Raw genomic sequence first — 144,179 nt, 5'->3', positions numbered from 1 at the left:
CAAAGGCAGAGAGGATGGAGGCTGTCTGGAGGCTCCTCCTGGCATATTTAACTCCCTCTTGTCCCCCTCCTACTTGCATATATGGACTTCTGCACTTAGGCGCAGGCTTCTCTGCCTGAGGTGGCCCATTCTCGAATGCGGGCCCCTGCAGGCCAGAAATCTCTCCTCCGTCTCTTTACACATCCTTCTGAGTCTCATGTGTGGTAGGTGCTCAATAAGTGTTTGCTGAATTGAACCCCATTTTTCCACTGAGAGAGACTAAGGCATAAAGGCTCCAGATCACGCAGTTCATGGAGCCACTGGGGCTCCTCTCCCTCACCTGGTGTGATGTTTTCAGGCGGGGTGCGGTGGGTTAGGCCTATAATCCCAGAACTTTGGGAGGCTGAGGTGGGCGGATCACTAGAGCCCAGGAGTTCGAGACCAGCCTGGGCAACATGGTGAAACCCCGTCTCCACCAAAAATACAAAAATTTTGCTGGGCGTGGGGGCACACACCTGTGGTCCCAGCTACTCGGGAGGCTGAGGTGGGAGGATCGCTTGACGCCGGGAGGCGGAGGCTGCAGTGAGCCGGGATCCCGCCATTACACCACAGCCTGGGCGACAGAGCAAGACCCTGTCTCAAAAAACAAACAAACAAACAAACAAACAAACAAAGTTTTCCTTCAGGAAGGGATGGACTGGGGAGGCCTGGCTTGGGGGTCACTTTCCGAGTGGCGACGCAGACCCTGAGCGCTTGCTTTGCAAGGGGACGAACTGAGCCATCTTTTTGCCATCATTTATCCGAGATGTGATCGTCCCAAATAGGCAGCTCTCGGAAAGTTTCCGTTTTGAAACTTCTCCGACACTCCTATCCCGGGCTGGCTCCGGGTGCCAGAGCCGAGAGAAGTTGCCTGCGAGCCCAAGGCCCCCCGCCCCCGCCGCCCGACCCCCCGCAGGAGCCAGGAGGGTGCTGGGCCGCGGGAGTGGGGTGCTGGGCCTAGACAAGAGGCTGCAGGACACCACCCCTCCCCCCATGCTCAGGACTGCTGACACACGAACCCCTACAAACGCGGCCGCCCTTGCCCGCCAGCTTGGCCCCTAGCTTCACCCCTTCTTCCTCTCCTTCGACCAGCCCGACCCCCCTCCCCAACGTACCGATCCAGTCCCCGACCCTGGGAGACTCACCCTGCCACTCCAGGAGCCGCTCGGGGGTGAGCGCGGCCGCCACACCCTCGGCGCAGCCCCGCGGCGCCCCCAGCAGCAGCAGCAGCAGCAGCGACGGCGACAGCAGCATCGCTAACCACTGGGCTCGCCGGGAGCCCCTTGTCCCGGGAGCCCAGAGCCGCGCCCCTAGCACCCGGCCCTGCCGCGCGGAGGCGGATCCTTAGCCTCTTCCGCGCCCCACCCCTCCGGGGGCCTCTGCAGCCCCGAGCCCTGGACACCCACTCCGCCACCCCTGTCTCCACAGTGAACGGACACTCGGGGCTCTGGGCTGGGACGCGGGAAAGTCGCGGAGGTTTTCCCCGCCCCGCTCACTGCGGCTTGGGGAAGGAGGAGGAGGGGTGAGCCATCTGCCCTTCCCAGAAATTCCTGCCTTTGGGGTGGGGATAGGGGGAGTGAGGCTGTCGGGGGCACACTCTCCGCTCCTTCCGCCTGCATCCCCGCTCTCTCCTTTCTGGCGGAGGCCGCAGAGGAGTTGCGGGTGAGCGATTTGAGAATCTCCAGGACGAGGAGCCTGACATCCGGGTTTGCAAACCACCTGGATTCTGGTAAACACAGCGGGTTTGCAGCGGGCAGCCTAGAGTGAACCCAGCTACTCCGCGACGCAGGCGCTTTGGGAGGGCCCTGGACTCCTTTGACATGTGGAGCACTGGAGACCCCTAAGGGGCCACGCCGTGGTCTCCACCTTCCTTGCCCCAGAGTAACCCGAAGATTCTTCTACTGTTCAGCTCCTTCGGTTTTGAAATAACCTCCTCTTTCCAACTCCTTTGATCCCCCAAGCCCCGCAAAGTAGCCGGGGTCCCTATTATCCCATTTTTACAGCTGAGAAATCCTGCCCAGAAAGTCGAAGTGCTTTGCTCTAGGTTACTTCCTAATCCAGCAAAAGTTACTCTCTAGTAAGTAGGACAGCCCTGCCTAGAATGTAGTCGTTCTGTCCTCCTTCAAATAACCAGCAGAACACTGGAAGCGTTTAATATTCTGAGAACAGGCTCATATAAGACCTTTCCTCAGCGGGACCTTGACATTAGTCATTAAAACATAAGAGAGGGGGCGGGGAGGGGCAGAAAGCAGAGCCTGGAAGGAAATGCCTAGCAGGGAGCCAGATTGAAGGTCAGAGCCAGATGGGAAAGAAGGGAAAGTGGTTGCCTTGGCCACTGCCTTAACAAAAGGTGCTCAGTACTGCAGGAACCTCAGAGAGCCTCAGAACTGTCTGTCGAGGACAAAAGGGGCAAGCGTTTATCCATGACTTTATCCATCCCTGTTGGTAAGGGAGATCCTAGGGTTATTAACTCCTCTGCACTGTTCTACAGCAGTGGTGAGTTTCAGGCATGGCCCCATACCTTGTCTCTGAGAAGCCCTGGGTGCATAGCATGGCAAAAGGTGAGGCGCCGTCAGGTTGTTTCTCAGAGGGTTGGGGAGTGGGGGACAGCTGGGGGAAACAGGCTGCAGAGGGGGCTGGAGTAAGAGGTGGGTTGAGAGGATGTGAGAAGTTCCAATGTGTGTAGAGTCTGTAACATATCATTACATGTAGAATTCAGCATCCCTGCTTGAAAACATGCAAAAAAGAGATGCTTTAAGCCTAGTAGATTATACAGACTTCAGCAACAAACTATGTATCCATCTCTCCTATGACCTCAGAACTACATTGCTATGGGAATATCCCCATAGTATTATAATAGAAGATTTGGCCTTGCCCAAGCAGGCTGGCATGTATTGCAGCAGGCAAGTGCAATGCACGTGACATAATTAGGTCATAAAACGGGACACTGATGCTAATCTCTGGTGAGGTCCAGGGCAGTGACGGTAAAGGGGAGAGAGACTAGGCTGGAGTGGGCATAGAGGCCTAAATATGCCCAGATAGTATGGTGGGTATTGGAAGGAAGAGGCTGTTCTAGGATGGGAAGAAACTGTGAAAAAAAAAATATTATACAAAGGTTAGAGTGAGAACTGCTTGTATGGTGGGAGAGTAAGACATACCTGGCTGAAATAAAGGCAGCCACTGGGGCACCCTGACGAATGAGGACAGTTGCTGGGACATTGGGCTACCTCTCACTGGCTGTGGACCAGGGTGAGTTATTCACGTGCTATGGTGCTATGGGCCTGTTTTAGTCTCTGTATAATGAGGGGGGAAAAAGCCTCCCTTGACCCATAGCAGATGCTATTCTGAAGTAGCAGAGCTAGGACTGTGAGTAGGATAAGAAGGGAGAAACAAACCTTATTTCATCTTCAGAGCAATTAGTATAATGAAGAGAGGTGATGACAGCTTCCTGGCCTACCAACCCCGTATTCTCTATTCAACCATTAGAACACTCAGAAAAGAGCTACTTTTTTTTTGTTTTTTTTCAAAAAAATCTCTTCCTGAAACATTGCAGCTTTGAAATGGAAATCTGTGGTAAAGAGATTTTTAACCTTCAAGAAAATGACCACCACCCATATCCTGGGCTCACGTATGTTTCAGGTTCATGAGGCAGTGTAGGGTCATGGTTAAATGAGGCAGCTCTGCCACTTACCAGCACACCACTTAGTTTGCCCCAGCCTCAGTTTCCTTCTATGCAAAATGGAGATAATAATGTTTGCTACATTGTGTGGTTGCATTAAATGAGCTAATGTATGCAGAGTGCTAGCACAGTGCTAACACACTGTAAAGTTCACCTCTGGGAGTTGTGGGTGTGTGGGGAGGGAGTGAGGAGCAGAGAGCAAGAGCAAAGGAGAGCTCAGAAGCCATGCTGCAGAGCGCTATGCTAGTGGTAATTATGGCTCTGGACTTCAGCTGGGGAACACAGCGGGCAGGGCTCGGTGCCTGCTGGCCTTTGTACAGCTTCCCATTGCTTCCCTTCTCCTTTGGAGTTGGAATTCATTATTTATATCTCTCACCTGAATGTGAGTTCCAGGGCAGCACACTTCCTGGCACTTGGTCATCTCTCAGTCTCTGCTGAATGAGCGAAGGAATGAGGGAGGAAAAGAAAGAGGTTGAAAGAAATGAAGTCAGTCTTCACTTAACGTCATCTATAGGTTCTTAGAGACTACGATTTTAAGCAAAATGGCGTATAATGAAACCAATTTTCCTTTTCTCATCTATGTCCTAATGAAATCACAGTGAAGGAAATAATGTTATTTGAGGACCTGCAATATGTCATTTAACTTAAAATTGCAGTTTCCAGGAACCTGTCCGTGGTGTTAAGTGAAGACTTACTATACAGTGTGTGGGGTGATTTGAAACTTGAGAAAAATATTAAAACTTTGAATTGTATTGACAGTGAAGAAAATGGGATTTAAAACTCAATGTATAGGTTGTGGTTTGTCAAAATTAAAAAAACTTTTTGAGCACTGTATGACTCAGGGTATCAGCAAGAAAGGGTGAGGCTCTGGTTTGTTGAACGTTTACCCAAGGGACTGTGAACCCCCAAAATTTGAGATGGGCCTCAGTTAATTTAGAAAGTTTATTTTGCCAAGGTTAAGGGCACACACCCGTGACACAGCCTCAGGAGGTCTTGACAACATGTGCCCAAGGTGGTCAGAGCACAGTTTGGTTTTATACATTTTAGGGAGACATGAGACATCAATCAATGTATGTACAATGAACATTGGTTTGGTCTGGAAAGGCAGGACAACTTGAAGTGGAGAGCGGGGCTTCCAGGCCATAGGTAGATAAGTGACAAGTGGTTGCATTCTTTCCAGTTTCTGATTAGCCTCTCCAAAGCAGGCAATCAGATAGGAGTTTATCTCAGTGAGCAGACTTTGAATAGAATGGGAGGCAGGTTTGCTCTAAGCAGTTCCCAGTTTGACTTTTCCCTTTAGCTTAATCATTTGGGGGGCCCAAGATATTTTTCTTTCACATTTCCCCCCTTTTCTTTTGAAAAATCTTTTGAAGACCGAGCATGGTGGCTCACACCTGCAATCACAGCATTAAGGGAGCCTGAGGCATGTGGATCACATGAGGTCAGGAGTTCAAGACCAGCCTAGCTAACATAGTGAAACCTCGTCTCTACTAAAGATACAAAAATTAGCTGGGTGTGGTGGTGCACGCCTGTAATCCTAGCTACTCAGGAGGCCGAGGCAAGAGAATCACTTGAACCTGAGAGGCAGAGATTGCAGTGAGCTGAGATCATGCCACTGCACTCCAGCCAGCACGATAGATCCATTCTCTGTCTCGAAAATAAAATCGTTTGGAGCAAATTAGTCTCTGGTTCCAGGTTTAGTCTTTTATCTGATATCTCATGGCTAGGATGATTTATTCCTAGACAGGTAGGTCCTGAGTTATTAGGAAAGCTCATTTTTAGGTTGTGAAGTCTCATGTCCTATGAAGAGAAAATAGGGGGAGGAAGGGAGAACAACAACAATAAACAAAAGAACCATTTTGGAAAATCAGTGTAGGCCACATTACTCTGAAGTCCATACATCAGTAGGCAGGTATGAAAGTGGCTTATGTATGTAAATAGGTTGCTGTTATTTTCTTCTGAAGTTCAAGTTGTCTAGTTTCAGTTTGCAGAGCTTTACAAAAGCACAGCTTTGTTTTCAGTGACTCCAAATTAGGAAAAATGGGGGGAAAAGGAAAAAAATTAAAAACATTATTTTGAAAACTTATAGCCAAAAAAAATTAGAATTCAGTCCAAACTGCAGAAAATAATAAAACTGAAAAAATCAGACAAGACTAGAATCTAACAACAGATGTACTACAGTTTTTAAAACATAATTTTTCTCTCTCCAGTTTCCCATTTTTAAAGACAAAGCATGGTAGGACTGATTTTCTTTATTATACTTGTCCTAATTATTTGCATACTGTGCAGCAAGAATAATTATTTTTTACATAGGCTTTTAAATTGTCTTTGGTGGGACTTTGTTCCATAGAAGGAATCTCAGATAAGACTTTTTTAAAGCTGAGCCCAGCCATGAATTTGTGCCACCTAATACCTATGAGTTGGGTGATCCTTTCCTCTTGAGGTTCCAAGATAAACTTGGAGCTCCTGGGCCTGTCAGAAAGTGACATTCTTTACTTACCACAGGTCAGGAACCCTGTACAGGGAAGGTATGAGATCAGTTTCCCCAAGGGCTTTTATTGACTCCATAAGTCCAGTTTGATTCCTTAAAGGAAAGCACACCATTAAAGCCTTGGTAAAATAACCAATGTCTCCATTTGTGTCCTGTTGCAAAACGAAAACAGATTCTTATTGCAGTTATGCAAATAACTGTATTGCCATAAGTTAAGAATACGCACAAATAGTTTCCAAATTCTGGAGAAATCAGGTAGAGGGAAACAGATATGCTCCAAATTGTGTTCATAGGAGTATACTAAATTGTTAAAGCTGTCAATAGCTCAAAAGAAAAGTTTCCTTGACTCTGAAAAAAGCAAAACAAAGCATCAGCAACATTTAAAGCAAAAATAAAAAAGATTAGTCTTCTATCAGTTCAGTTTACATAGTTAACTCCTGTTCTGCTTGATATTCATGAACATTTCAGCTCTCCGTGAGAGTTCTGAAAGTTTTTTCCTCTATTCTAATGTCACAATCTCCAAAGTTATCAGAAACCAGCATTTAAGAACACCTGTTAGAGTTTTATAGCAGATTATAAAACCACCTCCTAAAGAGGACAAAAACAAGACAACAATTGTCTGCAGATGACAAAAAACTTTAGGGCAGCCATGGTCAAAGACACAATTGACAAGGAAATTTGTTACATCTGTAGCACACAATAATTTAACATAACAATTATAAGTATTACCGATAATGTACAGTAAGTCATATCAGAATTATAGGAGTTCCCATGATTTTGGAACAGATACCATATATTTATATAAATACAGCCTAAAGAAAACCAAACACCATTTCATCTTTGACAATGTTTCCTGTATAATATTTATGCCAGATAAACCAAACGATGTCATCTTTGAACTTTAAGGAACTTAATATCTTAAAGGATTGATTAGGTTAGAAAAAGACATAATTTATAATTTGATTTTGGAAGGTTCATCAAATATCAAAGGTTTAAAGCTCTTGATATCACAAAATAAGATCATTCATTTAACCAAAGTGATAACTCAAGGATTTAAAAAAGGCAAAAACCTTCATTCTTTGAGAAAGGAGACTTAACGTTCCAAACAATAAGCTCTAATAAAAACAGCATGAAGCCAATTAAATTTGTTTTCTGAAATTTTATAAACAATCTATAAAATTTTAATCTTGACCATAAGACACAACTTCCATAAACCTTTTATAACCTTTATTGAGCAGTCAGTTAATGCCTCAAGAAAACCTTGTTAATTTGACACAGGGGCCAATATGCTAGTCTTGCATCACTGTGCCTTTAACATTAATGATTACTTTATAGAGAAACTGAACTTATTTTATCTTTCAAAATCAGCCCTTACAATCTCAAATGCGCACCTTTTCCATGATAGTTCCTGGGCCTAGAGTTGAAATAGCTTTAATTTCTGGCCCTGTGTCTTAGGAATGCAGTTTATTTTGATTGGCATCTCCTACAGGGCCTGAAAATGGGGCTTTAATTGCTGTCAGTGTTTACAATGCAGTAGGAGTTGCTGTCCTTTTTAGACCCAGGAGCCAAAGCCCTGTAATGCAGTGTCACAAGTATTTTAAAAGTGCATACAGAGAGATGAAAAAATAGATGGATGTAATAAACTTAGTTAAAAAATTTTAATCTCAGTTTTTTTCCTAAGCAACCCAAAACTTAAATAATAATATGACAACTTGATCATATGAAAGTTTTGGGTTTTTAAAAAAATAAATCCTCTTATTGTGACTTACACAGACCATTCATGACATGCTTGTACTTTCTGGTTTGTTTTGAACATCCCTCTTTCTTAAGCAACTAGTCATTTTACTCTAGGACTAAATTTACCATAAGAGATTCTTTCTCATATGAAATTATTTCCCTTTACGCTTTCTTACAAAAAACACCTCTTTATTTTAATAACTTTATTTACATCTCTTTTATTTCCTGGTTCCTTTTACCTTGTTTTATACATGACCTTTAAATAAGCTTTGAATTAGATAAAAATTGTTCACCTTTTTTTTAAAGGACACATTTGTTTTGAATGTTTTCCTACAAATATATTTTTATTGGAAAATACCTAAATAATAAAATATATGTGATTTAATTTGATATAACTTTGGATTCTAAATTATGATAAGCTTGTCTACAAGTATTTATCCTATTACATTTACCTAATAATTTTCTTGTCATTTACTTAGATTATCTACAAAAACTGTGATTGTCATTATTTAAAGTTACGGAACCACCATTGCAAAATTGTAACTGAGACAGTGAAAAAGATTTGACCTGACTGACTCCATCTTGCTTCTAACCTCCAAACTGTTCTGTTCATTCCTGGGCATAGGTCAAACTAACTTTGGGAGGAACTTAGTTTATAGTTTAGCTTTAAAAACAAAGACCGTGACAGTCCTTTCCCAAAACAAACCTTACTGCCTGTAGAACAGACCACCTAAAGCCACAAGATTAGAAGATATGGTAATCGTACTAAATTCAAGATGTAGAATTTTTTATTAAACCAATATCAATATCTTATTAAAGATTACTCAAGCAAAGGTCTTTCTGATTTAGGCTGGGTTTATAGTTTTGTAACCCCTATGCCAATTTTTGACAACTTATAGTATTTGGCAGGGATAAATATGAAATTGCCTGGTTTATAAATGCAAACAAAAATATATGCTGGCAATTCTTAACACATTTCTAACAATACTTTACCAATAATTTTAAAGCTAACTTATTAAAGATTTTACTTAAGTTGCATAAGCTTGAAAAAGCATTAGACTAGTCTTTTATCCTGATAAAGTATTTGATTCAAGTGCTTTTATTTTCTTAATCCTATTAATTAGAGGTTTTTTATATATTTTTGGTAGTGAAACATTGTGTACACAACAAATAAATACAAAGACATATTAGGCATGCTGATAGAAATACATCTTATAGATTCATAAAAACCTTTTTTTTTCTATCTTAGGCTTTCAGATTCTAGATAAACTGTTTCACAGCCCTAGGCAGTTGTCAGCTAAATAGCCTTAAATTTGCATATTAAAGGAAACAACCCAGGTGAGAACCAAATAGCAAAATTTATGTCATAAGGTACAGAGAGAAAATATCTGGTGGTCCTAGAGGGGTATTAAAGATGGATGCCAAATCAGACAAAAAATTATAGAAATCTATCATAGGATTGTATAAGGAGACCAATTTTGTCTACATAGGGACTACCTATCTTTTAACAGGATCTCTGAGCTCTGGGCAAAGCTCACACTGAATCCTAGGTCTCCAAAAAGGAAGAATTATTATTTTTTTTTTTTTATTTTTTTTTTTATTATACTTTAGGGTTTTAGGGTACATGTGCACAATGTGCAGGTTTGTTACATATGTATCCATGTGCCATGTTGATTTCCTGCACCCATTAACTCGTCATTTAGCATTAGGTGTATCTCCTAATGCTGTCCCTCCCCCCTCCCCCCACCCCACAACAGTCCCGGAGTGTGATGTTCCCCTTCCTGTGTCCATGAGATCTCATTGTTCAATTCCCACCTATGAGAGAGAACATGCGGTGTTTGGTTTTTTGTCCTTGCGATAGTTTACTGAGAATGATGTTTTCCAGTTTCATCCATGTCCCTACAAAGGACACGAACTCATCATTTTTTATGGCTGCATAGTATTCCATGGTGTATATGTGCCACATTTTCTTAATCCAGTCTATCGTTGTTGGACATTTGGGTTGGTTCCAACTCTTTGCTATTGTGAATAGTGCCGCAATAAACATACGTGTGCATGTGTCTTTATAGCAGCATGATTTATAGTCCTTTGGGTATATACCCAGTAATGGCATGGCTGGGTCAAATGGTATTTCTAGTTCGAGATCCCTGAGGAATCGCCACACTGACTTCCACAATGGTTGAACTAGTTTACAGTCCCACCAACAGTGTAAAAGTGTTCCTATTTCTCCACATCCTCTCCAGCACCTGTTGTTTCCTGATTTTTTAATGATGGCCATTCTAACTGGTGTGAGATGGTATCTCACTGTGGTTTTGATTTGCATTTCTCTGATGGCCAGTGATGATGAGCATTTCTTCATGTGTTTTCTGGCTGCATAAATGTCTTCTTTTGAGAAGTGTCTGTTCATGTCCTCTGCCCACTTTTTGATGCGGTTGTTTGTTTTTTTCTTGTAAATTTGTTTGAGTTCATTGTAGATTCTGGATATTAGCCCTTTGTCAGATGAGTAGGTTGCAAAAATTTTCTCCCATTCTGTAGGTTGCCTGTTCATTCTGATGATAGTTTCTTTTGCTGTGCAGAAGCTCTTTAGTTTAATGAGATCCCATTTGTCGATTTTGGCTTTTGTCGCCATTGCTTTTGGTGTTTTAGACATGAAGTCCTTGCCCACGCCTATGTCCTGAATGGTATTGCCTAGGTTTTCTTCTAGGGTTTTTATGGTTTTAGGTCTAACATTTAAGTCTTTAATCCATCTTGAATTAATTTTTGTATAAGGTGTAAGGAAGGGATCCAGTTGCAGCTTTCTACATATGGCTAGCCAGTTTTCCCAGCACCATTTATTAAATAGGGAATCCTTTCCCCATTTCTTGTTTTTGTCAGGTTTGTCAAAGATCAGATAGTTGTAGCTATGCGGCATCATTTCTGAGGGCTCTGTTCTGTTCCATTGATCTATGTCTCTGTTGTGGTACCAGTACCATGCTGTTTTGGTTACTGTAGCCTTGTAGTATAGTTTAAAGTCAGGTAGCGTGATGCCTCCAGCTTTGTTCTTTTGGCTTAGGATTGACTTGGCGATGCGGGCTCTTTTTTGGTTCCATATGAACTTTAAAGTAGTTTTTTCCAATTCTGTGAAGAAAGTCATTGGTAGCTTGATGGGGATGGCATTGAATCTATAAATTCCCTTGGGCAGTATGGCCATTTTCACGATATTGATTCTTCCAACCCATGAGCATGGAATGTTCTTCCATTTGTTTGTATCCTCTTTTATTTCATTGAGCAGTGGTTTGTGGTTCTCCTTGAAGAGGTCCTTCACATCCCTTGTAAGTTGGATTCCTAGGTATTTTATTCTCTTTGAAGCAATTGTGAATGGGAGTTCACTCATGATTTGGCTCTCTGTTTGTCTGTTATTGGTGTACAAGAATGCTTGTGATTTTTGTACATTAATTTTGTATCCTGAGACTTTGCTGAAGTTGCTAATCAGCTTAAGGAGATTTTGGGCTGAGACAATGGGGTTTTCTAGATATACAATCATGTCATCTGCAAACAGGGACAATTTGACTTCCTCTTTTCCTAATTGAATACCTTTTATTTCCTTCTCCTGCCTGATTGCTCTGGCCAGAACTTCCAGCACTATGTTGAATAGGAGCGGTGAGAGAGGGCATCCCTGTCTTGTGCCAGTTTTCAGAGGGAATGCTTCCAGTTTTTGCCCATTCAGTATGATATTGGCTGTGGGTTTGTCGTAGATAGCTCTTATTATTTTGAGATACGTCCCATCAATACCTAATTTATTGAGAGTTTTTAGCATGAAGGGTTGTTGAATTTTGTCAAAGGCCTTTTCTGCATCTATTGAGATAATCATGTGGTTTTTGTCTTTGGTTCTGTTTATATGCTGGATTACATTTATTGATTTGCGTATGTTGAACCAGCCTTGCATCCCAGGGATGAAGCCCACTTGATCATGGTGGATAAGCTTTTTGATGTGCTGCTGGATTCGGTTTGCCAGTATTTTATTGAGGATTTTTGCATCGATGTTCATCAAGGATATTGGTCTGAAATTCTCTTTTTTGGTTATGTCTCTGCCAGGTTTTGGTATCAGGACGATGCTGGCTTCATAAAATGTGTTAGGGAGGATTCCCTCTTTTTCTATCGATTGGAATAGTTTCAGAAGGAATGGTACCAGTTCCTCCTTGTACCTCTGGTAGAATTCAGCTGTGAATCCATCAGGTCCTGGACTCTTTTTGGTTGGTAAGCTATTGATTATTGCCACAATTTCAGAACCTGTTATTGGTCTATTCAGAGATTCAACTTCTTCCTGGTTTAGTCTTGGGAGAGTGTATTTGTCGAGGAATTTATCCATTTCTTCTAGATTTTCTAGTTTATTTGCATAGAGGTGTTTGTAGTATTCTCTGATGGTAGATTGTATTTCTGTGGGATCGGTGGTGATATCCCCTTTTTCGTTTTTTATTGCATCTATTTGATTCTTCTCTCTTTTCTTCTTTATTAGTCTTGCTAGCGGTCCATCAATTTTGTTGATCTTTTCAAAAAGCCAGCTCCTGGATTCATTAATTTTTTGAAGGGTTTTCTGTGTCTCTATTTCCTTCAGTTCTGCTCTGATTTTAGTTATTTCTAGCCTTCTGCTAGCTTTTGAATGTGTTTGCTCTTGCTTTTCTAGTTCTTTTCATTGTGATGTTGGGGTGTCAATTTTGGATCTTTCCTGCTTTCTCTTGTGGGCATTTAGTGCTATAAATTTCCCTCTACACACTGCTTTGAATGTGTCCCAGAGATTCTGATATGTTGTGTCTTTGTTCTCGTTGGTTTCAAAGAACATCTTTATTTCTGCCTTCATTTCATTATGTACCCAATAGTCATTCAGGAGCAGGTTGTTCAGTTTCCATGTAGTAGAGCGGTTTTGAGTGAGTTTCTTAATCCTGAGTTCTAGTTTGATTGCACTGTGGTCTGAGAGACAGTTTGTTATAATTTCTGTTCTTTTACATTTGCTGAGGAGAGCTTTACTTCCAACTATGTGGTCAATTTTGGAATAGGTGTGGTGTGGTGCTGAAAAAAATGTATATTCTGTTGACTTGGGGTGGAGAGTTCTGTAGATGTCTATTAGGTCCACTTTATGTAGAGCTGAGTTCAATTCCTGGATATCCTTGTTAACTTTCTGTCTCGTTGATCTGTCTAATGCTGACAGTGGGGTGTTAAAATCTCCCATTATTATTGTGTGGGAGTTTAAGTCCCTTCGTAGGTCACTCAGGACTTGCTTTATGAATCTGGGTGCTCCTGTGTTGGGTGCATATATATTTAGGATAGTTAGCTCTTCTTGTTGAATTGATCCCTTTATCATTATGTAATGGCCTTCTTTGTCTCTTTTGATCTTTGTTGGTTTAAAGTCTATTTTATCAGAGACTAGGATTGCAACCCCTGCCTTTTTTTGTTTTCCAGTTGCTTGATAGATCTTCCTCCATCCCTTTATTTTGAGTCTATGTGTGTCTCTGCACGTGAGATGGGTTTCCTGAATACAGCACACTGATGGGTCCTGACTCCTTATCCAGTTTGCCAGTCTGTGTCTTTTGATTGGAGCATTTAGCCCATTTGCATTTAACGTTAATATTGTTACGTGTGAATCTGATCCTGTCATTATGATGTTAGTTGGTTATTTTGCTCGTTAGTTGCTATAGTTTCTTCCTAGTCTCGATGGTCTTTACAATTTGGCATGTTTTTGCAGTGGCTGGTACCGGTTGTTCCTTTCCATGTTTAGTGCTTCCTTCAGGAGCTCAAAAAGGAAGAATTATTACGAGTTTAGACCATGTGATGCTTTTACAGTGCACTTAAAAATTTTTTTTTTTAAATAAAGACATTTCCAAGTGTCTAAACCACACTCTTCCTTAAAAAACCAAGAGTAACCTCTGCTGCAACAACTATTTTAGGCAAAACACACACACACACACACTCACAAAACAACCCAAACAAACAAACAGGAAATACAATACAAAAGTAAGCAGTTTAAGAGCTGAGACAAACTTGTCTGTTTTCATTCTTGTGATTCCATAAGGAAAAACAGGTTTCTCCCTTAAAGGGAGCCTGCTGCCTTCCCTATTTTCTTTATGAATCCCCACACTGCTATAAACTATTTTAGGTCCCCCATACAGCAGAGGGTGCAAAAGAAAGGAGAGACAACAGAAGTAAGTGAAGAAAACAGAATTCAGGCAACTGAGAAGAAAAAACTTTTGCTCAAAAAAAGACAAAGTCCTAGGAGAAAAACAAAAAGAAAACATGAAGGCATTTTAAATACAAACACACACATATGCACACATGTACACACACACACATATGCACACATACACACACACACACACCTTGGATGTTAGCTTTCAATTAAGCTGAATTTTAACCACTGAGCTTCTTTAAAAAAAATCTTTTTAAGTCCCGTTACCATATTTCAACTAGGACAAATTGCCGCGATTTCAGAAGTATAGCTATTGCTGTTTCAGTTTGGCCTGGCTAGCAAATAAGTGGTCTTGTTATGTAAGTAAAGCCACTTAGTAGTCAAAATCGAAAATCTTTCCTCTTTTTTTCCCTTTTGCTGATCATTTTTTCTCCCCCCTACCACACCACCTTTTTTTATGTTTGTGGGAATTTAGCCACTTTAGAAGCCTTGTTCCCCATAATTTGGAACTTTCATTGGATTTGATCGAGTCAGACAGAGTTGATCAAACCCAATGGTAAAAAGACCCAACAATGAAAACAGAACCAAACAACCTGCCCCCCCAAAAAAACAGTTAAGCAAAATAAACCATTGTACAACTTATGTGATTACTGAGTGCTCCAACGGTAAAGAGAAATTAAGATCAGCTGGTTGTTAACTTTTGCCAAGACAAAACCCCTGTTCAACTACTTACCTAGGGGTGGGTCTCATGCTGGAAATGTATCTCCACCATCCTAGGAGCAGGAAAAAAAATAATAACTTATCTTCCCTGTTGGAAATGAGCTCAAACTCCATGAAGGGGTTACCTGCCTTCCATTGTTATGGAAGCAGAAAAACTTGCCTTCCTTGTTGGAAGCAAGTAAAACGCCAAAAAAACAAACAAACCAAAAAAAAAAAAAGGGAGTTGCAGCAAAATAAACTTTAGATCTTGACCAAATTTTGGGAGATCAGGAATTCTCTGGAGGAGGTGCTCCCAGACTTCCACAAATTGTCCTATTAGTTTGAGCCATAAAGTTCGCTCATGCTGGTACCAAGCACTGAAAGGAGATTTTTCAAAGGTTAGGGACAGATCCACTCCGAATCCCTTCATGGTTACCAAAATATGAATCCTGAAAATTTATGACAGGTCTCAGTTAATTTAGAAAGTTTATTTTGCCAAGGTTGAGGATGCATGCCTATGACACAGACTTAGGATGTCCTGGTGACATGTGCCCAAAGTGCTTAGAGCACAGTTTGGTTTTATACATTTTAGGGAGACACGAGACATCAATCAACATATGTACGAAGAACATTCGTTTGGTCTGTAAAGGCAGGACAACTTGAAGTGGAGGAGGGAGCTTCCAGGTCATAGGTAGATAAGAGACAAATGAGTGCATTCTTTTGAGTTTCTGATTAGCCTCTCCAAAGGAGACAATTAGATATACATTTATCCCAGTGAGCAGAGGGGTGACTTTGAATAGAATGGGAGGCAGGTTTACTCTAAGCAGTTCCCAGTGTGACTTTTCCCTTTAGCTTAGTGATTTTGGGGGCCCAAGATATTTCCCTTTCACAGGACTATTTACAAATGTATGGGCAGAGTGAAGGGAACCAAAACAGGATGGTGAAGCACCCAGCTTCTGGCAAGAATGAAGCTGTCTTACCACAGGTAGACCTGAAGGAACACAGGGGCAGGGAGCAGTTACAGGGGCCTAATGAAAGCTGTACCTTTGGGACAGAGGACATCTGCTAGGACAAGAGAACAGCAACTACTACCAACTGAAGCCTGGTGGGGAGGAAGCTAAGACAGTAAATACCCTGTCTGTCTTCTCCTGCTTTCTGACCTCTTCCCATTGGCAGAACCCAGCTGGAATTCAGTGGGCAAAGAAGTCCACAGAAGCCAGCTTCCCAGAGTACAGAGCAGAGTGGAGGATGATAGAAAGAAAAATATTGTATGATCTCATTTATTTACAAAATCTTAAAAAATAAAGTTGAATAAATAGAAACAGAGTAGAACAGTGGTTACCAGGGGGAGGAAATGGAAGAAAGTCAAGGATACAAATGTGCAGTTATGTAGGATGAGTAAGTCTGGAGATCTAATGCACATCATGAGGATTCTAGCTAATGATACTGTATTGTATACTGAAAAGTTGCAAAAAGAGTAGATTTTAGGTGATATTAGTACACACACATAAAGGCAACTATGGAAGGTGATGGAGGTTTAAATTTTTGGCTTTTAATCATTTCACTATGTGTATATATATGTCAAAACATTATGTTGTATACCCTAAATACATACAATAAAAATAAATTTTAAAAAGCAATAAACATACAACTACTATATTTGTTTTCTAGGGCTGCCATAACAAAGTACCACAAACTGGGTGGCTTAAAACAATGGGAATTCATTCTCTCTGTTTTATAGACCAGGAGTCCAAAGTCAAGTAAATCAAAGGAATGAACTATTGATGCATGCAACAACATGACTGTGTCTCCAAATAATTCTGCTGAGTGTAAGAAGCTAGACAAATAAGATTATATGCTTTATGACTGCATTTATAGAAAATTCTGGAAAATGTAAACTGATATGTGGTGACAGAAAAGAAGATCAGTGGTTGCCTGGGAATGGAATGAAGGGCTAGCATGGACACAGACTTAGCTGAGCCAAGAAGGAACGCAAAAATACTCCAGACAGACTGAATAGAGGCGAGAGTGCACAGAAAAGGTGCTTGAGAGACTCTTGTAGCAGACAGGTTGAGGATCATGTTGGGAGGTTCTAGGAGCATTGGGACTAAATAGAAAAGCTGGTGCTAGGTCCAAGATCACGTTAAGAACTTTATGCTAAAGCCAAGAAGAAGTCATTAAGCAGTTTCATTGTGACCAGATTTATGTTTTCCATTTTAGAAAGAATGTTTCTGCTGTAGCGTAGAGAATGGATGGGGTTGAGTAATTCATAAGGCTTAGGAGGCCGCTGCAGGAGCCTAGAGAGAGGACAGTTGTCTCGACTAGGAAGGAGGCAGTGGAAGGTAAAGAAATCCAAAAACATATTTTGAGATATTTAAGAGGAAGGATCATCAAGACGTAGTTTTGACTGAGTGTGTTGGGGAGTAAGAGGGGAAGTTGTCAAGAATGATTTCCCATTTTATGGCCAACCTAATTGCTTCATACACTGAGAAACAGGTTTGGGGAAGGTGGAGGATTTCACTTTGGGATATGATGAAAGGCTGATGGGACATCCAGGTGGAGATATCCAGAGGGCAGTTGCATATTATGGGTATCAAAGTCAGAAAGAGTCTGGAAGCATAGATTTGAGGGTTATCTGTGGTTAATAATTAAAGCCATGGGAGCATGTGCAATTGCCTAGGGAGTATAGGTTGAGAAGGAAGAGGAGAGGCCTGAAAGAATCATAGGGAATAACAACATATAAGGACAGCTAGGGAAGCACACTGAGATGGAGTTAGAGAGGCAGGAGAGGGTAGGTAGAAAGTGTGGTGTTCTGGAAGCTGGGAAGAGTATTTCAAGGAGATAACAAAAACAGCTTCATATGCTCTGGCAAGGTCAAAGGATTTAAGGATAGACACATGTGCTGAATTTTGGGACAGGGAGGTAAATTCTGACTTTTTGAAGAGTGCTCTTACAGGTTGGAGGCAGGAGACACATTGGTGGTTTGAGAATGACTAGCAGCAGAGACAAGGATAGACAGCTCTTTCAAGCAGTTTGTAGTTGCAGGGAGAAGAAGAAATGGCTATATAGTCTGTGGGTATATGATTGGGAAAGAAGGAGAATGTCCCAGGGCAGTTGCATATATGGGTATCAAAGTCAGAAACTGGCTGGGAACATAGAATGTTGTTGTTATTGTTGTCATTATTACATTGTTAGATGAGAGATTTAACATGTCTGAACCCTGATGGAAAGACTACTAGGGAGGGAGAAGTCAAAAATACTTACTCTGAGGGAATTTATAGAGTAAGGTCCTTGAGAAGACTGAAGTTTCCAGAACCAAAACTAAGTGGATTCACTTTAGAAAGGAAGGTGGAACCTCTCATATAGTTGAAATGCAGGAAGTAATAGTGTAGACCGAGGTAAGCCTGTAAGCTGTGGGTAGAGTTGAGAGTTCTCTCATCTGCTAGCTTCTAGTTTCCCTGAGAAGTGGCAGAGGAGTTCATCAGCTGAGAATGAAGGGAGAGGTGGAGTTGGAGAGAGTGGGTGAGGCTGGCTTCAATATAAAACAGCAGAGAGAGCTGCTGGGGAGATTGGACATCTGGAAATCACCAGGGGCCCAAATGCGGTCCAGGACCAACAAATGTATGATGACTCACATGTTTTCTTAATAATGTTCAGCAGCGCAGGTGTCGGCAGGAAGAAGGTGGACACTGGGCTTCTTCCATGCTGATGTTGCCTAATCAAGATGTTACATGCAAAAGAGTTGAGGATATTGGCAAGGGAAAGGTTGTTGTCCTTGGTGGGAATCTCACTGGACTCAGCTCCATGACCACAGATGGACAGGTGGTGGCAGGCAGAGAGGGCTCTGGGGCCAGACTGCCAGGTTCAGACCCTGGTTTTGTCACTCATCAGTTGCGTGACTTGGGCTTGACCTCCATGTGCCTTAGTTGCCTCATCTGCAAAATTGGAATAATAATAATAGTGCCAGCTAGGCGTGGTGGCTCATGCCTGCAATCCCAGGACTTTGGGAGGCTGAGGTGGGTGGATCACCTGAGGTCAGGAGTTTGAGACCAGCCTGGCCAACATGGTGAAATCCTGTCTCTACTGAAAATACAGTAATTAGCTGGGGGTGGTGGTGGGTGCCTATAATCCCAGCTACTCAGGAGGCTGAGGCAGGAGAAACACTTGAACCTGGGAGGCGGAGGTTGCAGTGGGCCGAGATTGCACCATTGCACTCCAGCTTGGGCAACAAGAGTGAAACTCAGTCTCAAAATAATAATAATAATAATAATAATAATAATAACAATAGTGCCTATCTCATTAGCTTGTTTTGGAGAATAAATGAGTTAATACTTGAGAAATGCTTAGAACAGTGACACATAGTAAATACTCAACAAAGGTAGCTCTTATTATTGTTATTACTTAAAACAAGTAAAAATATCCTGCAGGCAAATAAAGAATAAGTATTGATTTGTCTTCTTGCCAGGGGGAGAGAAAAGCCATATGACATTGTCCTTTTTCCTTCCTAATAGCTGCCATTTACTGAGAGGTTGGTATGTGCCAGGCTTTATGCATTGTGCTCACAGTGCAGTGGTTAAAAGGTCATACTGCCTAGTTTGGAATCTTCTCTGGGACCTATGCTAAGTCGTGGGACTTTGCCCAGCCTCAGTTTCTTTTGTGTAAATTAGGGTAGTAGAGTATCCACTCCATAACATAATACATGGACAGCACTCATAACCTGGCAAATAATGAGTGCTCACAAAATGTAGCTAGGGTTGTTAGACAATACTGACAACAGCTACACCAGGAAGCTTGTATTTTTAAAATCATTAGATACTGATAAGGACAAGGCAAGAGGTTAAGTGACACATTGTTAAATCCCTATCCTGAGCTATTCATTAACTACATGTAATAAGCTATTTCATTAAGAGGCAACTGTACTACAGATAAAAGAGAACATTGGTTTATATAAGACAAGAGTTTTCTAACCTATTTAATATGTATATTTAGCAGCTATCTCCCGGCTACTTATTAAACAGTTCTGGATGTGTTCAAAATATTGTTTTATGTTGCGATTTTGCAGAACCATGATATTTTAACTAATAACATCCACAGCGGCTTGAGTACTAAGAGGTGAAAAGAAGTGGAAATTTACTGGGCTATGGGCCAATTTCAGCAGTGAATTAATGAACTAGCTGCTCACCTTAGTGTAAGCAGCAATTTATATCAATTTAATTCAATTAATGGCTTTCCCAGTGTGTAGTTCTTAGTCAGAAAGAAAGTTTCACTTACTCAGAAGTTCCATTTGAGCTTCTGTCTTGATTGGGCTTGCACAGGATCTCTTTCTTTCCCTGTCAGTGAGCTAAGCCTAATTTCTGCATGCTCACGCCTTCCCTTCTGCTTCCAGTATATAACCTTGTTGAGGCTATGCAGAGGAAGCAGGCAAAGGGTCACGCATTGTTAAAAGAAAGAGGCAAACCCCCTGGAGAGAATGTGCACCTGCAGCATATGCTTCTGAGACCTACACAGGCCCAGTAGTGCTCAGCCCTCACTGTGGCCAGAGTCCCCTGGGAGCTTTAAAAATCAGGCATTACTCAGGCTCTCAGCCCCTCAGAGATTCTGATTCAGTTGGTCTGGGGTAGGACTAGGCAACAGTATTTTTTTGAAAAGCTCCTGAAGTGATTGATTCTAATATGCAGCTAGAGTGGAGAAGGGCTGGGTTTGTGCACAGAACCTGTGCTGGGTTCTGAATAGAAAAGGGCAGGAGGTAATGCTTGGGACATGGAAAGAAAGGGAAATCAACAATAAGCTGCTCAGTTGGGGGAGAGAAGGCTGGTTTTAGAATACAATTTCCAGTTGGCTGTGTTGTAATTACAAAGAGAATGGGGAGCAAAGCACAGGAAGCCACAGCAGATGTATGGCTGTTGTGGGAGTATGTTGCTGCCTGACTCTAGGAACCTCAATTTGGGAACCAAAGCTACTGCAGTGTCTTCCCAGGCATTGCATCTCTAGTTAACATCCTTGGGACTCTATAACCTTCCTGGAACTTAAGGGGAAAGGCTGGAGAGTTAAACTAATATTTATTTAACATCTATTAATCATTTTTTAGGAATTTAAATATTCTATATCAGTCAAGATTCAGGAAAGTGTATAAAAGCTTTTATAATTACCAATGCTCCTTATAAATAGAAATAACAAAATATAAGGTCTGGCATCTTTTGGTTTCATCCAAAGTATCCACCAATAAATGGAAGCAGAGTCTGTGAATGTATTCACGTCTGGAAGGAAGAGGTAAGGGGATAAAAAGGAGGCAGACAGAGAGCAGGTTGGAATAGGTGGATGAAAACGCCTTCTTCCATTATTTCTTAACTATGTTACCTGGGTCAAATTACATAATCTTGCTGTTTCTTCCTCTATATGCAGGACAATAAAAACCTGTCTTACAAGATTATTGTAAGATGAGAAATGAAGCGAGCCAAACACCTGGCACAAGCAGGTCCCCCAGAAGTACGGCCACAGCCACTCTGAGGGAAGGAGGCTGGTCCTCAAGGATCAGCGACAGTGAGCCTGCATGGTCATGCTTACCTTGCTTGCTTGGAGGGTTGGATACTTTGTCAAGCTTTACTTCTAGGCAATTCAAAATGCTAAAGCTCAGGGTCGTGGAGATAATAGGGATTTGGCATGAGATGATCACGGGACTGTGAAAAGAAACTTGTGGACAAAGATCTTCACCTAACTTTCCTAGTAAAACTGGTTAAATATTAAAGTTCATTGTGGCTTTCTGAGAAGAAGATTTACAAAGCTAAGTGAATTGAGCACTAAGAAATTGGCAAGCCTGTTTTATATGGTTTAGCTCCTTAAGAATCATTTGAGGCATGCTGTATGGTTTTTCCTTAGCTTAACATTTTTTCTGGGTTAAAACAGGAATTACAATGTTGCCATGTGCAAATTTTTTAAAAGGGGAAGATGTGGATGGACAAGTGACCAGGAATCCACGACTATAACTTAATTTTTTCATGCATTATGTTTATCAATTAATATATAGTTTTGTTCCTGCATAACGGCTTCATTTACATTTGATGCTAGAAAAAAGCAAGTTATTAATATAGGGCCAGAAACCCCAGCTTTTGATACTAGAATTGATAGATTACATAAAATTTTAATATTCCTAGTGAATCCAGTGAATTGTAAAATTATATAAGCCCCTTGTTACAGCTTTAATGGGGTATAAATGACAAATAATGTACTGTACACATTTAAAGTATACAGTCTGAGAGTTTTTGACGTACTTTTACACCCATGAAAGCATCACCATAATCGAGGTAGTGGTCATACCTACCATTCCTGCAAGCTTCCTATGTTCTTTGGTAAGTCCTCTGTTGTACCCCTTCCCACCCCAGCTCCCAGTCAATTATTGAGCTGCTTTCTGTCACTATAGATTCATTTGCAATTTCCAGAATTTTCTATAAGTGAAATCATATAGTGCATACTCCCTTTTTTTTTGGTCTGACTTCTTTCACTCAGCATATTTTGAGATACACTCATGTTACACTCATCAATAGTCAATCTTTTTTATTGCTGAGTTGTGGTCCATGGTATGAATGTACCAAAATTTGTTTACCCATCATCTGTTGATGGATATTTGGGTTGTTTCCAATTTGGGCCTATTACACATACAGCCGATATGAACATTCATGTATAAATCTTTGTATGGACATGCCATTTTATTTTTCTTGTGTAAATACCTACAAATGCAATGAGTGGATCATATAGAAGTTATACTTTAACTTTTTACATTCTCACCAGTAGTGTGTGACTTCTAGTTCCTCCACATCCTTGCCGTTATGGACTGAACTGTGTCCCCTCAAAAGATGCTGAAGTCCTAACCCCCAGTACCTGTAAATGTGACCTTATTTAGAAATGTGGTCTTTGCAGATGATCAAGTTAAGATGAGGTCGTTAGGGTGAGCCATAATCCAATATGCCTGGTGTCCTTATAAAAAGGGGAAATTTGGACATAGGGACAGACATACACCTGAAGAGAACACCACGTGAACATGAAGGCAGAGGTTGGGGTGATGCATCTACGTGCCTAGGGGAGCCAAAGACTGCCAGCAAACCACCAGAAGCTAGGAGACAGGCCTGGAGCAGATTCTCCCTCATGGCTCCCAGAAGGAACCCACCCTGTCAACATCTTGATCTCAAATGCGTGGCCTCCAGTACTGTGAGACAATACATTTATATTGTTCAAGCCACCTAGTTTGTGTAAATTTGTTAGAGGAGCCCTAAGATATGAATATACTTAATAACAATTAGTATGGTTGAGCTTTTAAATTTTAACCATTCCAATAGGAGGATAGTGGCATTTCATCGTGGTTTAAATTTCTGTTTATCTAATAACTAATGATTTTGAAAATCATTTCATGTGCTTATTTGATATCTGCATGTCAAATAGTGGTGGAATACATGTTCAAATTCTTTGTCTCTTTTTTTTCTTCATTGGGTTGTTTTCTTCTTATTGAGTTTTGAGAAATTTTTATATATTCTAGATACAAGTTCCTTATCAGATATATAATTTATTAATATTTTCTCCCAGTCTGTGGCTTATATTTTTGTTGTCTTAATATTGTGGGTTTTTTTTACACAGAGTCTCACTTTTTCACTCAGGCTGGAGTGCAGTGGCACAATCTTGGCTTGCTGCAACCTCCATCTCCTGGGTTCGAGTGATTCTCCTGCCTCAGCCTCCCCAGTAGCTGAGACTACAGGTGCACACCACCACACCCGGCTAGTTTTTGTATTTTTAGTAGAGACAGAGTTTTGCCATGTTGGCCAGGCTGGTCTCAAACTCCTGACCTAAGGTGATCTGCCCACTTTGGCGCCAAAGTGCTGGGATTACAGGCATGAGCCACTGTGCCCATCAATATTGGTTTTTTGAAGAATGTTAAGTTTTAGATTTTGGTGGTTCACCTTATCAATATGTTCTTTTATGGATCCTTGAATCTAAGGAATCTTTGACTAACCCAAGGTCACAAAGATATTCTATGTTTTCTTCTAAATGCCATTATACTTTTAGATTTTACTTTTAGGTCTGTGGTTCATTTGGTATTGATGTTTATGCATGCTGTGAAGTTTTTTTAAAAATATGAATATTCAATTGTTCCAACATATTTATTGGATAGACCATCCTTTCAAAGCAGCATCATTGTCTGGGGTAAATACCTAAGATTTGTTGTGTCATGGCCACAGAAAACTAGGACAGAGATACACAAAAGGTGAAGTTCAGAGCAGAATTTTAATAGGTGAAAGAAAGAGAAGAGCTCTCTCCTGCAGATAGGGGTCCTGAGTGGGTTTTCCGGTCCACAGTGAAATTCAAAGGGTTTTATAGATGAGCTTGAGGAGGTGGTGTCTGATTTACATAGGGCAAAAAATATTGGTTGGACCAGGTGTGCCATTTGCGTAAGGTGTGAAAATCTGGTTAGGGCTAGGTGTGCCATTTGCATTAAGTGCAAAAATCTGGCCACCCCCACCCTAATCTTTTATTATGCAGATGGATTCTCTGCCTGGCTGGCACCACGTTGCCTGCCTGTTTACTGTACACATGGTGACAAAGAAAAGGGAAGATGGAGCCTCCATGTTGAACATACCTGGCCCCCAGGTAGCCCTTTTCTATTGGCACAGCTGCCAGCATTCACCTGTGCAAGCTACCAGCTTGATAGTCTATGTCTTAGATTATCAGCTTGTCTTAGATTATAAGTAGCTTGCTTATCTATGTCAACAGCTTGATTTTTCAGGCTGCTCTTTGTTAGAAAAGGAATGGTTTTGAGGCTGCTTTTTTTGTTAAAAGGGAAATTCTGCTGAGGACTCTGTTGTCCTTACTATCTGCCTCAATAATTTCTTTCTAGATCCTGTATCATAATCCTCCCTCAGGAGTGGTAACCCTAACTGCTATTAGGGGGTGTTGGACGATGACTCTTTCTGGCTACTCCTGCTGAAAAGGGGCATCGTGTGGGGAACAGCAGTTAAGGCTCCTCCTGGGGTCAATCTAAGGACCCTCAGAAGAATGATGTGTCCATGCATGATTTCATCATAGCATTGTTTGAAGTTTAATAGTTTCTAGGTGAGAAGAGATAAATTTTACAAGAAGGCTTGTTGTAAATATATGTTCAATATAGGGTTTGAATATGAGTATTAGGTGTAATACTCACATTAAGAATATGAGTATTAGGTATAGTATATATATATGTTCAATATAGGGTTTTCATATGAGTATTAGGTGTAATACTCATATTAAGAATATGAGTATTAGGTGTAATACTCATATTAAGAATATGAGTATTAGGTACAGTATATATATATATATATATATATGTTCAATATAGGGTTTTAATATGAGTATTACAATTACCACTATTTGGCCAGTCATGGTGGCTCACACCCATAATCTCAGCACTTTTGGAGACCGAGGTGGGCAGATCACCTGAGGTCAGGAGTTCAAGATCAGCCTGCTAACATGGCAAAACCCTGTCTCTACTAACAATACAAAAATTGGCCAGGCATGATGGCAGGTGCCTATAATCCCAGCTACTCAGGAGGCTGAGGCAGGAGAATCACTTGAACCCATGAGGTGGAGGTTGCAGTGAGTTGAGATCACGCCACTGCATGACAGAGTGAGACTTTGTCTCAAAAAAAAAAAAGATTACCACTATTAGTGCGGGTATTATAGGCCATAATCATGACAGTAGAGTTTGCTTGATACCTCTTAGTCATTTTGATGGGTTATAATACTGGTTTGACTCCACCAGATTTCACTGTACTTTACCAGAAGCATTAATATAGAAGCAACATTTTTCCTTTCAGGAAAAGTGGCATTGGATTGGGTGTCCAGAGTAATTTTAGAGTTAACTTTGGCTAAATCTTTCCTGTAAATATCAATCCTGTTATAAAGATGATAACTAGGCAGAATATTACAGCAATTAGAATTTTCCATCCAGAATTTCACTTTGCAGATGCCACAGTGTATAATCCTACTGCAAATAGTACAGTGAGTATAGTAATCCTACAAGTGTGGCAAAATAAATAATTTCCATTTAAAATTTTACTCACCAAGATATATAATTTCCCTTTAAGTGTCAAAAAGGAGTTCTAATATCTGATAGCAAATCTTGAGAGGAAAAGTAGAAATGACTAAAAATAGAGAAGGTAGGAGTGGGACTGAGTAGGATGAGTAGCCCTTACTCATTTACTTATCTTTTATGATTTTCAGCTTGAGATCTCCTATTTCTTTGCATTGACATCCAGGATGTTCCTCTGGGCTGTCTGGGGCTTTCCAGCTGTCCCAGCTTTTCAGCTTTGACTCACGTGTAATTTATCCAGGAATCCATACCTGTAGCTTTTACTATCGAGGGGGTTGAAAGAACAGTGTAGAGTCCTTCCCAGCTTGGGCCTAGGAAAGGAGAGCAAGAAGGGAGAGCTTTCACCAATACCAAATCTCCTGGGTTAAATAAAGGTGGTCTTATTTCTTGCGGTTGGGCTTCTGCTAGTTGTGTTAATTCCTATTGGAAGTGAGCCAGAGAGGTTACATGCTTAACCATTTGAGAGGTTTCCTGGTCTAATAGAAAGTCATTGGTAAGGAAAAGCTGTCCATACAGCATTTTGAAAGGGCTTAGACCTAACTTTAAAAGGGTATTTCTCATCCACAGTAAAGCCATGGGAAGAAGAGTGACCCAAGGAAGGTGAGTTTCTTGGGATAGTTTTCTGAGATGTCTTTTGATAACATCATTTGTTTTCTCTACCTTTCCTGAGGACTGAAGCAGTGCCATTGTCTGGGGTAAATACCTGAGATTCGTTGTCTTATGGCCATGGAAAACTAGGACACGGATGCACAAAGAGTGAGGAAGAGAGCAGAAGTTTAATCGGTGAAAGAAAGAGAAAAGCTCTCTCCTGCAGAGAGAGAGGTCCAGAGCACATTTTCTGGTCCATGGCAAAATGCAAGGGGTTTTATAGATGAGCTTGAGGAGGTGGTGTCTGATTTACATAGAACATGAAAGATTAGTCGGACCAGGTGTGCCATTTGCATAGCATGTGAAAATCTGGCTGTCCCCATCCTAATTTTTTCTTATGCAGGTGAGTTCTCTGCCAGGTTGGCACCATGTTGCCTGCTTCTTTACTGTACACATGGTGACAAAGAAAAGGGAAGATGGAGCCTCCATGTTGAACATACCTAGCCACCAGGTAGCCCTTTTCCATTGGCACAGCTGCCAGCATTCACCTGTGCAAGCTTCCAGCTTGCTTATCTATGTCTGTAGCTCAATTTTTCAAGCTACTCTTTGCTAGAAAAGGAATGATTTGGGGCTACTTTTTTTGTTAAAGGGAAATTCTGCCGAGGACTCTTGCCCTTAGTATCTGCCTAAATAATTTCTTTCTAGCTCCTGTATCAGTTTTTCCACTGAATTGCTTTGCACCTTGATAAAAAATGAGTTATCCATATATGTCTATTTCTGGACTCTCTTTTCTGTTCCACTAAATTATTTATCTTTACATCAGTACCACATTGTTTTGATTATGGTAGTGTTATCATAAGTCTTAAAGTCAGGTAATGTTAGCCTTCTAATTTCTTCTTTTTCAAAATTGTTTTGGCTGTTGAAGATCCTTTGGATTTTGATTTGAGCTTCACAACCAGTTTGCCAATTTCTACAAAAGTGTTATTGGGATTTTGATTGGGATTGCATGGAATTCAAGATCAATTTGTGGAAAATTGACATCTTAACAATATTGAGTCTTTTGGCTCAATGAACAAGAAATATCTATCCATTTATTTAGTCTCCAACTTTTCTCAGCAATGTTTAGTAGCTTATAATTTATAGATCTTTTATATTTTTTGTCATTTTTATTCCAAAATATTTCACATTTTTGATGCTCTTATAAGTAGCATTCTTTTTTAAATTTTCCAATTGTTTGCTGTGAATATATAGAAATACAGTTGATTTTGTAGGTTAATCTTGTATCCTGAAATCTTGCTATCCTCATTTATTAGTTATAGTAGTTTTGTAGATTCTGTTGGAGTTTCTGCATATATGACCATGTCATCTATGAATAAAGACAGCTTTATGTCTTTCTTTCTAATCTATTTTATTTATTGCCCGATTGTACCAGCTAAAACCTCCAGTAGTAGCTAGGATAATTAGTAGGTTAACTCTAAAGTTTTGTAGCTGTCCTTTATCAGCTTAAGGAGGGTTGTTTCTATTCCTAGTTTGATAAGAAGTTTTATCAGGAATGGATGTTGGATTTTGTCAAATGCTGCTTCTGCATCTATGAGATGATCATATGATTTTTCTTTTCAGTTTGTTAATATGGCAAATTATCTTACTGATTTTGTATGTTAAACAAACCCTACATTTCTGGAATAAACTCCATTTGGTCCAGGGCCTACTTTTACCTTTCCTTTTCTAAGCTCCATGAAGACCTTTGCTTTCCACTGACACTGTCTTTCTCCAGACCGTACAGTAGAAAATATCATCAATTGTCTTGGGGCTTTCTTGTGGAAATCACATCTCAACAGCATTCTTGTTGCCTTAATTCTTATTTGTGGGTTTCCAAATCTCCCTAAATCTCTTATTCAAAGATGGTCTCTTGGGTTGTTTCTAAAAATGGTTAATGACCTCCATTTGAGCTGACTTCACCTTCTGAGTGATTTTGCTTTCAGAGTACTTTAATTTCCAAATCAGGGTGGTACACTTCTACTTTATGGGCTGGATAAAGGCTTAAACTAAATCACAGGTGGCGTAGCGGTACTTTCTAAAACATTCCACTCCCTCAGTGTGATGAAATACTCTGCCTTCTGGAATTTTTCCTGCTCCTTTGTCCTTAATTGTATTCCCAGAGAGGTTGTGTGACTCACCTGTGTGAGCTACAGAAAATATATGCATCTCTTTTTAGTAAATTTCTGTTTTGACTTGTGTGTTCTAGTCAGGTAAATTCCTGTTTGTTAGTAAGAGCAGTTATTTTCAGAGAGGCTAAACCCAAATCTGAACTGGTCCTGGCTTGTTTGAGTTTCTTAAAAAATGAAATCTTGAATCTGTCATTTGTGCTTGTTATTTATCATAATAGTCGTGGCTTTGTTATTTCCATCAGTACTCTTATTTTTGCCTCTAGGTCCTCACGACCTACATCATTCCTCCACTCCTTCCTCCTTATTTTCCCACCACCATCCTACTTCCCAGAAAAACCTGAGATTTGTTTGGTGGACTGTCCGTCTGGGAGGACTGGCTAGGGAAAAGACTGAATAAGCTACATGATTGTAAAATTACTCTTAGAAATGAGCAATGACCTCTAAGGGTCTACAAATATTAATTTGAGAAGTGTTACTTTATGTTTGTTTTCCTTTGGCTACCTTCATATCAAATTTCTGCCCTTTTTTTTTTTTTTGAGACAGAGTCTCCCTGTATCCCCCAGGCTAGAGTGCAGTGGCGTGATCTCAGCTCACTGCAAGCTCTGCCTCCCGGGTTCATGCCATTCTCCTGCCTCAGCCTCCCAAGTAGCTGGGACTACAGGCACCTGCCAACACGCCCGGCTAATTTTTTGTATTTTTAGTAGAGGTGGGGTTTCACCGTGTTAGCCAGGATGGTCTCGATCTCCTGACCTCGTGATCCTCCCATCTCAGCCTCCCAAAGTGCTGGGATTACAGGTGTGAGCCACCGCACCTGGTTTATTTCTGACCTTTGAGTCCCAAACCTTTCCAAGTGTCAGTGCCCAGTGGGAATTAACAGTCTTTTTAACATTCAGACCTGAATTTTGTGGCCTGTGTTACTTACTGCAGTCCCTGGAAGATTTGAGGGGCCCCTTCCAGTGCTCACACTCACCTCTAGTATCTGGGGATACTCGAGGGCACCTCATACGCCCTCGTGGCAGCTTGTCAGTGCTCCTTTAGGCAGCCACTTCCTTAGCAGCCTCCACAGCTCCATGCCCAGGCCCAGAATGCTGCCCCACCTTCCATTGCATGTGCTGAGCACCTGCCTCTAGGCCCCCTCAAGGTTCCAGTGGCCCACTGTGTTCCCTGTGCCTGCCTGTCTCTAGGCTTCTGCTCAATCTGCAGCATTAGCAGGTCCCTGCTCCACTGAAGCCACTCACCTCCAATCCACAGCACGATGCTCTGCCTTCTGAGCTGACAGACCTATCTTATTTTTAGATTTGGAAACAGGTCTCCTCTTCTGTATTCTACTAGTCTCAAAAGGGCTCCACATTAGTATTGCTTGGGCCCCAAGAGTTCAGTAGGTCAGATTTTAGTTTATATATAGCTCTTTTAAGGTCTAGTTTAAGGAACTGCCACCATATTTACCCAGAACTAGCATTCTCCTCTTACAATATGACCCTTGTTCTGAGTTATCTAACTCTGAGGTCCCCAACATTTTTGGCACCAGGGACCAGTTTCATGGAAGACAATTTTTCCACAGACTGGCCAAGGGGATGGTTTCAGGATGATTCAAGCACATTACATCTATTGTGCACTTTATTTCTACTATTATTACACTGTAATATATAATTATACAGCTCACCATACTGTAGAATCAATGGGATACCTGAGCTTGTTTTCCTGCAACTAGATGGTCCCATCTGGGAGTGATGGGGGACAGTGACAGATCATCAGGCATTAGATTCTCATAAGGAGTGCAACCTAGATCACTCGCATATGCAGTTCACAATAGGGTTCCTACTCCTGTGAGAATCTAATGCTGCCACTGATCTGTCAGGAGGTGGAGCTCAGGCAGTAATGCAAGCAATGGGGAGTGGCTGTAAATACAGATGAAGCTTTTTTAGCTTGCCTGCCACTCACCTCCTTCTGTGCAGCTTGGGGATTGGGAACCCCTGATCTAACTCATGGTATTAATGTTATTGTTTTTCATGCACTTAATGGTTCTTTGAAACTTGTCTTCTGTTGTACCTTCCCCCTTCGCCAGTTCTTCAATCATACCTAGACCCCCAACCTTGGGTACTCTGCTTTTTTTCTAAGAGGATGATTATTAGAGGCACTCAGTTAATGAATGCAGCTACCGCTTATTGAGCATATTAGGTCAAATTCTTTAATATGTTATTTCATTTAATCCTCACAATGATGCTAGGGAATCGGTGAGGATATATGCAGTAGTTATATAACACAGAACCAAGCTGAGAACAGGAGTGTCCATCAGATTGCTATCTCTTCCCTGTGAACTTAGGATGTGAAGTTAAGACACACCTATTTATAACTAGTTACTAAATTATCTAATTCTAAGGCTAATTATCTAAATCTTAGACTAATTCTAAGGTTCCAAAATATGATATACTTCTAGAAATCAATGAAATGGATATTTAATATACTAAAACTAAGCAAAATACATTTAACAGTCTATTTAATTTAAATTTTCATTATCCCATTAATAATATTCTATAGAGAATATAGTAAATCATAGTTATTTCTTATAGGAGATGAATAACTAAAAGGGGCATATTTTTTATTTTAAAAGAAAAAGTGAAGCAAAAATAGTTATTAATGAAGGAGAAAATTATGAAATAACTGTTGTTTATTGATAGGATTAAAATGCCGTGTGTATATGTGTATTTTGTTAAGACATTTCATAAAGGAAATTACACCTTGAATTCAGAGTACTTTATATAAGGTAGCCTAAGAAGATCTCTTAAAAAACTACTAAATGGTAACCATTTTCAATTTTAAAAAGACTTATCCCAACTTGCATCTCCAGTAGCTTGGTCCGGGGGGGAGAAAAAAAAAGAAAGTAAAGACAAGGGCTTCAGAATTACCCATATTGGAGAACTATCCATGCATGGTCATTAATATTTTCTGGCTACATTTGCCATCACCCACACCCTCATTCTCACCTTTGTCTCCGTCTTCTAATTAATTATCTAGCAAAGCAGGGCATCCTGGCTTTGGCACATTGTCCACTTTTTCCTCCAATTCTCTCATGTCAAGCAGGCTGGGCCCCTTCTACTGAGTATTTGCTTCCACCCAAAGGGAAGAAGGGGAGCCATCAGGACAGCAGCATGTGAACTCTGCAAGGATATTGTGGGAAGATCAGACAACTCTCCTACCCATGTGAGCATAAAATAGCAGCATTTCCAGAAAATGTCAGTATGGATATGGAAGACTTTGAGGCCAAGAACAGATTCCTTGACATGCTGAGACCCCTACCTCAAAACAACCTCAATTTCCCCCGCAAGGACTCATGATATTGAGATAAAAAAACTTCACACGTATGTGCACAGTAGCATCTGGTTCAAAGGGTGGCAGACAGGGCTATTGAATGAGAGCTGAGCAGAACATTTCCCCATCCCAGTTCTCAGACTTATTAACTTAATTCTTAGGCAGTTAAGTCCACATGGTTCAGTGCAAATATATCATGAATATATCTGGAAAAGCAACTTAAGATGTTTAGTACCAAGGGGCAGAAAGTAGCACCTCCCATTGTGTACAAAAGAAGGGACAAAGCCAAGGTGAGCTCTACCAGAGACTAGCACTATAGCACAGGGTTTAAGATTGAGGACTTTGGAGTGAGAGGTGCTCAGGTTCAAATCCCACCTTTGTAATTTACAAACTCAGTAACTCTGGGCAAATCCCTCAAGCTTTTTGAGGCTCAGTTTCCCAAGAATGGGGGAAAATATTTAAATATGATATATGATAAAATGGATGTATGGTTTATTGTTTATCTGCTATAACCTGCATTATGCAAAGCATATTTCAGTCCCTGACTAAATATGATCAGATATATAATATGCTTTGCATAATGCTGGTTATAGCAGATAATCAATAAATGATGGCTTGTGTCATTATTATGTCTTTAACTGGCATTTATAAGATGGTATAGTATAGTAGTTAGGAGCATGCATTCCAAATCTAGGTTGCTTGGATTCAAAGATTTTCTCCTTGACCAAACTCTAGCCAGTCTCCTCTGACCTCTCTTTTCAACTAGGCCTCAACTTTGGCCTATAAAGACTTAAAAGGGCAGGGCACAATGGCTCACACCTGTAATTCCAGCACTTTGGGAGGCTGAAGTAGGTGGATTGCTCCCCGCCTGGAGTATGAAACCAGCCTGGGCAACATGGGTAAAACCCCATCTCTACAAAAAATACAAAAATTAGTGAGGTTTGGTGGTTCATGCCTGTTGTCTCAGCTACTTGGTAGGCTGAGGTGGGAGGATCAATTGAGCTCAGCAGGCGGAGGTTGCAGTGAGCTGAGATAGCACCACAGCACTCCAGCCTGGTTGACAGAGTGAGACCCTGTCAAAAAAAAAAAAAAAAGACGAACAAAACGCTAACACAGTTTTTAGTAACTCAAGGCTGCATCCGTAAGATGACCCCGACCTTACCCCTCTTAAAGTGCCTGTCCGACAAAACTAAAAGCTACCAAAAGAATTTACTGTTTGTTCCAGCCGATACCTGAAGATAGGACTTGTCCTCCAGCCTCTGTGGGAGAGTAGAAGCCTAACTTCCATAAACAGCAGTTAATAAACTCAGATGGGTTTCACATGAACTGAACCGCCTTCTCACTTTTTGTAATTTTTCTCTTCTCTGACTTACTGAGCCTCTACTCACTCCCCACCAGATTTCCTCTTCTCCTTTTAAAATGCCCGGTAACTGAGGTGGAGCAAGATAGCCGAAGGGACATCAAATTCAAAAACTATCCACACAAAAAATGCATCTACATAAGAACAAAAATCAGGTGAGTGATCACAGTACCTTGTTTTAACCTCATGTCATTGAAAGAAGCAGTGAAGAGAGTAGAAAAGATAGTCTTGAATTGCTAATGCCACCCCTGTCCTATCCCCCCGGCAGCAGCCTCTTGGTACAGATAGAGAATCTGTACATTTGGGGGTAGGAGAGTGCAGTGATTGTGGAACTTTGCATTGGAACTCAGTGCTTCCTGTCACAGTAGAAAGCATTGCAGGGCAGAATTCAGCTGCCACCTATGGAAGGAGCATTAACACCAGCTCTAGAGGGAAATTGCCCATGCCAGCCCTCAGAGCTTGAGTTCCAGCAAGCTCTACCACCTCAGGCTAAAGTGCTCTGGGACCCTAAATAAACTTGAAAGGCAGTCTACATCACAAGGACTGTAGTTTCTGGGCTAGTCCTGGTGCTGTGCTGGGCTCAGGGCCAGCGGACTCGGGGGACACACAATTCAATGATATATCAGCTGAAATAGCCAAGGGAGTGCTTGTGCCACCCCTTTCCCAACCTCAGGCAGTGCAGCTCACAGCTCCAGGAGAGACTCCTTCCCTCTGTTTGAGGAGATGAGAAGGAAGGATAAAGAGAACTTCGTCTCGCAACGTGTATATCAGCACAGCTATGATAGGATAGGGCAATAGACAGAGTTGTGAGGCCCCCATTCCAGGCCCTAGCTCCTGACCAACATTTCTAGACACACCCTGGGCCAGAAGGGTACCTGCTGCCTTGAAGGGAAGGACCCAATCCTGGAAGGATTCATCAACTGCTGACCAAAAAGCTTTTGGGCCTTGAATTATCAACAGTGGTGGCCAGGCAGCACTTGCCATGGACCTTGGGTGAGGCTGAAAGCCGTGTTAGCTTCAAGTGTGACTCAACACACTCCCAGCCATGGTGGCTATGGGGAGGGACTCTTTCTGCTTGAGAAAAGGAGAGGGAAGAGTAAGAGTAAAGTGGCTTCACCACCTGCTGATTGTAGAGCCCTAGGGCCATGAGCAAACATAGGCAGTAGCCATGCAATGGTTACCATAGGCCTTGGGTGAAACCTAGAGCTGTGTGAGCTTCATGACTGACCCAGAGAAATCCCCCACTTGTGGTGGCTACAGAAATGCTGTGTCACTTCTCCTCCAATTCCAGGCAGCTCAGCACAGCAAAAGAGAGACTGCATTTGTTTGAGAGAAAGTAAGGGAAGAGAACAAGAGTCTCTACCTGGTAATCCAGATAATTCTTCTAGATCTAAACAAGACCACCAAGGTAGTACCTGTACGAGGCTACAGGAGCCACGGTGTTACTAGGCTTGGGGTGCCCCCTAATACAGATATAGCTGCAGTGACCAAAAACTTAGATTATAGCCCCCAAGTCTCTTTGAATACTTGGAAAGCCTTCCAAGGAAGGATGGGTACAAACAAGCCCAGACTGTGAAAACTACAGTAAATACTTAACTCTGTAATGCCCAGATAACAATGAACATTCACAAGCATAAAGACCATCCAGGAAAACATGACCTCACCAACTGAACTCAAGTGAATTAAATAAGCTGCCAGTGACCAATCGTGGAGAGACAAAGACATGGGACTTCCAGACAGATAATTCAAAATAGCTGTTTTGAGAAAACTCAAAAAGATTCAAGATAACACAGAGAAGGAATTCAGAATCCTATGAGATAAATTTAACAAAGAGATTGAAATAATTTAAAAAATCAAGATTGTAATTTGCTTAAAAATCAAATTAAAAGAATCAAGCAAAATTTTTGGAGCTGAAAAATGCAATTGATACACTGAAAAATGCATCAGAATATCTTACCAGCAGAATTGACCAAGCAGAAGAAAGAAGTAGTGAGCGTGAAGACATCTACTTGAAAACATAATCACAGGAGACAAAAGAAAAAAGAATGAAAAAGAATGAAGCATGCCTACAAGATCTAGAAAATAGCCTCAAAAGGGCAACCTAAAAGTTATTGGCCTTAAAGAGAAGGTAGAGAGAGAGACACTAGGGTAGAAAGTTTATTGAAAGGGATAATAACAGAGAATATCTGAGACCTAGAGAAAGATATCAATATTCAAGTACAAGAAGGTTTTAAAACACCAATCAGATTAGTGTTCTAAATAAGAATACCTCAAAATATTTAATAATTAAATATCCAAAGGTCAAGGATAAAGAAAGAATCTAAAAACAGCAAGAGAAAAGAAACAAATAACATACAAAGGAGCTCCAATATGTCTGGTAGCAGACTTCTCAGTGGAAACTTTACAGACCGGAAGAGAGTGACATGACATATTTAAAGTACTGAAGGAAAAAAACCTTTTATCCTAGTAGTATATCTAGTGAAAATATCCTTCAAACATAAAGGAGAAAGAAAGACTTTCCCAGACAAACAAAAGCTGAGAGATTTCATCAATACCAGAGCTGTCCTACAAGAAATGCTAAAGAGAGTTCTTCAATCTGAAAGTAAAGGATGTTGATAAGCAATAAAAAATTATTTAAATGTACAAAACTTGCTGGTAAGAGTAAACACATAGAAAAACAGAATATTGTAACACTGTAATTGTGGTGTGTAAACTAGTCACATCTTGAGTAGAAAGACTAAAAGATGAATAATCAAAAATAATAACTACAACTTTTCAAGACATAGATAGTACAATAAGATATAAACAGAAACAAAACAAAGTTAGAAAGAAGGGGGAACAAAGTCAAAATATAGAGATTTTTAAATTAGTTTTCCCTTTGTTAATTAGTTTGCTTATGCAATCAATGTTAAATTCTTGTCAGTTTAAAATAATGGGTTATGAGATATTATTTGCAAGTCTCATGATAATCTCAAAAAAAATACATCAGATAGAGAAAAAATAAAAAGCAAGAAATGAAAACATACCACCAGAGAAAATCATCTTCACTAAAAGGAAGACAGGAAGGAAGAGAAGACTACAAAACAAGTAACAAAATAATAGCAGTAAGTCCTTGCTTAATAATAACATTGAATGTGAGGTGGACTAACCTCTCCAATCAAAAGACATAGCATGACTGAATGGATAAAAAATAAAACCCAGTGATCTGTTACCTACAAGAAACACACTTCACCTATAAAACACACATAGACTAAAAAGAAAGGGATGAAAAATGTTATCCCATGCAAATGGAAACCAAAAAAGAGCAGGAGTAGCTATGTTTACATCAGACAAAATAGATTTCAAGACAAAAACTATAAAAGGGGCAACGAAGGTCATTATAAAATGATAAAGATGTCAATTTAGCAAAAAGATATAACAATTATAAATACACATGCACCCAACACTGGAGCACTCAGATATATAAGGCAAATATTATTAGAACTAAAGGGAAAGACAGATCCTAATACAATAATAGCTGGACACTTCAACACCCCACTTTCAGCATTGGACAGATCTTCTAGACAGAAAATCAACAAAGAAACATCAGACTTAATTTTCACTATAGACCAAATGGACCTAATAGATATACAGAACATTTCATCCAATGGCTGCAGAATACACGTTCTTTTCTTCAACACATGGATTATTCTCAAGGACAGACCACATGTTAGGCCACAAAACAAGTCTCACAACATTAAAAAAAATTACATCAAATGTCTTCTCTGACCACAGTGGAATAACACTAAAAATCAGTAACAAGAGAAATTTTAGGAACTATATAAATGCATGAGAATTAAATGACATGCTCCTGAATGACCAGTGGGTTAATGAAGAAATTAAGAAGGAAATTGAAAATTTTCTTGAAAGAAATGATAGCAGAAACACAACATATCAAAACCTGATATGGTTTGGATCTGTGTCTCCACTCAGATCTCATGTTGAATTGTAATCCTCAATGTTGGAAGTGGAGCCCAGTGGGAGGTGATTGGCTCATGGGGGCAGCAAAAGCACTACTAAGAGGAAAGCTTACAGTTACAAATGCCTACATCAAAAAAGTGGAAAAACTTCAATAAACAACCAACCCAATGATGCATCTCAAAGTACTAGAAAAGCAAGAGCAAACCAAACTCAAAATTAGAAGAAAAGAAATAATAAAGATCAGAGCAGAAACAAATGAAATTGAAGTGAAGAAAACAATACAAAAGATCAACAAAATGAAAAGACTTTTTTGGCAAAGATAAATAAAACTGGCAAACCTCTATCCAGACTAAGAAAAAAAGAGGAAAGACCCCAAATAAATAAAATCAGAGATGAAAAAGGAGACATTAAAACTAATGCTGCAGAAATTCAAAGGATCATTAGAGGCTACTATGAACAACTATATGCCAATAAATTCGAAAACCTAGAAGAAATGGATACATTCCTAGACACATACAACTTACCAAGATTGAACCACAAAGGAATTCAAAACCTGAACAGACCAATTACAAGTAACAAGATGGAAGCCATACTAAAAAGTATCTCAGCAAAGAAAAGCCTGTGATCCAATGGCTTCACTGCTGAATTTTACCAGACATTAAAAAAAAAAACTAATATCAATCTTACTCAATCTATTTTAAAAAATAGAGGAGGAGAGAATACTTCCAAACTCATTCTATGAGGTCAGTATTAATTTGATCCCCAAATCAAAGCACAACAAAAAAAGAAAACTGCAAGCCAATATCTTTTATTAACATTGATGCAAAAATCCTCAACAAAATAGTAGCAAACAGAATTCAACAACACATTAGAAAGATCATTCATCATGACCAAGTGGAATTTATCCCATGGATGCAAGGATGGTTTAACATATGTACATTGATCAGTGCGATACATTATATCAACAGAATGAAGGACAAAAACCATATGACCTTTTCAATTCATGCTGAAAAGACATTTAATAAAATTCAACATCCCTTCATGATAAAAACTTTCAAAAAGCTTTGTATAGAAGGAACATACCTCAACACAATAAATGTCATATATGACAGACCCACAGCTAGTATCACACTCAATGGAGAATTACTGCAAACCTTTCCTCTAAGATCTGGAACATGACAAGGTTGCCCACTTTCACCACTGTTATTTAACATATTACTGGAAGTCCTAGCTGGAGAAATCAGACAAGAGAAAGAAATAAAGGACAGTCAAATTGGAAAGGGAGAAATCAAATTATCCTTGTTTGCAGATTATATGGTCTTATATTTAAAAAAAAAAACTTAAAGACTCCTCCAAAAAACTATTAGAACTGATACATTCAGTAAAGTGTCAGGATACAAAGCCAGCATACAAAAATCAGTAGCATTTCTATATGCCAACAGCAAGCAATCTGAAAAAGAAATAAAAAACATAATCCCAGTTGCAATAGCTACAAATAAAATTAACTACCAAGGAATTAACCAATGAAGTGAAAGAACTCTGCAATGAAAACTATAAAACATTGACACAAGAAATTGAAGAGGAAACAACAAAATGGAAAGATACTCCATATTCATGGATTGGAAGACTCAATATTGTTAAAATGTTCATACTACCCCAAACAATCTACAGATTTAATGCAATCCCTATCAAAATACCATTGACATTCTTCACAGAAATGGAAAAAGAAAACAGTTTTATATTTATATGGAACCACAAAAGACCCGGAATAGCCAAAGCTATCCTGAGTAAAATGAACAAAATGGAGAAATCATATTATCTGATTCAAATTATACTACAGAGCTATAGTAACCAAAACAGCATGGTACTGGCATAAAAATAGACACATAAACCAATGGAAGAGAATAAAGAACTGATATGATTTGGATTCGTGCCCTCTCCCAAATCTCACATCAAACTGTAATCCTCAGTGTTGGAGGTGAAGCCTGATGGCAGGTGATTGGCTCATGGGGGCAGAGTTCTTATGAATGGTTTAGCACCATCCCCTCCATGCTGTTCTCATGATAGTGAATGAGTGAGTAATCATGAGAGCTGGTTGTTTTAAAAGTGTGTGGCACCTCCCCCCTCCCCGCTCCTGCCATGTAAGATGTCTGCTTTGCTTTCTGCCATGAGTAAGAGCTCCCTCAGGCCTCCCCAGAAGTGGAGGTGCCCATGCTTCCTGTACAGGCTGCATAACTGTGAGGCAATTTAACTTCTTTTCTTTATAAATTACCCAGTCTCAGGTATTTCTTTACAGAAACGTGAGAAAGAACTAATACATGAACCCAGAAACAAACCCATACGTCTACAGTGAAATCATTTTCAACAAAGCTGCCAAGAACATTGTCGACAAAAGAACATTCTCTTCAAAAATAAATGGTGCTGGGAAAATTGGACATCCAAATGCAGAAGAATGAAACTAGACCCCTATCTCTTGCCATGTACAAAAATCAAGTCAAAATGGATTAAAGACTTAAATCTAAGACCTCAGACTATGAAAATGCCACAAGAAAACGTTGGGGAAACTCTCCAAGACATTGGAGTGGGGAACGATTTCTTGAGTAATACTCCACAAACACAGGCATCTAAATCAAAAATGGACAAATGGGGAGTGCATCAAGATAAAAGGCACGGTGGCTCACGCCTGTAATCCCAGTACTTTGGGAGGCCGAGGCAGGCAGATCACCTGAGGTCAGGAGTTTAAGACCAGCCTGGCCAACATGGTGAAACCCAGTCTCTATTAAAATACAAAAATTAGCTGGGCATGGTATCATGCCCCTGTAATCCCAGCTACTTAGGAGGCTGAGGTAGGAGAATTGCTTGAACCTGGGAAGCGGAGGTTGTAGTGAGCCGAGTTTGTGCCACTGCACTCCAGCCTGGGCTACAGAGCAAGACTCTGTCAAATAAAAAATAAAAAAAAAAAACCTTCTGTACAACAAAGGAAACAATCAACAAAGTGAAGAGACAAGCTACAATATGGAAGAAAATATTTGCAAACTCTCCATCTGACGAGGGATTCATAACCCGATTATATAAGGAGCTCAAACAACTCTATGGGAAAAAAACCAACAATCTGATTTTAAATTGGGCAAAAGATCTGAATAAACATTTCTCAAAAGAAGACATGCAAATGGCAAACAGGTATATGAAAATGTGCTCAACATCATTGATCATCAGAGAAATGCAGATCAAAACTACAATGAGATATCATTTCACCCCAGTTAAAGTGGCTTTTATCTAAAAGACAGGCAACACATGCTGGCAAGGATGTGGAGAAAAGGGAACCCTCATACACTGTTGGTGGGAATGTAAATTAGTACAACCACTATGGAGAACAGTTTGAAGGTTCCTCAAAAAACTAAAAATAGAACTACATATGATCTAGCAATCCCACTCTTAGGTATATACCCAAAAGAAAGGCAATGAGTATATCAAAGAGATATTTGCACTCCCATGTTTACTGTAGCATTGTTCACAATAGCCAAGATTCAGAAGCAACCTGTGTCCATCAACAGATGAATGGCTAAGGAAGATGTGGTACATATACATAATAGAGTACTATATTCAGCCATAAAAAGAATGAGATCCTGTCATTTGCAACAACATGGATGGAACTGGAGGTCATTATGTTAAATAAGCCAGGCACAGAAACACAAACTTCACATGTTCTCATTTATTTATGGTAGCTAAAAAGTAAAACAATTGAATTCATGGGGATAGAGTAAAAGGATGGTTACCAGAGGCTGGGGAGGGTAGTAGGGGGGCAGGGAGAGGAAGGAGTGATGGTTAATGGGTACAAAAAATATAGTTAGAATGAATAAGATATAGTATTTGATAGCACCACAGGTGACTACAGTGAACAATAATTTATTTCAAAATTATTGAAATAAATAATTCAATTTCAAAATGTACATTTCAAAATAACTAAAAGAGTATAATTGGATTGTTTGTAACACAAAGAAAGCCTAAATGCTTGAGGTGATGGGTACCCCATTTACCCTGATATGATTATTACTCATTGTATGCCTGTATCAAAATATCTCCTGTGCGCCCTAAATGTATACACCTACTATGTACTCACAAAAACTTAAAATTATAAAAATAAAGTAAAATAAAATAAAATGCTCAGTAAGCTTCATATAAACTGAAGTTGAGTTCACTTCAAGCTGGACTCTTCCCTATTGCAAGAGCGTATTACTGATTAAAGTCTGTTGTTTCCACCTTAACTAGTGTCTGGCTTTGTTTATCTTTGACACTTCAAAGTCTGTTAAGCTGTGTGACTTGGGGAATTTACTTAACATCTCTGTGCCTCAGATTCCTCACTTGTAAAATAGGAGATAAAAATAATACCCCCCCCACAGGGTTGTTGTGAGCTCTGAATGGGTTAACATGTTAGGTGTTACCTTAAGTTAAATTAGGTTTAGCTTAAATCTGCCTCTTGGTAAATTTGGCCTAAAGGTTTCTCCATATATAATGATGTAACCTAACTGGGTGTGGAAACAGACTGTAACCTACTTTTGTAATGAGTAACCAAGTCTCAGCCCATCACAGAAGCCATAATCAACCACTTGTAGGTGACCAACTGTTCAAATCGTGTTCAAATAGGGCAAATGCAGAACTGTAACCAATCTGACTGTTTCTGCAAGTCACTTCTGTTTTCTGTACCTTGCTTTCCCTTTTCTGTCCATAAATCCTCTCCGACCACACAGCACTGCCTGAGTCACTCTGAACCTACTCTGGTTGAGGAACTGCCTGACTTGTGAATTGCTCAATTAAACTCTGTTAAAATTAATTCATCTAATGTTTTTCTTTTAACCTTAATTTTTTTTGAGCTTTTGATTTATTTTATTTTTGTTTTTTCTTTTTTATTATTATTATACCCCAAGTTCTAGAGTACATGTGCACAACATGCAGTTAACCCTAATTTTTATTAACAATGCAAGCTCTTTAATGCTAGTAAGATATAGCTATTGAAATAAGAAATATATATGTATGTATTTACACATACACACACACACATCTATATTATGTATAGCAAAGTCAACTGGATTAAAAAAATAAACTTTTCATTGGGTCAGTTATGGACAAACAACAGAGTTCCTTGATACGGAGCTTCGGATATTGACCTGGAACAGGATTGATTGATATGCAAGACCATAAATGTAAATACATTTTAGGCCAAAAAAGTAAATACTATTTGAGCAGTTCTTTCATAAACTACATACCTGGAAATTGCAAAGATCAGATTAAAATTTCAAACTGAACTAGATTCTCCGTGGGATTTGTGAAGTCTTGCCACGTCGAAGACACCAAAGAGTGGGGGGTGGGGTAGTGGTGGTCAAATCTGTGTCTTTGACTGTCAGGCCTCTCCCAGGACCTAGCTCCAGGAGAGCTCATGGGATGCAAAACTTCTGGGGTGCCATGCTGCTCCCTTGCTGGTTGTGTAATCAAATGAAAAGATAGAAGATCAAGTTTTCCACCCTTTGCCCAGTCTAGAGAGATTCACTTTTGGATTCACTTTCCCGGAAGGCGGAAATTGCAGTGAGCTGAGATCATGTCACTGCACTCCATTCTGGGTGACAGAGTGAGACTCTGTCTCAAAAAAATAAATACATAAAAATGAAAGAAATTACAACTCTTTCTAAGGGTGCACTCTCCCAGGGCATTGTGTAGCTTTTTGTCCTGCTTTATTTTCTGCATAGTTCTTAGGACGGTTAGACATTCTTAGTCCAGGCTCCTTATATAATAAGAACCCAAGCAAGGTTATGTGCTAATGTTTTATTGAGGGGTGCTAGCCCAGTGAAAAAGGGCAGGGAGGCAGCTAATGAGGGAACGCAGGTACAAGATGAGACATGGGGAAGCTGGCCACTGCTTCCCCAGAAGACATCGCTGGTGGCTCATCTCCTGTTCATCTGCTGGTTCCTTCCCATCTCTGTCTCTTATGGATCTACATTCATTCTTCAGAGTGCTGACTCCCCTGAACCTCCCTGTTGTCTTATGTGGTCCCTTGGGGCAGCAGCTAGGGAAGCCATTCTGGACTTGGACACAGGAATTGCAGCAGCTCCTTAACCTGTTAGGAGTTAGGCAGAAGCTGGGGTTTTACTACCAAGGGGACTGTGCAAGTTGGTGCTGGGGTGACTCCCGGCATAGGCCTGGAAGGCAGGTGGGGCCAAGTGGATCTGGGGTCTGCACAAACTGGGTCCAGGACCCTGATAATGTATATTTACTTGTTTATTATTTTCTCTCTCGTTTGGAAGAAGCATAGAGATTACTTGTTTTGCTCATTGTTCACTATATCCACAATCAAAGAACAGTGTCTGGCATATACCAGGCATTCAATAAATATTTGTTGAATGAATTTATTGAGTTGCTACTGTGTCAGGAATTGTTATAGCTGCTAGAAGACACAAGATTTCCACCTCCCAGATGGAAAAATTAAGAAGAGAAGAAACTTTCCTGGTGCTGTTCAAAATGGGAGCAGTTTCTCTATTTTCAGACATTTGGCCTTTAGTTTACAAGAGACAGTGTGTTTCAGAATATAAGTACTCTTGATTTGATTTTGCCTGTCTTTTTGTAAGAAATGGGCCTAAGAGAAGGACTAAATTGACTCCTTTTTCCAGCATTTGTTCTCTCTGTGCTTAATTTTCCTGATTTAGAAGATAAGCATGGCACTATGACACCGAACAAATGGATGTGCAGAAGAATAGACTCCCTGATCGCGTGAGTGTGCTCAGGCTGCTGAGCAGAGCACCACAGACTAGGGGGCTTCCACAACAGGAATTTATTTTCCCTCTGTTCTGGGGGCCAGAAGTCCAGGGTCCAGGTGGCAACTGGGTTGGTTTCTTATGAGGCCTCTCTCCTTGGCTTGTAGTTGGCCACCCTCTCCCTGTATCTTCACATGGTTTTCCTTATGTCTGTGTCCTAATCTCCTCTTCTTATAAGGACACCAGTCATACTGGACCAGGGCCCAACTCCATCACCTTATTTTAATTATTTCTCTCTCTTTTTTTTATTTGTTTATTTATTTATTTTTTTTGAGATGGAGTCTCACTCTGTCACCCAGGCTGGAGTGCAATGGTGTGGTCTCAGCCCACTGCAACCTCTACTTCCTGGGTTCAAGTGATTCTCCTGCTTCAGACTCCCAAGTAGCTGGGACTACAGGCGCCTGCCACCGCACCTGGCTAATTTTTGTATTTTTAGTAGAGACAGGGTTTCACTATATTGGCCATGCTGGTCTCGAACTCCTGACCTTGTGATCTGCCTGCATCAGCCTCCCAAAGTGTTGGGATTACAGGCATAAGCCATCATGCCGGGCCTTTAATTATCTCTTTAAAGGCTCTATTTTTAAGCACAATTACAGTCTCAGCTACTGGGGGTTAAGACTTCAGTACATGAATTTTGGGGGGACAGGGGCTATTGGGAGTGGAAGGTGATACATTTCAGTTTATAGCACTAACCCTAAAGAACTTGACTTTACAAAATGGTGATGTCCAGGCACGCTCCCTGCTGTCTCTTGCCTTCTGTGGCTGCCTCCTTTTGCTCTTCTCCTTGGCCCCAGACCAAGACCATCAAGGCAGTCAGAACAGGTGACAGAGGAATCCAGAAATCCAAGAAGAGGGTTTTGTACCAAGCAAATAAAAGAAACTATCATCCATCTAAGGTTCATTGTTTAAATTACCATGTTTATTTACATCAACACAAAATACAATAATAAACACGACGAAACCGTTTTATCTTCATGTAACATAACTCTTCAGTGAACAGAAGTACTACTGTTAATGTTTTGGCCTTTCCAAGGTCCTGCCTGGGGTCAAAACAGTATTCAGAGAAAGAGCAGATTCTTCTCTACCTTCCCTAAAACACACACAAAGGTAACTTCTATTTTCTAAAATCCCATTCCAATAATAATAAAAAAATACAACAGTAAGTCCATGTAGAGGAAAGGATTGCTGTTGTGTTATCAGCATCGCAACCTTTATATTGCTGTAGATTTCCCCCAGGTTCTGTGCATCAGTCAGGAACATAAAGGGTATATCAGCCCTTCGGATTTTCAAGGTGTTTGTTCAGTAATTCTTTCACCTAGCCGTGTACTCCATAAAGGTCTGATTTACCTGAGTTATCTAGAAACCAGCAAAAAAAGAGTCTCCAAGTGATCAAATGTATATGGATCTATCTTGTAGAATTGAAGAAACTTATAGATTTTGCTGTGACAATTCAATGGACAACCACGAAGCCTCCACTGCATAATGAACTATTCACCTAGCAAAAACTTCACATTACAATTTAATCAAAAGTAATAAACATTGCGTAAAAGTACCTATCTCATCTATATGCCAGCAGTTTAAATGCTATTTGTTTAGTCTCGTACATTTTCAAACAAATGACAGTTATTGCTTAACTAACACAATCTTACTATTATTTCACTGACAAAAGAGGCAGTGGAAAGAGGAGATGGCTTGGAGTTAGAAGAGCTAGATTCTGAACCCAGCTCTACTCATTCTGAGACTTAGTTTCCTTTTGAGGATCAAGTGAGATGAAAGTGCTTTGTAAAAGAGTAATAACCACAAGAAATAATATTCTAGAGTCCATCTCTTCTATCAACTGATGGATCCCTAATTTGCACATGTATTTTGCAAGTAAAATCTTACCTCTTAAAAGTAAATATATGAGGCATATTCACCACAAGCAGCTGAAATGTGCAAGTTGGGTTACATAGATGGGAAAAGAGTATGTATTAAAAAGCCTTTAAGACTTGTAAACTCTTGATGTGCTTGATTTAGAGCCATTTAAAATTTTATTGTGTTTAACACATGTTCCTTTTATATTATTGGATCACTCTTTGAATAAAAGCATTTAAAGTAATTTTTTTTTAAAAAGAAACTTTGGTATGACAATTACAGGGTTTAAAAGACTGTGCAACTGAGTGAAATGGATTGAGAAATATGGGAGAAGTAACAGTTTGAAAACTCAGGGTCAAAAAGGAAACAGTGTAGAATATTGTTTTTCAGGTAATTTGAAAATAAGCTATATGATAGGGTTGTTATCTTTTTATTTTTATAGGTAACTTCTTAATTTATAAATTACTTATTCCTCATTTGTAAAACAAAATATTTGTGTACTTAACGTTTAGGTGTGTATAAATTCACAAAAATTATTGACACTTAACATTCAACCTTATATTTGAGAGATCTTCAGAAGAATTGCAACTTTTTAGCTGAAGTAAACTCAGAATCTCATTTCTCAGAGATTTAAAAAAAATTCTCCTTTAAGAGAGGGCATATTTCCTACAAGTTTAGAATTAATTGGCAAGTATAGATACACAATGTGAGTATATGGGCTTTGTGACTTTGCTGAGACAAAAAACTCAGGTAGCTGCATTCCTGAAACAAATGAGATTCTAATTTCAAACATTTTTCAAATGTAAATCAGGCCCCCATGAATCATTTTGAAGATTTTTTGAAGCATTAATGCAACAGAGTTAGTATTCCTCAAATGATCCCCAAAGTCATCTCTTTGCTAAGGATATTTCTCTTCTTGATTATTTTGAACCTGCCAACAGTCTCTCACCTTCATGTAGAGGATGACTTATCTGCAAATGTCCTATTATTATCTTAAACCAACCTCATTCTGAAGCAACAAAGAGAAAAAAATTAAATAGTGCATTAACATTTCATATCAGTGAAACAGACTTTTTTCATGCATAAAGTAGTTCTAGACATCTGTGGAAAGGTCTACCTTTTGTTTTTCCCTGTGTTTATAAGTTACATTTTTAAAAGTACTTGTGGAGCCTCTGTAGAGTGGATTGGTTCCCTGAAAAAAAAAAAAGATTCAAGTGAAAGTACATACATTTTGTTATTATACTGCTTTAATATATAGTGCAAATTGGAAGAGGAGAGTCAAGCTCAGTCTTGGAAACCATTAGAACAATTTTGATTAATTTGGTATTTCATACGTTTAGTGTTTTGTAATTTATACATTTTCATTTTGTTAAACATACAGAACAAGTCCCATATGTATATTCTAAAAATCTTACCTCTTTTGGTAATGTACAAATTTACGGATAGAGAACAAGGCTTCAGCTGTTGTGCTCACTGCTGTTTTCCCAGCACTGAGTCCCTGGCCCAGAGCAGGTACTCAGTATGTATGGAATGAGTGGCATGAACAGTGATAGATGAACCAAAAGTGAAATCAAAGCCAAAAAAGTAAAAAACAGGAAAAGTGAAACTGGTAGGAACATACAAAAATGAACGACACAGTATCTGCCTTTAACAAACGTGTTACTGATGAGAGGCATCAAAGAAGGGCACAAATAACCATGCTAAGATAAGATCAAAACTCAGAAGTGGGAGAAAGTAGTTGCTTGGGAGGAGTGAGGAACCATCCTCTGGAAAGCTAACACTTGCCGTGGGTAGCCAAACACCAGCTGTCTTTTGCTTACTATGTAAAACACTGGACAACCACAAGAGACAGGTATGGAGGACCCTGGGGTCATGAAAGAGTTGCAGTCCAAAGGCAGGCCAGGAAAAATGGCTTTGCCTTGGGGGCAGTGGGATGGTTGGGTGTGGGACTCCTGGGTAGCCCAGCTGTGCTGTTTGGGCTATAGATGTGCCTCCAGGTGCCAATAGCAGTGGTGCTGTAGCCAAAAGGACCAGAAGGTCCAGAAGGATCAAGCCTCTCTAGTTGTTCCAGGCCGGAGGAAGGTGTCTGGGTAAGGTACAGTTTCTTCTTTCCCACTTTCCAAGGTTGACCACACAGGCTATGGCAACAGTCTGGGTCCAAACCCAGCTCCACCACATGACCGTACTGACGCCACCCTGAGCCTTGGTGTCCCTATCTGTTCCTACCTCATCCAGGTAAAGTATTTTAGCACTGTGTGTAGCACATACAAATGCTCCATAAATGCTGCCTCTTCTCATTAGTCCCCATTTATAGCTTTTCTTCACATTTGGAATTTCCTTTTCTTTTAGGTTTTAGAGATGATTATTAAGATATTTTCCCCCAAGGCTTTGGTACACTTAACATTTCTAAGCCCATTACTGAGTATGTATGGAATCCAGGTACCGCCTCTGACCTTCTAAGTTAAAATCTTATACTTTGATCACCTCATTCCATGAATTATAGCTATGGTAGAAATTTCTAGGGATGGATTTGAAAAAAAACCTTAATTGTCTTTGCTTGCTCAGTATATTTCTTTCAGCTCTCAAAAGAATTGAATAAAACTGGAAACACTCCCTGGTCTTTCCCACTCATTGGCCTCAGTGCCCTCATTGTGAGTGGGAATCACACCTGCATCCATTTCTATGTTGTCCAGAGCCAGTGGCCTGACCTCTGACTAAGTGACATGTTACCTTTGCTGTGTGCCTTTAAAGAGATATGCTATTTCTATAATAAAGCCAAACAGAAAAGAGGTTCCTTGGCTCGTGGTGGATGATGAGTGAAAGCTAAGTTGGTATATTGCTTCTATTCCTGAGAGCAGCCTGGTTAATTCTGAGGGATCTCCAGATCTTATCTAGTCCTGCTGCCTTAAGAATTTGAGATTTTGAAGGGAAAGGGCGGACTGATGTGAATTTAGATGTAGATGGAGCCTCATTTGCAAACAAAAACCATGCATGGAATTCTATTAAATTTGAGACTAGAATCTAATTGGTTACAGGAGAATGAGGGACTCAATTGAAGAAACAAGACGGAAAAAAGTAAGAGGTTCAGGCCAGCAATGACAGGGTAAGCCTGTCCTGGAGGGATTTCCCACTTCCTCCAGGAAGCTCCCACCTTCGTGAACAGAAAAGACACTTGGAAAGAGGACACAGGCTCTGAGCAGGGCCAGCTTAGAGCTCCGTAGGACCAGGTACTTGTTTGTAGGTGCACCCTATATCATGTCAAACAAACTACAATACACCCATATCCCACACTTAATATAACTGATATGCATTATAGAGGAGGTGACTTGAATTGCAGTTGACAAGATAACACAACGTTACTTAGTAGATATTTAGTTGAATGTTTAATTTTGATGGCAGAGTTTTCATTCTGTATTTTAAAGCAACTTCATTCATTCAGGTTTGCAATATTTTGGGGGTCCCTTGCAAAACTGGTTCAGGGCCAAGACATTGCTTATAGGGAGTGATGGGTAAAGCAGACTTCACTAGAGTAAGAGGGTAAGATGGAAGTGTAAAAGTGGACGAAGAGCAAGTACATATTGCTGTTGTGTGTAGTAGGGTATTTCCTGGCCTCAGCTGAAGATCAGAGGTCAGGATAATGCACTCACATTGGGTTTTGTTCCAGGAGGAGGTGTGGAAATGTCCACACTGCCTCCTCTAGTGCTCTGCTGATTGTAACCTCTCTACACAGACTTTCCAGCAGAAATGTAGGCTTGAGTCCTGCTCTATTTCAGGTGAGTGTGCAATCCACTGCTCAGAAAAGGTCAGTGTTCCCCTAACCATCTGGGGTGACCAGGCTGATTCTCCCAGGTGTCTGGGAGTGCTAATTTAGGCTGCGGATTCTGCAAATGCAATGACACATTTTTCAAGATTGAAAAAGTGGTAATAGGAAAACTCTGTCATGACCCACAGCTTCCTTAATGATCACCCAACTGCTAAATGCAGACCTGATTTGCTTACCACAGTACAAAATCAATCCATGACTGCAAGAAATGTCAGGCTGAACATTTTTTTGCTCAAGTTAATGACTTGTCATCTAGAAAAAAAATTCTAATCAAAGATGAATTTAAATATGCTTCATTTGTGTTTTCATAAAGAATATGTGGGGGTGGGCATTATTTTTTAAAGCATAATAAAAAAGATAACTTTTCTTTACAGCTGCTCTGAAATGTTTTAGGAGGTAGGAGTGAAGACCTTTCTGTCTTAAGCCCTGTCACTTTATGAGTCCAGTGCAGTCCTATTGTCCCTATCGTCCCTGGAGGGCACTGGGTTTCAAAGACCAGTCAAATTCACTTCTTCAAGAAGAAAAAGTTTTAGGGAAAAAACTCAGTTAAATTGAAGACCCCTAAATGTGTGCAGTGAGTGACATTTTTTTCCAGTAGGATGTTAGTGAAATTTAAACTGAATTATTTGAGTTAAACCTTTTTTGCATCCAAGTGAATAATTACTACCCAGTCATTATCTAGTCAGGAACATCAAACATTTGTTATTCAAAGAAACTCAATTTAATAAGGGAATAATATTTTACATTTATGCTTTTTTTTCTGTTTAATGCGTGTTCCGGTCGCATGTTAGATGAAGAAACGGCAAAAATTCAGCATTTGAATTTCAGTCATGTTCTACATCCTGAGGGAGAACAATTCATGTTTTTGTGGAAATTAGCTGTTAATTAAAATGTTATTTTAAAGATATTAACCACTTGTCAGTATTTATGCCTCTGTATGAGAACATTGAAATGTGCTGGTTAGTAGATATACATCACATAATTGCCCAAGTGCGTGTTTGTGGAACACCTGCTTATTATTTCTAGGAGGGTCAACCGAAGCCTGTGCTTAGAAGAACAATGAACAATTAGGCTTCAGCTTAACCATGCACCAAAAGTTAGGGAAGTCCCTTAACTTCTCTGAGCCTCAGTTTAGCTCTTCAAAATGGAAATACCAGGATTATATCATGGGGCTTGCTGCTATTGTCCTTTGTGGCAACTTAACCATATTCTTTTACCTGGTTGCCCTTTTAACCATGGCAAGGCGTTTGTTGGAGAGTTGATGAAAGTCAAAAATAACATCTGTGGTCAGGGGTCAGGTGAAGTGAACTGTCCTACAACTTTGGGCTCATTAGTACTGCGTTCTAAGTCACCAAGCTAACCTATCTGTTTACCTTTTACATTGTTAGGGATGAGTAAATTATATCTTCTCCTGAGGAATTTTGCTTAATTATGGAAAATACACACATTCTCAAAAAGAGGAAAGCTATATAACCAACCTCCAAAGACCCATCACTCAGATTCAACAGTTATCACAATTCTCCCACACCTGCTTCAACTATCCCTCCATCCCACTCTCTTGGTTGAATTATTTCAAAGCGAACCCCAGCTTTCATTTCCTTTCACTCCTTCAGTATGCATCTCTAAAAAATATGGATATTTTCTAGCAATGTCACCATGGCATTATCATACCTAATCAAATTAACCATACTTATTTGCTATCATTCTAATACCCAGCATGTATTAATCTTTTTTCAGTCTTTTTATGTATTTATTTATTATTTATTTTGGAGACTGGAGCTCACTCTGTCACTTAGGCTGGAATGCAATGGCATGATCATGGCTCACTGCAGCCTTGACCTCCTAGCTCAAGTGATCCTCCTGCCTTAGCCTCCCAAGTAGCTGGGACTACAGGTGTGAACCACCATGCCTGGCTAATTTTTGTATTTCTTTTTGTAGGGATGGGGTTTTGCCATGTTGCCCAACTCGAACTCCTGAGCTCAACCAATCCTCCTGTCTTGGCCTCCCAAAGTTCTAAGATTACAGGTGTGAGCCACCATGCCCAGCCTTTTTCCAGTTGTTTTAAAAATGTATTTTTACAGGTGGACTGTTCAAATCATGATCCAAACAAGATCCATACATTGCATTTGGCTGTTGTATCTAAATGCATTTTTAATGGGAAGATAAAGTAGATAAAAGTTTTCAGTGTTCATTGTCCTGTACCATATATTATCATTAATTTAGAATAACCGCATACAACAGAAACATCCCTTATCAAGATAAATTTATCAAAAATGGAAAATTCCATTTGCTTTAGGAATTGAAGGCATTGCTATAAAAATTGTTAACATCGAATTATTTGGGCAGACAAATCCAAAGGAGCATTGTGTCTGCCGTATTTGCTCCAGTGATATCGTTGTTAGAATCAGCAATGTAAGATAATTGCTGTTAGATACCTGGACACACCATTAGAGATAGAGAGATGAAATTAAAACTATGGAATTGTTTCTATGGGTCTCTAGAAATGTAATTATCTCTCCTGTGGAAAAGAAACACAGAAAGCTATAGTCCTGCCTTCTGATTGCCTCTTGTGAAGAGAAGGCACTTAAATTATTTCTATTGAGTTTATGTATTTAAAGGTTAATACTTTGGGGGTTTTTTTCAGGTCTCTGTTTAAAATTTATGTTATTCAGAAAAAATAACTGCGTGGCATTTAACAAATCATCTCAAATTTGCTTTGTAACCTATTATATCAGAAACAAGTATTTCCAAAGAAATTGGCAGGAATTATCATACTACTTATGAACATTATTCCATTCATTATAACATAACCAAGTTATGGAACTGTTTAGATACAGCACCCGTGCTTTATCAAATGGAGCCTGAGGGATACTCCTAGTGGTGAGGAAGCACTGGGTAAAAATATACTTCCCCAATGTCCCTAAGCAGCTGTCTCAGGAGCCTCATGACACTCTTCATCGTGGTGGAAATCCCCACCGCACTAAGACAAATATATGCTATGAGGGTCATCTGGACGTTTGCCCCTGAAGCAGAACAGAAATCAAAGCTGTTGGGGTCATGGCGAGAGTGGGAGAGAAAAAATGTGACATTTGAACTCTCGGAGCAGAAGGAAGCTGAGCCCCTCAATCTCTTCCACCAGCCTCTTTCTCCCCTAGACAAGGAGTAACCCTAAGTTTCCACATACCGTTTGCCACTTGGCTTTTGATCGTTCTGCTTCAAATTTGGCAACTTCTTTACGATCATGAAATGACACCAGTAGCTTCCAGATGCACAGTAGGACAACCCCGATAAGAAGAATAGCCAGGGAAACCCCTAACATGATCATGGGAATGTTTGGAGGCTTCGGACAATCTGCAGAAATAAAGAAAATTATAAGAAGGTGGTAAAATCAACATTTTGACATTGGAAAGCCATTTCTTGTTGGATTTTCATCTACTTTTTCTGCAGCAGAGGATAAATATTGACAGCATTTTTGCCTTGCTTAAATTTTAAAAACGAGTTACTTGTTGAAGAATAGCCCTGCGTTCCTCAAAGTAGAACAAAAGATAAAGGAAGAATTTAGTTATTCGAAGTAAATGGATATAGACTTGATGGTTGACTCTAAAAGAGAATCCAAAAGAGTGATAATTAATGCACATGGAATATTTAAAGGATTAAGAAAAAGACTAGTTTAATCACTAAAAATGGTCTCTTTCGAGTCCATGATAAAGCAGAAATGGAGTAGGGGTGTGTGTGTGTGTGTGTGTGTGTGTGCGCTGCATGTCATCAGTTATTCATGCACCTTCTTGAATCATGTGGAGTCTAGAAGACTATATTAAAAGTTATATAAAAACCTATCCCTTGAAAAAATTACTATTTCCTTCTTTCTTTATAGACAGAAGACAATGATGGGTTTCAGTTCTATTTTGTTGAACCCTAATGCAGTAGTCTGGTTTTGGGGAAGTTCCTAGACTAGATTCAGGAGAGGTAGTCAATTCCCATCTGATGTACAGTAGGTATGTGAATGTGATCCAGTCCATTGACCTCTCTGGGCTCCAGGCCCTTCATCTGTAAAACAAAGTTCAGTGTTCCCTTAACTTTTCTGATGATACCAATAAGCTGAAGTGTTCTTGCTTACTAACACAGCTTCCTAGACCCTTTCCCCAATATTCTGATTCAGTGGGTCTTGGATAAGCCACCGATTTTGTATTATTAAATATTCTAAAAGATTCTTATCTTCAAGCAAGTCTGGGAAATTAGATGTTCTGTAGGGTACTTTCAACTTGAATATTCTATGAAATGTTATTTTGACTCTATTGATGATATTAATGTAATTTTGCAATTATACAGTACCTTTCCTAATTCGCAGCAGAATGACTAATAGTCCTTGCAATATGCCTAGGAGATGATACATTTTTTAATGAAACATTATAATTATGTTCTCCTCTTACTTTCATGGAAAAAAATCCCACATAAAATTATCGTTAGATATCTGCATCCCTCTGCAAGAAATGAGGCAAAATCCATGGGATCTGGGGAGGAAATGAATGATGTTTAGTTTATCCTAAGCCTTACTGTTTTAGATATTTAATAAGGAGAGTTATACACATATTACTAGTCATGCTGTCTTTAAGGTAAGGATCTGGAGTCGATGTGAATCTGAGTGGGACTAATTACCCACTAACAGCATGATGCCTGGCCTCACACACTTTCGTTCTTTGGCCAAGAAACCATGTAAAGAGATTATGCAGAAATAAGTAAAGGAGCTAATGACATAGCTATTACTGTATGAAGATCTAAAGACTATATTCTCGCATAGCAAATGAACCACAGCTGCCTCTAATAGGTTAGCACATTCCTGCAAATAAAGCAGCCGGCTTGTGTCACGAGAATATATACTGGCTACATCTTTGGCTAAGAAATGCCTGGGGTGGGGCATAGTATGTTCCTGCTCAAAGCAAGATGAAGCTTGCTACAGTCCTGCACCTAGACATGAATTAGGAGGGTTCTCCAGAAGGGACTAAAGAAGAAATGGGTGCGGTCTGGAGGAGATAATTATTTTAAGAAATGAAAGTCCTCAGGAATTGTACATTTCTCAATTAAAGATGTTGGCCCAAGTGCCAGAGCAGGTCTTACACAATAGATATCGTCACTTTTCATACTTGGATGTTTCTTGAGATGCTCAGACTGAAAATGGATTTCTACATGGAAGAAGAGGGTCCCCTCTATCACTGTGGGCAATGTGGCCTATCGAGTCCAGGTTGGCGCAGCACCTGCTTCTAAGGTCCTGAGTATCTAACTCTGCTACGTGCGTTGCACAATCTGGTAGCTCAATGTGCCTATTGAGTGCTTGAAATGTGACTTTTCCCAAGTAGGTTATGCCATAAGGGTGAAATACGCACTGATTTTGAACACTTGGTATGAAAAAAATGTAAAATATCTCAGCTTTTATACTGATTACATGTTGAAATGACAATATTTTGGATAACATGGTAAATAAAATTCATTTTACCTGTTTCTTTTACTTTTTAATGTAATTACTAGAAAATTTTAAATTACATATAGGGTTTGCCTAACAGTTCTGTTGGATGATGCTGATCTAACATCTTTTTGTGATTCATATAGTTATGATGATTGTACAGCCAGTAGGAGGCAGTAGAGCACAGTGGTTCAGAGCATGGGCTCCAGGCCAGGCTGCCAGAGCTCCTCCACTAGCTCTGGCACGTAATTACTGCCAGACCTAGCAAATTATTTAATGTCTCTATGCCTCAATTTCCTTACCTTTAAAATGAAAATAATAGTGGTACCTGTTTCATATGGTTGTTAAGAATATTAAGCGAATTAATACATGTAAAATATATAGAACAACATCTGGCAAATGGTATTAGTAAGGGCTCAAAAAATGAGAGCTATTATAATAATTAATATTACTATTGTTACAGCAAATACAGCATTCTTTCCCCTTCTATCCTCATCACCTCAAGGGCCTGGAGCCTCCAAGTTGGAACCTGTGGGTATAGCATCTACCCTAGCTGGTACTTTCCAGCCAGGAAGCCTTCCCGCCTATCATTCCTTGACTCTGTTGTGGCTCTTATGCTCTGGAAGTCCCTCCAGATGGTGGGGGAAAGAAAGAAGATGAAAGAAGCCACCCGTGTCCACAAGCATCCTGGTGGCGACCCTTCACTCAGTTCTTTTTTTCAATTTGCTTAGAGGACCCTGGGGATCAGCCCCTTTCTCACTTCTCAGTTTGCCTCTTCTACCCAAGCCTCCACCAGGCCACCCTGGGATTTTCTAGTCTGAAAGCTGTGAGACGGGAGACAGGAGGGACTATGGACTTCTGGGGACAGGTTCTGCTCTGCTGGCCCCTGGAAGCGCCAGGCCTACCCAACCATGCGGACATTTGTTGAGGAAGAGGGAGCCTGGAAGCTGTCAGGTGACTCTTGTTAAGCCTCAGGGAGGTAATTTTTCCCTTCACTTTTCCCTACTACAAAAGTATGGGGATAATAACACGCCATAATAAAAAGCATCAGGGCATCTGTGCGTGCTCTGCAGAATGGCATGTTGCGGTGCCACTCGTATTGTGTGGAAGAATAAAAGAACAGACAACAGCTCAGTAATAAGGAGGCATTTAGCTCAAGGCATGTTTCACCAAAAAAAAAAAAATCACCAACTAGATACAAAAGTCTCTGAATTAAAAGCAGGACTTATTCTGGAAATTTGTTTTTGTTGTTTGAAACTCGTTTTTTTCCATAGAATCAATACTATAAGGGATGGCTTTGATTTCAAGATAACTTGCTAAAGTCACTGCCACAGTCACAGAGGCTTGGGAGTGTAGTTGGAGAATTTTATTTTGTAAGACAGATAATGAGCAGGCAGGCTTTTTTGGTATTATAAAGTAATTTCTCCTTGTATGGCAGGATTCTCCTTATGTTTCCCTAATGAATGGCCACAAGACTTATTTTATGTATGCATTTCAAAGGAGTTGATTTACATGAGATTTTTCCAGAGCAAATCTCCAGGGGCACTTGGCATACCTGAGCTTCAAGGCCAAGTTCACAATCATCTTCAGATTCCTTGGATTGTGCCAACCTCTATCTCTCACTTCCCCTCAGCAACTGCAATGTGACATTTTTCTGATCATGTTTTCTTGATTGGGATATAATGGTCTTGAACCTACTTTTTGGTTCTTTTGACACTGCTGTGGTTTTTATGTTCTTAAGTGATGCCAATTTGATACTTTTGGTTTCAAGTTCAGGACTTCATATTTTATCAGCACATCGATAAGCACGCACGTACAACAAAACATATCTATCTGCCTTATGGCCTGGCCTTGTTGCTGTTGTCTGGGTCAGAACTTAGGCTCCAAGCTTTTGATGGGAGGAGGAGGTTGCAAACAAGGTCTGATTTAATGTAGCTGTCATATCTGCAGGAATGGTTTAGGGAGGAACACATCACTAATTAAAGACAGAAAATATGAGGCACCTGTGAGTAAATGAGAATGCAGTCTGTGTTGTTAGGGCTGTTGCTCATAGGGAGATCTTGGGACCATTTGTATCAGGCTTGCCAGGGTAGTTGTCAAAATGCAGAGCCCTGGGCCACACATCAGATGGTGTTGACTCAGGATATAGGCATTTTTAAAAAGTTCCCCAAGGGAGTCTGATACCCAGTAACATTTGAATCCCTCTCAAATTAATACCTTCTCACCTACTTTCTTCTCTACTAAATATAAACTTCTCCCTCCCCTTCACTGAATGCAAAGTGTTTAAGGTTTTCCCAAGTCCCAAACTGACTCTATGAGTTGGTGTGGATGAAAATCCACAGGAGCAACAGACCCCTTGACATCCTTTTAGATGACATCCTTCCTCACTTGCTGCTTAATGTCTTTTCTGATTCAGCATTATCATTTAATGACCCATTACCGTGAGTTAGGTATTGCCACTATTTTATGTGCGTTATTCCACTTAATCCTTGAGTCAACACTTAGAAAAAAGTACTATTATGTGTACCATTTTACAGATGAGGAAATAGAGACTCAGAGACTCAAGCCGTCACTCAGCTATTAAATAATGGAGAAGGATTTGAACCAAGGTTTGCCTGATTCACACTCTTCTTAAAAAAAATGGACACACTCTTCTCTGTTACCCTTTCCTAAAGATACACCTTTTGCTTACATTTCATTTAATCCACTTACCTTTCTATAATTCATCAGTCAGCTTTCAGGAAGATGATGACTGCTGCAACTACAAGTCATCTTAGCTGGTTTGTTTTTTGTGTTTTTTTGTTTGTTTGTTTGTTTTTTGGCAGAGTCTCACTCTGTGCAGTGGCGCGATCTCGGCTCAATGCAACCTACACCTCCTGGGCTCAAGCAATTCTCGTGCCTCAGCCTTCCAAGTAGCTGGGATTATAGGTGCAGGCCACCACACCCAGCTAATTTTTGCATTTTTAGTAGAGACAGGGTTTCACCATGTTGGCCAGGGTGGTCTCCAACTCCTGACCTCAAGTGACCCGCCTGCCACGGCCTCCCAAAGTGCTGGGATTACAGGTGTGAGCCACCGTGCCCGACCCTTATGTGGTCTTAATAAGAGACACTGGAACATACCGAACCTTCTAACTGGCATCTTCAATCCTTGGGAAACTTTAAGAAACTTCATCAAAATTTTGGAAATGTCTTTCCTGGCATGCTACCCAGAGCGATTTTCTGGTTGCTTTCTCTTCTTCTGTGTAGTATCATTTGCCATCGGCAATGGAAGGCAACACACCCACCTTTTTCATTGATGCTATGAATGATGGTTTTCCCCTCATTATCTGTAGTTATTAGGAATGTAATAAGACATTCATTTTCTCCTTGCAGAGAGCAGGAAACAGAACCATCCTTTGAGAAATCTGCAGATAAAGGAGTCATTCATTAGGTTAAACAAGATTCCAAGAGATTATTTTTAAAACAAAGTAGTATTGAGTTTTAATATGTAAATTAGAGTTTTCAATATGGCAGAATGAGAATAGGAAAGGCATAGGTTTTTTTTTTTTCTCATGAAGTGAGGTTTTAGTTTTCACTCACGTTCCAGAAGAACAGTTCCAGATGTGATCAATCAGGACTGACCATCAAATGTACCTATCAAACGGATACGGGCAGGATTGCAACAGGCTGAACGTACTTCAAGGCAGGTACCCACAGCTGCCTTGGGAATAGAATGGCCCTGATTATGGTAATGAGGGGCTATAGGTTCTTCTTTGCTGAGAGCATGAAGGATGTCTAGGTTACATTCTGCACAGTTCACACTGATACTGATACTTTTAAAGGGGCCTTTCTTACAATGGCATAGTCAAGATTGCTGGCCATCTATTGTGGAAATAGTAACATAAATTAATATCAGGAAACTGAGACTGAAGTGTTATGTAGCTCAGGGACCAGCAGGATAAAGGTAAATGAATCCACAGTGACAGTTTGTCTATTATTCAGCAGAGCTCCTTTCTTAATTTGAAAAAAAAAAAAAAAAAATCCAGTTTTCCTCAAATCTTTTCCAAGTGGAAATTTTTCCTTATTGAGCTCATTCAAGAGGCAGAAAATGAATGTCATGACACAAATTAAAAGTAAAGTAAAATGGCCAATCTGAGATGCCAGTACTATCTACCAGAAATTTTAGTAGTCCAGGACGTATGCCAAAATTATGTGGCATTCTCCTAATTAAGAAAACCAAACAAATTTGCTTAACTGTTCTCCTATCTTTTAAGTTGGAGACTTTTCAATGATGGTTACAAACACTGTTTTTCAGAAACCTGTAAGTAGAAAACCTTTTGCTCTTAATCTAAACTTTTAGGACATAGGTCCGAAGTTAGTGTGTTATGCTACAATGGATCAGAACGTTAAAACTGGGGCTGCCCCTGATAATCTTGGACATACTCTTACTAGACTTATAACCTCTCTCATTAGCTTAAAAATAAAAACCTTAATAAAGCAGAATCTAATATGTTTTCTGATTCTAACTAAAATTAAATAATAGTCTGTTTTTGGTACAAAAATGCCATAGCCATAAATAGAAATATTAAGTTTCTGTTTGCTGTCTTTACATTTTGTTTGAGATGAAAAACCCAACAGTGTCTGTGAGAAGTATGCTTTGTATTATCTATGAAAACAGGAACCAGCAAGACATTTAGCACTGTAAATAAAATTTCGGATGATAGATTTAAGTGTACAAACTGTTTTTGAACTCATTAGAAATTTCTATTACACGGGAATATTAATAAATCTAATTACAAATCATCTTAGTCTAGTCATTGCCAAAGGATTATGGTCATCTAAGTCACCTGGGAGTTTTGAAAATGTAGATTCTGGGGACCCACTCTTGGGTATTCTGATTTGAGAGGTTGGTTGTGTGCACAGGAGCTTGTACCCTTAGTGAGTTGTTTAATAAGTATTTTTAAATAGGAGATTCTGATAAAGAGATTTGGTGAGATGTGTGTTATTTCATATGTTTGATTGCAAATGGTACTGCATATATAATTCATACGTTGGCCATTTTATTTGGCCTTTACCACATCTCCTGTTACCTTGCCCCTCCAATTAACTAGGGTTCATGAAGTCTTGGGGACTATGCGTTTTCTTATTGGAGTGTTTTCTTGCTTCTCTCCCCCTCTCTGCAGGAACAGCACAGGCTCACTCTGCTCACCTTGAACATATTTAATGAAACATTTTATTCTGAGGTAGGAAATATGTGAACGGCTTATCATACTCCTTTCAGTAATCTTAACCATGTTTTTAAAAATTTTCTTTCAAATAGCTGCACTGAGACCTAGAGAGGCTTACTTGACCTGGTCAGGGTTATTTAAGTGTTAATGGAACGGCAGAATATGATCTTTGAGTCACAACTCCCACGTTGCTTTAATTACTTCACCACTCCTTTTCATGACTGTTACGGCTCTAGATGTAGCCTGTTCCATAGTGTTTTGGTATTGAAATAGTATTATCAAATGTGCAATGACAGATTTGCATAATTCGCTGCATAATTTCTTTTGTTGTTCATAGAAAATGGACTTCTGTTTTTTCCCTTCCTTTGTGAATGTCTACAGTGCTGCTCTAGAATAATACAATGAAAATAAGATACCAGGCAGTCCATGGAACCATACTCAGAGAAGGAAGAAATGTGAAAACAGGGGTGAGGAGGTGGGCCTGGGAAGGTCCGGGGAGGGTGTGAAAAATACAAAGCATCTGCACCACTGAGTCAAGATGGCCATATGTTTAAGACCTCACCTCTAGGATTAGTTAGCAGTTTTCAAAAAAACAAAAATGAAAACAAACAAACAACAACAACGTTTCCCAAGGAAAAAGTAAGGGGTTTATGGTCAGATAAGTTTGGGAATCCTTTATTTATTCCAGTTCCTCCCCTTGCCATTCCTGATGATTCACAATGCACATTTAAATTAAATGCATAATAACTCTCAGAAGTCCTGCAAAGAAAACAAGGAATCTAGTTTCCTATTTCTAAGATTTATATTACCAGGGGCGCCTTTTTCTATGTAATGCTTTCATATCTAGGGTTGCATGGAATATACTTTGAGAAACAATTCTCTGAGTACATGTATGTTAGGGTAAATAAAAATATGACTCTCAAGCTGGGCACTGTGGTGCATGCCTGTAATCCCAGCACTTTGGGAGGCTGAGGCGGGCAGATGCCTTGAGCTCAGGAGTTCGAGGCCAGCCTGGCCAACATGGCAAAACCCCATTTCTACAAAAACTACAGAAAATTACACTGTGTATGGTGGCATGCGCCTGTAGTCCCAGGTACTCGTGAGGCTGAGCCTGGAAGGTCTAGAATGCAGTGAGCTTTGATCATGCCACTACGCTCCAGCCGGAGAGAGAAAGGCCTTGGCTCAAAAAAAAAAAAAAAAAAAAAAAAAGACTCTCAGTAAAATGAAGTACTCCCCAGGAGTAAAAAGAAATTCCCCTCGTTGGGGGAAGGGTAGGTTGTTAAAAGACAAATATGATGCGATCATTTCAAGGTAGTATGATCAGTAACATAACTGGATGAGTAACTTGAAATAAAGCTTATAAAAAGGCTCAATAGAAAAGTGGCTTTTAAACACAGTCTGAATTAAAAACATTTTTTCTCTCAAATTCATCCAGATTAGTGCTTTAAATGGTATTAATAATCCAATTTTTATTTTCAATTGCTGAGTTACAAATAATTGTATCTCCCTATTTTGAAATAATTTAGTCAAATGCACAAAAAGAGTAATGTAAATATTTTAAATGCCACTGGAGCCCTAGTCTTCCTCTCCAATCTCAGCATTTATGATAATCTACTCAAAAAAACCTGTGTACTTAAATATAGTAAGTACCTTGTTCATGCCATTATGATTTACATGTATGTAAGGTTTACTCCTTTTTTTCCTCAACACATTAGATTTCCCATGTTGCTAGTGAATTGAGGCTTAAAAATTTGCAGAGCATTTTCTGCAATTTTTACGCGTTTCTCAGAAACACTTGGTAAATATCCCCAGTGCTTGCTGTGAAATGAGCCCAGAAGGTGATGCTAGGACTTTGCACCAGGTACTAACGTGGGAAGTCCACAGAGGCTGCCTGCTCAGTGCTTTCATGTATCTCGCCTTTGGTAGTAATGTAAGGCATACACCATCTTGTCCAATTTACTGCTATTTGGTATGTTTATCTTTGGTCACAAGAAAAGCATTGGTGAGGGGTTTTATGAGCACATGTCATGACCCTCCATATAGGGTAATCCAATTGTGCATAGTCAGAACTCTCAATTTTCAGACAATGTAAGTAATCTTCAAAACAATATAAAGTTCATTAACTCAATCCATGCTGGAAATGGATTAATTTCCGTATTCTAATTCCATCTATTCAAGAGACACATCCTGGAGAGTCATACATTATTGGCTTGATTATTTCACTTCACCTGAGCTACATCTTGGCCACATCTCTAATGTGCGCAGAGTAGCAATTCTACCCTGAGCCACATGATAATGAAGTGAGTTCAGGATGGTACAAAATTAAATTCTCCCAGGTTGTCTCTGTTGGAAGAGTCAGTCATCATCTTTGTTTTAAAGTCCACAAATTATTGTTTAAAAGATATTGCCAGTTAAAAAACAAGCTATTTAAATATTTGAGGTGAAACTTTGCCACTAGATTCTGATTTTAAGTAATTAAATTTAAAATGACAGATGAAAGCAAGAGAAGTTTGCTTAGCCGTTAAAGAGAATAGGTCTTTCTTGTATTTTGAGGGTGAGGCAACAGGGAATTGAGGATGGTTATTGTAATGCCCATGCTTGGAAGGTTGGGAATAAAAGTATATGGAGGGGAGGAAAAATGGCCACTAACCAGAAACCACCCAGTATCTGGGAGCCACCATCTGGAACACTGTTTTACAGTTGGCTTTATCTTACCTTGAAATAAAGCAATTGGACGATAAAGGGTGAATTCAGGTATGGGGGCTAACATTTAGCCATTTCTTCAATTTTTCTCCCTTTCTAGTTTGAAAAATATAGCATTCTGGAATTCTCTACAGTTGAATTTGTTAAGCAGAGGTGAACTTGGCAACAGAGCTGAAGTCAAATAGAATAGCTACGACTTTGAAATGCTTGTGTCCTTAGCCATCAAGTTTCTAGTCTTATAGGATGCATTTACTCTTAAAAAATGAATGTGAGTGAGCTAATGCCCTGGTACAAATAAGGTCAAGCTACTAAATAGCCCTCGATTCACAGAGGGTCAAGAACTACACCTCTCAAGAACTACATAATAAAATAAAAAACAATTTAAGACAAGCAGAACCTTCTTCTTCACTGATGGTCGCACCAGCTAGTTTGCACTTGTCCACACATTCTTCTCGGGCTTGGCCAGCTGCTGACAGGTGGCACTCAATGCAGCTCCTGTGGACAGTATCCAACAGTGTATCACTTCATGCTGATGGAAAATAGATTTGCAGCTTGAATATTGCTTTACGCTGTTGTTGCAGTTTGTGCTATAGGAGTATCTCATAGATGTCATTATCTTTTGTTACTTTCAAAAAGATAGTTGGGTAATGTCCAGGTGAACACTGAATTATTCTGAGTTCCACTCAGTAATCAACGTTCCCTGAGCCAGTCTTGATAATAGCTACTATTTTCATTTACCTGTAATGGTTGCTTCTGATTGGTTAAGTAAACAAACAAACAATCAAAGAAAATAAATTGATTTAGCTGTTTTCATTTTACTTTTTCCTACAGAGAGCATATGTTCCTAAAATATGATTAGAGATTAGGAGAAGTTTTGAATTTCTTAACAGAAATGGTCTATACCTTAACCAGAATTCCAAGAATGATTAGTGGACTTTGTATATGTCTTATAGATTATTTTCACAATTCACTTTTCTGTAACTCTTTTGAATAAGTCTAAGTCTTAATGAAGGTGTGGATTAGAGCCTGGATCTCAAAAGCTGTGGATTAGAGCCTGGATCCTCATTAATGCAGGCTTTTAAATAAAAGATCACTATTTATAGAAAAGTACATTTCCAAGAACATCGTCCAAGAATTAAGCTACTCTAAAGACATCTATCTATAAGGCAAAGTAAAATTTAGACCCTGAATTAATCTTGTGCTGAAAATCACTTTACAAATCGATTGTGCTTGCTGTAATTCAAAAACAGCAAAAGTTTTCTTACTGTGGACACACATGCTGTCTCCATCTTCTCTGGCCATGGAAATGTATGCTCTGCTAAGTGCTTGAAACACCCTACCCTCACCTATAACTCAGCAAATCTCAGCTGAAACTGCACTTCCTTAGGCAAACCTTCACTAAACCTTAGACCAATCAGTTCCTTTGCAGTGGAAGCCTCAGGATTTTTCCATAGGTAAGGCAACCTATCAGGCAGTGGGGAAGGTTTTACTGTGAAGTTGCCTTGGCATTGCAAATACATTGCATTTATCTAGATTGTGTATTTATTTGGAGTGGCTTTGAAGGGGTCTGGTGATTGTGGAAGCTCTTAATATCTCTTTGTCTTTATGCATCTCACTGATGGCTGCACTAGCTAGTCTGGTAGCCTTATGCCCTGCTGTAGAGTTCCATAGCACTCTCTATTTCCCCTATTAAAACTGTCAGCCCAGACAGCATTGCAATCACTTTAAAAGATGTCTATCTTTCCCACTAGACTCCCAGCACCTGTGAAGGCAGAGGCTGTAGATGTTTCAGTCATCAGTGCATTGCCCATGGCATAACATGATTCTTGGCATATAGTAGGCACTTAATACCTCATTGATAAATGAATACATGCATGAATAAATAGAAAAATGGACTCATCTCAAAACTAACATAAATCCCAAGGAGGTCACTACCTGATTCCCCAAATTCAAATGGCTTTGATTGTTAATTTCCTATCTTGTAATTCAGATTTAAGATTGAATAATGTTTATAGAGAAGATAAAACAGAAAAGTAATAGAAGAAACATCTTGAAGGGACATTTTACATTAGATGCTATTCAAATCATCCTAATCATGTCCTCATGCTTCTCCTGGCATGCGTCTTGTCTTAGTTTGCCAGTGACAGTGGCAGAGAAGTTTTGACACCTGAATGGTGAGTGACTACTGAGTGAAAAATTGCTTTTCTCACTCTGTTTATGTCAGAAATGCAAATGTCACCATTTTGGGCATCAGAGCTCATGAAAATCTGAAATGCTGAAGCATATTTGCTGCATAATACATTATCCACTGCAATATCATAACAGCCACTCTGGAGGCTCGCTTCACTTGACCTACAAATGTGGCCCCAATTTCATTAAGAAATTGTGAGGTTTTATTGCTGTTATTGTGCATATGATATAAAGAAAACACAATACACAATAGCTGTGTATAACGGCAACCAAAGAAAGGCGCCAAAGAGCATGGGTGGTAAAGAAGCAGGAGAGAATTGAAAGCTAAGATCGTCTTTCTGCCTCTTTGCCTCTGTGAGTCTATAGATAGGAATAAATCAGTAAGGTCAGGCTATAAACTTCTAGATAAGAAAGAAGCTTGTCTGTTTCCCCTGAAAATCTACTGACTGCATGTGGGTGTCATCCGTCTACCTCCAGGGCATTCCTTCTGTGTGGCTGGTATTGTAATGGAGAGGCGATCTGATGTTATCAGTGTGGGACATCAGCTCTACTTCCCCACGCTAGTCTCTAGCAGAAATGTGACATTGTGATTCTGGATAATCAGGACTAAGAGAGAGGTAAGCGAGAGACTGATATTCCAGGCTGAAGATCACAGAGGCCCTGTGGATTTGTGTGTGTTTTGATGGATGTTTGGAGACCAAACCAGCAAATACAATCTGAGGTCTGAGTTTACAAAATGCCGTTGTAAGTTCGATCACTATAAACCTATCCACATAAGGAATGGAGAAAAGCAGAGACATTACCGTTTAGAGTTACAGGGGTCACCACAGGTAGGACATCGTTCACAGGTTGGTCCTGAGGCTCCGGGGTTTGTGCAAACACACTTGCCACAAACACAGTCCCCGCGCCCGCTGCAGAGCACTCCGTCTTCAGAGACGCAGGAGTCCGTGCTGGTGGTGCAGTTGCAGTACTCGCCAGTCCAGCCGCTCCTGCACACACATTCACCACAGTCACAGTCGCCGTTACCTGTAAAACAAAATGCTCTATGCTTCTCACAGCCCCCAAACACTTGCAGATTTGAGGGAGTGAGGGGCATCTTTTCTCTTTGTCTTTAAGCACCGTCATCAAAAGACAAGAAAAAAATGAGAAAACAAGTGTGTGTGTGAGGGGTGCAGTATGAGTGTAGATATATTGTATCAAATGTGTCTTGCTAATTGTGCATACTTAGATCTGGTCTCCTAACTGAAGATCCACTTGCTTACTTTATGTTTGTAAACCATAAATAAAAATATAAGCCTCTCAGCCAACTGAATGGACCCCTCCTCTTGGCCAAGGGCATTCTAAACTAAACCTGAAACACTAGTCCAGGCCGTGATGAGAGTGGGTGGTCCGACATGCCTTATTATACCCTCCTCCCTTTGGAATTCAGGCACAGCTGACCAACATTAATAAAAACACAGAAACCTTAAGACTGACAAAGCAGACTCTTTGTAGCAATAAGATACCAACGTGATAGATAGCAGGCCCTGAAAGTAATCAAAGTATTTTACCCCAAAATATATTTTTTTGATATATTTTGAAATGGCTTGACCAAGCTGTCTCTTGTGCAGAATATCTACATTCTGCAGAGAATCCCCTTTTCTTTCCAGATCTTCTTCCTGATCCAAGAGAGAATTAACTAAGAATCTGGAACCTTTTTTAAGTCTTCTAGGAAACATTTGCAATCTGTTCTCTCTGAAGCCTGCTACCTGGACGCTTCATCTGCATAATAAGAACCCTGTTCTCCACAACCCCTTATCTTAATGCAGGTACTCCCTTCTATTGATTCCAGGTCTTTAGATAAATCTCAACCAATCACCAACCACTGTGACCTGAAAGTCCTGCCAGTCCCCTTCAAGTTGCCACACCTTTCTGAACAGAACCAATGTACATCTTACATGTATTGATTGATGTCTTATGTCTCCCTAAAATGCATAAAGCCAAGCTGTGCTCTGACTGCATTAGGCACAGGTTCTCAGGATCTCCTGGGGCTGTGTCATGGGCCACGGTCACTCATATTTGGCTCAGAATAAATCTCTTCGAATATTTTACAGAGTTTGGCTCTTTTCATCCACATATTATATGAAATAGAATTTGTAATCAGACCAAATGAGATAATCCAGAAAGCATGTAAAGGATATTTGATGTGAATGTGTGTCTCTATGCATATTTATTTATTTAGTTATTTTTATTTTTTGCTTTTAGTTAAGATGCCATAGGATAATGGTGCAAGACAGACCTGGATTAAAGCCCACCCCTCTCTATCACTCAAGCTGTGTGATCATGAGAGCCTCATCTATAAAACAGAGGGAATAAAGTCTGCTTCCAATGCTTGTGACTGGATGAGATAATGTATATCTCTCCTAATTTTGCGTTCACCAGTTAGATGTCCCATAGGCACACACTGAGTGCTCAAAAAATTCACTACTTAACACACTTTAATTGAGCATATACTATGTGCCAAAGATTGCATTAGGTATGAGGATATAAAATTAAACAAGACAAGGTCATTGAACTTATAATTTAGTGTAGGAGGCAGGCTAATGAATACTACTACTAATAAATATACATAGGGGAATAGTTTCCAAATTAAACTGGAGATTTGAGGGTTTCCAAAGGAAGTAATGTTTGAGCTAAATTTGAAAGATACGGGTAGACAATACAAAAAAAAAGGTTCTATCATTTCATGAATGCATGTGGAATCATGTGACCTGCTTAATACCCATAGAACTTTCCTATGGATAGAGCCAAAGTTGCATATGGAATGTGGCAGGTGGGGAAATGGAAAGGATAACAAAAAGTCAGAAATCAGACCATGAAAAGCCTTATTGGCTAAAGGAAGAGCTTCTATCCTGAAAGTTTTGTCTAGACATTTTTTAGCATCAGTAGACAGGGTCAAGCTACAGAGAGAAAAATCAGGAGTAGAGGCAAGAACATATGAGACCATGAACCAAGGCAGTGCCCATGGGAGCAGTGAGGAAAGAATATATATTCGGGCATGGAATGCTCAGGGTGTGGGTGCGACTGGTGCTAGGCAGAGGGTTGAGGGAAGAGACAGAGGGGTGGAATTCTCCCCAGGTGACTAGACTGAGCAGCTAGATGGATGATGTGGCTTTTCACTGAACTGGAATGGAAGCTAGTTCATGGCCATTGCTGTATGACCAATGCCTGGCACAGAGTAGAACCTGATTGTTGAAACAGACGAGGAGAAGCAGCTTTGGGTGGGGAAGATGATGAGCTCACTTTTGGCCCTGAGGAGCTCAAGGGGCCTGTGGGACATCCCAGTAGGAGGTTGAATATATATATATGGGCCTGAAGTTTGGGGTTTGGGATCCATTAGGGAAAGGTGGTAGTTGAAGCTGTCGTGGATCAGGTCATCTAGGGCAAGCAGGTAGAGTGAGAAAATCTCTGGAGAGCTTCAGGACTTAAAATGTGATCAGAAAAAAGGATCCTTACAGAAGAGACTGAGAGGTAGGAGGGGAACAGAAATGATGTTGCAGAGGCCTGGGGCAGAGACTGTTAAAGAGGGAGGCACCTGGACACTTTTGCTGTAGACAAGTAGCCCATCTAATCCTATAGAGTCCCTTTCGATATGGCCACTTAATGATGTATGAAATACTTCAAAAATGATTTTAAAAGTGTTTAAAATAATGGGCTTGTGTGTTATTTCCATAATATTATTCTGGGTGTCTGCCATACACAAGACACTAACATAGGTGTTGGATGTTTCAGACAAATAACATTTATTTGCAAACTCTCGTAACTGATACTTTTCTTCAAGAAAAAAAAATGTGCAGTAGGCATTTTGCCTCACAAGTTTTGCTCTTCCAGCAAAATTTAGGATTACCTAAGACAGTATATAACAGTGTTTAGAACGGTACCTGGCTCATAAATAAGTACTATACAAGTGTTAGTTGCTGGTATTATTTCTAAAAACTATCCAGTAGGAAGAATTTGTAAACAAAATTATCTATCAGTATTAAAATTCCTATACTTTTACTGAAGACAAAGTAGATGTAGAAAAAAAATCACAAGTGAAACAGGATTCTACTTGTAGGAGACTCTGCCAAGTTCACTGTAGAGGAAGAATTCTGGACTTTCTCTTGTAAACTTTGGTCTAGTAAGTGGCTTACTTTTCTATCTTGATGACTGGGCTCTAAGGAACTTGGAGTAGGAGAATCCTGGGCTTAATTCTTTGGTCAAAAATCACCAAACAAAGATGATAGCCACAAAGATTTTGAAGTTGGATTCTGATTTCTGTAGGTATGTGTGTGCATATATGTATATATATGTGTGTGTTCATGTATATATGTGTGTATACACACACACACGGTCATGTGTCTTTTAACAATGGGAATATGTACCGAGAAATGTATCATTAGGTGATTTCATCATTGTGTAAACATCATAGAGTATACTTACACAAACTTAGATGGTAAACCTACTACACACCTAGGTTATATGGTATAGCCTATTGCTCCTAGGCTATAAACCTATACAATGTGTTACTGTGCTGGGTACTGGAGGCAATTATAACACCACAGTGAGCATTTGTGCATCTAGACATAGAAAAGGTACAGTAAAAATACAGTATTATAAAATTATGGGACAACCATTGTATATGTACTGTGTTGTTGACAAAATCGTCATTATGTGGCGGATGACTATATGTATATACATATATATTCTCTCTCTATAAATATTCTCTATATGCTCTCTATATATACACATACACACACGTATGTATAGATGCTTCTGGACTTAGGATTATGTCTGGATAAACTCATTGTAAAATGTAAAATAATGGGTTTATCCAGACATAACATCACTGTAAGTCGAGCAACATATTAAATTTATATGACTTTCATGCCATCTTAGAGTGTGTGTTTGTGTGCATTATTTGTCTAATGAAAGATGAGTTGAAATTTACCTGGATTCATGATATTAAGATATATTTCAACTGCATTTCATAACCTATACAATTCATAATTGACATAATTAATTCAAAGCAAAGAATAATTAAATGATTTGGGCCAAAGCCATTAATTTCATTTTTAAATGTAAATGATCTTCTAAACTACAATATCTTTTTGTTTCTTCCTCAACAAAACAGGAAACTTACTTTTATGGTAGGAAGAAATTCCATATTACAGTTGATTCTGGAAAATTAATATGATTTATAAATATTATTAAATGAAAGATGCATTTCCAAATGCTTTGAGAATGCTCAAGTATATTATTGCATGTAGGAAGTACTTGGCAGAAATTTAGAAAATCCTTCCTGGAGCAGTAGAAAAGGACCATCATGGCAAAAACACGGAGCTCCTTTCAGAATTTAGAAGCCCTCCTCTCTGCTGACCTTCCAGAGACACTGACCTGATTTCCAAAGTTGCTAATTGATATCCTCAAACAACCAGTTATCTAGAGTACTGGTTCATACAACAACAACAACAACAACAACAACAACAACAACAAAACTTTCATATTGGTTTCATGGAGGGACAAGATGATAACCAAAGATCAAGAAAAAAATTACCATGCTATTTCAGAGGGATAGATCTTTCTGGAATGCCATTGACAATAACTGTAAGTGCATAATGGCAGGAAGTGTTTCTCTAATACCATTTGCCTGTTAGTTTCCATCTCTTAGAATCAAAATATAGGAGACTAATGGAATTTGGGCAAGGAAAAAATCAGTGGAGCTCTGTATCTTTGAGTGCTTACAGATGGATTAAAGAAGCTGTATGAAAAAGAACATTGCGAAAATAGCTCTTCAGAAAAGTGGCACATTGCTGAGTATATTAGTTATAAACTGGAGATCCACACAAGTTGTGAGCTGTAGCATGTTTGATCCTCTGTTGCAAATAAAACAACAGCAGCAGTAGGATGTCTATTCCAACGCCAGGCACAGTTTTTGTCCCTGCACTAAGCACAATGCCAGGCACATAGTAGGTACTCCATGACCATTTGTTAACCATTTGTTATAATTGCATTTACTTTCATTATACCTTTTGAAAGAAAAGTTACTAATTATAGAGCAACATCCTTTGTGATGTTACTAAAAACCAAAATAGCTTTTGAGAAACAGTAATGGTTGAAGGAAATTGGCATTGGTGAAGTTTTCTGAATCTAGCTAAATAAATCATATTTTCTAAATAGAATTTCTGTAGCAATCACTGTATCTGATTCAAAGAGAGGCACTGTTGTCAGAACTTCCTAGCTACAATCCACAGATCAAGTCAACTCTTTTTTAGTTTATTTCTGTTCCTCATGCATGGTACAAAATAAAGTGAAAGACCATCAAGGAAGGCTCTGTTGCTAAACACAGTTCAGCATTTTATACTGCCTTAGATCTCTTTTATCCAAGATTTAAAGGGTGAAATATAGGTCGTGTTAGTATCTCTATTACATTTTGTGAGATTACACTTAGGGCTTTTTGAAAGGTAATTTCAAGTGTTTTGAATATGTATTTTATTACAAAATTTCTATTAGACATGCAATGTGGGATTCTGCCCAATATATCCTCTCTGTGATGTGGTGATGGCCTTTGGCTGGCTTCTTGTCACCTTCAGATTGTGCCCCATCTGCATCATGTGAAAGAGGACTGATGTGGGTTTGGAAACACACCTATTAAACCAGGAAATAAACCTTTAAATGAAAAGGGAGAGAAATGTGTCTTGATCAGAACAGACCATAAATTTCTCACTCTCTGGAGGGAAAAAAGGCGTATATTCTCAGAAGAACTTATTGGTTGCAACAGCAGCAGCAAAGAAATGAAAGGTAGGTACACTTCCAAGGGTATCAAATGGTTTTCAGAAAGCTTGGATTTCTTTGATGCTTCTTTCTTTCAGGTCTTTTTTTTTTCCCCCAAAATTAGTCTTTTTGATATGTTCCTAACACTGTCTTTTAAAAACATAACTTGCTTAGTTTTCTATAAAGATAATGGCTTTCTGATTTGAATAGCTGTCTGCTTACATAGTGTGAAGAACAGAGACATTGAATCTTAAATTCAGCATTCGGTTAATATTTCAATCTATAAGACAAATTTATATTGTTTAAGAGTATATGAACATATTTGTAATTCTTTTATGAATAGATTACACTTATATATATGTGTGTATATATATAAGAATGATTTTACGATAGTCATACACAACATAGCCTTAAACTATAGTGATTTTACATCTACATAGGATATTAAAACATCCATATTTCTATTCTAAATTTTTCTCAAATTTCTCAGGATATTCCGAGTAGTTTTCCATCTTTGTCCTTCCTGTAGGCTTTTTCACATATGCACTTACTCATCTTTCTTATGCCCAGTGCCTAACCTATTATGTGTCACATAGTAGGTGTTTAATAAGTATTTGTGGAATGAGTGAAGGCCCTGAAAGCCCACTTAATATATTTTTGTGCTCCTTATCCTTGGTAGCTGCTTATTTAGCAAGCTATCTAGTTTTTACTTTTCCAAAGTCATATATATTTAAAAGGTCAGTCAGTGGCAAATTGGATAAAGAGTCAAGACCCATCAGTGTGCTGTATTCAGGAAACCCATCTAACGTGCAAAGACACACATAGGCTCAAAATAAAGGGATGGAGGAAGATCTACAAAGAAAATGGAAAACAAAAAAAGGCAGGGGTTGCAATCCTAGTCTCTGATAAAACAGACTTTAAACCAACAAAGATCAAAAGGACAAAGAAGGCCATTACATAATGGTAAAGGGATCCATTCAACAAGAAGAGCTAACTATCCTAAATAGATATGCACTCAATACAGGAGCACCCAGATTCATAAAGCAAGTCCTTAGAGACCTACAAAGAGACTTAGACTCCCGCACAATGATAATGGGAGACTTTAACACCCCACTGTCAACATTAGACAGATCAACGAGACAGAAAGTTAACAAGGATATATAGGAATTGAACTCAGCTCTGCACCAAGCAGACATAATAGACATCTACAGAACTCTCCACCCCAAATCAACAGAATGTACATTCTTTTCAGCACCACACCACACTTATTCCAAAATTGACCACATAGTTGGAAGTAAAGCACTCCTCAGCAAATGTAAAAGAACAGAAATTATAACAAACTGTCTCTCAGACCACAGTGCAATCAAACTAGAACTCAGGATTAAGAAACTCACTCAAAACCGCTCAACTACATGGAAACTGAACAACTTGCTCCTGAATGGCTACTGGGTATATAATGAAATGAAGGCAGAAATAAAGATGTTCTTTGAAACCAATGAGAACAAAGACACAACATACCAGAATCTCTGGGACACATTCAAAGCAGTGTGTAGAGGGAAATTTATAGCACTAAATGCCCAAGAGGGAAAGGAGGAAAGATCTAAAAATCGACACCCTAACATCACAATTAAAAGAACTAGAGAAGCAAGAGCAAACACATTCAAAAGCTAGCAGAAGGCAAAAAATAACTAAGATCAGAGCAGAACTGAAGGAAATAGAGACACAAAAAAACTCTTCAAAAAATCAATGAATCCAGGAGCTGGTTTTTTGAAAAGATCAACAAAATTGATAGACCGCTAGCAAGACTAATAAAGAAGAAAAGAGAGAAGAATCAAATAGACACAATTAAAAATGATAAAGGGGATATCACCAGCGATCCCACAGAAATACAAACTACCATCAGAGAATACTATAAACACCTCTGTGCAAATGAACTAGAAAATCTGGAAGAAATGGATAAATTCCTTGACACATACACTCTCCCAAGACTAAACCAGGAAGAAGTTGAATCTCTGAATAGACCAATAACAGGCTCTGAAATTGAGGCAATAATTAATAGCTTACCAACCAAAAAAAGTCCAGGACCAGACGGATTCACAGCCGAATTCTACCAGAGGTACAAGGAGGAGCTGGTACCATTCCTTCTGAAACTATTCCAATCAATAGAAAAAGAGGGAATCCTCCCTATCTCATTTTATGAGGCCAGCATCATCCTGATACCAAAGCCTGGCAGAGACACAACAAAAAAAAAGAATTTTAGACCAATATCCCTGATGAACATCCATGCAAAAATCCTCAATAAAACACTGGCAAACCAAATCCAGCAGCACATCAAAAAGCTTATACACCATGATCAAGTGGGCTTCATCCCTGGGATACAAGGCTGGTTCAACATACGCAAATCAATAAATCTAATCCAGCATATAAACAGAACCAAAGATAAAAACCATGTGATTATCTCAATAGATGCAGACAAGGCCTTTGACAAAATTCAACAGCCCTTCATGCTAAAAACTCTCAATAAATTAGGTATTGATGGGACGTATCTCAAAATAATAAGAGCTATTTATGACAAACCCACAGCCAATATCATACTGAATGGACAAAAACTGGAAGCATTCCCTTTGAAAAGTGGCACAAGACAGGGATGCCCTCTCTCACCACTCCTATTCAACATAGTGTTGGAAGTTCTGGCCAGGGCAATCAGGCAGGAGAAAGAAATAAAGGATATTCAATTAGGAAAAGAGGAAGTCAAATTGTCCCTGTTTGCAGATGACATGATTGTATATCTAGAAAACCCCATCGTCTTAGCCCAAAATCTCCTTAAGCTGATAAGTAACTTCAGCAAAGTCTCAGGATACAAAATCAATGTGCAAAAATCACAAGCATTCCTTCACACTAATAACAGACAAACAGAGAGCCAAATCATGAGTGAACTCCCATTCACAATTGCTTCAAAGAGAATAAAATACCTAGGAATCCAATTTACAAGGGATGTGAAGGACCTCTTCAAGGAGAACTACAAATCACTGCTCAACAAAATAAAAGAGGATACAAACAAATGGAAGAACATTCCATGCTCATGGGTAGGAAGAATCAATATCGTGAAAATGGCCATACAGCCCAAGGTAATTTATAGGTTCAATGCCATCCCCATCAAGCTACCAATGACTTTCTTCACAGAATTGGAAAAAACTACTTTAAACTTCATATGGAACCAAAAAAGAGCCCGCATCACCAAGTCAATCCTAAGCCAAAAGAACAAAGCTGGAGGCATCATGCTACCTGACTTCAAACTATACTACAAGGCTACAGTAACCAAAACAGAGATATAGACCAATGGAACAGAACAGAGCCCTCAGAAATAATGCCACACATCTACAACTATCTGATCTTTGACAAACCTGACAAAAACAAGCAATGGGGAAAGGATTCCCTATTTAATAAATGGTGCTGGGAAAACTGGCTAGCCATATGTAGAAAGCTGAAACTGGATCCCTTCCTTATACCTTATACAAAAATTAATTCAAGATGGATTAAAGACTTAAATGTTAAACCTAAAACCATAAAAACCCTAGAAGAAAACCTAGGCAATACCATTCAGGACATAGGCATGGGCAAGGACATCATGTCTAAAACACCAAAAGCAATGGCAACAAAAGCCAAAATTGACAAATGGGATCTAATTAAACTAAAGAGCTTCTGCACAGCAAAAGAAACTACCATCAGAGTGAACAGGCAACCTACAGAATGGGAGAAAATTTTTGCAATCTACCCATCTGACAAAGGGCTAATATCCAGAATCTACAATGAACTCCAACAAATTTACAAGAAAAAAACAAACGACCCCAATCAAAAAGTGGGTGAAGGATATGAACAGACACTACTCAAAAGAAGACATTTATGCAGCCAACAGACACATGAAAAAATGCTCATCATCACTGGCCATCAAAGAAATGCAAATCAAAACCACAATGAGATACCAACTCACACCAGTTAGAATGGCGATCATTAAAAAGTCAGGAAACGACAGGTGCTGGAGAGGATGTGGAGAAATAGGAACACTTTTAAACTGTTGGTGGGATTGTAAACTAGTTCGACCATTGTGGAAGTCAGTGTGGCGATTCCTGAGGGATCTAGAACTAGAAATACCATTTGACCCAGCCATCCCATTACTGGGTATATAACCAAAGGATTATAAATCATGCTGCTATAAAGACACCTGCACATGTATGTTTATTGCGGCACTATTCACAATAGCAAAGACTTGGAACCAACCCAAATGTCCAACAATGATAGGCTGAATTAAGAAAATGTGGCACATATACACCATGGAATTCTATGCAGCCATAAAAAATGATGAGTTCATGTCATTTGTAGGGACATGGATGAAGCTGGAAACCATCATTCTTAGCAAACTATCGCAAGGACAAAAAACCAAACACTGCATGTTCTCACTCATAGGTGGGAATTGAACAATGAGAACACATGGACACAGGAAGGGGAACATCACACACCAGGGCCTGTTGTGGGGTGGGGGGAAGGGGGAGGGATAGCATTAGGAGATATACCTAATGTAAATGACAAGTTAATGGGTGCGGCACACCAACATGGCACGTGTATATATATGTAACAAACCTGCACGTTGTGCATATGTACCCTCAAACTTAAAGTATGATAATAAAAAAAAGAAAAGGTCAGTCAGACACAGCTGCTTGGTCCAGAAAAACCTGGAAAGTAATGGAGTTCATATTACAGGCACTTTTGTAGAGTCTGGGTGTCAGCCAGAGAGAAGGCACTTTTATCTTTCATCTACGCTTAGGGAAACAATAATAGACATAAGTTCAGTTGGCAGAAATCTCACCCCAAGTGAATCTTAGAGCCAGAAAACCTGCAAGAGAAGATTCAGTTACAGTAGGTCTAAGGCTGATCAGCAAATATTTATTGAGCACCTACTATGCCCAGGAAACTGGAAGGTGCAGAGGATGCCAAGCCCCTTGCTCATACTTGAGCAGCCACAGGGTAAGATGGATTTCAACATAGCCTACCTCCGCAGAGCAGCCCTTTGTGTCTCACGCAGGAGAAATTGTCACACTGGCAATAAGGCCCATAAATGTTTCCATAGGGAGACAAGTGGCAGATACACTGCCCACAGTAGCAGTCACCTCTTCCACTGCAGGAGGGATGATCTGGGGCCTCCTTGCAGGAATCTGTGCTCAGCATGTCCTCGCCACACTCACAGCGAGGCCCCATGTGGCCAGGGTGGCAGGCACACACCCCACACTGGAAGGAGCCGTTCCCGTGGTGACATTTGGAGCTGTTCACTTCCACTTCTTTCTGACAGTCGCAGTTGCATTCTGGACTGACAAGTAATTCCAGGGCGTCCCCCAGCCCCACAGGCTTTATGATAATGTGCCTGCTTCTTCTCTCGCAGTTTGGGATATTCACAGTCACGTTGAAGGAAGCCTGAAAAAGAAAATACTAATTATCTCCCTCCATCCACCAAAATGCATGAGGTGAATCAAGGCTTCACAGAAACCAGCTTTGCCAAAAGCATTTACTAGAAAATCTTTGAAAATTGTTTTTAAAATTCTTGAAAGAAATCCAGCTTCAGTGAGCTCAGCGAACTTCTGACCCATCCAGGTATTTATTCAGGCGATCTACTGGCCAGCTACTTACTGTGTCTCCCACTTTCATGTGAGAGCATTTCTTTTGGTGTTGGAAGAGGGTACCATTGTTACAGATGGCTGTAAATGACAAGTTGAGTCCTTCGGTGTCTCCTAATACTTCCAGTTCCACCTCAGACCGCAGTTCCTTTAGTTACAACATAAAGAGTTCAGTGAAGTCACAACCCCAAAAATATAGCCAGAAGAAGAAACTGTGAATCATGTTCATTTTACTACAAATGAATAAAACTAAATTGGGTGTCAAGAGAAATTCAGTATACCATCAACCAAAAGCAAGAAAGTGAGCAATCATATATACATTTTATATATTATCAAATCTAAGGTGCCAACATTATAAGATACACCATTATCTTATGACAATTAAACTATGACAAAATACCTCAAGATGGTTCTGCACAACATATGAATCAGTCTTATCCATCTATCATTGCTATGAAAATTATTTTATCCATTCTGAAGGATTTGGCAAGTTCTCCTGCCCTGAGTTGCATAGATTGGCATATAAAAGGCAATTCTTTTGCTTGTATCTCAGTAACAAAATTTAACAACAGCTTCCTTTACGTGTATCATGATTTCTTAGCTCCCGTAAACCAGCTGTTTGTTGCTTTGCAAAGAATCCAGAATTGAAGTCATTCCTCCACCAATGAATATTTGCTTCATTGATATAAAATTTACACCCTGCTGCTCTGTTGGTACATTTCTGCATACATAATAAACTTTTCATCTCAATATCGAATCATAGTACACATTTTTAAATATATTTTAAAACAGCAATTAAACTTAACACTTGAGTAGCAACAATGCCTCTAATGAATTGAAGTGAGTACAATCACAATAGTCCATGAAAACTACATCATGACTGCTGCCTGGCACCACAATGGTGATTGTTACTCACCATCAATTGTAAGATGGAGCTCAATTTTAGAGATGTTAAAATGTGAGGGAAAAGTGTGCCTTAAAATCAATATTGGAATGTATTTAGTGAAGAGTTAGGTCTGGGGAATACTGTAAGAACGCTTTCTGCCCTCAAGAAGTTTATCATCTTACTTTCTCTATTCCTTGTTCACTTGTAAAATAAAAGTCTGTATTGCAGGTGAACCAAACCAAATTATGAAAAATACAAAAACAGAATAAAACCAATTTAAAAATATTATTAATTAATTTATACTTCAGTTAATACAAAAGTTTTAAGTCCACATATCCATTTTCTTGTTGGCATTTAAAAAGCATATTCAGCTTCAAATTTCCCTTAAGTGTAATTTTTTTAAACTTTGTTTTATTTTTAATTTGTGTGGGTATATAGTAGGTGTATATATTTATGGGGAAATGAGATGCTTTGATACCTTATGTGTAAGTTTGCCAAATGTATAGTAAAATGACCCTGCCTTCCTCCAAAATCTGTTTATACTGAAATAATAAGATTAAAATAGAAGCAATGTTGGAGATAGAGTCAGAAGCTAAATAAAAATTAAGGGATATGAGCTAGAAGACTGTGACAGCAATTATGAGGACTAGTGGATGACATGATCTGACCTAAATAAAGGAAATTTCAGCATTGCTATAATTTAACAGCATATTGCAAATTTGACCAGGAATATTTTAGTGTGAATTTCCCAAGGAAAGAACATAAATGCTTGTTTGTATTTTTCATAGTTTCATTCATTCATATTTTGAGCATGTCTTATGAACCAGAAAAAACAAAAGAAACTAAGTCAGTTCCCTCCTGGAATTTAAACACAAGCAGAGGAACTTATTCTTGGGGTTGCTGATATTTCGGTAGCTTTTATTATACGATTAGGGAAGAAAGAAAATTAGTGAATGATGATCAGATAAGTACACATTGGTATTTAAGGTTTTTCAAAATATCAATATAGCACTGTAAAATACTGAGCTGAAGTTTGTAGCCACAAAGTTATAAACACAAATTGTCTACCTCTGCCTACTAGAGGTCAGTCAGAAGCATTTTATACTTTCTCTCAATATATTCTCTTTCCTTCTCGCTCTTTTTATAGACTAGAAAGAAATTCAGTCTATGTGTCCCCATATTTTAAATTCTTCTTAGCATACATTTAAAAATAACAGTAGAAAAATAATTGGAACTAGTGCCAGGATCTATTACAGACTTTGCCCTGTGAATCATGAAGTTCCAATTATAACTCCAGTGCAAGATGGTTTCATTTAAGAATAATAGACACTTCTTAGTATTTCTGAGATAGTAAAACAAGGACAGAAGATTTAATTCAAATGTTTAATGCCTTGATTTCAACTACCTTGTAAGTTACGTGAAGTATTTGGGATCATAAAGTGAGCCATAACCTCTGGCAGAGCAAGCAGAGGCATGGGGGCTGCTCTCACTGGAGGGAGAAATATTTTTGACAATTCCGTGTTTTCTAATCTGCTTAGTTTCTCTGAAGACGTTAGTGGCCAACACTGTTGAGAGTATTGGGTTCAAAAAAATGGTGTGCATTCTGATACAGTGAAGGATTGCTGTGTGATTTTATTTGATTCTACACATTAAAACTTTAATTACTGCATGAGAGGGAGGAAGGTTTTTATAGCGTTTTGTTGACGAGCATTCCTGTCTGGAAGAATTTCAAGCATGAGCTAATGTGGTGATGAATTTGATGTGATCTAAGAAAACTGAAATTTCTGAGGCTATCAGTAAAGCAAACAAAACAAAACAAAACCATCATCTTATAATTTTAATGGACATATCTGTATTTTATTTTCTGAAGAAATGAAGTACTTGAGAAGGAATATCTTGCTTTTCTTCCTTCAAGGGAGTTTCAAAATTGGTGGGGCAATGTCAAAATTATTGGGGAGTTTTTTTTCTTTCCAAAATATGTAGCTCTCATTTCCCCTAAAGTTCTTCAAAGACGTCTGTGAGAGGATAAGCCTATTTTTAAAAACTTTCTGTGTTGATTCTGATATGTCATTTTAGTTAAGGAATGCTGGTTCAGTACATGCTAAATGTTGGCGTTTATCACAGATGGGCCTTTTTTTTTTGTAATTTTAAACATCAAAAATCAGGAGAATTGTTATTCACTTGTTCTTACATAGTTGCTGTTTACAGTAAATACTAGAGCTTTACTCCTTACTAAAAAATTTTCTTTTTTTCATTCCTATCCTAATTTAGGGCTTCTTCTTTCTCTCTCTGTATGTGCATTTCTTTGTAAGTAAAGGCAAAAAAAGAGGGAGTGATATTTAGGAACCAAAATTAAAAATAATTGACAACTGGCCATCCATTGTTGACTAATGGAGTTACGAAATGGAGACAAAGAATGAGAACATAACAACACCGTAGCTATATATTCTAATTTTAAGGGAGGAATTCTGTCCTCAGGTACTAATTCCCAAAGTCAAAGCAAAAATTTACACACCTACTCATAAACCAGGGGAAAATGTCCCTAGTTCCCTAAAGTATAGAAATTAAAAAGTGGCATTCCTTGTGTACTGGTGTTTTGGTGGATAGCCAACACTTGTATTTTTGCTTGAGTTATGACCTAGTATCTTCAAGCCTGTAGAGTTAGCTCTCTACATAACTCTGTCACTCACTGGCAATTTAAACTTCATTTTTCTTCAGACGGAGGAGAGCTTAATTTTATGACTCGTGGAGCTTTTAAAATTTTGCTGGCAACAATGTTGCTGTTGCTTATTATTATAAAAACAACCTCAACTTTATGATCAGTTTTATGATTTTTCTATCTTCAGCTCCACCTTCCAGGAAGAAGATCAGCAAGCAAAATAAACAAAATTTATATTTTGGCTGCATTCATGCAGAGACTTTTTTTGGATAAGCACTCTCTCTACCAACAAGTAACTAACATTTAACTGCCTAAATCACATCTTAGTTTTTGAATACCAAAGAAATGCAAAAAAGAAGCCAGCTGTAAAATATCCTACTTCATAAGCTGAGATGGTCAGCTGGAGAATGTTTCCGGAGTCCTTCTGAAGTAGCCCTACTGTAGCTCCAGGAATAAGTTTTGCGTAATTCTGTAAACAGAAAAAGAGTAAGTCAATCTTTGTTTCCTCACAGTAATTGAGAAGAGGGTGGGTTTGAGGCTGCTGGCTATGATTGCCTCTATTTTACCGGCCAGGGAAAACAGGTTCGTGATAACAAACCTGCTTTTCTCCTGAAACTGTAGCCTTTACTTTGTGCTGCTTCCTGTGCTCAAGTGGAAAATGGACTGGACAGAGTCAGCACTGGGGAAATCTAGGGTCTGTGGTTGCCATGGTCTAGGGTTGTGATTTTTATCTCCAGAGGAGTCAAGTCTCAAATAATAGTAGCATTTATATAACTTCTTCCATTTGTGAAGCATCCTTTGTCCAAAACGTTCTCAGCAGACACCCAGGAACTTCTCTTTTTGTAACGTTGCAGAAACCAAGGTTTGGTGCACATGGGCAATGAGGGGTATCAGGTCGCTCTGTAAGTCATTCAGTTTAGAGGCCTTAAGGAGTAACCGTTTGGTGGAGAAAGAGAGTGAATTATTGGATGCTTGCACTGAGCTCTCCCTTCCTCCTGGTAATGAGCTCCCTTTCAGGATGCTAGCACCATGCTGGGGTTGGTTGGAATTGCTCCCACCACATCACCGTGGAGTGAGTCAGAAGCTAGTGCAGAAAGCATTCTTTACCCACAGTGCTTTTTCCTGAGGCGTCATTCCCACCTGAGAACTAGCAATATGAGTTCATCATCACTCCAGGCATTGGGCATGGCCAGGGAATGAGGCATGGCAAAGAAGGGAATTTTCCAGACAGCTGGAAATTTCCCCACCCTGGAGTTTTATGTTTTAAATTTTGTTGTTTTCAAATGAAAAGTTTTCTAAGGTGTGTGATAGATGTACCTGTCTTCTTAAACAAAGATTCCCCAAAGTACTTTGGCCTTTTCTTGAAGGAATGGAGTTATACTTATGAATATTAACTACAGTTTTGCCAGGAATGCTGGCTCACGTCTGTAATCCCAGCACTTTGGGAGGTCAAGGCAGGCAGATCATTTGGGCTCAGGAGTTTGAGACCCGCCTGGCCAACATGGTGAAACCCCGTCTCTACTAAAAATACAAAAATTAGCTTGGTGTGGTGGCATGCCTGTAGTCCCAGCTACTTGGAGGCTGAGGCAGGAGAATCACTTAAGCCCAGGAGGTTGAGGCTGCAGTGAGCTGATATGTTGCCACTGCACTCCAGCCTGGGTGACAAAGTGAGACCCTGTCTCAAAAAAAATCATAATAATAAATTAAATAAACTATGGTTCTGTAATCATCAAAGGCTTTTGAAATCTCTGGAGAGGTCACACCCATACCAAGTGTGCTCTGACTGTTACATTGTTGCTTCTTATATGTGTTTTTAAATGATTTCTACCTTCTCCTTGGTGAGCTCTAAGGTATTACTCACCTACTAATTTACTCATTTATCTATTTACATTGCATTCAACATCTACTAAGTAGGTTTTCTATACTGTACTATGTCAACACCACTCTTTCTTTCAGCTGTGGTCTTCTGAGTTGCTGTGTGCTATGAAATTGGATGACTGAATTTATTAAAATTGCATGCAGAAAAGAGTAAGTAAGCTTTGAGTAAAGGATTTAAGGCATCTCATATAGTTCAAACATAATGATATTCTATCTTATTTAAAGAAGATTTAAGTGTTTCAGAAAATGCACAAAACTAAATTAGAATGGATAATTGTCATTAATTATAATAGTGATACTAAGAAAATAAATTACGACAAAGAGAACCAAGGATAGGAACGAATGAAGCCAGGGCAACGTTAGAACACAGCACGCATGCAGGGTGCCCCGGGCACTTGCTAGAAGTGGGTCCCTGGGTGAGTCCAAGCTTTCTCCACCTGTGTGGAAAAATGGGCTTTGGTTTTGATTTGAGGGTTTGTAACGTTTCTCTTATTTCAGTGGTCACGATTGTGTTGAAGTTTGAAGTCAGTAGAAATCTAATTCTTTTTGTTGTTGTTGTTAATTTTTATTTTTAGAGACAAGGTCTCACTCTGTTGCCCAGGGTGGAGTGCAGTGGCCTGATCATAGCTCACTGTAGCCTCGAACTCCTAGGCTCAAGCAATGCTCTCACCTCAGCCTTTCAAAGTGTTGGGATTACAGGTGTGAGCCACTGAGCCTGGTAAAGTCTGAACTCTTAACAGTGTGAGATGCTGCTCTGCCTTGACACTGTTTTATTATTGAGGGGGCTGTGGGCAGTAATCCAGGTAACATTCCTTACCTTACTCTGAGTCCCACATTGCTGCCTGATGATGGAGTACCCCCATTTGTTTCCCTGAGTCAGGGAAAGCTTGTAAAATACAAGGAAGGTGCTGGTTTACGGACTTACCTTTTCAAATAAACCTATGTCACAAAGGGCTGTGAAGCATGTGACATGTGGTTAACAGTGAATACCTACGCAGGAACTTGAATTCCACTTATGTGAAGCTGGAATGTGTGTAAATTTGACTGATCCCAGAAGAGACGGCAGAGGGAACCTTTCGAGCTTGACAAAGAAAAGTTTAGGTCTCTTAGGAAAAGGATTTCAAGTCTCTTAGCTTTTTGTGAAACTGCTATCGTTGAAAAACATCCTGAGAACCCCAAGATTGAGGTGTCACAGATATATTCTGCAAGGACTAGTTCAAGGGGTCTCCAAATTTGTGGTTAATTCTTGGCTAACAAAGCCAAACCCACCCACTTCCTAAAGCATAATTATAATCCTGCATGTGGTATGACATTTGGCATTTGGCTATTAGGACAAGTGGTTACCATTAATCGCTGACTGCCACTAGAGTGATGATATAAAAGTGTTGGCAGCCAGTAGCAGTAACCAGTGGTTAACACTGACAATTGCACAGAGGAAAACTATTGATTAATTTCTGGATGCTGAGTTCCCCCAAAAGCATTTCAAATAATTAACTAAAAATATGGACAATTTGGCTTCCTGCTCTAACACTGTCAAAATTTATACTTTAAATATTGTAGTATTAGGATTACTGTAAATATCATGTATCAAATGCCTTCCTTTCATTAAAGTCTTAACGCACTATTATAAATCGTTGTAATTAAACATGCTTAATGTTAGAAAAAGGATGATTTTGCATGCCTGGATGTGATGAATTATAGCATTTGTAACTCTAAAAGATGGTGCTTGGATATTAGAAATGGTGAACACTGCAAACATGATGTTGCATGAGCTGATTAGAAATGCAAGCTCTTATGCTTGGGCTTGAATTCTCTGTTATCTATCTGCAGATTATCCTAATTATGGATTTTCCCCGTCCTCCCTACCATACCACCCAGGAGTTCCTGAGGTTGCTTTTCTCACTCATTCTTTCTGATTACCTTAGTTTTCTTAACTTCCTTCTTCAAGTCCTATTTATCTCTTCACTCGGCCCCCATCTCCAAAAAAATTACGTATATATCCAACAGTCTGCATTTGTTCCCTGGAAATCTCCTCTTTGTGGAAGAGAAAGGATAAGAAACCGACAGAGAGCTATTTAGCAGGCAGGTGTGATACAGAGGAAACACCTGCATTCCCACCTGCACATCCTGGGCTCCTCTCAGAGAGGGACTCCCAGTTTGGTGCCTCCCAGTGTCTGGCTGCCAGAACCAGCTGTCAGGTGTGCACTCCTGCTTGGCTCAGGGCAGAGGAACATGCGGTCACACACCTGCTGCCTGGTTAACTGTGGACAGGCTGTTGGTTGACCTTCTCTTCAAAAAGACTCCTGTTGAGGACCTCGCAGAGCCTCTCTGGCTTTGGTGATATCCTGGCTTTCTGACCTGCAGAAGGGGCAGCTCCTGATGTTACCCCCACTCCTGCTCCAACTGTACCTCCTGTGTGGTTAGCTCTTCAGAACCTGGCTGTCTGCTGGGTCAGTGTTTCGTATTAACTGTATCCTTGCTGGGTGCCTTGATTTGGTTTCTGCTTTGGACAGTAACTCTACTGGGCCCTTATAGCCCACTCTTGTGACATTTCTACTATAGTCTCAGAGACCCCTCCCACCTCAGAGCTCAGTAGCCCTCATTTGATAGAGACCATGTGAGGCATGCCCCTCATTTGATCTTGAGAAGTCACAAGTCGAGTGGTCACATATCAGCTAGCAGCAATTTTTTTCTTGCTTTTATTATTATTTTAATGGATGCATAATAAACTGTACATATTTATGGGGTACAGTGTGATATTTTGATACACATATATGATGTTTAATGATCAAATCTATCACATTTTAATAAAGAATTTGTAAAACCAAATGCTCAGAGATGCCGGCTGCTTCCATTTAGAATCTCTGCTTGCTTAACTCTCTTTATGAAGCCTCACTAATATGTCACTAATGTTACTTTATTTTCTGCTCAAAGCACTGTTTGTTTTCAATATTATATTACTGACCAACATCAGTGTTTCTAATCTGAAAATAGACTTACTATATGTATTCTACTGAAATACATGTACTAAAAGATGGGCTTGCATAGACTGAGAATATATGATGTCATATAATCTGCTCACAAATTTCTCTTCTAATCTTTCTAAGTATTTTTTGTCATTACTTTGTATCTCTTTAGCCAGCAGCTAGCATTCTCTCTCTGTCTCTCTCTCTCTCCCTGTTTCTCTCTCTCTCTTTCTTTCTTATAAACTTTAATGGCAGCATAACATACAGAGTGCGCCAATAGTAAGTATACAGTTCAAGAAATATTTAAAGAGTAAACAAGCAAATATCATCACCCAGAAAAATCAAGAAATAGAATATAAGCTAGGTTCAGTGGCTCATGCCTGTAATCCCAACAGTTTGGGAGGCTGAGGTGGGTATATCACTCAAGTCCAGGGGTTCGGCCAGGTAACATAGTGAGACCCCATCTTTACAAAAAATACAAAAATTAGCCTGGCATGTTGGTGTGCGCCTGCAGTCCCAGCTACTGGAAGGCTGAGGTGGGACGATTGCTTGAGTCTGGGAGGTTGGGGCTGCAGCCACTGCATTCCAGCCTGGGTGACAGAGTGAGACCTTGCCTCAGAAAAAAAAAGAAAGGAAAGGAAAGGAAAGAAGGAAGGAAGGAGAAAGGAAGAAAGAAAGAAGAAAGAAAAGAAAGAGAATATAACCAGCTCCCTAGTATCTTCCCTTGTATTGCCTCCCAGTCATTACTCCTCCCCACAAACGCACAACTATTTTGACTTTTATCACTGTAGAAGTCAGGGGAGTTATCTTCACGGCCTTATGGTTAACAAGAATATCTTAAGTAGGATAGCAAAAGCACTACCCATAAAGGAAAAGATTAATAAATAAGACTTAAAATTAATAATTTCATTTATAGATTTAATGCAATGCCAATCAAAATGCCATCAAATTATTTTGTGGATATGAACAAACTGATTCTAAAGTTTCCATGGAAAGGCAAAGGATCCAGAATAGCCAACTCAACACTAAAGATGAACAAAGTTGGAGGACTGACACTATCTGACTTCAAGACTTACTATAAAGCTGAAGCAATCCAAAGAGTGTGGTATTGACAAAAGAATAGTCAGACAAATGTAACAGAACAGAGAGCCCAGAAATAGACCCACATAAATATAGTCAATTTATCCTTGACAAAGGAGCAAAGGCAACACAATGGAGCAAGGATAGTCTTTTCAACAAACGGTGCTTGAACAACTGGACATCCACAGGAAAAAAAAATCTAGACACATTATTACACCCTTCACAAACATTAGCTCAAAATGATCACAGACCTAAATGTAAAATGCAAAACCATAAAACTCCAAAAAGATAATGGTAGAAAAATCTAGATTATCTTGAGTATGTTGATGACTTTTTAGATATAACACCAAAGGCACAATCCATGAAAGAAAAAATTGGTAAGCTGGACTTAAAATTAAAAACTTCTACGCTGTGAAAGACGATGTCAAAAGAACAAGAAAACAAGTCATGGACTGGAAGAAAATATTTGCAAAATACACATCTACTACAGAACTATCACCAAAATATACAAAGAACTCTTAAAACTCAACAAGAAAACAAACATTTCAATTAAAAAATGATCCAAAGACCCTCACAGACATATTACCAAAGAAGATACAGACATGGCAAATAGGCATATGAAAAGATGCTCCACATTAAATGTCAGCAGGGAAATGCAAATTAAACAATAATGAAATGCCTTTATGCATGTATTAGAATGGCCCAAATCCAGAACACTGACAACACCAAATGCTGACTAGGATGTGGAGCAATAGGAATTCTCATTCATTGCTGGTGGGAATGCAAAATGATACAGCCACTACAAAAGACAGTGTGGTAGTTTCTTGCAAAACAAAACAAACACTTACTATATGATCCAGTGATCAAACTCTTTGGAATTTACCAAAAAGAGTTGAACACTTCCAAGATGGCTGAATAGGAACAGCTCCGGTCTGCAGCTCCCAGCATGACCGACGCAGAAGACAGGTGATTTCTGCATTTTCAACTGAGGTACCTAGTTCATCTCATTGGGACTGGCTGGACAGAGGGTGCAGCTGACAGTGGGTGAGCCAAAGCAGGGCGGGGCATTGCCTCACCCGGAAAGTGCAAAGGGTAGGGGGATTTCCGTTTCCTAGCCAAGGGAAGCCGTGACAGACTACCTGGAAAAATGAGACATTCCCACACAAATACCGTGCTTTTCCCAAGGTCCTAGCAACCGGCAGACAAAGTGATTTCCTCCCGTACCTGGCTAAGTGGCTCCCACGCCCATGGAGCCTTGCTCACTGCTAGTGCAGCAGTCTGAGATCGATCTGCGAGAGGGCAGCCTGGCTGGGGAAGGGGCATCTGTCATTGCTGAGGCTTTAGTAGGTAAACAAAGCAGCCAGGAAGCTCAAATTGGGTGGAGCCCACCGCAGCTCAACAGGGCCTACTGCCTCTAGACTCCACCACTGTAGGCAGGACATAGCTGAATAAAAGGCAGCAGACAACTTCTGCAGACTCAAACGTCCCTGTCTGACAGCTCTGAAGAGAGCAGTGGTTCTCTTAGCACGGCGTTTGAGCTCTGAGAACGGTCAGACTGCCTCCTCAAGTGGGTCCCTGATCCCCATGTAGCCTAACTGGGAGACACCTCCCAGTAGGGGCCGACAGACACCTGATATAGGCAGCTGCCCCTCTGGGACAAAGCTTCCAGAAGAAGGATCAGGCAGCAATAATTTCTGTTGTGCAATATGCTGTTCTGCTGGTGATACCCAGACAAACAGGGTCTGGAGTGGAACTCCAGCAAACTCCAACACACCTGCAGCTGAGGGACCTGACTGTTAGAAGGGAAACTAACAAACAGAAAAGAATAGCATCAACATCAACAAAAAGGACATCTACACCAAAACCCTATCTGTAGGACACCAACATCAAAGACCAAAGGTAGATTAAATCACAAAGATGGGGAGAAACCAGAGCAGAAAAGCTGAAAATTCTAAAAATCAGAGTGCCTCTTCTCCTCCAAAGAATCGCAGCTCCTCACCAGCAATGGAACAAAGCTGGACGGAGAATGACTTTGACAAGTTGACAGAAGTAGGCTTCAGAAGGTCTGTAAAAACAGACTTCTCCAAGTTAAATGAGGATGTTTGAACCCCTTGCAAGGAAGCTAAAAACCTTGAAAAAAGACTGGACAAATGGCTAACCAGAATAAACAGTGTAGAGAAGGCCTTAAATGACCTGATGGAGCTGAAAACCATGGCACAAGAACTTCATGATGCATGCACAAGCTTCAATAGCCAGTTCAATCAAGTGGAAGAAAGGGTACCAGTGATTGAAGATCAAATTAATAAAATAAAGCAAGAAAACAAGGTTAGAGAAAAAAGAGTAAAAAGAAACCAACAAAGCCTCCAAGAAATAGGGAAGTATGTGAAGAGACCAAATCTATGTTTGATTGGTGTACCTGAAAGTGATGGGGAGAATGGAACCAAGTTGGAAAACACTCTTCAGGATATTATCCAGGAGAACTTCCCCAACATAGCAAGGCAGGCCAACATTCAAATTCAGGAAATACAGAGAACACTACAAAGATACTCCTCGAGAAGAGCAACCCCAAGACACGTAATTACCAGATTCACCAAAGTTGAAATGAAGAAAAAGTGTTAAGGACAGCCAGAGAGAAAGGTCAGTTTACCCACAAAGGGAAGCCCATCAGATTAACAGCAGATCTCTTGGCAGAAACCCTACAGCCAGAAGAGAGTGGGGGCCAATGTTCAACATTCTTAAAGAAAAGAATTTTCAACCTAAAATTTCATATCCAGCCAAACTAAGCTTTATAAGTGAAGGAGAAAAAAAATCCTTTACAGACAAGCAAATGCTGAGAGATTTTGTCACCACCAGGCCTGCCTTACAAGAGCTCCTGAAGGAAGCACTAAAGATGGAAAGAAACAACTGGCACCAGCCACTGCAAAAACATGCCAAATTGTAAAGGACATTGATGCTATGAAGAAACTACATCAATTAACAGGCAAAATAACCAGCGAACATCATAATGACAGGATGAAATTCACACATAACAATATTAACTTTAAATGTAAAGGGGCTAAATGTCCCAATTAAAAGACACAGACTGGCAAATTGGATAAAGAGTCAAGACCCATTGGTGTGTATTCAGGAGACACATCTCATGTGCAAAGACACATATAGGCTCAAAGTAAAGGGATGGAGGAAGATCTACAAAGCAAATGGAAAGCAAAGAAAAAGCAGGGGTTGCAATCCTAGTCTCTGATAAACAGACTTTAAACCAACAAAGATCAAAAGAGACAAAGAAGGCCATTACATAATGGTAAAGGGATCAATTCAACAAGAAGAGCTAACTATCCTAAATATATATGCACCTAACACAGGAGCACCCAGATTCGTAAAGCAAGTCCTCAGAAACCTACAAAGAGACTTAGACACCCATATAAAAATAATGAGAGATTTTAACACCCCACTGTCAACATTAGACAGATAAACAAGGCAGAAGCTTAACAAGGATATCCAGGACCTGAACTCAGCTCTGCAACAAGCAGACCTAATAGATATCTACAGAACTCTCCACCCCAAATCAACAGAATATACGTTCTTCTCAGCACCACATTGCACTTATTCTAAAATTGATCACATAATTGGAAGTAAAGCACTCCTCAGCAAATGTAAAAGAACATAAATCACAATGAACTGTCTCTCATACCACAGTGCAATAAAATTAGAACTCAGGATTAAGAAACTCATTGAAAACTGCACAACTACATGGAAACTGAAAAACTTGCTCCTAAATGACTACTGGGTAAATAACAAAATGAAGGCAGAAATAAAGAAATTCTTTGAAACCAATGAGAACAAAGACACAACATAACAGAATCTCTGGGACACATTTAAAGCAGTGTGTAGAGGGAAATTTATAGCACTAAAAGCCCACAAGAGAAAGCAGGAAAGATCTAAAATCGACACCCTAACATCACAATTAAAAGAACTAGAGAATCAAGAGTAAATAAATTCAAAAGCTAAAAGAAGACAAGAAATAACTAAGATCAGAGCAGAACTGAAAGAGGTAAGAGACACAAAAAACCCTTCAAAAAGTCAATGAATCTAGGAGCTGGCTTTTTGAAAAGATCAACAAAATTGATAGACCACTAGCAAGACTAATAAAGAATAAAAGAGAGAAGAATCAAATAGATGCAATAAAAATGATAAACGGGATATCACCACCGATCCCACAGAAATAAAAACTACCATCAAAGAATACTATAAATACCTCAATGCAAATAAACTAGAAAATCTAAAAGAAATAGATAAATTCCTGGGCACATACACCCTCCCAAGACTAAACCAGGAAGAAGTGGAATCTCTGAATAGAACAAAAACAGGCTCCAAAATTGAGGCAATAGTTAATAACATATCAACCAAAAAAAGTCCAGGACCAGATGAATTCACAGCCGAATTCTAACAGAGATACAAAGAGGAGCTGGTACTATTCCTTCCGAAACTATTCCAATCAATAGAAAGAGAGGGAATCCTCCCTAACTCATTTTATGAGGCCAACATCATCCTGATAACAAAGCCTGGCAGAGACATCAGAGAATATTAGACCAATATCCCTGATGAACATCACTGTGAAAATCCTCAATAAAATACTGGCAAACCAAATCCAGCGGCACATCAAAAAGCTTATCCACCATGATCAAGTCGGCTTCATCCCTGAGATGCAAGGCTGGTTCAACATATGCAAAACAATAAACATAATCCATCACATAAACAGAATCAACGACAAAAACCACATGATTATCTCAATAGATGCAGACAAGGCCTTTGACAAAATTCAACAGCGCTTCATGCTAAAAACTCTCAATAAACTAGGTATTGATGGAACGTATCTCAAAATAATAAGAGCTATTTATGTCAAACCAAAAGCCAGTATCATACGGAATGGGCAAAAACTGGAAGCATTCCCTATGAAAACTGGCACAAGACAAGAATGCCCTCTCTCACCACTCCTATTCAACATAGTGTTGGAAGTTCTGGCCAGGGCAATCAGGCAGGAGAAAGAAATAAAGGGTATTCAATTAGGAAATGAGGAAGTCAAATTGTCCCTATTTGCAGATGACATGATTGTATATTTAGAAAACCTCATTGTCTCAGCCCAAAATCTCCTTAAGCTGATAAGCAACTTCAGCAAAGTCTCAGGATACAAAATCAATGTGCAAAAATCACAAGCATTCCTATACACTATTAACAGACAAACAGAGAGCAAATAAGTGAATCCCATTCACAATGCTACAAAGATAAAAAACTAGGAAACAATACAAGGATGTGAAGGACCTCTTCAAGGATAACTACAAACGAAATAAAAGAGGACAGAAACAAATGGAAGAACATTCCACGCTCATGGATAGGAAGAATCAATATTGTGAAAATGGTCATACTGTCCAAGGTAATTTATAAGTTCAATGCCATCCTCATTAAGCTACCAAAGACTTTCTTCGCAGAATTGGAAAAAACTACTTTAAAGTTCACATGGAACTTTATAAACTTTATCATATGGAACAAAAAAGAGCCCACATTGCCAAGACAATCTTAAGCAAAAAGAACGAAGCTGGAGGGATCACGCTACCTGACTTCAACTATGATACAAGGCTACAGTAACCAAAATAGCATGGTACTGGTACCAAAACAGATATATAGACCAATGGAACTGAACAGAGCCCTCAGAAATAACACCACACATCTACAACCATCTGATCTTTGACAAACCTGACAAAAACAAGAAATGAGGAAAGGATTCCCTATTTAATAAATGGTGCTGGGAAAACTGGCTAGCCATATGTAGAAAGCTGAAACTGGATCCCTTCCTTACACCTTACACAAAAATTAATTCAAGATGGATAAAGACTAAATGTTAACCTAAAACATAAAAACCAGAAGAAAACTAGACAACATTCAGGACATAGCAGGCAAGGATTCATGTCTAAAAACAAAAGCAATGCAAAAAAAAAATGACAAATGATCTAATAAACTAAAGAGCTTGCACAGCAAAAAACTACATCAGATGAACACAACACAGAATGAAAAATTTGCAAACCATCTGAAAAGGCTAGTAGAATACAAAAAAAAAATTACAAAAAAAAACCGTCAAAAAGTGGACAAAGGATATGAACAGACACTTCTCAAAAGAAGACATTTATGCAGGCAACAGATACATGAAAAAACACTCATCATCACTGGTCATCAGAGAAATGCAAATCAAAACCACAGTGAGATACCGTCTCACACTAATTAGAATGGGATTCATTAAAAAGTCAGGAAACAACAGGTGCTGGAGAGGATGTGGAGAAATAGGAACACTTTTACACTGTTGGTGGGAGTATAAATTAGTTAAACCATTGTGGAAGACAGTGTGGCGATTCCCCAAGGATCTAGAACTAGAAATACCATGTGACCCAGCCATCCCATTACTGGGTATATACCCAAAGGATTATAAATCATGCTGCTATAAAGACACATGCACATGTATGTTTATTGTGGCGCTATTCACAATAGCAAAGACTTGGAACCAACCCAAATGTCCATCGATAGACTGGATTAAGAAAATGTGGCACATATACACCATGGAATACCATGCAGCCATAAAAAAGGATGAGTTCATGTCCTTTGTAGGGACATGGATGAAGCTGGAAACCATCATTCTCAGCAAACTATCACAAGGACAGAAAACCAAACACTGAATGCTATCACTCATAGGTGGGAATTGAACAATGAGAACACATGGACACAGGAAGGGGAACATCACACAGTGGGGCCTGTTGTGTGGTGGGGGGCTGGGGGAGGGATAGCATTAGGAGAAATACCTAACATAAATGATGAGTTGATGGGTGCAGCAAACCAACATGGCACATGTATACCTATGTATCAAACCTGCACTTTGTGCTTATCTACCCTAGAACTTAAAGTATATAAAAAAAGAGTTGAACACTTATGTCCACACAAAAACGTGTACATAGATGTTTATACCTGCTTCATTCATAATTGCCAAAACCCAGAAGCAACCAAGATGTCCTTTAGTAGGTGAATAGGTTAAAAAAAAAAAAAGCTGTGGTACATTCATCAAATGAAACATGATTCAGAGCTAGAAAGAAATGAGTTATCAAGCTATGAGAAGACGGAGGAAGTTTAAATGCATATTATTAAGTGAAAGAAGCCAATCTGAAAAGGCTACGTATGGCAGTTGGTATGGTTTGGATTTGGGTCACTGCCCAAATCTCATGTTGAATTGTAATCCCCAGTGTTGGAGAAGGGGCCTGGTTGGAGGTGATTGGATCATGGGGGCGAAGTTTCCCCTTGCTGTTCTCGTGATAGTGAGTGAGCTCTCATGAGATCTGGTTGTTTAAAAGCATGTAGCACCTCCCCCTTCTCTCTTCCCCCTTCTCTGTGCCTGCTTTTCCTTCATGTTCTTCCATGACTGTAGGTTTCCCAAGGCCTCCCCAGCCATGCTTCCTGTACAGCCTGCAGAACTCTGAGTCAATTAAACCTCTTTTCTTTATAAATTACCCAGTCCCAAGTAGTTCTTTATAGCAATGTGAGAACAGACTAATAAAGTAGTATTTCGACCATATGGCATTCTGGAAAAGGCAAAACTGTGGAGCCAGTAAAAAGACGAGTGGTTGGCAGAGGTTGGGGGCCAGTAAGAGAGGGAGGAATAGGCAGAACACAGAGAAGTTTTAGAGCAGTGAAACTACTCTGTATGATACTACAAAGTGGATACATAATAATTGTACATAACTCATAAAGTGTACAACACCAAGAGTGAACCCTAATGTAAACTCTGGACTTTGGGTGATAATGATGTATCAATGTAGGTTCATCAGTTATGACAAATGTACTACCGTGGTGGGAGATGATGATAATGCGGAAGGCTATACATTCATGGGGACAGGAGGTGTACGGGAAATCTCTCTATACCTTCTACTCAATTTGCTGTGAACCTAAAACTGCTTGAAAAATTTGTTTTTAAAAATTAAGAATTTTATTCTCAAAAGATGCCTTTAAGAGTATGAGAAGGAGGCACTCAGTGGGAGGAAAATATCTGTAGTACATGCATGTAACCAAGGACATGGTGCCAGAATATCTAAACGATTCTACATATCAACAAGAAGAAGACATCTTAATCAAAATGTATATGCAAGTGGCAAATAAGTATGTGAAGTGTTCAACATCAGGAATCTCTAGAGAAATATACATTAAAACCACAATGAGATACCACTGTGCACTCACTTCACTAGAATGGCTAAAATTACAAAACTGAAAATGCTCTCATACACTTGTAGTAGAAGTGTAAATTGGTACAACTATTTTGGAAAACTAGTTGGCAGTATCTACTAAAGCTGAACATAAGCACACTCTATGACCTAGCAATTCTACTCCTATAGAAATGAGCCAACAGAATGTATGACTATTCCAAGACGAATGCATAGAGAAGGATTCATTGTTGTTGTCATCAAGGGGATGCTTCCGGGTAATCAAGATGCCACTTAAATTGCAGAAAGTGCAGGTAATTCTGAAAGGGGCTCAGTTCTGTTGGGCATTTGACCACAAGGAGTCATCAGCTCCTAATGGATTCCTCTACCCAAGGACAAAGCTAAGGGAGGTGTAGACCTGGCGGATTGCTTGGCTCTCACAGGAATCTCATCTGCCTCTTTCTATGCCTCTCCCCTTCCTCAGGAGCAGCAGCTGCCAACTCAGGGGTCTTACAACAGGATTGAGAGGTCCTCACAAGCCTCTTGACATCCCCAAGCACCTCCTGCATCCTCCGAAACCCAAGGCTCTCGGAGAGACCTTGTTATAGCCTCGGGATAATGGCAGGAATGCATGGGGGAGTGGACCACATTGCTTTTTATCTACTCAGGGTTAGTGGGCTCAGGGAACCCTACCACCACCAGGAAAAGAATAGCTAGAGCTAACCTTTAGACCTCGCAGTTGTTCCCTTTCATTGTTCACAGAAGTTCTATTATTTAGGTACCATTATTATTCCTGTTTTATGGCCATGATCATTAGGCTCAGAAAGTGCAGTTAACTTGCCTGACGTCATCCAGCCAGGAAGTGGAAGGGCTGAACCCATACACTCATATCCTCTTTCCTTATATTCTCTTTCTAGAGCCAGATTTCTTAACCAGATCACTTCTGTTAGGTGCCTGGCAATGGCTATCTTCGACTTGCGATGTCATTGTTGACCTCCGAGGGAGGTTAATGAGTAAGCCTGACTGGGTAAGTTCACTTCCTTGGGTTGCCGAAGTCCCACAAACTGGGTGGCTTGCAACAACAGAAATTGTTCTGTTCTGGAGGCTGGAAGTCTGAGCTCCATGCTTGCCTCTTTATAGCTTCTGGCAGCAATCCTTGGAGCTCCTTGGCTTGTAGATGCAGCTCTCCAGTCTCTGCGTCCATTGTCACATGATGTTCTCCTTCAAGTGTCAGTGCCTCTGTGCCTCTTCATATAAGGACACCAGTCATATTCAATTAAGGGTCTGTCCTACTCCAGTATGACCTCCTATTAGGTTAACTTATTATTTCCACAATGACCCTGTTTCCAAATAAGGTCACATTCTGTGGTACTGGGCATTAGATCTTCAACATATTTTTTAAAGGAAGAGGGGGACATGATTCAAATCATAACACTGGACTAGGGTTCTTTTGATTTCTTTAACCTAAAGCCTTAGTTTTAACTGGACAGGTAAGTACCTTGCCCAGTCACAGATGTAATACGTGGTAGAAATAGGTGTTGACTGTATAGCCATTGTTCACTCTTCTCCACCAGGCCTCTGCCAGAGAAACTAGCGCAAATGCTAGCCGCAAGTGAGGGTGGGAATCTTATTAGAAATTTAAGATAATAATGCTATATATATACACATGCCCATGTCTATATATGGACTTACAGATTATAGAACACTTATTATAAGGATTTAGAGATTATGGAGCACTTTTCTACCCAGAGCAAAAAGAAAAGGAGAAAAAGGGTTGTGGCTGTAATGACTTTCAAACTCAAAGGCTACAGTTTGAAAGAAATGTAGGAAGTAGCAAAAGCATAGAGGCAAAAAAAAAAAAAAAATCCTAGGGGAATGTATTGTGCTATTTATCTGGTCAAAGAAAAACAGCTCTTTGCTGGCAAAGCCTCGCTTTTATGGAGCCATGTGCTTCTTCCAGAGCTAGGGGCGGACTGGGTTTGCTGAAATGAGTCCTTCTTCAGAAGGCTTTCTTTCCGTGAGGTCTTTCACTCTTGTGGGGTTTTAATCTGCTGGTTCTCACGTTCATTATCAGTAAATGCAGGGCTTCCAGTATTATGCAAAAGTTTACCCCCAGGCTCAACTGTGTTACTAGGACACCCAAGATTCCAAAAAGAACATGTAATTGTTCCTGGCAGAAGGGTAGCATGAATGTCTGTCTCTGGGTTGCATGATATCTGCTTTGCCTTCAGGCTTTCAATTGTCAGCATTCCATAGGCAGGCAGGTAGCGATGGGAGTGTGCTAATTAGATCAGGTGCTTGATCTTGAAGTCTGCCCCAGCAATGACTAGGTAGTCGGCATCGGAACTTTTGAGCACTACCTGTTTTTCTCCCAGTCTGCCCAGAATGTAATTATCTTGTCAGCCAAGAAGCTGGAGCACACAGCTGAGCGAGTGCTCGGCAGCAGTAACAGAGTGATAAGGGAAGACAAATGGATCCACCGTGCATGACTGTTCTGAGACAAACAAATGCACAGAGAGGCACTGGAGAATGGAGACTTAGAGAACAAAGAGGCTGCATTGAGTATTTTGTTCCTAAGGATACTTCAGATCTTCTCTTAATAAGATTACCTTGCCTTTGGAGAGGAATTGCAGACCTTTGCTGACCAATTCAAGTCCCAAAGCTTTAGAAAGCTCTTTTAAAATAGGAAGCGATGTGGGGTTCAGTAGCAGCCTATGTGCTTTGCAGGCCAAACGGCAGGTAATAAAACTTTGAAGGATGACTAGTAGGAAGGCAATGAAGGGGACGAGAAAATAGCAAGTAGGTGTATGTGCAAGGACTGCAAAAGAGGTTTCAGCTCTTGATATTCGAAGTGCGATTTGTGGACTGACAGCAGCAATTATCACCTGGAAGCTTGTTAGAAATGCAGATTCTCAGCTGGGCACGATGGCCCATGCCTGTAATCCCAGCACTTTGGGAGGCTGAGGGAGGGGGTGGATCACGAGGTCAGGAGATCGAGGCCATCCTGGCCAACATGGTGAAACCCCGTCTCTAATAAAAATACAAAAATTAGCTGGGCGTGGTGGTGTGCGCCTGTAGTCCCCACTACTCAGGAGGCTGAGGCAGGAGACTCGCTTGAACCCAGGAGGCAGAGATTGCAGTGAGCTGAGATCACACCACTACACTCCAGCCTGGGCAATAGAGTGAGACTCCATCTCAAAAAAAAAAAAAGAAGAAATGCAGACTCTCAGGCCCCAGCCCAGACCTCTTGAATGACAGTCTGCATTTTAAGAGGCCCCCATCCCCCAGGTTGATTGGATACACCAGTTAAAAAGGAAAAAAAAAGAAAAAATCACTGGTGTCTGGGTCTCAGCCCCAGAGATACTAACTCAATTGGATCAGGGTGTAGCCTACACATTGGGTTTGTTAGTGAAGCTCCCTACCTGATTCTAATGAGCACCAAGTTTGAGAACTGCTGGTGTAGAACAGTCTATCAGAGGGGTTGTAGTGATTTGGAAAATAAAGGCGTTAGGTTTTTAAATCTATATACCCACAGTTTATCCAGGGTTTTCAGCCTGTCATACACCTGTGACATCTATACCCAGCAACAAAAGTATTTTTGGATGCCTGCTACCCATAGAATAGCACCCTGCTTACTTTCCACTGCCTTCAAGATTGAAGGGTCTGGTTTCCGCCTACCTCTCCCGCTCCATCTCCTTCTACCCCTACTCACTCCAGGCCAACTGGCCTTTTTTCCTTTTCTCAAGCACACTGGGAACTGAGTCCTTTGCTGCCTCAGGGCCTTTGCCCATGCCTTTGCCTCTTGAAAACTCCTCAGCCTTCAGCTTGCTTCCTCATTATCACTTCTGGAAAGGCATCTTCCATGAAAATTCTATCCAAGGAAAGTCTCACTTTCTCCCCCTTAATTATAGTCCATGGCTGCACACTGTTCTTTTCCATTTCTTCGATAACACTATTAAAAGTTGTAATTGGTTGTTTTTTCATTAATTGTTTCTTGTCTATTTCCCCCTACTAGATTACAAGTCCATGGGGACAAAACAGGGTCTTTTTTCATTCTCCTCTATACTCCTAGGGCCTAGTCCAGTGCTTGGCACATGGAAAACACATAAATATTTGTAGAATGAACGAACGAAGGCAGGGATTGGCTATGTCCCACGGGCCATATTTGGCCTGTTGCTTGTTTTGTAAATAACTATGCTCATTTATTTACGTATTGTCCATGGCTGCTTTCATGCTACAATGAGAGTTGAATAATCATGACAGAAACTGTGTGGCCACAATGCCTAACTTACTATTTGACCCTTTGTAGATAGGCAGCCGGATAAAATACAGAAAGCTCAGATAAATTGGAAAGCAGAGAAACAATGGAAAATTTTTAGTGTACATGTGGTCCAAATATTCCATGGGACATATTTATACTAATAATTATTTGTTGCTTACTTGACATTCAAATTTAACTGGATCTCCTGGATTTTTATGTGCTGAATCTGAAAACTCTATAGAAAAAAGTGTGCCAACTCTTGAATTAATAAATAATTACCTCAACTGTTCAAGTTCAACAAATAATGATTCCAAAATTTTCTGTTTATTTTCTGAAGATTCAATATTGCCAAGACAATAAAATGTTAAACTATGTTATCATTAATACTAGTCCCTTGGTAGGATATTTGGGGCTTTTCTGGATAATCAGGCATAAAATGAAAATAGAAAATACTCTTAAACTCTTCTTATGTCCTGGAGGTTGTCAGTTTCACTTGTCCTTTTGTGCCTTGACGCCATATGTGATTGTTTCAAAGGCTATGCCATGTGGAAAATGCTTGGTTGCTGTTAGACTCCTGCAAAGTGATACGAGCTGGGTGAGCTCCCTTCAAACTTACGGTCTGGGCCAGCCTCACAGACACCACACAGAGTGGCCAACTGCAACCATAGGAAAGGCTTTAGGGGATACATGGGTAACTGAATTATGCAGGAGTGCCCTTGTGCTGTGACACCCAGAGAAAGCGGAGAAGGGTAATTACACAGCTTTGAGCAGTTAGCAGCTCAGAGAGGAGTTTTGTTCACAGATGTCAAAGTCTTCACCAAAGGGTCAATTTCAGGCATAAGAAAATGAATACTGGAAATAATTTGTTGGTCCTATTAATATAAAAAAGTAACTAAGTATTATGTGAATATGTAAAAGTAACTCGGGTAAAAAGGCAGTACTTGAGCAGGTTTTGGGCTGCTGGTGGGAAAGGACAAGTTTGCTTTTATTTTAAAGTAGACACCTATAACTATGGCAACTATAGGCTCAGAATTTTGTAGGATGATCTTGATTTCATATAGTTACTCTCATCAATAAAAATTTTGATGTTTAACTACATGCAATTTAATTTGTATGCCTTTATAAGACTATACATGTATAAACATTCAAAAAGTTTGAACATACTTAATTGTACAATTAAGGCATGATCTCGACTCACTGCAACCTCCGCCTCCCAGGTTCAAGAGATTCTCCTGCCTCAGCCTCCCAAGTAGCTGGGACTGCAGGCAGGTGCCACCACACTTGGCTAATTTTTGTATTTTTAGTAGAGATGGGATTTCACCATTTTGGCCAGGCTGTTCTTGAACTCCTGACCTCAAGTGAACCACCCACCTCTGCCTTCTAAAGTACTAGGATCACAGGCATGAACCATCATGCCCGGCCAGAAAAACTTATTCTAAAATGTCAACAATGTTAGCTATGTCTGAGTGGTGAGTTTATGAGTGATCTTTGTTTTCTTCTTTGGGTTTTCTGTATTCTTCCTCACTTTCCTTTTTGCAAATAGTATATACTAGTTTTATAATCAGAAAAAGAATAATTTAAAGTTTTGTTTTGTTTTGGCCATACTTCCACACTACACTACTGGTGGGAGAGTAACTGATACAGCTACTTTGGAAAGCAACTTGGACAAACTCAGTACAATTACAGATGCCATTCCCTTGTGACCCAGGGATTTCACTTCTCAATAGAGCATATGTGTGCAAAGATGTGCATGGCTGCAACATATGTAATGCTGCACAACTGGAAGTGACCTGACGCCCTCACTTGCAGAATGAACACATTGCCCATAATACTGTGAATGGAGCATGCATAGCAGTGGGGTGGTGTAAACTATAGCTATACGTATCTCCATGGACAAGCCTCAAAAACAGAGCATTGAGCTTAACAATGTTTTAATACCTGGCAGATGAACCAGTAGATAAATTCTCTATAAATGGCAGAGTGCTTCAAGTGCTTAATGCCACAAAACTAACACTTAAAAATGGCTAAAATGTAAAGTTTATGTTATATGTATCTTACCATAATAAGAAAACATAATAAAAAAACCCCAAATATATAACATTGAGTCAAAAAGCAAATGGTAAAAATAATATGTACAGCATGAAATTAAGCTTATAAGCCAAAACTACATAATTAGTTATGGATGTAAATATATATATATACACACACACACATATTTTTAATAGCACAAAAAACAAATGTGAGACTGACAAACACTGAGTTCAGGATACTGGTTACCTCTGTAGAAGGAGAGGGGAACTAGACCAGAGTTGGGCAGTTACACAGCATGCAACTAGATCTGGGATGTTTCATTTGTTTAAAAAATCCAAAGCAAATATGGTAGCAAAATGTTAAAATGTAAGAAAACTGGCAATAAGTATGTGGGTGTTTATTTATTATTATTATTATTATTATTATTATTATATTTTGAGATGGAGTTTCACTCTTGTCACCCGGGCTAGAGTGCAATGGTGCGATCTCAGCTCACTGCAACCTCCGCCTCCCAGGTTCAAGTGATTCTCCTGCCTCAGCCTCCCGAGTAGCTGGGATTACAGTTGCATGCCACCACAACCTGCTAATTTTTTGTATTTTTAGTAGAGACAGGGTTTCGCCATGTTGGCCAGGCTGCTCTTGAACTCCTGACCTCAGGTGATCCACCCACCTCGGCCCCCAAAGTGCTGGCTACAGGCGTGAGCCACTGTGCCCGGCCGGGTGTTAATTATATTACTCTATTTTTCCATATGCTTGAACCATATGCTCATCATAAACCTATAGTCTTGGTCAGACCACGTGCCCCCAATTTCTCACTTTGATTGGAACCATAGATTGTGATTACCATAGATAGTAGCTGTTTTAGATGTGTTGACCCAATGCATAGTGTTCCCTAGCTGTGTGGCCTGTTCCTACCATCCAGAGCTTAAACAACCCACAGGGCAGAATCCAAGTGTCTCTCTTTTTTCAAGTCTATGCATCTTTAAATTGCTCTGTTCATCCAAATTAACAGCAATAGGGAAGAACCCTAGATGAAGTATTTCCTGATCTTAAAGCACTGTGCAATTTACAGGGAATTCATCTATTGGTTTAGCTGTCAGGCAGCTCTGCTCCACCCTTGAGTTCTGTGCTTTTTAAAGTTGGTTACTTAACCAGGAGCAGTGGCTCACACCTGTAATTCCAGCATTTTAGGAGGTCGAGGTGGGTGGATCATTTGAGATCAGGAGTTCGAGACCAGCCTGGCCAACATGGTGAAACTCCGTCTCTACTAAAAACATGCAAATTAGCTGGGCGTGGTGGCACACGCCTGTAATCCCAGCTACTCAGGAGGCTGAGGCCGGAGAATCTCTTGAATCTAGGAGGCGGAGGTTGCAGAGAGCTGAGACTGTGCCACTGCACTTCAGCCTGGGCAACAGAAGGAGACTCTGTCTCAAAAAAAAAAAAAAAATAGGTGATTACTGCATTTTAAAATCTGTGTCTCTGGTGGTCTAGTGGTCTGCTTTTTCGCTACAGCAGCCCAGGTTCAATTGTGAGTTATCTCAGTGATTGAGACAGTAGATTCAGATTATCTGGGTTCAAATCTTGGCTCTTACATGCAATTTGCATAAGAGGGAGTTTAAATGATAAAATGAGTGCAAAATCCTGAACTCCCAGGCTGCCACCTAATAAGCTCTCGACAAACGTTCCCTATTACACTATTATTATCATAGTCATAGTTGCATATCATCGCCAGCCCTCACCCCTATAAAGTGAAGGGCTTGGTCCAACACCATGATATTGTTAGCATCAAAAGCAGTTTTAGGATTGCCGATTAATTTGCTGCTCCTTATAAGAAAGATGGTGAATAGAAAAGTAAAAACATTGACAGACATGAAAACTCTGACCCCTCAGCTGGAGTCTCTTTCCAGAACACAACTCTAAAATGCCCTCATTCTGTTTTTATAGGCAAAATACTAGTTTACAAGTCTGCTGATGCTCTCTGAGAGTTCTTAAGGTAGGCACTACGTCTTATTCTCCTCTATAGTCACAAACTTTGGCCTAGTTCACGGGAGGTACTCATGGTATGTTTGAGAAATGAAGGAATGAATGACTATGCAGTCCATAGTATCTTAGTTTCAATGATATGCTAGATATCCTGTGTGTTGTAAATCTGTAAATCTCAAAGCATTTAGATCTTGCATTATTGAAATCCCATTTTAGGCTGGGCACAGTGGCTCACACCTGTAATCCCAGCACTTTGGGAGGCCAAGGTAGGCAGTTCACATGAGGCCAGGAGTTTGAGATCAGTTTGGCTAACTAACATGGCGAAACCCTGTCTCTACTAAAAATACAAAAATTAGCTGGGCATGGTGGCGCACATCTGTAATCCTAGCTACTCAGGAGGCTGAGGCACAAGAATCACTTGAACCTGGGAGGCGGAGGGTGCAGTGAGCTGAGATCATGACACTGCACTCCAGCCTGGGCAACAGAGTGAGACTCTTAAGAAAAAAAAATCCCATTTTATATTTCTACAAGTATTGGCCTAATCAGTCATCTCATTAAGGTCCTGCTTTAAACCTGTACCTTTTTCTTTCTTGTGTTTACTTTCTCAATTATGAGGCTTTGAGTTCTTTAGAAGAAAAGTACTATGTGTGATCTAAGGAGTAACTGATGATTTTTCATGGTTAGGATTGGAAAATACTCCCAACAACTCTGACTGATAATCTGAGGACATAAAGTTTATTTCCAAATCCTCCCTCTCTAAGGGATGTTTTTATTAATGAGGAAAGTGTAGGCAGCTGGCCCTCCTCAGTCTTTGTTCCCAGATACTATCAATTAAGGAGAAATGAAAATACTTTCCATTACACTTAAATAAAGAGCAATTTATTACCTCCATGGAGATGTCTCACAATCCAGAAGTTGTCGTCTTACTCCTAGATGATTTTATTTTTACTAAAATCACAAATTTGGAATACTCCACTACAGAATGAGATTGATAGGATAAGGAATATCTAGACTATGCCCTAAAATTAGCTACATTACAGCTTACTAAACTTTGTTATTTGTGTGGAGGTCATTGGAATTCATGGTAATTTCCCTCCTCCAGAATCAAGGTCACTGACTGTTGAGGCTGAAGTCTTCCCGCCCAGTCTTTTTTATTTTCTAAAAACTGAGGCCAGAGAGATAAAGAGATTTCCACTGGAGCAAAATTGTTTTGATCTTTTCCAACAGGAACATTGTAAAACAAAACAATAATAGAACAGGCTAACAGATAGCAAAGGGGTCCAATTTTTATTTTCTCCCTCTATTTTCTCTGCCTCTTTTCCTCCCTTGCTGCAATGAAAAGCTCAAAAGAACCAAGTAGAAGAAAGAAGAGGTAAAATAACAGCCAGGTTATTGATTCCTGAAAAATGGAAACTTACGTATGGTGGATAATTTCCACAAGCCACACAAGGACATCAGGCTCATAGCATATGCAGCTGCTGTTTATGTTTGTTTATAGATCTAATGGCCATCAGGTGGGTACTTGCTCAGGGTGTTCCTTTTACCGCCTGCTAGAAGGCTGTGGAGCTTCTCCAACATGTTGGTCCTGAGACTGATGGCAGAGTGTTCTTTCTTCCATTGCCATCTGCATCCAATGTGGGAGGGATGGAAGAAGGGACAGCCAGGGCTGCAGAAGGTCCTGGCAATGGTCAGGTGCCCCCGCTTGCTCTGTGTATGTGGGCATCCTCAATCTTAACAAGTGCTTGTCACACAAAACTCCAAGTCTTTCTTTTGACCCAATTTTAGAAAAGATGAAGTGCAGTTACTGCAATTTTTAAATCATTTGAAAAATATCTACTGAGAATCTACTGTGCTTCGAGAATTGGCCTAAACAGATGAGTAAGGCCTGTTATTCTCCTCAAAGAGCTACTGATTGAGGGTTTTTTGTCTCCAGAAGAAAGGTCCCTTTGGCTGCATAAAAACTTGCTTGTACTCCCCTTCTCTCATGCTTTAGAAACATTGCTTTGTGCTAATAGCCAAGAGATATTAATCAGTGGTCATAGAAGTTAGTGAGTAAACTGGAAGTACCAGTATACTTCTTGTTTACTTTCCAATTGCTGTGTTTCAGCATTACATCACAAACACCAGGTCATATAATAATTATTACTATTAACTTCACTAAAGTCATCTTTTCAAGCCAGATGTAGACATTTTGAATAGCTATAGGATATTTTAAAGCCTTGGAAATAGCCCACAGTGATTAATAATATGATTCGACAATGTCATAAAGAATATTGATTTAATTGCTTTTTATCTCAATAGTTCACTAGGAAAGAGAAACTATTCAGATAAGACAGTTGAGGTTTAGTGGCCTGATACTATCTTAATGTAAATTAACAGTAAACATTTTAAAACTACAGAGGAAATATAAAAACTTTTTTTTTAAACGTGGGTAATTGAATCCTGATTCAAAATGATAGTTAGCACTAGAATGTAATATACTACCCACTGCTCAGTCTATTATCATCATTATCTTTCGAACCCTATAATTGGACAAACAGGAAACTATTCATAATAATAAGTTTGTTCAAAAATATTCTGTTGGCTGGAGTCTGGGGTGCACACTACAGTCATACTGAGCTGAAGGCAAAACTGCTTACTTTATCCTTTTCACTGTTCATCTCTGTTACAACAATGTACAGGCACACTACACACCTGGGCGGTCCAAAGCATTCTACCACAATTACTAAAAAAACCAGTCATTTTTCCTGCATTCCATGAGTGGGCAACATAGATTTTATTTGCTGCAGACAGTGCCTTCGTTGAACCTAAACGTGCGCGGCCTGTGCAGGCAAGTAACTATGCTTAATGTATAACTCGGGCAAATAATTTTCCTTCTGGAATTTTCACGAGATCTAACCACTTAATTTCTTTATTTATTCTGTCACTGGTTTTATTTTTCAGTGATTCTTCAGTAGCTACGTTCCTTATATCACAGTTATCCAAACATCAAATTGCACAGGACTCCTGCACACACAGGGCTCCTTCTAAAAAATGTGAATTAAAAGGCAACACAAGCCATTAGTGGGCCGTTTTCAGTTTTCATTATCAATAAAATGGAAGATCAGCATTTTCATGCTGCGTGAAGGCTTCAAGGATGTGCATTGTTGCTGTTATTATCTTTAGGCCAGGCTGCTGCCTGCCCCCACTATTGCAGATGGAATGATGAGCCCATCAAAATAAAAATAAAACAATGAAACGGTCAGAGTCATAGAGTGGGTGGCTGACCTGGACTGTCGTATGACCCCCTGAAAACGTCCCTTTGAATTTAGTGAAGGCTGGATGTTAAAGACCACAGATCATGACAGAACATAATTCGCCTCATAATGAGATTAGAAGACAGGCAAAATCGATGTCCTGCTGTTACATTAGAGGCAGACTCTAATCTGGCATTTTCCTCGGAAATGATCATTTCCCTTGCAACGGGGGAATCATGGATGCAACTAGCTTAAATCCGACAGACTCTGTTTTGCCATGTAGTTATTTTTCATCTGCCTCTGTCTTTTTAATAGTGGTTTTGGGGAGATGTATAAATGAGTTGTGAGTCTTAAAGACTATTACCAAAGAGAGTTATGGTAGTCTATGTTCAGGATCATCAATCGCATTCCCCAGACTCCCCTTTGAAGAAAAGTTCTGTGCAACTCCTCCTCCCACTTCTAAACTGGAGCCTTGCTGTGGAGAAGGTATTGTGACCCCCAGGGTTCTCTCACACTAGCCTTAAGGATCAAAGGCAGAATAGACTCACTGTTGTATTTGGGGGTATTTAAAAAAAAGTCTCAACTGCAACTCTACTACTTAAAACCACTGGAAACAAATATCACATACTAAAAAGCCTGAAGAAAATGCCCAGATCAGGGGAATCCACATGGGCTCTGCGTAGAACAAAGGTTTCAAGTATGGAGCTTGACTGCAAGGAACTTCCATGGTTTGCAGCAGAAGGCAATCTCACCTGGGAGTACAATACCCTCCTCTCATTCAAAATGCAAGATAGCATCTCCTGCTGGACCCTTTCTACAGAACCTGATGCAAGTTCATGGGGCTGTACCGTCCTTAGTAGTGAGTGGCATTTAATCAAAGCCTTCTGTGACATAATCTTAGAGCTTCAGAAGCCCTGTGAAGTCACCAAGTAAGTTAAGAGGTCCTTTCAAAAGGAATGAGAGATCAAACTCTGTATTTAGGAGCATTTGATGCTTCTGCATAGAAGGCACAGACTATTTAATTTCTCTGCATTATTTTTAGGGCCCCTGCTAAAGACTCTTTACTTCTCTGTAAAACTGCAGATTAGGAGTAAATCAATTCAGGGCATTTTGACATATTTTTTTTCCTAGGCTGGGAAAAAACACAGAAATCTTTTGTATGTGCATATATCGTATTTTTTTGCAGTTTGCACAGTGGTTTGGGGACAGCACTTCATCTAATGAAACCATTCCCTTTTTGCAGTTGGTGCTTCCATTCAAACACTTGAGCTGCAAATCCAGCTGGTTTAAGGGATAAATTGTTTTTTGGCCCCATATAACAAGTGTTTTTCCTTTAACTTTCCACTTCTCAATAGCTTGTGTCTCTGGGTGTGTCTTTTCTAAGTATCTAATTTGCAAATGCCAAAGAAGGTGAAGTCAAGTCTCCTCCCACTCTTAAGATTTTCTCTGTTCTCTGTTAACTCCCTCATTAGATGAAATAATTCAAGGGGACACATAATAAATTTTCTTTTAGGTAGGTGGTCCTATATTTGTTGATACTCTCCTCCAGCATATCTGTTTCATTTCCTTGACTCAGTCTTTCTCATCCCATCTTATCTGCTCCCCATGCCCTACTCCACCTAGGTGTTTACAATTTAAATTGCAAGCAGTAAATGAGTCCACTTAGCCAAGCGCCCAGTACATTTGGTATGTGTTAATGATTATCTAATGGCCTTCCCATGTGTTAAACTCACAGAGTTAATGTTAGTTTCATGTCACATAATATCCTTGAAGGAATTTCCCAAGTTATTTTTGCTTACCTCATATAAATGAACTTGTTCTTGGGTTACAGCGAAGATCAATAACACGTTGTTTTGTACCAGTTTATCAATGAGTTGTCCAATTGTTGGATATTCCTAAAATTAACATATATAATTTTGCATCATCTCAATAAAATAATGTAAATAAAGAAAGGAATATTTATTTCAAAGATATCTTTCTGAGTTTGGCATTTCAATGCTCACAGGCATTATAGCTCTATCACTCTGGGTAAACAAATACACAATTAGCATTATTCACTTAGTTGGTTTAATAATCTTTTTCTAAATCTTATAAATCCAATCAAGTCCTAAGAGTCAGTTCCTGTTGATGTGGTGTATCATGCTCTGCCACTTCTAAGAAGACCATTTGAAATTTATTTAAAGACTAACAGTGTGTCATATTTTCAAGGGTAGAGAAACATTTCTTCTTCTAAGTGACACTTACCAGCAGGCTAGGAATGCTACAGTCGAGGGAGGGGCTGTTGGCTTATGATATACATGACTGAGGTGACTCTTGTAGCTCTGAAACTCCTATTGGAATTGGATGAGGTGGAATGAGGGTTGCTGATATATGACATGCTATGACATTCCCATACTAATCCTTGGGTTTGGTTTCACTGCCGTTTTAATATCACAAGTTGTTTGCATGGGGATTCCATGCAATATTTGTCCTGCAATATTTTTACAGGACAATTGAAAACTACATTGTACTTCTGTTCCATTGGCATATTCGTTCCCAAGTGATATGAGTACTTTATAAAAAATAAAAGAAGCTTAATTTTTAAATTGGAATATGGACTTTACTTTTCAAGTTTGGAAAACATTATGTGACATTTGCCCATTATATGAATCTAAATGTGAATAATGTACAGAGGAAACTCAAGTGAGGTACTAGCATGCTAACAATTAAATTTAAAATATGTTAATTATGACAGAAGTCAGCCAAAGGGAGGAACACTGATAAATAAGCCCTCCTGTACACTAACATGGAATATTCACATATTCTCAGTACTACTGGAGTATTTTCATCTAAAGCCTTCTTTAGGCACAAGGTTCAAGTTGACAGAAAAGTGTAGTTTTGCCTAAAATACTGCAGTAAATTACCCAACTGCAAATGGCTGTGTCATATGTGATTTCCATTACATTTGGATTTTTATTAATAGAGATACCAAATAGTATCCATTTCCTCTGCTTTCAACTGTGTAAAAATCCTTTACGCTGATGCCTAAATCCCTCCAGTGCCAGTCTTTCCTTATCTCCACGTGTTCCCACACTCCTTAGCTGCTGTGCGTGTGTAGCCAGGATCACACCACATAGTCCTTCATAGGTGAGCGAAGCTGGTTTTCTATTTGAATCAGATCTGTTGGTTTAATTCCCACAACCATATTGTAAGTTCAAGGCCAGGAACCACCTTGTATTATTTTTTGGCCTGAGGAATCTGGCCCGAGTTTTGAGTACACAGGAAGTGCTCAGAGGACCCAGGGGCTAGGTTGCAGGCAGGCATAGATATGGTCTCTGGCTTCTGTGGATTTGTTGCAACTTATTCAGAAAGAATGACTTGAACATTTATTAGCCGAGAAGTTCATATTAGGCAATAGGTAGTGTTAGCTTTTATGATCTTGCCTCATTCAAAATGGAGCTTTTTCTGGAGCTTTTGAAAAGTTGCAAGAAAAGGGTGATGAAAAGTGGATTAATTTTCCAGTTTCTTGCCCCTCACTGACTAAAAGACAACATGTGGCTATCCTCACTGATACTGTAATATGAAAAGGCAGAGTATGTGATTAAAGAATATACACATTTGGGGAATACTACCGATCAAATGTTTGGGGAAAACATTCACGTTGAAATTTAGAAATTTAGGTCAAGGAATAGTAGTGAGTAATGAACTGTTAAGAGTTTTTAGAGAATAGTTTTCCAATTGACATTAGAATTCTAGGTTCCTGTCTCCCTCTTTCTCTCCCCCTGCATCCCCTCCCTCTTTCTTTCTCCCCCACCTACATCTCCACAGCATTGTTCTAAGAAGTCACTTAAATTCTCTGTACCATATTTCCCCAAGTGTTTTTTGGAGACGGAGTCTCGCTCCATCGCCCAGGCTAGAGTGCAGTGGTGCCATCTGGGCTCACTGCAAGCTCCGCCTGCCAGGTTCATGCCATTCTCCTGCCTCAGCCTCCCGAGTAGCTGGGACTACAGGCGCCCACCACCACGCCTGGCTAATTTTTTGTATTTTTAGTAGAGACGGGGTTTCACCGTGTTAGCCAGGATAGTCTCCATCTCCTGACCTCGTGATCCGCCACCTTGGCCTCCCAAAGTGCTGGGATTACAGGCGTGAGCCAACGCGCCCAGCCTCTATTTCATACATTAGTTGGCACCCACTGTGTTATAGGCACTATGCTATCAGGAAACAGAGATAATAAACCAGGCCTGGACCTGAGGATTGTGCAAGAAAGACAGACAGATGTAAGAAAACATATTTCTACATACAGACGCACAAGAACACATCTGCATATGCAACTGAAGGGAAAGACAATTGCTTCAGAGCCTGGCAGAGGTCAAAGAAGGCTCTCTGGGGGCAGTAATGATTGAGCTGGCTTTTCAAGGATAATGAAGAGTTTCTCAGCAGGCTAGGAGGGATGGATATTCCAGGCAGAGGGAATGACATGTGCACAAGCATGGAAGCCTCATGGTCTGTTCAGGAAAAGCAGTTGGATACATAGGGGTCTATTGAGGAGATCATGCATGTCCAAAGAGCTCTGAAATTTTTTCCTGGTTTTACAAAAGTCAGCTGTTTTCTTTGAATGTCACTAGCATTTTATAAATGACAAAAAATAAGCCAAAGGTTAATAAGCACCAACCAAGCCATACCTGACTAGTTGTTACCCATGGAACATGAAAGCATGGCCTGATTCAAGGACCATCATTCACCGCAAATCCTATGTGGTTACTGTTCTGGTCTGGGTCCCTCCTTTTTGAGGCTGTGGCTGAGAACAGAATGAGCTGCCTGTATTGCTTCACCAACACCAGGCTTTTTGAGAAGTTGGGGAGGTTCTGGGATCATGGGATTCATAGCAGATCCAACTTCCCACATGTCCCACCGTCCACCTATGCTCCAGTGGGAACCTCTAAGGATGGTGAGAATTGAGCTGGGGCAACTTGTTAATCTCAAATTAGAAAATGTGCACTGCTTTCACCAAGCGTGTGTTATTTCACATGTGTTACACCAGTTGTTGCTTTGTTCTTCTACTTATAGCCCTGAAAACAGCACAGAGTGCAGGTTACACACCAAGACAGTTGACATGGAGTATTCATTCTTGCTGTCCAAGTGACAGAGCCCGTCATTAGGAATGACAATGCCTGCTAGTTTGCTGTCCATTCCAAAATGAGAATCAGCATCACTCACAAAGACCAGGAGGTGGAGGGAGTCATTCCGCCAGCCAATTTTTTCCTACAGTGAGAAAGAAACACTTGTGTGATATTGGAGGGAGGCAGGCATTTATTGAGTGTGGATCAATTATGCTTGGACACATTTAGGTTATAAAAATAATATTGCTAGTCTATTTTAGCCTTTTTATCTATTGTGAATTGATAATATTAATGTTTTTAATAAAACATGAAATTCTGTGACATTTGCTTTCTCCTGGATAACATTTTCATATGATTTATGCTTCTGAAAAATATAGCTCCACTACAATCAGTATGCAGTTGACCTTGACTTTTACATAGTTAAATTATTTTTACTATCCAGCTTTCAATTCTCCAAAAAAATTGAGCAGAGGAGGTCATAGATGGTCCCAAATCCAAATTGAAGCCAAACTCGTCAAAATGCAATGTTAAAGGGGCTCAGAGTAAGCCTGTTTCATTAAAATGTCACCCAACATTTAGGCACATATTTCTCTTTCTAATGATGTCATCCAAAAATTATGAACCTAATACAAGGATAAGAATTGCTTGTGAAAGTAAGGCCCAAAGGTCCTGCTAATTAAAATTGTCTGTTGTTGGTATTTAGTAAAGCCCTCCCCTTTAATTAATATTAGTCCAGGAACTAATTAGGTAAAAACGCATCCTGGCTGTTCCATCCCACCTTATCCCTTTCCTTCTTCCTCTAATTCCTTGGCCCTCCCACCTTCTAGGAGCTTCAGCCCTGTTTATTTCCTGATATTTATCATGAAGGGCTGTTGCCTAAAGACAGGGGAATCATTCTTGTGGATACTTTTCAGATAGTCAAGGAGGAGCAGTGTTCCTGTGATGTTGTAGAGACAGCAAACTTCTGAAGCTTATTTTGTTGGTTCAAAACAATAGCTATGTAGTCATATGTATGAACATATACTGACTAAGAGCATTTTAACTTTTTAAAACAAATGTTCTACCCTTGATTTTTTTATCATGATTAATCCAAAAACTAATCTGATCTTGATCTTTGAAAATTAATCATGCATAGCTATTGTTTCAACTAAATTTTCCCAACACAATTTTCTTAGATTATTCAAATAGTAGGCATAAAGAACAGTCCCCATTTCAACATGATTTAATTAAACATTTGGTAAAAATTGTGTATTTTAAGAAAAATATGAAATATAGAAATTTGGAGATCAAAGGAAAGGAAATTAGCTAATCTTTTTGAAGTAGAATTATTGATAAGAGATGAATTTTATGTTAATAGAGTGAAATAGCACTCCCTTCAGCATACCTTACACACAGCAGCTTGCATAATTGCATCAAATCCACCTTCCGGTGTGTCAATATTAGCAGAAATTTTCTGATTCTTCACGATTTCATTGAATCTTTCAGCATCATTTGTCAATGGCAAAATGTGCTTGAATCCAAATGTAGGTAAACAGAAGTATGGAATACTACTGCAAAAGTAAGATGCAAAAATATTGATGAAATATGATGCCACACACAATTAATGGATTTGATAGCTTAGCAACATTCTCTTAAATGAAGATTAGTTTTTCTAAAGGGCCTGACTCTGTAACTCAGCTATGAATTTCACTGTTAAGGTTTTTGACATCATCCCCAACCCTTTCTATGTTGACCATATTAGCTAACACTTATTTAGAGTTTATTGTGTGTCTTGCACTGGCTCAAACTCAGATAACGGATAATCAGGTGATCAGACTCCAGTGTGTGTGTGTGTGTAATCACTACCTTCTATGGGCTCCCAACCAAAATTCACCACTAAGTTAATACAATGACAATTCCTTTGTATTCTGATATCTCAGGCTGTCATCAAGTGTGAATCACCCTGTAGCAAGACAAGAGAGGAAGCTGTCTTCTTTTTCCTCTGCTCCCTCCTGTACCCCCAGGTCTGCCTGCCAAGGGCCCAACAATTGTAGCAGCATTCTTGATTTGAGAGTCCAACTCTACTGTGATTGAATAGGCCAGCCTAGAAATAAAACCACTACTTAAAGTACAATGTTACAATGAAATCTGCACCAAAGATATTACAGTAGAACACAAAGGGCTGATCATGAGTTCAGCCACATCTTATTTTGAAAGCAAGTTTCTAGCTGTGCATGAAACTTTGGGCAAGTTACCCAACACATCTGAGCTTTGGATTTTAAAATGAGGATAATCGTATAGAGGAGAGGTTCTCCAACTGAGATCCCTGGCCCAGCATCATGAGCATCACTTGGCAAATTGTTAGAAATGCAAAATCTGAACCCCTACCCAAGACCTACTGAGTTAGCTATGCTGGGGGTAGGCTCACTGGCGTGTATTGTACTAAGCCTTCTGGATGCATACTAAAGTTTGAGAATCATTGGTGTAGAAGTGCAGAGAGACAAAAAGGCATAGCCCCTGGTGAGGGAATGATGTGCTGCCTGGGGAAGAACTGGTTGATTCTTAATATGGGTGGGTTACGAGAGCTTTTCAAATTTGTGTTAGCTGAGGAAGTGGACCACAGTTGGGGGAGGGGTCAGATGTGACCAAGAACCTCCATTCTGGGGTGGTCGTCTTGGGACATATTGGGCTGTGCCATTCAGTGCTGGGTTCCTCCATTTCCCCTTGTTCTGAAGCCTGGGGACACATCCAAACCTCACCTGCTTTCAAGGAAAGCAGGTCCAGTAGCCTACTTTGTCAGCACGAGAAGGTGCATTTTTCAATGTTAGGCTTCAGTTCATCAAGTTCATCTGCCTGAGGTATACAGTTGATCTTCATTATTCACAGATTCTATATTTGTGAATTCACCTAGTTGCTAAAATTTATTTGTAACTCTCTAATTAATACTTGCTGTGTTTTCTGAGTCATTCGTGGACATGTGTAGACAGGCAAAACAAAACAACAAAACAAAAAAACCCAAAACAAAGCATCTCCCTATGTGCACATTCCCAACTGGAATCAAACACGGTGGTGCTCTGCCTTCTTATTTCAGGCCTCCGACTCTAAGCCAGTGTCTTTTTCACGGCCTACTTAGTGCCACCTTTCTTTCATTTTTATGCTTTTCATGGATGGTTTCACTGTTTAAAATAGCCCCCAAGCATAATGCTGAAATGCGGTTTAGTGTTCCTAAGTGCAAGAAGGCTGCAATGTGTCTCATGGAGAAAATAAACTGTGAGACAAGCTTCATTCAGGCATGAGTTATAGTGCCTTTGTCTGGAGTTCAATGTTTATAATTCGATGAGATCTATTACATGTGGCATCTTTAAACAGAAGCACACATAAAATAAGTTTGTGTATTGATTTGTTGATGAAAATGTGATAGCCAGAGGCTCGCAGGAACCTAACCCTATATTTTCCTTGGGAGCAATGATTCAATATTCGATAATTCATTGCTTGGGGCAAGTTTACGGAACATGACTACCATGAATAATGAGAATTGACTGTGTGTACAGATAGATCAGAGTGATCATGGATTCCTTCACACTGAGTAAGGATGCTCTCACTGGGACCAGAATGCTGGTGCCTGTGAGTACCATCATTTTCTTCCTATCAGTAGACTTTCCTTGAAAGCAGGTGAGGTTTGGATGTGTTCCCAGGCTTCAGAACAAGGGGAAATGGAGGAACCCAGCACTGAATGGCACAGCCCAATATGTCCCAAGACGACCACCCCAGAATGGAGGTTCTTGGTCACATCTGACCCCTCCCCCAACTGTGGTCCACTTCCTCAGCTAACACAAATTTGAAAAGCTCTCGTAACCAAAGGGACTGGAAGCTCTGGAAGTGTGTTGGCCGAGGCTCTTGGATGGATGTGGCCCACACTGGCCTCTGTGACATCCCCTTCTCTGTCCTGCCCTAGCCCACTAGGCTTCTCTGTCCTTTCAGCTACATCAATATACCTAGTCTACTGGGTCCAGAAGCCAGTCTGTTGCTTCCAGGTAATTTTTATATTTCCTTTCCTAATTATTATGTTTAACTTTAACTCTCAGAAGACAACCTTATTCTCTTATTTTTAATATTGTTCATCAGGTTTCATTGAAACTCTAAAGTGCTGACCACAGACTGTATCTACCTAGCAGGGTTGTCGTGAGGCTTGAATGAGATCAAATAGGCAAAGAATATAGCGCAATGAGCTTTTCAGAGTTAATGCATAATAAACATGATTGTCATTTCTTACATAAATCACTTCACACAGTCTAGAACAGACCTGAGTACAGATAATGGATTTGGCTAATGATATTTCTAGAATAATGTTTTTTCCTGATTAAAATAATAAGGCAGGTTCATTGAAGAAAATTGGGGTTTTATATGAAAGTGTAAAGAAAAGAATCAAAAACATAAATTGTAATTGTTGTGAGATGAATCATAGTTTATTTGATCATCTTTCTATTGCTGAGCATTTATTTTGAACATTTTTGTAATTAAATAATATAGTGATCCTTCTACATACATATTTACAAACTACTCCATATCCTTATTTAAAATAAATTTTTTGACTGTGAATTGCTGGGTTATCTTTTGACTCATATTAGCAAACTCTTCCAAAAAAGTTTGTATCCATTGCCATCTGTGGTATTAGTGTATGGCATAGCATCATTTTTTTTTAAAAAAACCCTATACTAGTTGATTAGCAAAAAATGGCATTTGTTAGTTTTAATTTTCATTTTATTACTACTAAGATTGAGTGCTTGTTTCTACTTATTAACATTTTGTATTTCTTCTTTTGTTAATTGCTAGCTGATCTCCTTTGCTACATTTCTTATTCTAATTTAATTTTAAGAACCATCCTGGCCGGGCGCTGTGGCTCACGCCTGTAATCCCAGCACTTTGGGAGGCCGAGGCGGGTGGACCATGAGGTCAGGAGATCGAGACCATCCTGGCTAACATGGTGAAACCCCGTCTCTACTGAAAAAAAATACAAAAAAATTAGCCAAGCGTGGTGGTGGGTGCCTGTAGTCCTAGCTACTCGGGAGGCTGAGGCAGGAGAATGGCATGCACCCGGGAGGTGGAGCTTGCAGTGAGCCCAGATCATGCCACTGCACTCCAGCCTGGGCGATAGAGCAAGACTCTGTCTCAAAAAAAAAAAAAAAAAACCATCCTAAAAATATTAAACTTTTTTCTTTGTAGTTTGTCTTTTAATTTTGTTCATGATATTTTTGGATATATGTCTTAAAACTTTTGATGAAGTCAAACTTCTTCCCACCTTCAAATCTAAGATGCATTTTTAAAGTGTGATATAAGGAAGGAGTCTGATTTTTTTCAAAATATTTAACTTGTTAAATGACAATAATGCAGTATTTGTCTTAATTGCCCTTATAGCACTTGAAGTAGCTGTGGGTGGTAGAAAAAATACATTGGATTTAGAATAAAAAGAGTGAACAGTTATCTATCTTTTGTTTTGGAGATGGAGTCTCACTCTGTCACCCAGGCTCGAGTGCAGTGGCATGATCTTGGCTCACTGCAACCTCCGCCTCTAGGTTCAAGCCATTCTCCTGCCTCAGCCTCCCAAGTAGCTGGGATTACAGGCTCACGCCATCACGCCCAGCTAAGTTTTGTATTTTTAGTAGAGATGGGCTTTTACCATGTTGGCCAGGCTGGTCTCGAGCTCCTGACCTCAAGTGATGCACCCACCTCGGCATCCCAAAGTGCTGCGAGTACAGGTGTGCACCACTGTGCCCGGCCAGTTACCTATCTTTGGGCAAGTTATTCAACACCATTGGCCTCAGTGTCCTCCTCCATAAAATGGGAATGAACATAATATCTATTTCACAAAGTTACCATGACGATTATATGAGATAAAAAGTATGTAATCATGTCAGGTACACCATGGTGCCTGGGACCTAACTATTCTTGGAAGTTGTTTAATCTATTATTTGGGGCTACTGGTTCATACCATACTGAAATGACATTTGAGCATCTTCCAGATCCACAGAAGTAGCAGTCCTATATTTTTGTGAGAGATTTGCATCTTTGTTGGTTAGAATTATATGCTATGTAGATTTTACTAGAACTCTGTGCCTTTGGAAAGTGGAATGAAATTTTAATTTAACTCACTAAAGAAATTCAAGTGATAGGAGAGCTAAAGTAAAACAGAATGTCAGAGATGGCTCATACCAGGGAATTTTGAGTGCAGATTGCCCATGTTTTGATCAGAGGTCATTTTCTTTTCTCTCTATCTTTCTCTCTCTATTTATTTATTTATTTATTTATTTATTTATTTAGTTAGTTAGTTTTTGAGACAGGGTCTCCCTCTGTAGCCCAGGCTGGAATGCGGTTGTGGTGGCACAATCTCAGCTCACTGCAACCTCCGCCACCGGGGTCAAGCAATTCTCCCACCTCAGCCTCACAAGTAGCTGGGACTACAGGTATGTACCACCATACCCAGCTAGTGTTTGTACTTTTTGTAGAGACAGAGTCTCACCATGTTGCCCAAGCTGGTCACGAACTCCTGAGCTCAAGCAATCTGCCCGCTTTGGCTTCCAAAAGTGCTGGGATTACAGGCGAGAGTTCATTTTCTAACAAATGTTCATATTTTGTTGTTACTTTCTTAGCCTATCAATTAAAAAAAATAGGCACCTCTCACCAAATTACTTGATTTTGAGTCTGTAGATAAAAAGAGATTTGCATTTAAAATGCAAAATAAGTATAAAACACAATATAAAGAAGTACTACTTCAATTTTTTGTTAAAATTTTAAATAAATATTTACAAATTAAGACTATAATCACATATACTAAAGCATTAATATCGTCTTTTCCTGAGTAAGGTTAGAAATGATTTTCATTTCTTACTTTTGTCTGTATTTTCACATGGGCTTATTACCTTTGCAATAAGAAACTATATACCATATACTCATATATGTTTATGTGTGTGAACATAGAGGAAATCCATTCTAGCATTTCTTTTTTTTCTTTTTCTTTTTTTTTTTTTTTTTTTTTTTGAGATGGAGTCTCACTCTATCACCCAGGCTGGAAGGCAGTGGTGCCATCTCAGCTCAGGGCAACCTCTGCCTCAAGTGATTCTCCTGCCTCAGTCTCCCGAGTAGCTGAGATTACAGGCATGCACCACCACGTCTGGCTAATTATTATTATTATTATTATTATTTGGTATTTTTAGTAGAGACAGGGTTTCACCGTGTTGGCCAGGCTGGTCTCAAACTCTTGACCTCAGGTTATCTGCCTGCCTCGGCCTCCCCTCCTGGGATTACAGGTGTGAGCTACCACACCCGGCCCATTCCAGCATTTCATGCTTAGTTTCCTTTTTGCAAAACTACAATGAACTCACTATTGGTGTAAATTCAAAACAAAACAAAAAACACCACAGTATACATGAAATGATGTTTAAAAAATCTTTCGGCCAGGCACGGTGGTTCACGCCTGTAATCCCAGCACTTTGGGAGGCAGAGACAGGTGGATTACTTGAGGTCAGGAGTTCAAGACCAGCCAGATCAACATGATGAAACCCTGTCTCTACTAAAGATAGAAAAAAAATTAGCTGGGCATGGTGGCACACGCCTGTAATCCCAGCTACTTGGGAGGCTGAGGCAGCAGAATTGCTTGAACCTGGGAGGTGGAGGTTGCAATGAGCCAAGATCGTGCCATTACACTCTAGCCTGGGCATCAAGAGCGAAACTCCATCTCAAAAAAAAAAAAAAAAAACCTTCAAAATGTTGCTGTATCTTAGACAACAGCAAAAGAAATTCTTTTCAAAAATGTAAACCACTTCAGCATCCTTAACAGGGTGAAATAAATTTTTAGTGACTCTCCATCCAATGAAAATAAATGAGCTACTCCAGAAAACATAAAGATTAGATTAAAGAGGTGGGTTTTCTTTCTTTTTATAGAGCCTTGGACACTCTCTATGTTGCCCAGGCTGGACTCAAACTCCTGGGCCTAAGCAATCCTCCCGCTCTGGGGTTATAGGCATGTGCCACTGCACCTGGAAAAAGGGTGGTTTTTATTTTTATTTGTATTTAACTTTTATTTTATGTTTAGAGGTACCTGTGTGGGTTTGTTATATAGGTAAATTGTGTGTGATGGGGGTTTGGTGTGGTTTTAAAGTGTGGTGCACAGACCCATGAGGGTCCCTGAGACCTTGCAGGAGGTCCTTCACATTAAACTATTTTCACAGTAATTCAGAGATGTCATTTGCCTTCTTCACTGTGTTGACATTTGCACTGATGATATGAAAGCAGTAGTGAGAAGGCTGGTAAGATGATCAAACAGGAACAACTCCAATATGCAGCTCCCAGCGAGATCAACGCAGAAGGCAGGTGATTTCTGCATTTCCAACTGAGGTACCCAGCTCATCTCACTGGGACTGGTTAGACAATGGGTGCAGCCTACAAAGGGTGAGCCGAAGCAGGGTAGGGCATCACCTCACCATGGAAGCACAAGTGGTCAGGGAACTCCCTCCTCTAGCCAAGGGAAGCTGTGAGGGACTGCGCCATGAGGAATGGTGCATTCCAGCCCAGATACTTCGCTTTTCCCACGGTCTTCACAGTCCCCAGACCAGGAGATTCCCTCGGGTGCCCATATCACCAGGGCCCTAGGTCTCAAGCACAAAACTGGGTGGCTGTTTGGGCAGACAGCGAGCTAGCTGCTGGAGTTTTTTTTTATACCCCAGTGGTGCCTGGAATTCCAGCGAGACAGAACCGTTCATTCCCCTGCAAAGGGGGCTGAAGCCAGGGAGCCAAGTGGTCTAGCTCAGCAGATCCCACCCTCATGGAGCCCAGCAAGCTAAGATACACTGGCTTGAAATTCTCACTGCCAGCACAGCAGTCTGAAGTCGACCCAGGACACTGAAGCTTGGTAGGGGGAGGGGCATCTACCATTACTGAGAGTTGAATAGGCAATTTCCCCTCACAGCGTAAACAAAGCCACAAGGAAGTTCGAATTCGGCAGAGCTCACCGCAGCTCGGCAAAGCCTCTGTAGCCAGACTGCCTCTCTAGATTCCTCCTCTTTGGGCAGGACATCTTTGAAAGAAAGGCAGTAGCCCCAGTCAGGGGCTTTTAGATGAAACTCCCATCTCCCTGGGACAGAGCACCTGGGGAAAGGGGCGACTGTGGGCACAGCTTCAGTAGACTTAAACGTCCCTGCCTGCCAGCTCTGAAGAGAGCAGTGGATCTCCCAGCACAGTGCTCAAGCTGTGCTAAGGGACAGACTGCCTCCTCAAGTGGGTCCCTGACCCCCGTGCCTCCTGACTGGGAGACACATCCCAGCAGGGGTCAACAGACACCTCATACAGGAGAGCTCCAACTGACATCTGGCGGGTGCCCCTCTGGGCCAAAGCTTCCAGAGGAAGGAAAAGGCAGCAGCATTCTTTGCTGTTCTGCAGCCTCCGCTGGTGATACCCAGGCAAACAGGGTCTGGAGTGGACCTCCAGCAAACTTCAGCAGACCTGCAGCAGAGGGGCCTGATTGTTAGAAGGAAAACTAATGAACGGAAAGGAATAGCATCAATATCAACAAAAAGGACGTCCACACAAAAAACCCCATCCGAAGGTTACCAACATCAAATACCAAAGGTAGATAAATCCACGAAGATGAGGAAAAACTAATGCAAAAAGGCTGAAAATTCCAAAACCCAGAATGCTTCTTCTCCTCCAAAGGATTACAACTCCTCGCCAGCGAGAGAACAAAACTGGACAGAGAACGAGTTTGACAAATTGACAGAAGTAGGCTTCAGGAGGTGAGTAATAACAAACTCCTCTAAACTAAAGGGGCATGTTCTAATCCAGCGCAAGGAAGTTAAGAGCCTTGAAAAAAGGTTAGAGGAATTGCTAACTAGAATAACCAGTCTAGAAAAGAACATAAATGACCCGATGGAGCTGAAAAATACAGCACAAGAACTTCGTGAAGCATACACAAGCATCAATATCTGAATCAATCAAGCGGAAGAAAGGATATTAAAGAGTGAAGATCAACTTAATGAAATAAAGCATGAAGACAAAATTAGAGAAAAAAGAATGAGAAGGAACAATCAAAGCCTCCAAGAAATATGGGACTATGTGAAAAGACCAAACCTACATTTGGTTGGTGTACCTGAAAGTGACGGAGAGAATGGATCCAAGTTGGAGAACACACTTCAGGATATTATCCAGGAGAACTTCCCCAACACAGCAAGGCAGGACAACATTCAAATTCAGGAAATATAGAGAACACCACAAAGATACTCCTCAAGAAGAGCAACTCCAAGACATATAATCATCAGATTCACCAAGGTTGAAATGAAGGAATAATATTAAGGGCAACCAGAAAGAAAGGTTGGGTTACCCACAAAGAGAAGCCCATCAGACTAACAGCATATCTCTCTGCAGAAACCCTACAAGCCAGAAGAGAGTAGGGGCCAATATTCAACATTCTTAAAGAAAAGAATTTTCAACCCAGAATTTCATATCCCACCAAACTGAGCTTCATAAGCGAAGGAGAAATAAAATCCTTTACAGACAAGCAAATGCTGAGAAATTTTGTCACCACCAGGCCTGCATTACAAGAGCTCCTGAAGGAAGCACTAAATATGGAAAGGAAAAACCGGTACCAGCCACTGTGACAACATACCAAATTGTAAAGACCGTCGACACTATGAAGAAAATGCATCAACTAACAGGCAAAATAACCAGCTAGAATCATAATGGCAGGATCAGATTCACACATAACAATATTAACCTTAAATGTAAATGGGCTAAATGCCCCAATTAAAAGACACATACTGGCAAATTGGATAAAGAGTCAAGACCCATTGGTGTGTATTCAGGAGACCCATGTCACGTGCAAAGACACACAGGGGCTCAAAATAAAGGGATGGAGGAAGATATACCAAACAAATGAAAAGCAAAAAAAGCAGGGGTTACAATCCTGGTCTCTGATAAAACAGACTTTAAACCAACAAAGATCAAAAAAGACAAAAAAGGGCATGACATAATGGTAAAGGGATCAACACAACAAGAAGAGCTAACTATCCTAAATATATAGGCACCCAATACAGCAGAACCCAGATTCATAAAGCAAGTCCTTAGATACCTACAAAGAAACTTAGACTCCCACACAATAATAGTGGGAGACTTTCACACTCCACTGTCAATATTAGACAGATCAATGAGACAGAAAATTAACAAGGATATTCGGGACTTGAACTCAGCTCAGGACCAAGCAGACCTAATAGATATCTACGGAACTGTCCACCCCAAATCAACAGAATATACATTCTTCTCAGCACCAAGTCGCACTTATTCTAAAATTGACCACATAATTGGAAGTAAAACACTCCTCAGCAAAAGCAAAAGAACGGAAATCATAACAAACAGTCTCTCATACCATAGTGCAAATTAAAACTGAGGATTAAGAAACTCACTCAAAACCACACAACTACATGGAAACTGAACAACATGCTACTGGGTAAATAACGAAATGAAGGCAGAAATAAAGAAGTTCTCTGAAACCAATGAGAACAAAGATACAACGTATAGAATCTCTGGGACATGCTAAAGCAGTGTTTAGAGAGAAATTTATAGAACTAAATGCCCACAGGAGAAAGTGGGAAAGATCTAACATCGACACCCTAACATCACAATTAAAAGAACTAGAGAAGCAGGAGCAAACAAATTCCAAAGCTAGCAGAAGACAAGAAATAACTAAGATTAGAGCAGAACTGAAGGAGATAGAGACACAAAAAACCCTTCAAAAAAATCAGTGAATCCAGGAGCTGTTTTTTTTTTTTAAAAGATTAACAAAATAGATGACCACTAGCCAGAATAATAAAGAAGAAAAGAGAGAAGAATCAAACAGACACAATAAAAAATGATAAACAGGATATCACCACTGATCCCACAGAAATACAAAGTACCACCAGTGAATACTATAAACACCTCTGTGCAAATAAACTAGAAAATCTAGAAGAAATGGATACATTCCTGGACACATACACCCTCCCAAGACTAAACCAGGAAGAAGTCGAATCCCTGAATCAACTAATAACAAGTTCTGAAATTGAGATAGTAATTAATAGCCTACCAACAAAAAATGCCCAGGACTAGATGGATTCACAGCCAAATTCTACCAGAAGTACAAAGAGGAGCTGGTACCATTCCTTTTGAAACTATTCCAAACAATAGAAAAAGAGGGAATCCTCCCTAACTCATTGTATGAGGCCAGCATCATCCTAATGCACAAGCCTGGCAGAGACACAACAAAAAAAAGAAAATTTTAGGCCAATATCCCTGATGAACGTTGATGCAAAAATCCTCAAGAAAATACTGGCAAACCAAATCCAGCAGCACATCAAAAAGCTTATCCACCATGATCAAGTTGGCTTCATCCCTGTGATGCAAGGCTGGTTCAACATACGTAAATCAATAAACGTAATCCATCACATAAACAGAACCAAAGACAAAAATCACACGATTGTCTCAATAGTTGCAGAAAATGACTTCGACAAAATTCAACACCCCTTCATGCTAAAAACTCTCAATAAACTAGGTATTGATGGAACATATCTCAAAAAATAAGAGCTATTCATGACAAACCCACAGCCAATATCATACTGAATGGGCAAAAGCTGGAAGCATTCCCTTTGAAAACCGGCACAAGACAAGAATGCCCTCTCTCACCACTCCTATTCAACATGGTATTGGAAGTTTTGGCCAGGGCAATCAGGCAAGAGAAAGAAATAAAGCATATTCAAATAGAAAGAGAGCAAGTCAAATTGTCTCTGTCTGCAGATGACAAGACTGTATATTTAGAAAACCCCATCATCTTAGCCCAAAATCTCCTTAAGCTGATAAGCAACTTCAGCAAAGTCTCAGGATACAAAATCAATGTGCAAAAATCACAAGCATTCCTATACACCAATAACAGAGAGCCAAATCATGAGTGAACTCCCATTAACAATTGCTACAAAGAGAATAAAATACCTAGGAATCCAACTTACAAGGGATGTGAAGGACCTCTTCAAGAATTACAAACCACTGCTCAAGGAATAAGAGAGGACAAAAACGAATGGAAAAACATTCCATGCTCATGGATAGGAAGAATCAATATCGTGAAAATAGCCATCCTGCCTAAAGTAATTTATAGATTCAATGCTATCCCTATCAAGCTACCATTGACTTTCTTCACAGATTTAGAAAAAACTACTTTAAATTTCATATGGAATCAAAAAGGAGCCTGTTTAACAAAGACAATCCTAAGCAAAAGAACAAAGCTGGGGGCATCATGCCACCTGACTTCAAACTATACTACAAAGCTACAGTAACCAAAACAGCATGATACTGGTATCAAAACAGAGATATAGACCAATGGAACAGAACAGAGGCCTCAGAAATAATGCCACACATCTACAACCATCTGATCTTTGGCAAATCTGACAAAAACAAGCAATGGGGAAAGGATTCCCTACTTAATAAATTGTGTTGGGAAAACTGACTAGCCATATGCAAAAAACTGAACTGGACCCTTTCCTTACAACTTATACAAAAATTAACTCAAGATGGATTAAAGACATAAACATAAGACCTAAAACCATAAAAACCCTAGAAGAAAATCTAGGCAATACCATTCAGAACATAGGCATGGGCAAAGACTTCATGACTAAAACACCAAAAGCAATGGCAATAAAAACAAAATTGACAAATGGGATCTAATTAAACTAAAGAGTTTCTGCACAGCAAAAGAAACTATTATCAGAGGAAACAGGCAACCTACAGAATCGGAGAAAATTTCTGCAATCTATCCAACTGACAAAGGGCTAATATCCGAATCTACAAAGAACTTAAATAAATTTACAAAAAAAAAAGAAAGAAAAACCATCAAAAAGTGGGCAAAGGACATGAACAGACACTTCTCAAAAGAAGATATTTATGTGGCCAAGAAACATATGAAAAAAAGCTCATCATCACTGGTCATCAGAGAAATGCAAATCAAAACCACAATGAGATACCATCTCATGCCAGTTAGAATGGCAATCATTAAAAAGTAGGAAACAACAGATGCTGGAGAGGATGTGGAGAAATAGAAATGCTTTTACACTGTTGGTGGGAGTGTAAATTAGTTCAATCATTGTGGAAGACAGAGTGGCCATTCCTCAAGGATCTAGAACCAGAAATACCACTTGACTCAGCAATCCCATTACTGGGTATATACCGAAAGGATTATAAATCATTCCACTATAAAGACACATGCACACATATGTTTATTGTGGCACTGTTCAAAATAGCAAACACTTGGAACCAACCCAAATGTCCATCAATGATAGACTGGATAAAGAAAATGTGGCACATATACACCATGGAATACTATGCAGCCATAAAAAAGGATGAGTTCATGCCCTTCACAGGGATGTGGATGAAGCTCAAACCATCATACTCAGCAAACTAACACAAGAACAGAAAACCAAACAGTCCATGTTCTCACTCATAAGTGGGAGTTGAACAATGAGAACACATGCACACAGGGAGGGGAACATCACACACCAGGGCCTGTCAGGGGGTGGGAGGCTAGGGGTAGGGATAGCATCAGGAGAAATACCTAATGTAGATGACGGGTTGATGGGTGCTGCAAACAACCATGGCATGTGTATACCTACGTAACAAACCTGTACATTCTGCAAATGTATCTCAGAACTTAAAGTAGAATAATAAAAAAAATAGAAAAAAACAATACTTCTCAATACTTTAAGATTTGTCTGATGAGAATGGTAGTGATATTAACAAATGTGATTTTTTTTTGATATTGTATCATGAAATCTGGAAGGTCTGCATAGCTCACTGAATCAATATTTTACAAAGGACAAAGCATCGTATTACAAAATCACACACTGGTTAAAAAAAGCCATTCAAAATGAAAAGAGACCAATGGCTTTTCATATTAACAACATGAAATATTCACTGATGTTTCAGATTCCTCATTGAAACTACTTTCACCTGTTATCTAGTTTTACCTGTTATCTACTATCACCTGTCGTCTAGTTTAAAGGTAATATCGAAGAAGAATGTCCACAGTCATTGAAAAAAGCTATTATATGCTTCTTCCTTTTCCAACTATGTGTTTACATGAGGTTTGACTTTCTTCATGGAATTCAGTTTTTGAAAAAGGCAAAAGATTACATGCAGAAGCAGATAGAGAATCCAGTTGTCTTCCATTAAACCAGATGCTTAAAGAGATTTCCAAATATGTAAAACTGTGCCACTCCATTTTAGTGCAGAAGGCCTTTTAATTTTTGTTTTGTTTCAGAAAATACAGTTATTTTTCATAAAAACATATTACAGTAATATGCAGTGGGTTTATTACTATAGTTATTAAATAAATCAATAGATAATTATTTTTAAATGTTTCTGTTTTACTTTCTAGTATGATGATTATGGGTATATATAACCATAATCATAAACTAAAGCTCTTGGGGCTCTTAATTTTTAAGAGTCTAAGGGAGTCCTGAGATCTAAAAGTTTGAGGACCAGTAGATTAAAATAACTAGAGATAAATTAGTAAGTGTTTATGAGAGCAAGAAAAAATTAACATTTGTTTTGAATGTCTGTTTTGTTCTGAGTTCATTCGGTTCTCACAATTACTCTAGGAGATCAATATTATTATTCCCATTTATAGGTAATGAGACTGAGCTCAAAGAGAGTAATTGTTTATCCAAAGTTATGATTGTAACACAGATCTGAAAAATCCTATGCTCTTTCCTTTTACCTCTAATTGCCTTCCTACTAAGAACATTTTATTCTATAATTATAAGGTTTAGTTTGATCAGAGGATTGACTTTTTATCTTGACATGTATATGTATGTATGTGTGTATGAGGGTATACTATCTGGACAGAGAAACTAAGAGAGTTAGGGCTATAATGGAAATGGAAAACATAATTTTGCCACAAAAAAGAACTTGCTATTTATAATCTTAATGGTAAATTTTGCCAATAATAATAATCTTCAGAAAAGAGGACATATTGAACCTTTTAAGAGATCAAATATATGATTCTCCTTCAGGTCTCCACTTTTTGCACTCCCTGCAGTGCTCTGGTCTCCCCCTAATCACACCCTGTTGTTGTTAATAGTACCTCCTATTTATTGAGAACATATCATGGTCAGGCCCAATACCAAATGCTTTCAATCGTTAACTCATTCAATTCTTTTTTTTTTTTTTTTGTTAGATGTAGTCTCTCTTTGTCACCCAGGCTAGAGTACTGTGGCACAGTCTTGGCTCACCGCAACCTCTGCCTCCCTGGTTTAAGCGATTCTCCTTCCTCAGCCTCCTGAGTAGCTGAGATTCCAGGCATGTGCCCCCATGCCTGGCTAATTTTTTTGTATTTTTTAGTAAAGACAAGGTTTTACCATGTTGGCCAGGCTGGTCTCAAATTCCTGAACTCGTGATTCGCCTGGCTCGGCCTCCCAAAATGCTGGGATTGCAGGCGTGAGCCACTGCGCCTGGCCAACTCATCAATTCTTAGCTGGAGGCATCATGCTACCTGACTTCAAACTATACTACAAGGCTACAGTAACCAAAACAGCATGGTACTGGTACCAAAACAGAGATATAGACCAATGGAACAGAACAGAGCCCTCAGAAATAATGCCACATATCTACAACTATCTGATCTTTGACAAACCTGACAAAAACAAGCAATGGGGAAGGGATTCCCTATTTAATAAATGGTGCTGGGAAAACTGACTAGCCACATGTAGAAAGCTGAAACTGGATCCCTTCCTTACACCTTATACAAAAACTAATTCAAGATGGATTAAAGACCTACATGTTAGACCTAAAATCATGAAAACCCTAGAAGAAAACCTAGGCAATACCATTCAGGACATAGGCATGGGCAAGGACTTCATGTGTAAAACACCAAAAGCAATGGCAACAAAAGCCAAAATTGACAAACGGGATCTAATTAAACTAAAGAGCTTCTGCACAGCAAAAGAAACTACCATCAGAGTGAACAGGCAACCTACAGAATGGGAGAAAATTTTTGCAAACTACTTATCTGACAAAGAGCTAATATTCAGAATCTACAATGGACTCAAACAAATTTACAAGAAAAAAACCAACAACCCCATCAAAAAGTGGGTGAAGGATATCAACAGACACTTCTCAAAAGAAGACATTTATGCAGCCAAAAGACACATGAAAAAACGCTCATCATCATTGGCCATCAGAGAAATGCAAATCAAAATGACAATGAGATACCATCTCACACCAGTTAGAATGGTGATCATTAAAAAGTCAGGAAACAACAGGTGCTGGAGAGGATGTGGAGAAATAGGAACACTTTTACACTGTGGGTGGGACTGTAAACTAGTTCAACCATTGTGGAAGTCAGTGTGGTGATTCCTGAGGGATCTAGAACTAGAAATACCATTTGACCCAGCCATCCCATTACTGGGTATATAACCAAAGGATTATAAATCATGCTGCTATAAAGACACCTGCACATGTATGTTTATTGTGGCACTATTCACAATAGCAAAGACTTGGAACCAACCCAAATGTCCAACAGTGATAGACTGGATTAAGAAAATGTGGCACATATACACCATGGAATACTCTGCAGCCATAAAAAATGATGAGTTCATGTCCTTTGTAGGGACATGGATGAAGCTGGGAACCATCATTCTCAGCAAACAATCACAAGGACAAAATACCAAACACCGCCATGTTCTCACTCATAGGTGGGAATTGAACAATGTGAACACATGGACGCAGGAAGGGGAACATCACACACTGGGGACTGTTGTGGGGTTGGGGAAGGGAGGAGGGTTAACATTAGGAGATATATCTAATGCTAAATGACAAGTTAATGGGTGCAGCACACCAACCTGGCACATGGATACATATGTAACAAACCTGCACATTGTGCACATGTACCCTAAAACTTAAAGTATAATAAAAAAAAAAAACACTCTTTGTGATTGGCATTGTTATTCTAGACTTACAGCGAAAACACCAAAGACTTGACAGATGAAATGATTCACCTAAGGTCACGTTATGAGTGAATATATGAATCAAGACTGAATCCAGGGCTGACTCTGAAACCCTTGTGGTTAATCACCGTGCGATACCATGTACCTGCTTCCCCAAAGGATTTCAGCTACTTGAGACCTGGGACCAGGTCTTTTTCTTCCAAATATACTCATGCCTAGCACATTGCTTGGTACGTAGTTGGAACTCAGTAAATTTTTGTTGAGCAAATGAATGAATAAATAAATGCATGAATAAAGTACAGTTAGAGGTAAATAAAGAGCCAAACTGCTTTCATTTACTTGAAGCCCGATTAAGGACAGGGTCTCACTGTTAGTTGAAGATGCTGTGCTACCAGTTTAGCTGAGCCATCCAACCTTGTTAATTTTAGTTATTTTCTCTGGTAACATTCCACACTCATTGGTTCCCATGGTTATTATTGTACTACATGTTGCTACATCGTACCTCATCTGTGACATGAGGAATGATTCTAAATATACCCTCTGGGGCAGAGGTGGCATTTTGGAATTCTAGATGGAATTGCCCTACTAATCTGTCTATGGAAGCTTATTGTAGGGGAAAGACACACAATATACCAAAGAACTAAATGCAAATTTTATTCAGGTATAATATTCTCTGATTTTAAAAATAGGGCCAAAAGCATTAGCAATAATTTTATGTTAGATAGTTAAGAGGTTGTTAGCACCAAGCTTATTTCCCTTTACAAGTGAATCAAGCAATTAATAACAATAATCATACTTTACTTTTTATTATACAGAATGTTTGAGGGTATAAACCTTTATAACTCTTTATAGAAATCTATGTATTCAGTGTTGCAGGAACTGCTCATAGATGCCACCTTGTATCCACCTTTCTTTCTTCCCTAATAACAGAATGCTGATTTTGGAGGGGCAGCTAGCAATGTGCTTCCTTTGCAGTTAACTGTGGTCATATAACTAAGTGCCAGCCAATGAGATGCAAGTCTAAGGTGTTGAGTATTTCTGGCAAAACCTCTTAAGTTGGGGAAATAAAATTTAACAACCATTTATATTTTTTTTAAAAAAACTTACCAAGCAAGGAATAGAAGATAATTTCTTTGATCTGATGGAAGGAAATGAAAAACCACTAGCTAACAACATACTTAATGATAAAACACTGATCCTTTCTCCCTAAGATCATGAATATGACTAGATTGTCCTCACCTACTACATCTATTTAAAAGGGTACTGGAGACCCAAGTCGGTGCAATAAGGTAAGAAATAAGAAAGAAGAAGCATAGATATTGGAGGAGAAAGAAGTTGTTATTCATAGATGATGTGATCATATACACAGAAAATTCTAAGGAATCTATAAAAATCACACTAGAACTAATGAGAAAATTTATGAAGTTTGCAGGATACAAAGTGAATATGCAAAATCAATTGCAATTCTACATGTTATCCACAAATAATTCGAAAATAAAAAATTTTAAATGTCCCTAGAAATAAATAAAACAAAACATGTGCAAGATATCTACCCTGAAAATGATAAAACATTGCTTTTAGAAATTAAACAAGATCTGCATAAATGAAGATATATGTCATGTAAAATGATGGGAAAATTCAATATGTGTAAGATGTTCAATATCCCCACAAATTGATCTATGGTTTCAATGTTGTCTCAATAAAAATCTCGGCATATTTTTTGAAGAAATTGACAAGTTGATTCTAAAATTTATATGGAAATGCAAAGGATCTAGGATAAACAAAATGAAAGAACAAAGTTGGAGGACTTATACTCCTGATTTCAAGACTTTTTATAAAGCTAAGTAAGGGAGGTAATGAGGCATTAGTGGTTACATGGGTATATGCAATGGATCAATGAAACAGAATAGTGTCCAGAATTAGACTCACACATATATGGTCAATTGCTTGTCAACAAAGACATTAAGATAACTCAATGTGGAAAAGAAATTCTTGTGTAATAAATATTGCTTGAACAACTAGATATCTCTATGGAAACAAAAGATGAACCTAGACCTTTCTTTTCATTCCAAATACAAAAACTAATCTGAGATCAGAAGCCTAAATGTAAGCACGTTAAGCATAAAGCTTCTAGAAGAAAATATAGGAAGAGTCTTTGTGACCTTTACAGTAAGCAAAAATTTCTTAGGACATAAAATACACTAACCATAAAATTAAAAATTAATAAGTTGGACTTCATCAAAATTATAAACTTTTGCTTGACCAAAGGTATTGCCAGAAAAATTAAAACACAAGCTATAAACTGGGAGAGAATATTTTTGACAAAAATATGTATTTTTTGGCAAAATATATTTGACAAAAATCTTGTATCCAGCATATATAAAGTACTCTTACCACACAATATTGGAAAGACAGTCTAATCTTAAAAAAATGGGCAAAAGATTTGAAAAGAAACTTCACAAAATAAGAAATAAGAATGGCAAATAAACACAGGAAAACATGCTCAACATCATTCATCATTAAGGAGATGCAAATTAAAGCTATGATGAGATGCTACCCCACACCTATTAATTTAAAAATTTAAAAAACTGACAACACCAAGTGTCAGTAAGGATATAGAATATCTGGAACCCTGTCACACTACTGAAGAAAATGCAAAATGGTACGTTCACTTTGGAAAACAATTTGGTAGTTTCTTTAAAAATTAGAAGTATCATACAGTTCAGCAACTCCAGTTTAGGTGTCTGTCAAAGAGAAGTAAAAGCATACATCTATACAAGACTTCTACGCAAGTGCTCATAGCAGCCTTTTCATAGTAGCCCCCTAAAACAGAAACAACCCAAATGTCCACCAATGAAAGAATGAGTAAATAAAATGTAGTAAATATATACAATGCATTATTAATTAAAACAAAAAGAAGCAAACTCCTGATACATGCAAAATCATAGGTAAATCTTCAAAACATTATGTTGAACCAAAGAAGCCAAACACATAGGGCATATACTACATTATATATTTATATAAAATTCAGGAATAGGCAAAACCAATATAAATTATAGAAATAGAAAGTGGTTGCCTCTGAAGTGGTAGAACTGACTGTAATGTGAAATTTCTGAGGTGATGGAAATATTCTACATCATGTTTTGGATATTGATTGCAATGGTATATTTAACCATCAAAACACATGAAACTGAACATTTTTGATCTGTGCATTTTAGGCATGTCAACTATACATTAAAAGGAGTTGAGAGGGAGTGGGCAGACAGTACCCTTATTGCCCCTATTTTCCTCCTTTCCTTCTGACTGAAATGAAGAAGTAATGATTAGTGCCCTGGCAACATTCTTGGACCATGAACATAAAATCCAAGTGTCAATAATGGTGAAGCAGAGAGGGGGAAAAAGGCCTAGATTCCTCATGTTTGTGGATCTACCATACCACCCCTGAATGGCCTTTCTCTGTATTTCATGTAAAAGAGAAAAGAAAATATTGACTGGGTGCGGTGGCTCATGCATGTAATCCCGGCACTTTGGGAGGCCGAGGCGGGTGGATCGCTTGAGGTCAGGAGTTTGAGACCAGCCTGGCCAACATAGCGAAACCCAGTCACTACTAAAAATACAAAAATTAGCCGGGCATGGTGGCAGGTGCCTGTAATCTCAGCTACTCGAGAGGCTGACACAGGAGAATCGCTTGAACCCAGGAGGCAGAGGTTGCAGTGGGCTGAGATAATGCCACAGCACTCTGGCCTGGGTGAGAGAGTGAAACTCCATTTCAAAACAAAACAAAACAAAACAAAACAAAACAAAACACAAAAAACAAAAATACTCTCTTTTTAAGCCACTGTCTCAGATACTTGCAACCAAACAAAATTTCTAAGTGTTACAATCATTGATAAATTTCTTTTATGGTTAAATTATTTTTTATTATGTTAGATTGTAGTTGGGAACTACACTGAGATGTTTTTTAAATGGTATAATAAAAGGTGTTTATCTTTTATAGAGATTGATGCCTTTGGTGTATAAAAGTATTATAAATTAATAAACATTTGGAAAATTATTTCACATATACTAGATATATAGCAGTAATGGGCTTGCTTTTGGGACAAATCAAATCTTGGTACAGATCATGGATTAGTCATGTGGCCTTGGGCAAATAGCTAATCTCTCAGAGCCTCTTACTTCCTCTGAGTACAGGGCTGATGTTATTAAGCTAGCTTTAACCTGCCGTTTAACCTGCTGTTATTATGAAGACTGAATGAGGTCATGTATGTAAAACCTTCAGCACAAGATCTGGCACAGAGCATATGGTAGCTCTTCTTCAATAGGAGAATATTTGATTCTGAACATGTCATTCACTGCACAGGTAAGCCATCACAAAGCAATTTGTTCTCCACCATCACCTGCATAATACGTGGTTTTAATAGCTTATTACAGCATATGAGAATGGAGTCATTGCCTATGGAGTCATTTACTACTGAATTTAGTAGCAGTGAAAGCTGCATTGGCCTTCTCCAAGCAATAAGAGAAACCAGTATTTCCCAAAGTATGTCAGAGAAAGTTGCAAAAATTATTATTTTGCTAGAAGTCATTGTCATGGATAAACGCTCTGGGAAAGTGAAGGTTACTCTCAAATAACCTCAGAAAGTGGTGGCCATCGAGGCTAGGAAGTGTCTGAGAGGCTGGGGCTAGGCACCATCCAATGGAGCCTATGGTGAAAGTCTTGGTTCCCTTGCCTGCATAACACACATTCTGGTTTGCCACATCCTGCCCTATACTGGGAGGCAAATGCAGAGGCCTCAAGGACCCATGGCTAGAACCATGTAGTTCAGATGACCTCACCTCTACTCTAAGCAACCCTGGCCCCTGAGAGAACTGCTGAGATCCAACCAGACAAGGCAGAAATGCCAGGGAGTTAGCAAGCTCCTGGCAAGTGCAGCTCAGAGCGGGAGTATCTCCACAGAAAATCAGCTCACAAAGATGCCAAGAGAATCATTTACTTACCTGCAAGGGTTGGCAATTTCTTCTGGTGTTGTTTTCACAAAAGGGGATACAGGTTTTTCCACAAAAGATCCGAAGCCCAGTCTAAAGTTGCTGGTTAATTTAGACATCTCTTTGGAAAGCCGGGAGCCCAGCTCCTTGATTGTGTTGAGGTCATCATCCATGGAGGCGGAGAGGTCCATGAGGTAATACAAATCCACTGGGTAGTCCTCAGTCTGGCGGACATGCACCTGCAGAGTCTGCGCACCACCTGCAAAGCCCAACAGGAAAGGCAAACCCAGGAAAACACACCGAGATTTATTTGCAACTGGCAACTCGCTGGGTCAGCTGGCTATTTCACCTCAATAAGAACTTACTGAAATACATATGATTTCATTAACTGTGTGGTCAAGATCCTAAATGAACCAACCCATGAAATTCTTTCAGCAGTGAGTTTAGAACTATTGGAGGATAAGTTAGGATATTTTATATCTCCTTGGGAGGACTAGCATCCATTTAGATAGAAGATAAGCTGATTTTTTTGTGTGTCGTTTTAGAAAAGGGGAACCGAATAAAAGAGAGTTTAAATCTACATTACAACCCTTGAAGAAATGTGAGTTAAGCCTTAACAACATTTGAGTAATTTAAATGGTTACTATTAGAGAAGGCTTTTTTAGTAACACAATTGGAGTGCCAGGGGCCAATGTGAATAAAGAAATGTGTGAGCCTAGCAATTTTCTATTTCCTTAAGAATGGGAAATTCGAGTCATAATAATCAATGATATGTAATATGATACAAGGCACATTAGTGGGGTAGCAGAATTACCATATATGACATTAGATCTATTTACATGAGCCAAATCCTAACATACCTGGTCTCAACTTAAGGATCAAGCTTTGAGGCGCAATCTGAACAATGTCAGAACTATTTTTCTGTCTGCCTACACTGAGAGGCTTATTTTTAAGTATTTCTACTTGGGAGACAGGGTTTTCGATGAAGTTTAATTGACATCCTTTAGCTAAAAGTTTTGCTGGGGTATCACACCTTTCGCCAACTCCAGATGGATGGGTAAAATTCTAAAAAAGAAAAAGAAAAACAATAACCCGAAAAAGAAAACAAATCTGAATTTCTTTATAAGATACCAGCAATTGAAAGTTTTTCTGCACACTTTGCTAGTTAAGCATCTTGCCATATTGTATCCCTACGTGACTAACACTGATTATAGGTCTAAAGTTAAGTTATAGGTGAATAACCAGAGAATTCTACCTGTAAAATTATGAGTAAAACTGGAGTCTCCTTTTAATTATATTCAGTTGAATTCACGTAACAATTGCGTGTGTGTGTGTGTGTGTGTCTGTGTGTGTGTGTGTCTGTGTGTGTGTGTGTCTGTGTCTTAAGCTCACTTCTGAAAAGCTTCGTCCCAGGCCATGACCAGATCCTTGAAATAGTTGGGTTCACAGAGTTGACATCATCCCATGAATTTATCTGCTCAGGGTGACCTGTAGGTTTGATTCCACGATCAAATCTTTATCACTAGATTTGAGAATTGACACACTGTCCAAGGGCTCCAGGGTGTCAATCCCCAAATCTAGGGATAAAGAGAGATTCTGTGGATTCCTAAAGGGTAGGGATTGCAACATCTCCCCCATCTAGCACTCTCTGCCAGTTGTATGCATTGGTCTGTTACCCTTATATTGCAGCATTACTTCACCTAAATTGACCTCCTGTGGACTTCAAACCCAGAGTCTTGAAGTATTCTAGTTCAAGATCCTTTATGACTTTCTCCAAGATTTGAAAGTGAGGAAGAAAAGTGAAAAAGATGGGTTAAAAGTCTGCTTTTCGCTGGTCCCTGTAGTCCCAGCTACTTGGGAGGCTGAGGCAGAAGAATGGCATGAACCCGGGAGGCAGAGCTTGCAGTGAGCCCAGATCATGCCACTGCACTCTAGCCTGGGCGACAGAGCAAGAATCCATCTCGAAAAAAAAAAAAAAAAAAAAAAGTCTGCTTTTCTGCGTGGGACACAGGAGTTTCCCACAAGGATAGCAGAGGGGCAGTGAGATGTAGTCTTTCCCAGCAGAGATGTGGCCATTCAAATTCTGAAACACCGAAAACAGGGAGAAGGAGCTAATAGATTAAATACCTGTCTTACCTGATAGGCATGGCTGCTCTAGAGCAGGCATGACACTATGCAAAGGGGAATTTGTTGCCCATGGACTTTCATGCTTAGAGAAAACCAAACCAATGCTCATGCTATTTTCCTTGCCTCTTAGAACTCCAAGCCACTCTTGCTGTTTTCATTAACTAGGAAAGTTAGATTTCTTCTGAAATTGATTTTGAGAATACAATTTGTTATCTATCAGTAGGCCTGTGCGTGTCTGAAGCTCTAGGCCAGGCATGGCAAACTGTAACTTCCCATGATGTAACCAAGGGAAACAGTGGCTGGCCCAGGCTTCAGAATCCTTCTCAACACAGTGTCATTGCTATCACCTCTAGTCATAGCCTTTGCCAAAAGATCAGAGGTGGTGTTAACCACATGACCTATTTTCTATCTGCCCTAAGCAGAAGCCTAATTTACTTTTTGCTCCAACTGCCTCGACTGGCATCCTCATAACTACTTCCAATATTAGAGTGGCCTCTTAGAATAATTTGGTTTTACAATTTGACAACAATTTGGCTTGTATTATACACAAGTAAAGTTATCAGCAGCAACTTAGGAAACTCTCTTAAGTAAATGCTGAAAAATGCATTTACATGAAAATTCCAGGCTGATTTGTTGTTGTATCTCTCTGGCATAAAACTAATACTTCTTCAAGAAGTCAGTATCCAAAAAACATGTGATTTTTTTCCCTCCTTGTATATTCTCAATCCTACTTTGATACAGGAACTTAAAAAAAGCATAATTTTCTTGAATTTTGTTTGTGGCCGCATCGGTCAAGGCCGTAGTAGGGGACTGAGCTGCGTCTGTGCTCTCTTGTCTGTGAGGCCACCCTTCATGGATACACACTGAACTCGGAGTTTGGGTTTCCACAGGTAGAACCCAGTTCTTTTTTTTTTTTTTCACATAAGAAAAATTTTCTTTTTCTTTATTTCTTCAAAAAAAAAAAAAAAACTGGAATACATGTGCAGAGCATGCAGGTTTGTTACATAGGTATACATGTGCCATGGTGGTTTGCTGCACCTATTGACCCATCCTCTAAATTCCCTCCCCTTATCCCGCACCCCCTAATAGGCCCTGGTGTGTGTTGTTCCCCTCTCTGTGTCCATGTGGTTCTCAGTGTTCAACTCTCACTTATGAATGAGAACATGTGGTGTTTGGTTTTCTGAGGTAGAACCCAGTTCTGAGTTTGGTGTCGAGGTTTGTTTCTCTTTGAACATGCTACTCAGCTCTCGCTGCACTTGGTATTCGTATGATTTGATTTATGTTTAGATTGTCTTTATGAGATCCAGTGGGTAGAGACTTGTTTTAAAATTCAGAAAGCTAATGCCTCTCTTTCTTACGATGAATCAGTTAGACATCACTTTCTAGTGTCTTAGGATGGCTTGGTACATATTCCCCAATCATCTTCATACTGCTTTCACATAGTTTTCAGTTTGACCAGGTAAGGAGTTCCTATTTGGAACTTTGTCACTGGTGTGGTACAGAGTCACTGAGTTTATGAAAATGCCATTTTTAAAAGAACTGGATGATGTCTGACCAGTAATATTTGCCCCAAACTTCAAACACATCCCTTAGAACCTAGCAGTAGTTCAGAATGGATCCTGGTACCCAGATGGAATACAACTATAATATGAACATCAAATGTATGTTTAACTTTAGAAAATATCATCTCCATGATCTCTGATTACCCAGACAGCCTCCATATTTTACATGTAACCTGTTAGAAATGGCTTTACAATAAAAGAAGGAACCAGGTAAAATTAAAAAATCCCAAGTTAAAAATTTTTTCCGAATAATTTGACATCCACTCCTTCTACAAATTGTTTTTGAAAGTAATCACATGAATGCCATTTTGATCTACCAGTGCTCACCTTCTCCTTTCCTGATTTGTTTTACTTATTCAATTCCACAAAAAAGCAAGTCACCATCAGAAATATCACTGAGGAAATTAACATGAATTTAACTGCAGACAGGTTTTAAAAACACATTGAGGTCATTTGTTTTACCTCCTGAGCACACCAGGCACACTGAGGTCCAATAAGCAGACAGTCTTCACAGGTTTCTGCACCTTCCAGGGCACAGCCACCTAGGTTTAGACCCAGCAAGACGCAGGGATTAAGTACACTTTCAGTCATTCCATTTATGAGACTGATGGCTCTTACATTACTTGAACAAAACAACATCAAAGTTTAGTTTAGTATCCAAAATCAGTCCTCGAAATGTTAGCAATTCACATAAAAGTTTGTATTTTACATCTATCACATGTAAAATATGTGTATGTATATTAAAAAGTATGTATGTCTTATAAGCCAAAATTATCATCCTCTTTTTTCTTAAAATGTGAAAGTTCACAAATATAGGATTATCCTATTTGTTATTCTTAGCCAATGCATGCCACTTTAATTTTTAAAAATTACTTGCACCCATTAAAAAATGCTTCTTTCTTAAACAAGGTATTCCTGTTTTTGAAATAAATCCTTTTTCTCTATCAAGATTATTACTCGTAAGTGGAAGATCTTGTGGTAGAATAAAATAGAAAATTTCAAAAATGGTTATCATAATGGCACTAAGTTCCATTGGGCAGTAATGTTATTTAATTCTCCTTATTAAAATGCCTGTGCAACCTTTGTATTTATTTACCTTAAGCCTAGAGCATTCACTGTGGGAACTGCCCGGTGTTTGTCTGTAATTTGTTAAAGTGTTCACTCAGTGACAAAAGAGCAATGGAACAGATCAAATAAAACATGACTTCAGATCTAGTTTCTGAACCAAATGACAGGTTTGCCAAGCATACCATGAAAGCAATATATCGGAGAACGTAGGTCTTACCTTGTACATGATCATTCCTTCCTAGAAATAGAAAGAACAGGCAAAGCAGTTCAATCCCCATTCGTTTCAGTTCTTGCTGTGCAGACCGATTAAAAAATGAATTACCTTCAGCGTTACAAGACCAAAGCTGAATATTGTTAAAGTATTTCTTTCTTGAAGTATAACATTTTAAATACTACTTACACTGCTTTGAAAAGAAACTTGAGATGTAATTTAGAAAGTTTTCATTAAGACTGAAATGAAAACAGAGGCTACCTGGACAGGTAAAGCAGAAAAGCTGTGTTTAAAAGCAACTTCAACATGATTTACTTCCTTGTTCTCCTTATAAGGAAGGCAGGTGTACAATCACCAAGAAGGTGGGGAAATTCATTCAGTAGAAATTTTGGTGTAAGTTCTATGAGTCTCTCTGCATCCTAGAGAAAGTTAATATCTTTAGTGAAATATTGATCAATGAAATGTCAAAACAGCAATAGAAATATAGTCATTTCTAAAATAATTTTAATTTAATGTAAAGAATAAAGATATTAAATAAAGCATATAGCCTATATGTGAGGAAAGTAAAAAATGAGCTTAATGAAAATACCTGAGATTTTTGTATTTCATTGCTAAATCCTTTGCAAAAAATTGAAATGAACCCTGAAAAAGAAAAATTATTATCTTACAGTAAATGAGAAGGCAGGCTAGGGAAAGCAAAGCACTGTTTCCTTATTTTTCAAATTAGATAAAATATATTTTTTCATAAGTATAAAATTCTTATTTTAAAATCATATTGGAAATAATCATAATATATAAAAATCAAAGAAGATCAAAATAAGAATGTCTCAAAAGACACTGATGACAACAATGATGAAAACAGAAATGATGGTTCCCATGATTCTGAATCTCTCAGGCTAGGGACCAAGTTCTCTATGCAATGTGCTGTTCCAACTTTTAGCTCATGATTTGGCACATAGGAGATATTTATTTGTTGAGTGAAAGAGTGACAATTCGAAATATATATGACCTATGGCTAAATTCATGAGGTTTTTTGTATTTTTCCTCCAGTGTGTTCTTCAGGAAGGTGTTTTGGGATTTGTAGAGTCTGTGAACAGATAAGAATCGAATTCTCACTTCGTCACTCTAAAAACTGCTGACCTTAGAGAGACTTTTCTGTGGCTGGGCTTATGTCTGAGGAGATTATCTTTTCAAGGAGCATTCCTAGGTAAGCATGTGAAACCTGTAAACAGAGGGAAATGGACTATGGTCAACAATAATTTAATTCTACATTTAAAAATAACTAAAAGACTGTAAATGAGTTGTTTATAACACAAAGGAGAAATGCTTGAGGGGATGGATACCCCACTTTCCATGAGGTGTTTATTACACTTCGCATGCCTGTACCAAAACATCTCATGTATCCCATAAATATATACACCTACTATATACCCACAAAAATAAAAACTAAAATAAAATAATTTTAAAAATAAAATAAACCAAAGAAAGAGAGAAACTAATTATAGACTACTTAGGCTTTTCTCAGAAGCCTATGTTATGTTCAATTTTGAACTCCATCATATCCAAGAAGCTGGAAAAACATGGCAAGAATTCTGCAGTAACAATCCAGAATTATTGAAGAATTGGAAGATATGTATTTTGGGAGAAAATTTATATAAAATTAGTTGATTTAACTTGAAGAAGAAAGATCAAGCCACAAATTGTTTGTGTCTCTGTTATTGTCATTTTAAAAATCCAGTATTAACTATTATTCATTCATTATCCATTCATTCAACAAGTACTTCTTGGGCATTTACTTTGTGGCAAATATTATTTTTGAAGCAGAGGCTACATCAGTGAACACAACCAAGTTTTTGATACATGCAGCATATATTCTAGGCTGGAGGGCAGTGCAGGGAGATAGACTTCTAAAACCAGGCACTGCCCAGGGCTATGAATTATAATAAGTCTAGGTAAAAGGAAAGAGGGGCAAGGGAGTGTGTGATTTTCTTTAGAATAGTCAGGAAGAGTTTCCCTGACCAACTGGCATCTGAGAGAGCCATAGATGACTTTGACAACACAGCTAACTACGAAGGCCTGAGACAGCCCAATGGCGGGTGTTTTCAAGGGCAAGTGGAATACAAGAAGGGAGAGAGAGAGTGTAATCAGATTTGAGGGCAGAGGTCAGATCATATGTAGTCTTGACCTTGAATTTTATTCTATACCTTGTGTATCATCGGAAAGGTGAAAGCAGAGAAATAATATTATTTAATTTACATTTTAGAAGAACCACACTGGCTGCTGAGGAAGTTAAAATGTATGGGGCAAGATTGGAAGGTGAATGGGGCAAGAGAGGAATGCATGTCTCCGTCAAGAACAGAGACAATCGTGGCTGGGACTAGGATGTTTGTGGTGCAGGAGGAGGGCGTGATCAGATTCAAGATCTATTTTTAAACTGGACTGTGCTGATAGATTGGATGTGAACGTGAAAGAAAGAGGTTTCTGGCTGGCATAGATACATTTCACTGGCTGAGTGACACATTCTACTAAGAGGGGTTACATTGAGGAAGAATCAGGTTTCATGTGGAAGATGAGGATCAAGAACACGGTAAGTTTGAGATGGCTAGAAGATAACCAAGTGAAGATGCCACATAGGCAGGTTTGATATCTAGGTCTGGAAATGGGGGCAATGTCAAAGAGCAAATTGTAAATTTGGGATTATCAGCACAGGTTTAAAGATATGAGGCTGATGGTGTTCAGAGATATGTGGCTGAATGAGATCCCTCCAGGAAGTGAATGTATATAGGGAAGAGCTCTGAGGACTGAGCCCTGGGGCCTCTAGATATCTGTAGATCAAGAGAAGGAGGATTTAGTAAAGGAAGCTTCTATCTAAAGAACACTCCATCTTGCTAAAGAGGAACCTGTCTTTGTTGGAAGACAAATTCAAGTGTCTCTCACATTTCTGCACATCTTACAAGCAGAGGACCTGGCTGCCTTTTTTCTAGAATCTCTTTTCCAGGATGTTTATAAAGTGAACAGCCTTTGAAAATAGATATAGTGTCCCTCTTTAGGGAAAAGGAAAAATTGCTTACAGCTTTGGAAGATAGAGACAGTGTCAACCTCCAGAACAAAGAGTAGGCCTGTTTACTGCCCATTATAAAAGGTTCAGGTTCCCTAAACTCAAAGTTCTTCTCTTATAACACATCTTACTACATGTGCAGGAGTCACCTCTTTCTTTTGTGTCATCTTGTGGGAAATGGTATTGGGGAACTGGTGAAAGAATGTGCTGACACTCTGACCACTGCAATTGCTGTGAATTAAAAAGTTTTTTTTTTAAAAAAAAGAATTAAAAAGTTCTTTTTCTGTGATGCAGGCATTGCATGTCTCCATCAGTACCCGTGAATCCATAACAAGCTAACTTGTCAGCTTGCAAGTCAGGTAAAAGCCCAGGCCCTTCATAGTTCTTGACAATTTCCTACTCAAAATCCACCTCTGTCTGGAGACTGAACATGCAACTTTCAAACCTCACTTTGGAAGAAAAGATCTTACATCTCACAAGACTGCCTTAGACTGACAAGTGCTGCCCTGGGCTCCAGAGGTTTCCCCAGGTCCTGAGTTGTCTGTCTGCCCATAGACCTCCCTGGCAGCCACTAGCAGGCACTCTAGAGGAGCTGGATAGGGGTGGCTGCCCATCTCTGGATATGCCACTCCCTGGAAACTCTCCATGGTTCTAGCTGCCACCAACAATCTCTCCTTCCTGAGAACACAGTTAGACTACCTCTCCTGGCCTGTTTTGCAGCTAAGAAAATCCCAACAACCAGCTCTTGCCAACAGAATATGAGTGGAAGTGGTACATACCCCTTCTAGACCATCCTCATGTCCCTCTGACAACCAGATGCAGGCAGCAACAAGGTCCTAGGAGAACTCTAAAACCACAATTTGACCATGTATTTAAATGGACTTGTGCCATCCCACATAAAGACTTCCATCTCAGTCCTAGAATCATACTCACACTGACTGATTTATTCTCTGTCCCCCATGGCTGCCTCTCCAATGCACACCCTCCCTAATTTTCAGGCCTTCGCACAAACCATTTGTTCTTCCTGCAGGCCTTGGGTTCCCTCTCATGCCTCTCACTTGGCTAATTCAGCTTGCCCTCCAGGTCTCAGTGTAAACA

The 144,179-nt window shown here is 39.5% G+C and overlaps 2 protein-coding genes across 11 annotated transcripts in view; both read right to left on the bottom strand.

The window, feature by feature from the left end:
- PLA2R1 (phospholipase A2 receptor 1) overlaps nt 1-1,467 on the bottom strand; it is a 121,632-nt gene extending 120,165 nt beyond the window's left edge. For all 4 annotated transcript variants that reach the window (XM_030796570.1, XM_030796571.1, XM_003266157.3 and 1 more), the window contains exon 1: nt 1,164-1,467. In XM_030796570.1, the coding sequence (XP_030652430.1) occupies nt 1,164-1,272 (109 nt within the window). In that variant the 5' untranslated portion in view covers nt 1,273-1,467. The remainder of the gene's footprint in view (nt 1-1,163) is intronic.
- A 43,512-nt stretch (nt 1,468-44,979) lies between these two features.
- Nucleotides 44,980-140,340, bottom strand: ITGB6 (integrin subunit beta 6). 7 transcript variants are annotated; one of them, XM_012496493.2, is made up of 16 exons: nt 140,213-140,331; nt 140,030-140,105; nt 139,207-139,286; nt 135,916-136,120; nt 135,068-135,314; nt 113,467-113,632; nt 112,063-112,224; nt 108,783-108,878; nt 81,700-81,789; nt 77,789-77,923; nt 77,158-77,575; nt 66,121-66,343; nt 63,525-63,622; nt 58,502-58,621; nt 52,944-53,110; nt 44,980-47,128 (listed from the first exon to the last, which is right to left on the bottom strand). In XM_012496493.2, the coding sequence occupies exons 2-16, from the start codon at nt 140,088-140,090 to the stop codon at nt 47,030-47,032; spliced, it is 2,367 nt and encodes a 788-aa protein (XP_012351947.2). In that variant the 5' UTR covers nt 140,091-140,105; nt 140,213-140,331; the 3' UTR covers nt 44,980-47,029. The 7 variants fall into 7 exon arrangements, with proteins under 7 accessions (XP_012351947.2, XP_030651657.1, XP_012351948.2 ...); XM_030795797.1 differs by having other exon boundaries at nt 140,030-140,308; XM_012496494.2 differs by having other exon boundaries at nt 136,089-136,120; nt 140,030-140,299.
- Nucleotides 140,341-144,179: the final 3,839 nt, after the last annotated feature.

The sequence above is a fragment of the Nomascus leucogenys genome, chromosome 17 (genome assembly GCF_006542625.1).
Source record: "Nomascus leucogenys isolate Asia chromosome 17, Asia_NLE_v1, whole genome shotgun sequence".
Classification (NCBI taxonomy): domain Eukaryota; kingdom Metazoa; phylum Chordata; class Mammalia; order Primates; family Hylobatidae; genus Nomascus; species Nomascus leucogenys.
Note: the sequence above shows the minus strand (reverse complement) of the source record. Positions and strands in the feature narration are given on the sequence as shown.

Bases quoted from the DNA above. Each gene is read 5' to 3' on its own strand.
- ITGB6 (XM_012496493.2), bottom strand. From the start codon at position 140,090: ATGGGGATTGAACTGCTTTGCCTGTTCTTTCTATTTCTAGGAAGGAAT. The intron at 139,287-140,029 runs GTAAGACCTACG...GTCTAAACCTAG, and splicing joins AAGGAATGATCATGTACAAG to GTGGCTGTGCCCTGGAAGGT. The intron at 81,790-108,782 runs GTAAGCAAAAAT...TTCTGTTTACAG, and splicing joins AACAAGTTCATTTATATGAG to AATTACGCAAAACTTATTCC.